Source organism: Euphorbia lathyris, chromosome 7 (genome assembly GCF_963576675.1).
Source record: "Euphorbia lathyris chromosome 7, ddEupLath1.1, whole genome shotgun sequence".
NCBI lineage: Eukaryota > Viridiplantae > Streptophyta > Magnoliopsida > Malpighiales > Euphorbiaceae > Euphorbia > Euphorbia lathyris.
In genome coordinates, this window is record NC_088916.1 from 56828469 (window position 1) to 56972647 (window position 144179).

The 144179-nt window shown below is 36.7% G+C and overlaps 7 protein-coding genes and 1 long non-coding RNA gene across 13 annotated transcripts; 4 read left to right on the forward strand and 4 right to left on the reverse strand.

Moving 5' to 3' along the window:
- The first annotated feature begins 8077 nt into the window (after positions 1-8077).
- LOC136235758 (bifunctional nuclease 1) lies at positions 8078-12206 on the forward strand. 2 transcript variants are annotated; one of them, XM_066025752.1, is made up of 11 exons: positions 8078-8362; positions 8733-9046; positions 9142-9312; positions 9502-9551; positions 9698-9754; positions 10162-10227; positions 10339-10413; positions 11298-11413; positions 11540-11631; positions 11806-11906; positions 11978-12206. In XM_066025752.1, the coding sequence occupies exons 2-10, from the start codon at positions 8743-8745 to the stop codon at positions 11865-11867; spliced, it is 993 nt and encodes a 330-aa protein (XP_065881824.1). In that variant the 5' UTR covers positions 8078-8362; positions 8733-8742; the 3' UTR covers positions 11868-11906; positions 11978-12206. The 2 variants fall into 2 exon arrangements, with proteins under 2 accessions (XP_065881824.1, XP_065881823.1); XM_066025751.1 differs by having other exon boundaries at positions 11806-11867.
- A 4638-nt stretch (positions 12207-16844) lies between these two features.
- LOC136235757 (phosphatidylinositol/phosphatidylcholine transfer protein SFH8-like) lies at positions 16845-22739 on the forward strand. The gene is made up of 14 exons (XM_066025750.1): positions 16845-17167; positions 17661-17952; positions 18887-18986; positions 19120-19386; positions 19494-19571; positions 19700-19801; positions 19899-19948; positions 20053-20152; positions 20256-20354; positions 20456-20569; positions 21039-21171; positions 21703-22091; positions 22175-22249; positions 22352-22739. Exons 1-14 carry the CDS (start codon positions 17134-17136, stop codon positions 22370-22372), a joined length of 1854 nt encoding a protein of 617 aa, XP_065881822.1. The 5' UTR covers positions 16845-17133; the 3' UTR covers positions 22373-22739.
- A 14445-nt stretch (positions 22740-37184) lies between these two features.
- Positions 37185-39307, forward strand: LOC136200413 (phosphatidylinositol/phosphatidylcholine transfer protein SFH8-like). Its single transcript, XM_065990796.1, has 7 exons — positions 37185-37312; positions 37577-37676; positions 37797-38063; positions 38175-38256; positions 38350-38654; positions 38738-38812; positions 38914-39307. The coding sequence occupies exons 1-7, from the start codon at positions 37302-37304 to the stop codon at positions 38968-38970; spliced, it is 897 nt and encodes a 298-aa protein (XP_065846868.1). The 5' UTR covers positions 37185-37301; the 3' UTR covers positions 38971-39307.
- Positions 39308-39677: 370 nt separating this feature from the next.
- LOC136201108 (AAA-ATPase At3g50940-like) lies at positions 39678-42853 on the reverse strand. The gene is made up of 3 exons (XM_065991687.1): positions 42367-42853; positions 41354-41857; positions 39678-41135 (listed from the first exon to the last, which is right to left on the reverse strand). Exons 1-3 carry the CDS (start codon positions 42811-42813, stop codon positions 40779-40781), a joined length of 1308 nt encoding a protein of 435 aa, XP_065847759.1. The 5' UTR covers positions 42814-42853; the 3' UTR covers positions 39678-40778.
- A 1786-nt stretch (positions 42854-44639) lies between these two features.
- On the reverse strand, positions 44640-45355 carry LOC136235876 (uncharacterized). Its single transcript, XR_010691970.1, has 2 exons — positions 45173-45355; positions 44640-45081 (listed from the first exon to the last, which is right to left on the reverse strand). It is a non-coding gene; the product is annotated as an uncharacterized lncRNA (long non-coding RNA).
- Positions 45356-49881: 4526 nt separating this feature from the next.
- LOC136235875 (inositol-pentakisphosphate 2-kinase-like) lies at positions 49882-53808 on the reverse strand. Of its 2 annotated transcripts, none has more exons than XM_066025950.1 (8): positions 53518-53808; positions 53307-53425; positions 53003-53209; positions 52667-52811; positions 52263-52303; positions 51712-51822; positions 50949-51545; positions 49882-50056 (listed from the first exon to the last, which is right to left on the reverse strand). In XM_066025950.1, exons 2-8 carry the CDS (start codon positions 53406-53408, stop codon positions 49925-49927), a joined length of 1335 nt encoding a protein of 444 aa, XP_065882022.1. In that variant the 5' UTR covers positions 53409-53425; positions 53518-53808; the 3' UTR covers positions 49882-49924. The 2 variants fall into 2 exon arrangements, with proteins under 2 accessions (XP_065882022.1, XP_065882023.1); XM_066025951.1 differs by having other exon boundaries at positions 53307-53437.
- Positions 53809-57913: 4105 nt separating this feature from the next.
- On the reverse strand, positions 57914-68054 carry LOC136201317 (inositol-pentakisphosphate 2-kinase-like). 4 transcript variants are annotated; one of them, XR_010673784.1, is made up of 6 exons: positions 67850-68054; positions 67686-67757; positions 67347-67531; positions 67052-67196; positions 63298-63950; positions 57914-58467 (listed from the first exon to the last, which is right to left on the reverse strand). XR_010673784.1 is itself a non-coding variant. In XM_065991963.1 (5 exons), exons 3-5 carry the CDS (start codon positions 67449-67451, stop codon positions 63889-63891), a joined length of 312 nt encoding a protein of 103 aa, XP_065848035.1. In that variant the 5' UTR covers positions 67452-67531; positions 67686-67757; positions 67850-68054; the 3' UTR covers positions 62818-63888. The 4 variants fall into 4 exon arrangements, 3 of the variants coding, with proteins under 3 accessions (XP_065848035.1, XP_065848037.1, XP_065848036.1); XM_065991963.1 differs by lacking the exon at positions 57914-58467 and having other exon boundaries at positions 62818-63950; XM_065991965.1 differs by lacking the exons at positions 57914-58467; positions 67850-68054 and having other exon boundaries at positions 62818-63950; positions 67639-67759.
- Positions 68055-140553: 72499 nt separating this feature from the next.
- On the forward strand, positions 140554-142923 carry LOC136200781 (probable jasmonic acid carboxyl methyltransferase 2). The gene is made up of 3 exons (XM_065991222.1): positions 140554-140663; positions 140743-141405; positions 142539-142923. The coding sequence occupies exons 1-3, from the start codon at positions 140604-140606 to the stop codon at positions 142890-142892; spliced, it is 1077 nt and encodes a 358-aa protein (XP_065847294.1). The 5' UTR covers positions 140554-140603; the 3' UTR covers positions 142893-142923.
- The last annotated feature ends 1256 nt before the right edge of the window (positions 142924-144179 follow it).

A 144179-nucleotide genomic window follows, 5' to 3' on the forward strand; every position in this document is an offset into this window, starting at 1 on the left:
TACGAAAAATGTATGGATGAAAGAATAATAGGTAACATATACAATTCAGATGGAAAAAAATCTGATAAAATATATGAAACCGATTAAAAAGAAAACCACATAAAATCTAATCCGGTGGGAGGAAGAAGAAATAAAAAAAAAAACCTTTTTTCTCACCCAAAGTAGATTGTCAAAGAAATTTTTGAAGTTTGATAAATTATGAAATTTGATACTCCATCACTTTTATTTCTGATGTTTCTTTCAGATTTTAATCATTCATGCCTAATTTGCATCAATTATTGAAGGAGACGAAGTTTATATGAAGCTTTGATTTCATCTGCAAAATTAATTATACTAGTTTTATCCTCTAACTCATTTACTTTCCGGTTATTAAATTCAAATTTTTAAATTTTCCCTAAATTCAATATTTTCTATTACACAATTTTTTTTTACCGGTTAAAAATCTTAAACATAATGTAGTTTAATTTTGAAAAGTCTTATATTGGTATTTAAAAATTAGTTCTATATGTGAAATTTTTTTTTTGCACAAAATCGATTTAGTAAAAGTTACACACATATGTAAAATTGCCCCTCAATATGAATAAATAATAATTAAATAAAGTTTGGTAAATAATTATTCACCTAAAAATGGAAGGAAAAAATAGGTGGCATTGTTTGTGGATTGGGTTTTGTTGGCCCACTTATCCATAACAGTGTTTCAGTATTTTTTGCACGTCCTTATACAAAAGATGCGACTATTACTAGTATATTTTTTGTATCTATTTTGGAATTTTGGATATTTTAAGGGAAACCCTTAAACTTTAAAATAAATAAAATAAAATAAAAGGAAGCTCTTATCTTATTACATTTAGTACCACGTGCCGCTCATCTGCCATCTTCATCGATCGATTTTTCTAGTTTCGATGATGCTGTATTTTTCATTTTATCCTTTCGTTAAATCTCATTTATACCCTCATGTTATTCACTAAATTACCATGGAAACCTTTTTTTGTGTTTTTAGGCAATTACCATGTCAGCTTGTTTGCTTATTATCCAGATTTTTGTTTCATTATAGTTTTGTTGTTATCATAGAATTTATATCCTTTGAAATTGGATTTTAACTATTATCTATATGATCATTAGATCCCAACTTAACCATTTTATTAATATAAATTTGTAATATATAGCAGTCATTTTAAATAAAGTTAATTCCTACTAGTCTAAAACTACTTCCGAATTAATGGGCCAAGTATTGGACCCAAGGCCAGTTTCTGACTGGCTGAAAAAAATAAGGATCAAATACATGAATATCATAATTAAGTATAAAATTATAACTAACTCATATCACCAAATTTATATTAATATATTATTATTCTCTATATATTATGATTTTATACCATAATTTAAAAATTCTAGACTTCAATTTATAAATCATAAACCTTAAAAAATATATTCTAGACTTCTAGTTTATAAATTATAATCCTTAAAAATATATTAAAAGTACTGATTTTACTAGTTTGACATAATCCAAAATTATGACTTGATATAGTTGTAAATTGTTTTTAAAAGATGAATTTCTATGTAATTTTTCCAAAAAATAATCTCTATATGCTTGCTATGATTATGAAAAAGAGGATTGGCTGTTAAATAAATAGCCCTGAGATTGTCACATATAATACAATAGGTTGTGTTTTCAGCAGAAAAATATTTTCATTCATCAACATTTAGATCCAACCAATGTCTAAAGTTGCAAATGGAATAGAATAGTGTTCCGCTTCAGTGGAGACCGTGATACTGTTTGTTGTTTGAGTCAAATGCATGTTTTATCTTTGTTTATGCTCTGTGTTAATTTTCTAGCTTTTTAGGTGTAATTTTAGTTAATTTCAATCGATTTCATGTAGTTTCATTTTTATTTATTGTATTTAGTATTTTCGATTTTCATGTCTTAGTATTTATTTTCCATCTTAATTTATATCTTAAAGTTTTAAGTGTTAAATAAATAGTTTAGTTTATTTTAATTTCAGATTTTTTAATTAAATAAAATGGTTAGATTTATCTTCTATGGTTACTTTGTTTTTAATAAAGTAAACCTTACTTTGTTTTTTCACCATTGGATGATGGATTGTAAAATTCATCCAATGGTGAAAACACACAAAGTAAGGCTTATTTTGTTAAAAATAAAGTAAGCATAACCAAACCCTTAGAATTATATTTGGTTTATGGTTGAAGATTATGAAACAAACCTTTATTGCTAGTTCAAAATGGGAGGGATTTGAGTTAGGTTTTTATAGATTTAAACTACCTATGCCTCCTCCTAGTATTTACAGAATCAATATTTAATAAAATGGATAGATGATCTGAATATGGCGAAACCTTAGTATAAAAGTTTGCATTCAAAAACATGTCTAACCACAAAGGAGGAGCATGCGCCCTATCTAGACGCTCTTGAACCTATAAATTAGTACCCTACCACGTCCCCATGTGAACTCCTCACATTTTAACCGTAGACTAGTTAACCCATGCTTATCAATCACCTCCTTAAAACTCTAATTAGATAGTTTGGGAACATAGAACCACCCTTCCTTTCACTCTGATGTAAAATGCAATTAAAATCTCCAATTATTAGAAGAGGTAGAATAGAAGAGCAATCTAAAGAAGATAAGCGTTTCCAAGATCATTATGTTTCCCCTATCAACAAAACCATAAAATCCACCACACGCCATTCTCATACCTTCACATCACAAACTTTGACCTCAATATGATGATCAGAGTATAAAGACACATAGACATCACAACTCTCCTTCCAAAGGACAGACAAACCCCCACTCCTACCATTATAACTCATAGAAAAATTCCATGTAAAATAAAATTTCTTCTATAACCATTCAATTTTACTCCTGCCAACCAAAGTTTCAATAAAAAAACAAACTTGGGTTTATGAGACTCTATTAAATCTCCAAAAACATGAACTGTCCGAGGGTTACCCAAACCCCGATCCAACTAAGGCAAATCATTGGTCTTGGCAGGCCTGCTTAACAGACCTCACTATTACATACTCAAAAGATGAGACTGAATCAAAACCTATAGAAACAGAAACATCAGAAATTTGATGATAAACATTAATTAGTAGTTAAAGAATCTATTAAATTCTTTGTAATTCCTCCCTTAACTCCATGCCTATGTTTCCGATCCTCATCAAAGTCCATACATGCTGAGGATCTATTTTATTTTGAATATGTTGTCTGTCATCTTCCTCCTCCTCCTTTGGCTTTTGCCTTTCTCCCAACCCCTCTCAAACTGGGCGGCTCCTTTGAGGCTCATCCTCCCCTAACGTCTCTTTCTCTAGAACGATGTCCAAGCTCCTTCCTTCACCATCTCTTTGGCTCTTCTTCACCTAGGAATATCTGGCGTAAAATTCACCTTGTCTGATGGGACATTGTGTGTAGGCCAAGATGTTGGGGTGGCCTAGGAATTCGCCCCACACGGGAGTTTAATTTGGCTATGGTGGCGAAGCTTGGTTGGAGGTTAATCACTGAAGATTCGACCCTTTGGGTTCAAGTTTTGAGGAACAGGTATATGAGAGGTACGTCTGATCTTAATGAGATTCGTGCTAAGAAAAATTCTAGTCATGTTTGGAAGAGCATTGTGCAAGGTTCAGTTTTATTGAATCATGGGCTTGAGAGGCTCGTCGGGAATGGTGCTTCAACGAAATTCTGGACTGATAGATGGGTGGGGGATATCACTCTTAAAGAAAATTGTATTTCAATGATTCCTGAGACTGTTAGAGGTAGATCTATAGCTTCCTATTGGAGGAGGGAAGGGGGCTGGGATTGGGAGATGCTTCATAGTTTGATTCCGAGCTCTACTTTGCTTCATCTGGCATCAATGGTCGTTTTTCCTGGCGACAAGCAGCAAGATTCCTAGAGGTGGCGGCTCACTAGTTCAGGTATGTTTAGCGTCAAATCTGCGTTTAGTTTAACCCAAGTCTAGAGGAGGGATTTGATGCATACTAAGAATTGGAAGATGATTTGGAATTTGCAAATCCCGAAGAGATTGAAATACTTTATTTGGTTACTAATGTATGAAGCTATTTTGGTTAATGCGGTTCGGATAGTGAGACATTTGAGTGAGTCTGATGTGTGCTTAGCGTGCGGTTTGTCGGAGTCATTATTGCACGTTTTGAGGGACTGCAGTGAGGCTGTGGGGCTTTGGCGGATCCTGATACCTGCTGCGGATTGGATTGAGTTTTTTCGCGCTGATCTTAATTCTTGGTTGTTAGCTGGTCTCAGTAAACAGGGGAATTGGCGTGGTATAGGCTGGAGTACCGTGTTTGTCTACACCATCTGGTGGCTGTGGCGGTGGAGATGCTCGATGGTGTTCGATCCGGATACTGCTGTTTGTGGAAATAAGCTGGAATTTGTATATGGTAAAGCTGGGGAATGTCAGAAAGCCTTTTTAGATGAGCAGCGCATGGGAAATAGAAGTAGAAGGAATGTCATGGTTAGTTGGAAGCCCCCGTCGAATGGCTGGATCAAGGTGAATAGTGATGGCATTTGTAAGGGAGCCCCGGGTCCGACGGCTGCAGGGGGCGTTGCTCGGAATGACAATGGAGTGTAAAATTCATCCAATGGTGAAAACACACAAAGTAAGGCTTACTTTGTTAAAAATAAAGTAAGTATAACCAAACCCTTCGAATTATATTTGGTTTATGGTTGAAGATTCTGAAACAAACCATTATTGCTAGTTCAAAATGGAAGGGATTTGAGTTAGGTTTTTGTAGATTTAAACTATCTATGCCTCCTCCTAGCATTTACAGAATCAATATTTAATAAAATGGGTAGATGATCTGGATATGGCGAAACCTCAGTATAAAAGTTTGCATTCAAAAACATGTCTAACCACAAAGGAGGATCATGCGCCCTATTTAGACGCTCTTGAACCCAGAAATTAGTACCCTACCACGTCCCCATGTGAACTCCTCACATTTTAACCGTAGACTAGTTAACCCATACTTATCAATCACCTCTTAAAAACTCTAATTAGATAGTTTGGGAACATAGGACCACCCTTCTTTTCACTCTGATGTAAAATGCAATTAAAATCTCCAATTATTAGAAGAGGTAGAATAGAAGAGCAATCTAAAGAAGATAAGTGTTTCCAAGATCATTATATTTCCCCTATCAACAAAACCATAAAAACCCACCACACGCCATTCTCACACCTTCACATCACAAACTTTGACCTCAATATGATGATCAGAGTATAAAGACACATAGACATCACAACCCTCCTTCCAAAGGACAGACAAACCCCCACTCCTATTATAACTCATAGAAAAATTCCATGTAAAATAAAATTTCTTATATAACCATTCAATTTTACTCCTGCCAACCAAAGTTTCAATAAAAAAAAAACAAACTTGGGTTTATGAGACTCTATTAAATCTCCAAAAACATGAACTGTCCGAGGGTTACCCAAAACCCCGATCCAACTAAGGCAAATCATTGGTCTTGGCAGACCTGCTTAACAGACCTCGATATTACATACTCAAAAGATGAGACTGAATCAAAACCTATAGAAACATAAACATCAAAAATTTGATGATAAACATTGGTAGTTAAAGAATCTATTAAATTCTTTGCAATTCCTCCCTTAACTCCATGCCTATGTTTTCGATCCTCAGCAAAGTCCATACATGCATCTTCACTACCCATCTCTATAGCATTCGCTTCATTGTTGTTAGAATTAGAAATAGAAGGTCTCCCCATAAAAAATACATGTATTCAGATTTACTGTGGTGAAAGATGGATTACCAGTGGTTGTTAAAACTGATGTAGCTGTAGTGTCTCCACTGATGTTGGGTTGGGCTAAACCCTCTTATAACTGCTCCTCAATTTGCAGAAATTTTAAAAATAGATTCCCAAAAAAATAATATTGCAATCATTCTTCACAAGGAAAAGGTGAGAATTCTCACACGATTTATTAAGTATTGAAATAATTTACTGAAATATTGATGTCGATGAAATTCCTCTAGGTAGAACCGCACCAGTTGTTTGACCAACAACCCGTTGTTGCCGTTCGCCATCATTTGTTCTCATTTACACTGTTGGATCTCTTCAATTTTATGTGGCAAAGGTTGAGGAGGAAACACAAGGTATGCTTGGTCTTGTCTACCCAATATTTAAATATTGCTTCATTTCCTGCCTCCTTTTGTCTCTGACTTTTGCCTCGACTTTTTGCATTTTTTTTACTTCCCCTTCCCCCCTCAAAGTGAGTTTGAAGTTGAAATTGAAACCCAAATGTCTCAAGCCTAGGTCTGAGCCAGGATAAAACCCCATGCGACTCTAAGACTTTCCTCAAGTCTCGGCCAGCCAGCTCCTACCGAAGGGATCTATCCCCTTTCAAGCATCCCGTTAATGCATCTATCGGTATTCCATCCCGGAGGGTCTCCTTATATTCAAACATATAGTGTCCATAGATTTTCCCTCTATGGAGACTTCCACCTCTCTTCATGAAGGACGTATATCCGACTCTCATGTCCCTAGTGGACTAGGATGGATCGATTAAGCTAGTACTGACAACTGACCCATCATGGGTGGAAGAGATCCAACACCAAGTATAGCCCCTGTCCTCTATAGTGTTTCTTATACCAACTCGACCTCCACTATCTGTATGGACCCTGTTATGGTATATTATGGTAGATATAATGAATAGTAAGATAGATTATGATAGGTTATAAAAGAAGAATGAGATGAAAGACATGGATTATAGAAGAAGACTAAGATGGAAGCCCCTGAATAGAGAAAGAAGACTCAAATGAAGATATTTTATAATAGAAAAAGAATTTTTCAAAATTTCAAAAACTTTAGAAAAGTACTTTTGCTATTGTTGAGAAATAGATTTACAATTGTAGTTGGTCGAAGACGTTCAAGTTGTAGATTATAAAAAAGACGGAATAATGGTTGAAGTTGAAGCCATTTCTAGAGACAAACGTACAACTTGAAACTCAGAGTTTTCAAGTGTGAGCGGAGATTAATTTGGGAAACAATATTGCAGACAACTTGGTGGAACCTCGGTAAAGTTTGAGTAGAAAGGAAATCTCTCTCATAGAGAAGGGGAGTCTGATCAAATAGGGACGTTGATCCTCTAATTAGAGGGGACGTTGATCCGCTAAGTTGGGGAGAGTGTAGGGGGGAGTTTGGCTATGGGCTAACTCAACCCCAAACATTAACAATGCTACAAGAAGACTTCGACATGGACTGGAGAATGGGACATATCGACGTATGTTGATGGTGAAGGTCGAATTGATATAGGAAATACTATAGAAAACATGAACTACATCTAACGTTGGATCTCCACCACCCTGGATCAATTGATGTTTTAAATTATCAAACACGTGTTAAGCTATAATAAGTCACAAGCTTACATTTCTTCGCTTCAAAATAGATGACATTTTAATAAAAGAATAAGGTACCAAAATAGGTCTATGATTTTTGGAAAAGTATCAATCTAGACTCCACGTACAAAATAACACTAATATAAACTTACCGTTTAAAAATGGTACCAATTTAGGTCTCGATAACGGAACGAGACACATTACTGATATTACTCCATTAAGTTCTATCAATTGTACATGGAGGAAGAAATCAGAACTTAACGGAGTAATAGAAATGACGTGTCCAGTCCGTTACCGATGTCTAAATTAATACTCTTTTTTAAATCTTAAATCTATATTGATGCTATTTTGTACGTGTAATCTATATAAAAAAAAAAAACCATATATACCTTATCCTTTCAAAGACACAATAGTTAAGGAAATGTAATTAATGAACATAAATATATAAAGTAAAAAATTAAAAACTTGATAAAGCACAAGTAAGTACTACTACTAATAACTACGGATAAGGTATAAATGTCTAATTATAATGCCTTTTATTTAGGTACTGTCTTTTTTAGTATATTATCTTATTATTGGAAAGTAAATGTTGTTTTCGGTGAAGAATTACCGCGAATGCCATTACGCGCTACAACAGGGATACACCTGTCATTTGATCCAAACATCGATATGAAATTAAATTACTTGTCTTCTTCTACACACTTCACTGAAACTACATTCCTCTACTTCTCTCTCTTATCTTCTCACCCATCATTCCTTCCCCTTTTCCGATTTTTCCTTCACTCCTTTCTCATCTCAATTCCTTACATTCCAATCTCTCTCCACAATTCTTCATCTATTCCTCCCCTCATTTTTGTTGATTGATGCGTTTCGAATTCGCTTAGATTATTGATTCTCGATCAAATTGCCCTATTGGGCTTTTACTGCCTCGTAATATTCTCAATCGGTTGTCGCTTCTGAAGCTTTGATACTTGATCTCTGCATCAGGTTGGTGGATAGAGTTTTTTTTCTTCTTTTTCTGGTATGGTACATATGTTGAATTTTGTTCCTCTATTTTGTATCTCTTGATTTCTTAGATGCTCTACACCAACACTAAATAGAGAGTGTTGTAATTCCTATTTGTTTATCACCGAGAAACATGATACGGTTTCTTTAATTCCTGTGAAATCCTCGAAATTTTTGTTTTTATAAGAAAAAACATAAAATCTTCTATATATATCACAAATTCTATGTAATTCTATGTGTCTTTCGATGGTATGCTCTGTTTTAGATCAATCTGTTCCTTTTTTTTCTTAGTTTTAATTTGTATGGTCAATCTGTTCCGTTTTTTTCTTAGTTTTAATTTGTATGCTTTTAGGAAGGGCGAGATGGCGTCTGTGCAAGGACCTGTAATTTGTCCTGCTGTTCGTGCAGCGAAACGAACTGGGGTTTGTGCTCTGCCTGTAAATGATCCCTTGATGAAGATCAGGCTTGTTAGAAGTGGGCTATGGAGATACAAGGGTATTGGTGGTTTTAAAACTCAAGGAGGTGTGTTTTCTCCACTTTTAAGCGCACGAGGGCGAAATATAGTGCGGTGTTGTTTGAGTTCATCCTCGAATGGTAATGGGAGTACAGCCGAAAACTTCAATGTGAATGATGAAGATTATGTTAACTCTAGCGTGGTTGAAGCTGGTAAGAAATTGACGACCAACGGGGAATCTGCTCTTTAATTTTTGGTGTATTGTAATCTAATAGCTACTCGTTCACCTTCTTTTGGATGATTGCAGTTGAGGTGAAGAGTGGAGCAGATGGTTTTGTGATCAAAATGAGGGATGGGAGGCACTTACGATGTGTCCATAACAATCCTCATGGTGGACATCTGCCAGACTACGCACCACATCCTGCAATTGTGTTGAAGATGGAAGATGGGACTGGTCTTCTTCTCCCAATAATAGTCTGTGCGTGCCTTTTGCATTCTGTAGTTAATAGTTACAAGTCGGAATTCTTTTGTGAAATATTACATTACTTATCTTTTCATTCTTCAGTTATTGTTTTAAGTCAATGTTTTTTTTTTTTATGTGAAGTAACGCATTACATGACATCTCTTCGTTCTTCTTTTTGATGTTGTGATCTGTCTTTGCTTGCAGTGGAGATGCCGAGTGTGTTACTCATGGCAGCTGTGCGCAATATTCAAATTGTATGTTCAGTGTATAGGCCTTCTTTAGTGTGTTAGGGTGTTTAGATCTCTAGCCTGATTTAGCTGTTGTATTTGGGTGTTGGTAACTGTCTGGATTTGTTTCAGTATACCTACTGACAGATATTATTTGACCACTGTTTTTGCAGGCTAGACCCACTCTATATCAGGTGGTGCAGGAAATGATTGAGAAAATGGGCTACGAAGTGAGTTTTTGTTCCCCATTTTTTTTTCTTTCTTCTGATGAAAAGTTTCTGAGATGGAAAAAAGTGTGAAGGCTGAAGTAGAGTGTTTGAAGTTTAATAAAGAAGCTGGAGGGTGACATTTCTTATTTCCCTTGTTTGATAGTAAGAATTTAATGTACTAGATATTGTCTAATAGCAAAGGTTATGTTGCAAAATAATTATGAAAATATATAAGTAATGGTAGTAGATATCCATTTTTTAAACCTAAAAATTGATTGAAACAACATTGAAACAAATGTAATAGCTTTCTATTCTGATTAATGTAGCCTGAAGTTAGGGTTTCTCATAGGAGAAATGAAGAGTTACTTTGATCGTATCTTAACTATGACCAAAATCTTCATTCTGATCCTTGTATTCCTTGTTTACAGGTTAAACTTGTTAGAGTGACAAAAAGGGTGCACGAGGCGTATTTTGCTCAGTTGTACCTCACGAAGGTACTTACGCTATCCATTTTATTCTTTTGTTCTGTTCTTGAATAACTTTTAATTACAAGCTACAGAATTTTGGAACACAAACGTTTACTAGTAATCTTGGATGTTCCACAGGTGGGTAATGAGACAGAATGTGTTAGCTTTGATCTTCGTCCTTCAGATGCCATAAATATTGCAGTGAGATGCAAGGTACTTGGTGCATTTTGTTTCTGGTTGATGTTGTCTCCACTTAGCTTTTAATCATGGAACTTGTACTATGAATTTATACTTGTTGCAGAAAAAAATTCTGTTAAACATTAATCTTAAAATGTTGAAAGGTGGTCAATGGAGGAAATAGCCTGTCGGCTGTTTTTTTCTGACATTTGGAAATTGGACAATTTATGTCAGACAACATAATAACCTTGCTAATTTATATTTGCAATGTTGCTTTGAGATAAGTTTGTTTATGATCATTCATTAGGAGCAGCAGTGGCTCAAAGTGCAAGCCTTAAGCATTTTTTGGATGGCCTAGAATTTGCTAGATTCATGCAAAATATGGTTATATTTAAATATTGGAATTGGGTTGAGGCTGAAGCAATTATTTAGAAATTGGAAGTGGTATGGTTGAATGCCTGTTCCATATGCCATAATGTATTGTAAATGATAACCGGAGGAATTAGATGTTTAGTGAAACTAAAATTTTAAGGAAGTCTCAAGTCTGCCTGAATCACCCCGCCCTATATTATAATTTTGGTTCAACAGATCTTCAGTTGTGGGTTTCTGTGTCTAAGACGTGGTCATTGTGATTTATTATGTCAATTTGGTGACTTATAGCTGTCTAATGCTCACACATCATGATAAATGTTGGTCGACTGATATGATCATGGGTTGAGGTTTCATCAATATACTACTTGACTTTTATCCCACCCATGAAATATATGAGAGTATTTTTATACTCTTCAGAGGGTTACTGCTGAATTGTGTTTCTTTGAGTTCGCTTTTATTCATAAGTATTTTTACGAGTTGAAATTTCAGTGCTTTACATTCCTTGGTTTCTGATCTTTAAATATGGATCCATTTCGTGCTCTATGCAGGTACCAATTCAAGTCAACAAGTACCTGGCATACAGCGATGGGATGAGAGTCATTGAGTCTGGAAAGCTAACACATGCTCCTGCTTCAGATGGTTTATTATTCACTGAACTAGATCGGTTAGTCTTGAAATCGTGTTAATAGTCTTAGAATGTGGATTATAAATTATAATATATATCTGCACAGTATCTCTGTTTGGAATAGAGGAGGGTTAGATAGATTATAAGTGCTGTGCATGGTTGCAGGCCTACTGGTCAGCCTTGTCTTGATACCAAGGAGTTTGATCTTGTGAGCAACATGATGGCAGCAGTCATTGAGGAACGTTACCAAGATGCTGGTATGGTTCTTTATAATTGCCTCTACGTCGCCTCTACTTTTCTGAGATCTCGATGTTCTAAAATTGTTTGTCGACATTATGGTCACATGTGTGCTTGAAACACCCTTATGCATTGAGTAGTTTTATGTTTCTCACCAATTTAGCATGATCTTCATATTCTATTTGCATTTGCAGCTGAATGGCGGGACAAACTGGGCCAATTCCGGGCTAAAAGGAACTTGAAGAAATATACATAGGTTGGAATTGAAACTTCATCAAGGGTCCTTATCTTTAATGTAAATTTCTTTTCACATGATTCAATTCATTTAACAGAATTCATACTAACGATTTCTTGTTCTTGTTTCAGTTGCTTCACAAGAATTTGTATATAAAATCGGTTGTTGGAAGCGAATAAGCTCATCCAAATACAGGGACATCCATCAGTACCCCTTTCCCTTTCAATTTCCATGAATGTGTATGTAACAAGTTTGTGAATATATGTATATATTATATATAGAAAAAACTTTGTTTATGAAACATTGGAGGAATTAACACTTGCTGATATCTGATGCCTGCATAAAATTGTTGCTCTTTCATTATGTGGCTTTATAATTGATATATCTGTCAAAGTTGAATCTCAGTTGCAAGCAGGAATAAGAATGTTGATAATATGGTTTTAGAACTAATTTAAGTCATTTCAATACTAGTATTCAAGTCTCATTTGATGGCTTTGAAAAGTATGAGGCTTATAATTTCTCCCTTATCTTGAAAATAATTCATTCTTGGTAGGCCAGATGTGTGATTTTAATGATTTCCTAATATGTCAAATGGCATAATGTTTTAATTATATCATAATAAATGAAACCAATTAAAAATAAATTTGTAATAAATCATATCCACTTTTTAAATAGTTAAGTGATTTGTATGAAATTTTATATATATAAACATTTCTTAATATGATTATTTATTTTAGATCCTTACGGTAGATTTAAAAAATTAATCCTAAACTCTAAAAGATGAATTGTAGACCGTAATTAATGAACACTAGAATTTAAAATATAGGCCATAGTTTGACCGGCCGAATTTCTTTTAGGGTAAAGTTTAAATAAAATCTATGTGGTTTTACTAATTTTCAGATAAAGGACTGTGGTTTACTTTTTGTCAAAATAAGGATTGAAGTTTCAAATTTGGATTAATGCTATTAAAACCATTTTTAACGACATAAAAATGAAAATTTTCAAGAATTAAAGTTGTTCAATGTCATATTTTCTATGGAACTACATTTTCGATTTTCGAAAATCATATTTTTTGGAACTCTCTCTCTAAACATTAACTTTCTCTCTTTACCAAACATCATCTAAACAATCTCAAAATAAAAAAAGTTAGAAGAATTAAAATTGCTTAGAATATTAGTAGTTCTTAAAATATGTCATTTTTGAAGTCGTCAAAGGTGGTTTTAAATAGTATCAATCGAAAAAGTCCTTATTTTGTTAAAGTTAAAAACCCCAATCCTCGTTTTGACAAAAAGTAAACCATAATCTTTTATCTGAAAATTAGTGAAACCATAGGGTTTTATTTGAACTTTACCCTTTCTTTTATTATTGGGGTTCTCGTGAATGAATTTTAAATTATCGATTTTGGGTGATCACATGCTTAATTTCTTAATTTCATTTTCAAACTTTGTGGAACTATAAACACAAAAGCAATGGGAATTTGGATAATAAGGACAAATCGATAAAATTGTAATTATTAAATAATTATTAAACTTTCAGGATAAATCGTACAAATCTAAAACGACTTTCAAACAACTCTTTTAAAATTCATTTTTAGAGTATACAATTGTTTACTTAATTAGAAACTTTGAAAGTCGGAATTAATATAGTTCATGATTTATACCTAAATATTTTAAGCGTTTTGCCATTTTCATAAAAAAAAAAATTCAAAAATGAACCTTTTATTTCTGAAAGAATCGGCTAAATTTTGGCTAGTGCAAAATCATAAAATTATTAGTGACGAAAAATATTAAAATCATTTAATTTTTTGTGACGAAAAATGCAAAATCGTCATAAAAAAATATGCATTATTTCCATGAGTTCTTTGATAAAAAAAATATAAATTTTAATGTTTCCGACTCGTAATCATCCATTTCTGGGGTTCGGGTTGTCACACATCAATTATTTTCATAATTTCAATTATTGTTGTTCGGGTTTATGATTTTGGAGAGAGAATTTTTAGTTTTTGATCAAAATTAGGAGAATAGCAAAAAAGTCCAAATAGGGGTGGTAACTAGTAAAAAGGGAGCTGTGTTAAATGCCCTTATGGTTGCAGTCTATTGATTACTCACAAGTAATTTTAGAATCTGATGCCAAAATTGTAATTGATCCTATCCAATCCTCCAGATTTGATGTGAATGAGTTCGGGGATCTTGTTCATCAATGTCCGTCCATTTTACTTTCAAATGACTCCTTCAAAGAGTCTTTCGTTAAAAGGCAAGCTAACGAGATCGTTCATGTACAGACTTGGGATTCTCGTTCATACGCTTGTTCTCATGTTATTTCCTCATTATCTTGTTCATTGATTGATGTACTTAATTTTTTTTGCCTTTTTGTGACTCATTAATCCTGATTTCTTAAAAAAAAAGACTTTCCAAGTTTTTTTTATGAAATAAATAAATAGAATAGAAATATTTGAAATGAAAATCTGATGTCCCCATTTCGGTGTCCCTTTCCATGTTCATCTCACAAAAAATGGACCTTTTTAATTAAAATAATATATTTTATAAGAAGGGAGACATGCATGATTAAAAGGATCCACTTTTTGTGAGAGAGACATAGAAGGGGACACCGAAATTGGAACATCAGATTTTCTCCCCAATAACTATTCCTAGAGAATCTCTATTCCATCATTTGGTTCATTATTTTTCCATGGAATAGATATTCCAGAATTTGTTTTCTACAATTGGTGGAATAAGGATTTCTGAATTAAATCTAGAAATAACTATTCAATTACTCATATTTTCTTTGATTTCAAAACTAACCCTCTCATATTTATTGATAATTTATTTCACATTTTACGCAAGAAGGGATAAAAATACGAAAAATGGAAAAACTTGAAAACTAGTAAAAATGAGAAAATGTGAAAAATTATAAAATGTGAAAAACGCAAAAAAAAAAAAAAAAAAAGTGAACGGTTAAAACGTGAAAACAATCAAAATGTGAAAAACTTAAGAAAGGGAAACGTGAATAGATATGGTAAATAATTATATTAACTATTGTTTTTCGTTTTTCACATTATAACTGCTTTTTGTATTTTTCGCATTTTTTAATTTTATTGGTTTTCAAGTTTTTCCTTAAATAATATATATGAAATATTTGAATAATTTATGATAATAACTAAGATTTGAAAATAAATAAAAAATTACACTTGAGTGGTAAAAAGTTGTCTTTTGAACAACATTAGGTATTCCATATAATTTCATTCCATTAACCGAACATATAATTAATTATTTTTAAAGAATACATATTCTATTTCTTGGTAATACCTTTTTTATTCCATTTCTTGAACCAAACGACACCCACACCCTAGTACAGTTAAACCTCGATAAATGAATATTCGATAAAGTAATAACCTCGATTATATAATAAATTCTTCCGGTCCCGACTTGGGCCAATGGACTAAAGTAATAACCTCGCTAAATGCATTAAGTAATAAAAAATATTTAAATCCTTAAGGGCCCAATGAAAATATAAAGTAATAATTATTAAATTACATACAATATTATATATATACATGTACCAAAACCTTTTAATCAATCAATTAGAAGTCATTTTTTCTGAAAAAATGCATTTATAGTTGATAGTTTTTTCTTTCTACCTAAACCAAAATGAACACCATTCTTAACTTTTTGTAGTGCAAACACAAGTTCTGGTATATTTTGCTCATATTGTAACAAGTAGTTGTTTAAGGTGACCATTGCTTGAAAGACCTCTTTTGACGATACATTTGCGACAACACAACTATCACTCTGGCTCTGGATTATTTCCATCATCATTGTTCATTATTGACTGGATAATTTGTTCGTCTGTAAGCGATTCCATAACTGCATCATTCTCGTTAGGATAGTTCAAAAGGTGTTCGACATCCATCACATTTCTATAGCACAAATTAGAAATGACATCACTTAATCCTTGGATATCTTCATCTAATTGACCAACTTCTGGTTTAGGAACATTAGCATCTTCTGAACGAATCTTGCAATTATTTGATTGATTTGTAATTATGCTAATATGATAATTACAAATCAATCAAATAATATATTTCCTAAACAAGATAATTACATATCTAATGAATATTTATAGATAAATGAATAATTTATTAATTTATCGATAAATGAATAATTTATTCATTTATCGATAAATAAATAATTTCGCTTAATGAATATTTTTTCCGGTCCCAAGGATATGCATTTATAGAGGTTTTACTGTATATTAGGTAAAAGGGCATAGACCTTATAATTATAATTATATTTTTGTACAAATATAAATAAATAATAATTACTTTATAGGTTAGGCTATGCTTACTTTGTTTTTGATACCATTGAATGTTGATGAACTTTGACAAAGTAAGCTCATCCAATAGTAGAAAAAACAAAATAAAGCTTACTTTGTCAAAAACAAAGTAAGTATAGAAGACACTATTACTTATATTCCTCTTTAAAAAAAAATTATGTTATATTAATGATATTTTGCATGTATAATAAATTTTTATATTAAATTATCAATAAGTCATTTGCTAAAGAAATAAAAGTTTTTTTTTAGCTAAAGAAATAAAAGTTAATTGATTATGTTATAGTTGTATTTTTTTTATATAAATTGTATCAATATGTTAAATATTAAATAAATTAAAAAAAAAAAAATCGACCATTTCTGATGAATGAAATGTCAAAATTTCGTATGACCAGAGTCCAGAGTGGCGCTAACTTTTATACTAGAAAATAAAAAGGAAGAATGAAAGAAAAAGAGCGTAAATCCAAAAACAACAGCCGTAAAATGGCCAAGATTCCCGCCAAAGCAAAGTCGAAAACGTGGCAACTATTTAATTGCCACGTAATCATAAGACCCACTTAATGGAGAATTAATAAATATCCTCGTGTCACCAAAGAAAAAGAAAATAGATATTCTTGCTCTTATTCGCACCGTTTCGGCTTCTTGAAATCCCTTGGCTCTCGATCGATACGCGAAAAAATCAAATTGCTTCTCCCACAATCCCTTCATCCTTTTCCTTTTTATTTTTTATTTTTATTTTTCCTAATAATATTATTATCAAAGCCACGCAATATCAGATATCTCGCCTTCTTTCTGCTACAGCTCTCTCCTCCTCCACCAGCTGGAGCGGTAGCTGACGAAATAAAGATCACACGCTATTTTGATGTTTCGCTAGTTTAAGTTTATCTTTTTCGTTCTATTTTGGGACGATTTCTTTCTATACTGTCAAACAATTTGATCTTCATACTTTGAAGTCAACATGTCTGGAACATTGGATCGATTCGCCATACCTTGTAAGCGCCCATTCTTTTTATTTCAAAGCTTAATTCGTCGAATTTAGCTTTTTGCGTTTCTTTGTTGTCTGTCTTACTGGATTCTTGGGGTTATTAAATTGTCGGTTACTTGTGACTTCAATGATTCCTACTGTTTCAGGTTACCTGATAAAATTGGGATGATATTGTTATAGATATTGTATTCTTGTTAAACTTCCTTGTTTAATGTTAGTAAATTATGCGCCAAAACGATCTTGATTAATCTGGCTTTTCTTTTGCCGTTTTTGGCAATCCTAGATTTTAAATAGTACAGTATTTATGCTAATATTAGATTCTAAATTCAATATTCCGCCTCGAATTCAACATGGAAAAAATGATTTGGAATGATTCTGACGGCGTAATTGGTAATTGGTTTGCTACCATATTGTGCTCTCATTACATTGAATTCCTTACTCGCTTTTCTTACTACATTTTATTCTAGGGTCCGTTTTAAGTGTTTCTTTTTATTATGTAGGCTTTGAAGGTTATGCCCATGAAGAACGAAGGGAAAGGAAATCAGATTTTGATATCTCAGAGGAAGACAGGAAGACTAAGATTGGGAATTTAAAGAAAAAAGCCATGAAGGCATCGAAGAGAATTAGGCGTTCTCTACACAAGAGAAAAAGTAAAAGCAGCAGAATGGGAATCTCTGCAATCGAAGATGTTCGGGATGTGGAGGAGCTTCAAGTAGTGGATGCCTTTAGGCAGGCGCTCATTGGGGAAGACTTGCTTCCTTCCAAACACGATGATTATCACATGTTGCTGAGGTGCTCCATTTTTTTCCCTCTCAGCTTGCATATATGAATCCTTTTTGTCTCTTCATCTTTAGCATTTTTTAAGTTTTTTCTTACATCCATTTCATGCTTGTTTTTTTTTTTTTTTTTTTGAGAAGTATTTCATGCTTGCTTAAATCATTAGAAAGGCAATTATCTAGTCTGATTCGTACCTAATTGGACCCATCAAAGTTGCTTATTGCAACTCCTAAATGTAAAAATACATGCTCTTTCCATGTTCTATAGTCCCTTGGCATGTCTTTCATATGTTGGTTTCCTTGTTAAAGATTCTTGAGTCCTCAACTGGGCCTTTTTCCTTGTGTACTTTTATATAGGCAGTGCAAACACTCAACGGCTTATGTTAGCTTTATGCATAGTGGTTATGTCAGAACTAGGGTTCTGATGAGAATTTTCAAGAGTTAGAATTTAGAACAGAAAAGAGAAGAAGAGAGAGCCGAGAGAATAAAGTGAGAATAAGAATTAATTTGATATTTCTTCATTGATAGCTTGCCATACACAATGGCATGACCTTATATCTGCAAGGACAGCTGAGGTACAAAACAGCTGTAGAATGACAGCTGGCCTAACAAACTTAGCTACAGTCCAAAAGACAATGATAACAAAGGAAATAACCATAAGGAATTACATAAAGGAATGACAGTAAAAGTAAAATAGAAAAGTGAAATAGAATAACTGCAATAGCTATTAATAGAATAAGAACTGGTAATTATCATTTCTGGTCCCTCTTCTTTCTTGTGTATGTGACAGGTTATTATTATTATTATCATAGATGTGATATTACAAGGCAAAATTAGTTTTTTTGATGGTGTTCGCATAGGAGTTACTGCTTTATTTATTTATACATATTGCTATAGTCGAGTGTGCTTATGTCCAGCTTCAGCTTTACACTCAAGGACCCCTTTTTCAGGTTCTTAAAAGCAAGAAAATTTGACATTGAGAAAGCAAAGCAAATGTGGGCCAATATGATTCAGTGGAGGAAAGACTTTGGTGCTGACACAATTATGGAGGTAATGTAATCTATTTGCTTGAATCTAATGAATCTCTGTCCCCATCTCTGCATGTTGCCCGTTTGTCTTATCCTGGCTATGCCTAATTTTAGCAACTAGAATTATAGAATTTTACTTCAATTGCTTTTTCCAGGATTTTGAGTTCAGCGAGTTAAATGAAGTCAGAAAGTACTATCCCCAAGGTTACCATGGTGTGGATAAAGAGGGAAGGCCCATCTACATTGAAAGACTCGGGAAAGTGGAACCTGTTAAACTCATGCAGGTCACCACTATGGAAAGATATTTGAAATATCACATACAGGAATTTGAAAAGATTTTTGCAATTAAGTTCCCATCTTGCTCTATTGCTGCAAAAAGACACATAGATTCAAGTACAACTATTTTGGATGTGCAAGGCGTGGTATGTCCTTTTTTTATTTAATATATTGTTACTGCACTGTTTCCAATTTTGTTTGTGTGCATGTACTTAGATCCTCATCTCTTAATCAAAATGATTTTTATAATTAGGGTTTGAAAAACTTTACCAAGTCTGCACGAGAACTCATCATGCAGCTGCAAAAGATAGATGGTGACAACTACCCTGAGGTTGGTATTTGTGCTTCTAGATTCTCATGAGCTTTCTGAGAATTGTCCTCTTTTTTGGTTTCTTCTATTGGATACATAATCAAATTGTAGTGTTCTCATTACAACATCTGTAATGTCGAATGTTGCAGACTCTCTGCCGAATGTTTATAATAAATGCTGGTCCTGGTTTTAAGCTGCTCTGGAACTCTGTCAAATCTTTTCTGGATTCTCAAACAGTTAGCAAGATTCATGTCAGTAATGTTTTCTAATTTCCATCAAGTTGTCTACTATTTTCAGCTAATGAAAGAGAAAATTGTAGGATTTACTAATGTTACAATTGAATCTCAGGTTCTTGGCAACAAGTACCAGAACAAGTTGCTTGAAATAATAGATAGAAGGTATTAAAATATGACTTTGAGTTTTCTGTTTTTTCTTTTCCTTTTTTCCCCTTTGCAATTACTTCAACTGTCTAAACTTTTGAAATATCTCTGAACTTGTCTAGTGAGTTGCCTGAATTTCTGGGCGGTTCCTGTACTTGTGCTGATGAAGGTGGTTGTATGAGATCTGATAAGGGGCCATGGAAAGATGCAAACATTTTAAAGGTCGGTGATCTGAAATTATTTTTTCTTCTGTTTGTAGCTTTTCGACCATCTCGATTTCTTCTTCTATAGTGTTCTGCCTACATGACTGCCTGCCTTGATGCAGATGGTTCTCAATGGTGAAGCTCTATATTCCACACAAATATTAACAATTTCAGACACTGAAGGCAGGGTGAATGTTTCTGATAAACCATGTTATTCAGTGGTATTGTTCATCAGACTCTTGCACCACAATGATCAAGTCTTTAACAACATGAATTTTCACTCATTTTTTTTTTAACATGAGACTTCTTTCTTGCATGTCAGATAAAAACTAGTGATACATCTGCTGCAGAGTCGGGATCTGAAGTGGAAGATGTGGTGTCTCCTAAACCAACTAGGAGTTATTCGCTTCCGAGTTTGGCTCCTGTCTCTGAAGAAGTAAGTGTCCTTTTACTGGAAATCATGTAGATAGATGCTATAGGCAGCTTGCGGTTACTTTTGAAGGGCTCTCTATTATTTGTGATTTTGTAGAGCTAAGTTTCTCTTGCCAGATTGTGCTGCAGCTTTATTTTCTTCTACTTTGTGTATTATCATTTGAATAATGAATACTCATAACCTATTTTGTTATTTTGTTACTACATAAAAATGGGTAAATATGCTTATGGAAAAAAAATCTCAATATGACATGACACTGATATTCTTGTTTGTTTGTATTCTATGGATGAGTTTGTATGAAGAGTAAGTAGATATTTGCGAAATTGAGAAGACTGGAACTTGTTAGGTCAATAAAATATATACCAGCAATGAAGATTAAATATAAGTGGCACTGGCAATATACTGCTGAAGTGTTGATCTTATGTCTCTCTGAAATCAAACTCATTGGCAATATGATCGGATGTTCATGCAGGCTAGGGCGTTTGGTAGGGCAAGTGCTGCTGGATGCTTCTCAGAATATGATGAATATGTTCCCATGATTGACAAGACTGTGGATGGTGGATGTAACATACAAGCGTCTGTTCAAGATCAACATACTTCAAGAGGTTAAAAAGTCTTTTTTGTACTGCTGAAATTACACTTTGCATATACTGGTAGTAATTTACTGTCAGCTTTATTCTGTAGAGAAAATCTGCTTTCTGTTCAATCACAGAATTTTGATAGAAAATGTTTCATACTTTTCAACAAGGTGTGAATATCGTGAGCTTTGACTTAGTGGTAGTGGTTTTTTTAAGTTGTGGTGTTGTGAAAGCCAATTGGGGCTCTAATAAGTAAAGGAAAGAGTTACTAGCCTTAAGGTACAATGAAGCTAGGATGCTAGTGCTCTGTTCATTTTCGATTTCCTTGTGCACGATAAACTTTCATCATTATGTAGGGTGGATGTTATGGTATTAAAATTTGCTCTAACTTTGCTCTTCAAAGAGACCTCTAACTAGGTGGAGAATAATAATTAAAATTGTTAGTCTCTTGGCATTGCACTTTCTTGTGGGTTTCAATATTATCAGCTGTTATTACTATATGTTAATTCACTACAAGTCTACAATCGTATTGAGTTGTTTTGATGAAATTAACTGCAGGTACACCTCTGCCATTTGTGGAAAAGCCTCTTCAAGGAATCTTTGCTCGTGTTTGGGCGCTGTTTAGCGCATTACTTGTAGCATTCTTTGCTTTCATCCGTTCTTCAATTTGGTTGAGTAATGAAAACCCTGCCTCCAATTCTTCTCGTGACGCTTCTGATCCAACTTTTGTACCAATACTCAAGGAGTTCCATCCCCCTTGTCCTTCCCCAGAACTTACACAGGCAGACATTGCCTCATCTGTGTTGAAAAGGCTAGGTGATCTTGAACAGAAGGTTGAGATGCTGCATATGAAGCCTCTTCAGATGCCTTGTGAGAAAGAGGAGTTGCTAAATGCTGCTGTTTGTCGAGTTGATGCATTAGAAGCAGAGTTGATTACTACAAAAAAGGTGATTACTTCTCTATTTCATACCCTTCATTCATGCCTTCAATATGTGGTCTGAGATCACTGCTTATGCTTCTTCTCTTGCAGGCTTTGCATGAAGCTTTAATAAGACAAGAAGAGCTTCTTGCATATATGGATAGACAAAAGGAAGCCAGATATCAGGTGACTTAAAATCTTTTTTTTTTCCCCTCAATTCTGGGACAGATCACTGTTGAAAAGTTTGTCCTTATTAATCAATTCAAATTGTGTTTATGTCCATTGTAGGAAAAGAGATTTTGCTGGTGAAGAAGAGCTTTCTGTACAGGAGGAAACAGTACATAGACATTGAATCGGTGTCGGTATCTCAATAAAATGAATGATAATTCATGGCTCTCAAGATGTATATAAGTTTGAGAAGCTGATTTTTATGCTGAAACTCCCAACACGAGAACACCAGGAAAACTGCAATTACTGAACACAGGCAGAAACTACCACGAATTGCAGAGATATATTCTCTATCTCTGCTTTTTGTACAAGCACAATCAACTACAAAGAGTTGTTAATATGAAAAAGTTGAATGTTTGGGGTATATTTTTGTTGAAAACCATAGTACAATTTATAAATACATTCTGTATTTATGATCTTATATATGACATCATCAAATTATATTCAATAGCAGAAAAATGTTTTGTTTTGAGGAAACAAATATTTTGGTGCAGAAAGAGAAATGATTTTCCCAGTTAACTGTGAAAATGAATTGTACTTCATGTGGGGTTTTTTAACAACCGAATAAACAAGCAAAATCTAATCATTTTTCTAGTAAGATTCCGTTTAATCTAAATAGAATTCTAAACATGCCTTTACAATTATAGAGGGCGAGATCTAATCAAGCAAAATCTAAGCATTTTTTAACGGTAAACGTTGTTGTCGTGTGACCAAGAGGTCACGGGTTCGAGTCTTAGGAGTGGTCTCTTGCCAAAGAAATTGGTAGGGGAAGACTTGCTCCCAGTACACTCTTGTGGTGGGACCCCTCCTCGGACCCTCGCTCAGCGAGGACGTGTAGTGCACCGGGCTGCCCTTTTATGGTAGAAATCAGTTTGTATAATTTGGGGTGTACATTTGTCTCTTAAAGATAGTGAATTTTTACTTGCTTTGAAGGAACTTGATGAGGCCTTGAAGTGCAATTTGTGCATCTTTATAAATAGGCTATGCTCCTGAATCTTTAAATAGTTAGACTCAGGAGTAACCTGAACTTAAATAAGTTCGCCTGCAATTTCAGGAGAGTAACAGGGTTTAAAATTTATCTCAATAAAATGACAAGGTACTAGAACATCCTTAAACTTCATAGGCAGCGATGCTGCTGGACACAGCATCTGAGCGAGCTACGACAAAACGAAGGATTAGGATATTTTGGTAGGAAATTAAAATATTAATATGGATTAAATTGTATTTAATTCTATATTTATTATTTTAATTAATTAGGAAAATGATAGGATTTTTTATTAATCTTTTTTCAAAAAACAATTGATTCATAATTTTTTCTCTAAGAGAAAACCCTAACAACCCCCTTACATAGTGGAGCAAGGTGGCCGAATTCCTTAGAGGGATTTCAAGGTGCTATCATACAACTCATTCACCAGTGGATCTTTCGGGCAAGTGTGATAGTACTGAGTGTTCGCATTTCAACACTTCTATCTTAAATTAAAGATTCAATTGATCAAATTCAAGCCATTAAGAATTGTATGTTTTAAACTTGCTTTAATTACATGTTAGATCCTGAAGTTTTCTATGTTGAAATGCTTTCTGCATGTTTTAATCAGATATAGATTTCTCAACAGCCGTATTACAGACGACATATGTTGTTGTACAGAAGTCCCTGAGTAGATGCATGTAGGGTACGAACAACCCTAACTTAAGGAGCATACAAATTTTTTAAAGAACATTTCCATGCATGAAATTAGACCTGTTCATGAACCCGTTGGCCCGCCCAAGCCCGTCTTTTATGGGTTGGACTTGGACATGCATATTTAGCATTTAGCCCAGCCCGGCCCGGCCCGAGCCCGCAAAAGCCCGAACTTAAAATGGATTGGGCTTGGGATTTATTTCAAAACCCAAGTCTAGCCCGGCCCGTCCCGAGACATAAAATAATTCGATATAATTTAATTACATTTAGTATTTTATTTATATTTATAATTTTAGTTTTAATTATTCAATTTTCATGCCCTCACTCTATGAAATTACACATTCTTATCTACTAGTTTTAAAAATACAGTAGCTTTGTTTTCTTTGTACAGTAAGTAGATTGATGTTTTGTAAAACAAAATTACATGCCTGCAAACTCTTAGTTATAAATTATAGTTTATAAATATATGTTTGTTACATTTTATTTATTTATAATAATACTTTAATATGTGAATTTTATTATTTATAATAACAATTTAATTTTAAGTTATATTAAAAAACTTTTAATATAAATATATTAAGTGGATGGGTCGGGCCAGGCCGGGCTTGGAAATTAGTTTTTTTAGTCTAGCCCAGCCCGGCTCGAGCCCGATGTAAATATAGTGCGGGTTGGGCTGGGCTTGGACACAGTAATTATACATAAAACCCAATTAGGCTCGGCCCGAACCCGACCCGGCCCAGCCCATGAACAAGTCTACATGAAATATGTAGAACGTAAACAACGGGGTACAACTCTCGCACACATGACTCATATGCGGACGGCCTAACAATGTATGAAAATAGAGCTAAGGGAAATGTATGGAATATGTATACATCTCACATATGAGACTTAGATGTGAACGAATGATGTATGAAAATAGATCTAAAGAAATGTACGGAATGCATACAACTATCACATATAGGACTTATATGTCAACAACCTAATGACACATCAAAATAAACCAAGCAAAATAAACAGAATATGTACGAATCTTACATATGGGAATTATATATGAGCAGACTAACAACATATGAAAATACACCAAGGGGAATGTAAGGAATACATGCAACTCTCGAAGATGGGACTTATATGCAAACGGCCTAATCGGGTAAGATTCGTACATCAAGGGGACAAAATGTGTATGACTATGGAATATGGGAATTATGTATGAAAATAAAGGGAAATGTACGAAATATGCACAACTCCAGCATATGGGACTTATATACGGATGGCTTAAAAACGTATGGTAAAACACCGAGGGAAATGTACGAATTGTGTACGACCCTAAATATGAAAATGTTTGTATATGTGATACATGAGTGTTAGCACGCAGCATGCACACCATTCCAACCTTATATCTCCATTGATTGGTCAAAATACATCAACACTTTCCTAGGTAGGGATTTATTTATCATCAACATGGGCTGATAAACACGTCTCTCATGCAATAATGCAATACGTTTTGCGGACATAGGAGAAATAACTATGGATGGCTCATGAGTTTTCATACTAACCTGACTTGAGTTAACATCAAGGCTCCCATAGAAAAATATGAATCTCTCTTCCCACTCAAAGATCAAGCAACATGTAAACAGTACAAGGCTATGAGTGTTGTACACATATATACCCCAAACGACACAGAGGGAAAATACTTGAGTGCACATCGGGATTGATTGGGGTAAGTGAAATGTGTGAGTGTTATGCTGTGCAATAAAAGAAACCAAATAATGACATTAAGTATTCAAAATTAGATATTTTTGACGTGGTCCAATCATTTAAACATTAGTATATACCATTGTTCGCGAAGAGATGTATATACCATTGGGTTTCTAGACACAAAAATCTCAATTATTAACACAAAACTAAGACCTGTAAGCTAGCAACAAATGCACAGTTGTAGACAAAATTCCAGCTTAGGACAAAATTCCAGTTTTGTGAGTGAGAACAATCGAATGACGACACATGTTTCACAATTGATAGCTAGAAAACCAGTTTTGGAAGAAAAATGCTATTTTCGTGAAAGAGGTAGAAGATTTGAAGTAAAATGCGTCTATCATTGGAAATTTTACAAATATTCAGTCAAAGTTTTATGACCTTTTTTTTTGTAATTTTTTTTGTCCATATTCCTCTTTAATTTTGTTTGCATCCTCTACTAGCAGCATGCATTTTATGGCTTTAAAATCTTCATTTCTTGTTTTTGGTGATTACAATGCAATGCAATGCATCTTGTATTTTAATTATCATATCCTTTGTTGTTGGTATATGACAATTAAGTCTTTTAATGGTAGTAATTTGCTTTATTATTTTATTTGTCTATTCATATATGTAAATTAAATCTAATGTATCTTTCAGCATATTCTTATACGGTTAATAACATGTCTGATACGCACCTATACATTAATCCGCTTATAATAAATGTCTAACTAGTTTTGTAAATGTTAATTTAAAATTATAAGGAAATTGGTTTACAATCTACTAGTTTTGCAAATTTTAATTTTATTTTAAAAAAATTACATGTTACCAAAGTTATATTCAAATTTTTGACAGGTTACCAAAATTATATATGCGACCGATATAAATTGAATATGGTTTTCATCAAGCCACTGTTATTGAAGTTGTAAAAATCAAAATATTAGGACATGTAAACAATATTGACATTCATACGGATTATTAGATATATTGATATTCATGGATATAAGGTTTGTAATATAATTTTATTGAATTTATTACTTTGCTTTTTCAATCTCTCTATATTATTAAAAATATTGATAAAATGTGGTATATTGCATGTCCTAAAATTAAAATTTACTAAAATCAGGATAATATATGATATAAGAAATGCATTTTTTTATAGGATATAAGAAATGCAGTTACTCTTTTTAAAAAAAGTGCAGTTACTTTGATTACGTTTTTCTCAAGTAAAAATATTGTATTTATAATAAACTTAGTTTTTTTATAAAAAAAATAAAAAATTGATCTTTATAAATTATTAAGTACAAAATAAAGTTATAGTCGATGATGATCCAACTAATTAGCTCTATTTTTTTGGGTAGGAAAATGAAAGTAAAAACAAACAAACAAAAAATTAACCCGGGATCAGCCTTGGGAAGCTAACCCCCACCACATCCTCCAAAAGGATCGAGGAAAGAAAAGCCGGAGGAGAAGAGTAAGTAGTGACTCCCCAACTTCCTTCATGACCAGCAGCCGCCAGACGATCCGCCACCCTGTTTTGCTCCCTAAAGATATGGCAGAAAGAGATAGAAACAAAGGAATGACAGAGCCTCATGATACCTTTAATCAGATTCTTACTATTCAAACCAATAGCTTTATTATTGGAGATTAACCTGATAGCTTCCTGATTGTCAGATTCAACAATCAGATTATCTACCCCCAAACTCTTGGCCAGGGTGAGGCTAGAATAAATACCCCACAACTCAGCCAAAAAGGAAGAACCTATGCCAAGATTATGCGAGAACCCAGAAATCCAAGCACCCCCCATCATCTCTCAAGACTCCACCTGCAGCAATATTACCATTGGCTAAACAAGAGCCATCAGTATTAAGCTTCATCATACCTTCACTAGGTCTTCTCCAGCAAAGAAGGTGAATAGCCTTTCTTTGAATATAATTATCAAGGGAGTCTTCCTTGAAACTATTAATAATATGATAAATCTTTTTAGCAAAAAAATCAACCAAGTTAGGGATATTAATAGTATCAGCCCCAAAAATCTCCTTATTCCTCCAATCCCAGATTTGGTGACAGACAACAGAAAAGAAGATTTCACCATGCTCCAGATTAGTTAGCAACTTCCCACTCACCCCATCATCAAACCACTCAAGATTGGAATGAGAAAAGAACATATCAATCATATGACTAGGGAGAATTTTCCTCCAAATAGCTTTACTTCTATCACAATCCCTAAGAGCATGACAAATGGTTTCTTCATGCCCTCTACATCTGCTACAATCTCCAAACTCCACCAGATGGCGCATTTTTCTATCTGAATTAGTAAGCAGTCTGTTTTTAACCCCAAGCCACAAGAAACTTCTAATTCTATAGGGCACTTTCATAGACCATAACAACTTCCAAATATCTGAATGAGGCTCTTCATCACTGTTGCTAAAAGTCTCAAAGGCAGACTTACAAGTATAAGCACCATTATTGGTAGAAGCCCAACAATAATTATCCCTATCCTCTTCCATGCTACTAATATTCACTCCTCTAATTCTAAGGAGAGTATCCAAGCTAAAGAAAGCCTCAAATTTTGACCAAATCCAATCACCTTCAGAATCCACAACATCAGCAATCTTCCAGCTGCGAAAATTAACAGGGGGAAGGGAGCTACAAACCTCTAACAGAGACTTGTCACCAATCCACTTGTCATATCAGAAACTGATAGTCTGACCATTACCCACATCCCAACCAATCCCAGAATAAAATTCTGAAAAAATAGAACTAAGGCATTTCCAGAGAAAGGAACAATTAACAACTCTTTCTTTAGGTCCTCCAAAAATCTTATCTTTTCTATACTTACCACAAAGTAAGCGAACCCAAAGCGCTGAAGGATTCTGCCACATTCTCCAAAGAAGCTTCATCAATAAAACTTTGTTATTATCTTTAGCTTGTCTAATCCCCAGACCCCCTCTATCTCTAGGCTTACAAACCTCCTTCCAAGGAACAAGATGGATCTTCTTACTATCTCCTGAATTCCCCCAAAGAAAACGGCGATTAATTTTATCCAGATCATTGAGGACCGGCTCCGGTAATCTACAAGCTTGCATAATATGGTTAGGAACCGCACAATTGACTGACTGAATAAGAGTAAGACGCCCCGCAAGAGACAAAGTTTTAGCTTTCCAATTAGCACATTTGCTAGAAGTTTTATCCAGAATCTCTTTAAAAGAAGCTTTAGAGACTCTATCACTATGGAGGGGAACCCCAATATAATTACCAAAAGAGTTGGTTAAAGGAATACCCGAAATATCACTCAACTTCTTGCACATTCTTATACTCATATTCTTAGAACAAAGCATTCTGGACTTCTGAATATTAAGTTTTTGACCAGAAGCCTCACAAAAACAATTAATGATTTTCATAATCTCCCCCATTTGATCCTCATTCCCTTCTACAAAGATCACAACATCATCAGCAAAGAATAAGTGAGTAATAGCAGGACAAAATCTATTAATAGACACTGGATGAAAAGTCCCATTATCAATTGCCTCCTGGATAAGGTAGCTCTATTAATTATATTTAGTCTTGCTGGTAATTATCTTAGTGGAACACTAGACAACAGTTTAGTTTCTAAATTACTAGGTTGCAATGAAAGAAAAATCAAATTTAGGTTAACGAATACATTGATAATCAATCAAATATATATCTTTTAGACTCCTATAAAGTTTTTAATACGTTTTTTCAACTTGCAAAAAAAAAAAAAAAAAACTTAGATGTCCTACTAACTTTATTATCTTCATGAACACTAAATGTGCAAAAAACACTAGAATTCAAATGATAGTTTTACAACCTCAAACTCAACTAAAAAGACAAAGCCTATCAACAATAAATAAATAAATCTACTATGCTAGCACAATTTTTTTTATATAGAAGAAGAGAGAGAGTCAATTTTTTTTTCCAAAAATACCCCCTACGACGTCACTCTTTCAATAGTGTTAAATCATTTGCCTTGATTCTGCTAACGGCGCGAACCACGTGGATTGTTTTGGAAAAAACAACAAAGGTACCGATATGCGAAAAACTTGAAACCACAAGTTTTTATTTTTTTTTAAATTATCCTTTTTTATTTCTTAATCCCGCTTTTCTCACTTTTATTTCTTCCAAAGTTTAAGGTAAAATATCCCGCTTTTCTCACTTTGATCGTCATAAAATTCAAGCTGGTGCATTCTATAAGAAGATATTATTTTAATTCTTTATGTTTTTCTTTTAAAAAAATGATGTTCTTTAATTTGTTATATTTCCTTGAATGAATAAAGTTTCATGTTATTACGTTATTAGTCATTAGTTTATTTATAATATTATTTTAAAGTTACAATTTTCATAATTTAAATATCTTGATTTATTTTTATTTTTTCTCGAAGCTAAGCAGAGGTATTTCCTAGAATAGAATTTAAGTTGAAAGCCAAAATTAGCAGTATTTCTGATTGCAATTGAAAATATTGAATTACCAATTGTGTCCTCATGTCTCAAAATAATCACTTTCTAACCTATCCTGCAAACTACGTTATTTTACAAAAAGAAAAAAAAAAGTAGCCAAAATCATCACTTCTGAGTTAGTAAATAAAGAAAGTATCTTAAAACATTTTATTTTAAGATTAAACTCTCATTTGATCCATGTGGTATCCAAAATTTTATCATTTACCCCATTTGGTATTAATTGATAACATTTGTCCATTAGAGTATTCTCATATGTGACATTTAACCTATTTTGGATCGAAAGCTGACCGATTTGTTAATTTCTTTGCCACGTGATATAATTTTTGACATTTGACATGTAAATATCATAATTTTTTATTTTTTTTATATAAACTTAATTGTGGATAAATAAAATAACTTATTTATCTACATATTAAATCTATATGGTAAAAAAATTAAATTAATTGGCACATGTATATGTCACGTGTCAAAAATTATATATGTGACAAGAGATTTAACAAATCCGTTAGTTTTTTTTATCCAAAAAGTGTTGAATGTCATCTATGAGAATAGACCGAGGGACAAATGAAACTATACTATAGGAGACAAATGACCAAATTTTGGATAACATGACAGTAAAATATGAGTTTAATCATTTTCTTTACTCTTTTGTAACTTTCCTGCTCTCTAGCCATTCTTCGTTACAAAAAGTATTAAGTGCTTTTACAATTTCTTTTTGTCAAATCTTTTACCAAATCTACTAATATTACTTACTTATCATTATAAAGAATTAAAAATAGGATAAATATTTTATGTATTGAAAATATCAATGTAACTCAATTTTTAATTGAATCAAGGGTTAAAATGCTTTGAACAGAGAAAGAGCCATTAGGAGACCAAGCCTAACAAATGTTGTCGTGATTGTCGATGTTATCATCAATAAAAATGCTGCTGAGTTTTGTTGGTGATATCCTCCACGAAATAGCCTTCTAATAAATCACATCCCCAACTGTTCGGACTCTAGTAGAAGGTGACCAAATTGAATTTCTCCACCAAAGGGAAGACAAAATTGATAACATAGAAGATAGGTTGGTCGAGTAGCCAATGATCTGTCCAGAATAAAATATCTTGGTCGTTACCAATTTTATATCCCATATCAGCAACCATTACTAACTTTGGTTTAATAATTCCTCTCCATATGTTTGAAGTTGAATGTTTTTTCTCGATAGAGTTAATGGAAGATGTAGTACGAAAATACTTTACACGGAGAATTCTACTCCATAATTGATCGATTTCTTTGAAACATCTCCAATCCAATTTGGCCAAAAACACTACATTTATCTTTCTGAGGTTAAGTGCCCCATAAACCGCCTTGATATTTAGGCTTAATCACTGTTTTCCAATCAAGGAGGCTTTTCTTAGGAGAATTCCCATTACTCTTCCACAAAAATCTATTAGATATTTTTTCAATCTCAATGATAGTACCTGCTGGCAAGGGCAAGGTTTGCATGGAGTGAAAAAGGATACTTTTAAGGACAAATTTCACCAAAGTGGAACGTCGAGCAAAGTTTAGGGTTTTAGCTTTCCACCCAGACAAACGCACATTCAACCTATCTAAGATATGTTGGAAGGAATCTTTAGTCATCCATCCATGAATAGCGAACATGTCAACATACATCCCTTGATCGAGTGTAATAGGAATGTTAATGAGAAGACTAATGTCTTTAGCTTGGAAGATTTACCAAAATTTACTCTTTGACCCGTGTTCCAGCAAAAAACATCAAGGTGATCCTTAATAACTAACATCATCTCTGGAGATGCCTCTGCAAGTAAAACCAAGTCATCAACAAAGAAAAGATGTGAGAGGGCATGCCTCTTTGAGAGATCTGGATCATTTTCCATCTTCCTTTCTTAACTGCAAGATTGATAAGATTAGATAATCTTTCAATACAAAGCATAAAAATGTAAGGCGACAAAGAATCAACCTGACGGATACTACGTGAAGGACAAAATTGATTCAGTTTCTTCCCATTCCAAAGAACCGAAAGATTGGGAGTTTTGACATATTCCATATTTCTCACCCAAACCAAGGTGAAACCTGCAACTACCAGAGTATACTCAATAAAATCCCAATTGAGTCTGTCATAGGCTTTTTCAAGATCAGTTTTGATTACCATCTGACCCTTGCCATAATGCGTTCTATTCATAGAATGAATCACTTCTTGAAAAATGACAATGCTATCTGAAATTTAGCAATCGGGGATGACATTACTCTGCGTAACGGAAATAATATAAGCCAAAATAAGTTTCACCCTATTAGCAAGAGTTTTTCTTATGATTTTGTAAGCAACATTACAAAGACCAATGAGTCTAAGATGTTTCATATTTTTAGGATCTTAAACTTTGGGAATGAGGCAAATGAGAGTGTCATTAAGCTTGTGTGGAAGCTTTCCACAATTCCAAAAATTAATGAACTTATTGTATGTGGAAATACTAATAATAGACCATTAACTTTGGTAGAAACCAACATTAAAACCATGAGGACCAACATCGTTTGAGGGGCACATGTTGAAGAGAGACATTCGAATGTCATCCATCAAAAAATCTGAACGTAGCAGCTTGGTATTTCCTTTCACCAGAATAAGAAAATTATGAAAATGAGAAGGGACAACAATGTCATCATCATAGTATATTTTACTGAAATCTTTTTTAGCCATACATGCAAGTTTATTCTCATCTTTAGTCCATGTGACCTCCTCATCGTAAAGACCTCTAATACGATTCATGTTCCATCTAATCATAGTTGAGAGATGATTTTTTTTTTGTATTACAATCCCCTAATGGGATCCATTCTTTTGTGGATTTTTTATGCCAATGAATCTCTTCTTGGTGGAGAACTAAATCTAATTTTTCCTTAAGTTCCTTTTCCAACTTCAAAGGCTAGAATTGAATCTATTAGCAAGATTGGTTTGAGCCAAAAGTCTACACTTTCTTCTAAAAATGTTCCCGAAAACTTTTGAATTGAACTATGATAAAGAGTTAGTGATTTTGCATGAATTCTCCCAAAAAGATAGGTTATTATCCCAATTTCACTGTATGATATTCGTAAAATTTGGATGGGATACCCAAGAGAGTTTAGATTGAGAGGATTTAGAGGTACTTACATTAATATCGGCCTTTAAATTAACCATTATGGGACAATGATCCGAATTATGTCTGAGGAGATGAGTGATAAAGGCTCTATAAAAAATAGGCCTCCATTCGACATTCTATAGTCCTCGATCTAATCTGGCCGATGTATACAAGTTTTCAGTATTGCCTCTAGACCAAGTATAACAAGCACAACTAAAACCAAAATCAAGAAGACCTTCCTTAGAAACCCATTCTGCAAACAAGCCGCTTCACTGGATAGTAAAGTGGGCCTTATTGCTGACCTTTGATGCATTTAGAACTGCATTGAAGTCACCAGCTATTAGCCAAGGAGCGGTCAGATCAAACCTCTCACTTGAAAGTGAATTCCAATGGGTTTTTCGAAGGCTGGAAGTATCCATCTAATTGATGTACCCTTTTTGCATCCAAAGGTCAACCGCTTCTGGTAACATAATCTCACCATCTTCATTAGAAATTGCTCCACATTAGAATGTTTTCCATCCAATCGAGAAGAGGGATGAAAGATATTGGAAACCTGGGATTCGAACGATACATTATTTGGGGACAAATTGGAAATGATGCGTGAAATTTCGACTACATCCTTGCTTCCCATGTCCATTGTATGTTTTGTTGCCGCCGCTGCTTGGTTTAGGCCAAAAATTCTAATCGAGGAAGAAGGATTTGTAGGAGGATTAGAAGTCCTAATTTTGTTTAAAACGGTCCCACTTGTTTCCTTAGTTAAACAAACGTGTTTCTTTTGGATATATGGTCTCTGAGTTTGGACATTGGACATTTTACCTTTAGTAAGAGTAGGGCCTTCTCCACTTATAGCTCTTATACCTTCGCTATGGGCCCTGGTTACATGACCAAAATCCACACTTTTACTCTTAAATATCATATCACTGAATCATCTTTAATTGACTCTAAATTTAAGCCATTAAATGTTGACCCATTCTCTTTGAAATTTAAATCCTCCTTTTGTTGACCGTCATTACTAGACATGTCCATGGACCGGGTTAGGCTAGGCTCGAGCTGGGCTTATCGGGTTTTTAGGTAAAAATGCTCAGTCCAAGCCCAGCCCAGCCCACTATTAATTTAGACGGGTTCGGGCTCGGGCTTCAAAATCAAATACCAAGTCCAACTCATATAAACTCATCTAAATATATATATAAAATTGTTAATTATAAAAAATAAATATTATACTTAAAAATAAATTTCCAATATATAAATATATACATTTATTAATTAATATTAATAGGCAGGCTGGGCTGGGTCGGTCCGTGTTATTTTTATTAATCCCAAACCCACCCAAAAAATAGGCGGGCTTTAGCAGGCCTGAGCCGGGCTAGGCCTATGAAATTTTTTTATCGTCTAAGCCTGATCCAAGGGACACGGGCCTGGTCGGGTACCCAAGCTCGTGACAGTTCTAGTTATTACTCCTTGAATTGCTCCTTGAATTATGCTCGTTTCCAAACCTTTACTCTTAAATATCACTGAATCACCTCCAATTGACTCCAAATGCAAGGCATTAAATCTTGACTCACTGTCTTTGAAATTTAAATCCTCATTCTATTGACTGTTATTACTCCTTGAATTATGCTTGTTTCTAAAATTATTCCCGCTTCGACTACGAGGAATCCTTTTATTTTTGGTAACCAACATCCAAGGCTCAAATTTAGTATAATTTAACTTTTATCTTATTGTTAATACAATTTTTTAATAAATAATTGATATAATATATGTAGTCCATTGCACGAAGTTTTATACTAATATAAATATAAATGAGATCAAAACAATTATTGGAGTACAAAAAGAAAAAAGAAAAAAAGGAAAGGGCGCATGACAACTTATGACCCATTTAACTATTATTTCATATTTTAGATGATTATTATTTTTCAAATAATTTAATTAATTATTTCCTTAATTATGAAGCATAATTTCCTCAAATTGACATTAACATTCAACATTCCAGTGTTAATTAATACAAAGCATAATTTTCTCAAATTAAAATTATTATCTTTCCAATTCCACGACTTACCTTTTCCATCTTTTGTATTATAAGTAAGAGATTAGATTTCTCTTACATTGTTACTGTCATTGTCATTGTCATTGTCACTGTCATTCTCATCTCTCTGTTTAATCTTCTTTTGTTTTCTAATTGAAAAGCAAAATGAGTTTCTTCGGCGCGATATTGAAACTGATTTGCTTCAGTTTCAATACCATTTTTGTTGGATTGAGATTTCTAGTTAAGGGTAAGTTCACATGTTTCTTTCATTTTGAATCTTTTAGTGTTTTTTCAAATTTTGAAATTCTTATTGAAGATTTTTGGTTGTTAGTTTTGGCTTGTATTCAAACTGATGATTTTTCTTAATACAATTGGTTTGTTTATTAAAAAATGCTTTTAGTTATAGTATTAATATGTCTTCGATAAACAATTATGAAATCTATGTGTTTTTTTCGTAAAAAAACTAGTTTTTCCTGTGTTTTTTAAAATAATTATATAGTTTTTATTATTTAACTAGTTTTTCTATGTGTTTTTTAAAATAATTATATAGTTTTTATTATTCCTTATCCACTTAAATGGTCAAAAATTGTTAAATAAATTTATTAAAAAAAACTCGATCAGATGGACGCCCAACAGCAGATGACTCATTTAAATATTATTTCGTATTTTAGATGATTATTATTTTTCAAATAATTTAATTAATTGTTTCCTTAATTACAAAGCATTATTTCCTCAAATTAACAATAAAATTCAACATTCCATTGTTAATTAATAGAAAGCATAATTTTCTCAAATTAAATTTATTATCTTTCCAAATTCACGACTTACCTTTTTCATCTTTTATATTATAAATAAGAGATTAGATTTCTCTTACATTGTTACTGTTATTGTCATTCTCATCTTTATGTTGAATTTTCTTTTATTTTCTAATTGAAAAGCTAAATGAATTTCTTCGGTGCGATATTGAAACTGATTTGCTTCAGTTTCAATACTATTTTTTGTTGGATTTAAATTTTTAGTTAATGGTAGGTTGACATGTTTCTTTTCCTTTTGAATCTTTTAATGTTTTTTTCAAAGTTTGGAATTCTTGTTGAAGATTTTTCGTTATTTGTCTTGGTTTGTATTCAAACTCATTCTCATTCCCATTTTTCTTAATGCAATTGGTTTGTTTATTAAAAAAAAGTTTTTAGTTATACTATTAATATTTCTTTAATAAACAATTATGATATCTGTGTTTTTCGGTGTGTTTTGTAAAATATAGTTTTTATTATTTTTTATACCCTTAAATGGTAAAAAATTGTAAAAGAAACTCTGACCATTGCTGATGAATGAAATGTCAAAATTTGGGATGTGAGTGAAAAATAAAAGGAAGAGAGAGTGTAAATCCAAAAACAGCAAGATTCCCGCCAAAGGAAATTTTTGGATTTACACGCTCAGCTCAACATGTAGTCGCTAACTAATTTTTGGACTCAACATGTCCGGAACATTTGATCGATTGGCCATTCTTTTGATTTGAAAGCTTCATTGGTGGTATTTGGTTTTTTTTTTTTTTTTTTTGCGTTAATTTGTTGTCTGTATTTCTGGATTCTTAGGGTTATTCAACTGTTGGTTTTAGATTCTAAATTCAATGTTCCACCTCGAGGAAAAACTGGTTTCGAGTGATTCTGACGGCGTAATTGGTAATTGGTTTGCTACTATTTTGTGTAGGCTTTGCAGGTTCTGCCAATGAAGAACCAAGGGAACAGAAATCAGATTTTGACATCTCAGAGGAAGATAGGAAGACTGAGATTGGGAATTTAAAGAATGAAGCCGTGAAGGCATCAAAGAAAATTAGACGTTCTCTCCCCAAGAGAGAGACTAAAAGCTGCAGATTGGGAATTTCTGCAATCGAAGATGATCGGGATGTTGAGGAGCTCCAATTAGTGGATGCATTTCGACAGGCCCTCACTGGGGAACATTTGCTTGCTGCTAGACACAATGATTATCACATGTTCTTGAGGTGCTTTTCTTCCCTCAGAGCTTGCGGATATCTTCAACTTTAGCGTTTTTAATTTTTTTCTTACATCTATTTCATGCTTGCTTAAATCATTAGAAAGCCAATTATCTAGTCTGATTCGTACCTAATTGGACCCATAAAAGTTGCTTATTGCAACTCTTTCCATGTTCAATACTCCTTGGCATGTCTTTCATATGTTGATTTCCTTGTTAAAGTAGAGTATGCTTATGTCCAGCTTCAGCTTTACATTTAAGGACCCCTTTTCAGGTTCTTAAAAGCAAGAAAATTTGATATTGAGAAAGCAAAGCAAATGTGGGCCAATATGATTCAGTGGAGGAAAGACTTTGGTGCTAACACAATTATGGAGGTAATGTAATCTATTTGCTTGAATCTAATGAATCTTTGCATGTTGCCCGTTTATCTTATCCTGGCTCTGCCTAATTTAGCAATTAGAATTATAGAATTTCCTTTCAATTTCTTTGTCCAGGATTTTGATTTCAGCGAGTTAAATGAAGTCAGAAAGTACTACCCCCAAGGTTACCATGGTGTGGATAAAGAGGGAAGGCCCATCTACATTGAAAGACTCGGGAAAGTGGAACCTGTTAAACTCTTGCAGGTCACCACTATGGAAAGATATTTGAAATATCATGTGCAAGAATTTGAAAAGGTTTCTGCAATTAAGTTCCCATCTTGCTCTATGGCTGCAAAAAGACACATAGATTCAATTACAACTATTTTGGATGTGCAAGGCGTGGTATGTCCTTTTTTTTTATTTAATATATTGTTACTGAACTGTTTCCAATATTGTTTGTGTGTGCTTGTACTTAGATCCTCATCTCTTAATCAAATTTATTTTTATAATTAGGGTTTGAAAAACTTTACCAAGTCTGCACGAGAACTCATCACGCTGCTGCAAAGGATAGTTGGTGACAACTACCCTCAGGTTGGTCTCTTGGCATTGCACTTTCTTGTGTGTTTTCAATATTATCAACTGTTAAGTCTACAATCTTATTGAGTTGTTTTGATGAATATAACTGCAGGTCCAGCTCTGCCATTTGTGGAAAAGCATCTTCAAGGAATCTTTGCTCGTATTTGTGCGCTGCTGTTCAGCGCATTACTTGGTTTCATCCGTTGTTTAATTTGGTTGAATAATGAAAACCCTACCTCCGATTCTTCTGGTGACGCTTCTGATCCAACTGTCGTACCAATACTCAAGGAGTTCCGCCCCCCACAGGCAGACATTGTCTCATCTGTGTTGAAAAGGCTAGGTGAGAAAGAGGAGTTGCTAAATGCTGCTGTTTGTCGAGTTGATGCATTAGAAGCAGAGTTGATTACTACAAAAAAGGTGATTACTTACTTGTCTATTTCATACCCTTCATTCAATATGTGGTGTGAGATCACTCACTGTTTATGCTTCTTCTCTTGCAGGCTTTGCATGAAGCTTTAATAAGACAGGAAGAGCTTCTTGCATATATGGATGGACAAAAGGAAGCCAGAAAGCAGGTGACTTGAAATCTTCTTTTTTCCCTCAATTTCTGGAACAGATCAGATCAGTGTTGGATGGATTAATCAATTTAAATTGTCTTCATGTCTGTCCATTGTAGAAAAAAAGATTTAGCTGGCGAAGAAGAGCTTTCTGTGCAGGAGGAAACAGTACATAAACATTGAATCGGTGTTGGTATCTCAATAAAATGAATGAAAATTCATGGCTCTCAAGATGTATATAAGTTTGAGAAGATGATTTTTATGCTGAAACACCCAAGCACAAGAGAACATTAGCAAAGCTGCAATTACTGAAGAGGACCATTTGGTTAAGAGGCTTTGATTTCAATGTCATTGAGCATTTGAACTAAAAGCTCAAGCTTATAATTAAAGGCTAGTAATTGTAGATCTTGTAATATTTACAAAAGTTGATTGTTTTGTGCAAGCTCAATGAGTACTAAGAAAGTTATAAATATTAAAACGTTGATTGTTTTGGGTATATTTTTGTTGAAAATCATAGTACAATTTATGCGACTGTATTTATGATCTTATATATGACATAATCACATTATATTTAATAGCAGGAAAATGTTCTGTTTTGAACAAAATATTATTTTCTCAGTTGACCTGTGAAAATGAACTGTACTTCATGTGGTTTTTTAACAACCAAATAAACAAGTAAAATATAATCATTTTTCTAGTAAGATTCTCTACAACCTAAATAGAATTCTAAACATACCTTAATAAATTTTGATCTGGTTTGAATCAGTTTGCACAATTGGGGATTCTAAACATACCTTAATAACTTTTGATCTGGTTTAAATCAGTTTGCACAATTGAAGTGTACATTTTTCTCTTAAGAAATTGAATTTTTATTTTACAAAACACTTCGTTGAATTGATCTAACATGAATGAAAATTCATGGCTCTCAAAGATGTATACAAGTTTGAGAAGATAATTTTTATGGTGAAACTCCCAGCACAAGTTTCTACCCCGAATTACAGAGATATAGTTCCAACAGATGGTATCGTCGTCCAATCCCTGCTTCGTTCCGGCATGTCAACATTGCCTCATGTCAACATTGCCTCAAGCGAGACTGCTAATGCTCTGGAAAGGCATCATCAGTATACCGGGCGAGGCCCCAAAGCCTAGATGTATGTCGTCCAACCCAACCTCTGACTCGTTCTTCCCAACCTATTTGACTCCTTTACTATTAGGCCTATGTCTGGAGAAGTTAGAACGCCTGGGTGACTAAACACTTCTCGTGGCTTAAAAATCCACCATAAGGAAAATTCTAAAGAAAATTGTAAATATTAAAAAGTTGAATATTTAGGGTATATTTTTGTTGAAAACCATAGTACAATTTAGAATAAAGTTCAAATAAAACCCATATGGTTTTATTAATTTTCAAATAAAGGACAATGGTTTACTTTTTGTCTAAACAAGGATTGGGATTTCAAACTTGGATTAATGCTATTAAAACCATCTTTAACGACCTGAAAATGAAAATTTTCAAGAATTAAAGTTGTTCAATGTGATATTTTCTATGGAACTGCATTTTCGATTTTCGAAAATCATCTTTTTTGGAACTTTCTCTCTCTAAACATTAACTTTCTCTCTTTACCAAACATCATCTAAACAATCTCAAAATAAAAAAAGTTGAAGAATTAAAGTTGCTTAAAATATTAGCAGTTCTTAAAATATGTCATTTTTGAAGTCGTCAAAGATGATTTTAATAATATCAATCGAAAAAGTCCTTATTTTGTTAAAGTTAAAAACCTCAATCCTCGTTTTGACAAAAAGTAAACCACAGTCCTTTATCTGAAAAATTAGTGAAACCACAATGGTTTTATTTAAACTTTACCCTACAATTTATGTGACTGTATTTATGATCTTATATATTACATAATCAAATTATATTCAATAGCAGGAAAATGTTCTGTATTTAGGAAAGTGAATGTTTTTTTTTACTAGGATGATGATGCTTCTATCCTAATTCTAACTTGCTTTGAAGGAACTTGATGAGGCCTTCAAGTGCAATTTGTGCATCTTTATTTTTCATAAGTTCGCCTGCAATTTCAGCAGGAGTAACCTGAACCTTCTCCAGAAGCTGCTCGATTTCTGGAAATAGGCGATGCTCCTGAATCTTTAAATAGTTAGATGCAAGTGTCTTGAACCCAATGAAAGTGCAATAAGACATATGCAGATGTATATCCATTCGGCCAGGTCTCAGCAATGCTGGGTCAAGCTGCTCTTTGTGATTAGTTGTGAACACTATGATCCGTTCATCTCCACAGCTCGACCACAACCCATCAATGAAATTCAGAAGACCAGAGAGAGTAACCTGCACCAAAAACATCAGTTCATCATAGCTCAAAATTTGTCTCAATAAAAACAACAAGGTACTAAGCCGAGCGCCTTAGAACCCCCAAAGGCGTACACGCTCTTTTGTGCTACAACATTTTAGTTAACACCCTAGCATTGAAGTTGTGTATTTAACCATTTTAGTACATATCTAATTTTAATCATAAATGCCAAAAAGAAACAGAGTATGGAACTTACTTTATTATCTTCTGTAGACTCAAAGGAACGATCAATGTCTTCTACAACCAAAATTGACCTGTTGCCTGTTCCAATTAGCAATCTTCTCAAATCCGAATTGCATTGAAGCTCTTTCAAATCCAAATCATAAACATCAAACTTAAGATAATTAGCCATAGCAGCTACCAAGCTTGATTTTCCCGTTCCAGGAGGTCCATACAACAAATAACCACGTTTCCAAGCCTTTCCTACTTCCCTATAAAACTCCTTCCTTTCTATGAATAAATCAAGATCTTCAATCAACTCCTTTTTCATCTCTGAATCCATGGCTACCGTGTCGAAATTTGCAGGATGATCAAAGTTAACCGACCCCCAATAATCAGTTCCATTATAGTCAATTGTGTGAAGCTTCAATGTCTTTTTCTCCTCTCTTATAGTTTTAGCTTTGCAAAGGATGTAAGGTAAGTAAGAACACAACACCATCTCTCTATGCTTCTCATGGAAACTTAGTTCAAAGTATCTTACCTGTTAGGAATTGGATAAGTTATTGATTATAATCAACTTGACACGCATAATAGGAAATTATACATGCAATCGGAAAGTTAGTACAACAATGAGAAAAACACATCCTTTACCCTAAATCTGATCCTTTATCCAAGTTACTAACTCCCAAATCTCATAAAACCCTATTAAATCTAAAAGCTAAAAGCTCACAAGTATGCATATCTCACAAGCACAACTTCCAAAACATACATGGGCAAGAAGGAACACATAATTCATTAGTAATCTACAAGTTTGTGCAACAATCTCATCATTTATCGAAGTTCCTAACACTTAAATCTCATGAGATCCGCTTACATCCAAACATTCACATACGCATATCATAAAAAACACAAGCTTGAGACAAATAAATACACAAAATATAGACCTAAAAGTATAATCATTTTCCTAATAGGATTCACAGAAATTTTTCTGGTTGCTATTATAATTAGAAAACAAAAATAATTAGAATTCTAGACATACCTTAACATTACCTCTGATCGCAAAAATGCACCATGGTTGTGTTTCTTGTCGAGAGTAACCAGATTTTCGGTGTTATGTGACACTAAAACCCAATTAAATTTCACCCCTTCAAACACTTCAACCAGTTGTTGATCCCTATCAATAGTAACTTGTAGTTCCTTCTCCTTCTCTGGCTTATTAACTTTGATTCGTCTGGTTGAACGTGATAAGTTGGAACCTAAGTACAAATTAGCAGCCTGAAACATTTGATTTGCGGTAAGGCCATCGAATTCTTCGATGATGATTGTGATCTGAGATGAAAAACGGATTAGGAATTTTTGGAATATTGAGTGGAGATTTTGTTGGAGTGTATTAGGGATGAGTTCTTTAGCTATGGATCGAAAGACAATTGCAGATGCAGCTAGAGAGGTTGCAGCTGTTAGAACGGTTTGAAGCTTGGGAAGATTTGGTGTGTTCATCGTTTTTCTTCAATTGTGAATATGCTGGGTTTTGCAAGGGTTTATGGTTTCATTTCCACACTGAAAAGAGAAATTTATAGAATTCTCTCATTTGTTCTACTGTATTCCAATGGGCCTTTTTCCAAACCTCAGTAAATTGGGCTTTTAAGGTTCAGAATCTTCATTTCAATAAGTTGTAGTTGTTTTGTTTTGTATGTATTTTATTGTATCATTTGCACGAAAATAAAAGTTAGGGTTAAAAACCAAATTTAACCCTAACAGTCGTTTAGGATTGACATATAAAATTGTGCAAGCTTAACTCTAATGTGAGCTAAATCAATTTTAACATATATTTTTTAAAATTAGAAAAAACTGATTTTAATGGTATTTAACTATCATTTCAGATCTTTCAAATATCAATTATGTCTAAAATATTTAATATATTACTAATAAAATTACAAAAATTCTACCTGCTATATATATATATATATATAAATTAATCACAATTTATACTACTATATGAGTCAAAATTGAAATCATTCTCACTACATAATTTTGTGTCTGAAGTTACCTTGAATAATTGCTTAATCTGATAACAATAGAAGAAATGAATAAGATCGGATAATAAAACGTTTGAGATCCTTTACGGCTTGAATCCGTATGGTGAATACTAAAAAAAATAAGTTTATGAATTTTGTCAATCTCATAAAAATAATTAATACATGTGTTGAATAAATTAGTTTCTTAGTCACATAATCACAATCTGTACTGAGAAATTTGGATTTAATTTCACTCTATTCTACAAGGTATCTTGAAAATTATGAATGCTTCGTATAAATATAAATCACCATATGTTTTAACACTTGAGTATTTGAAAATAGGCTTGATACCTCAAGACTTAACCCTCTCTACTCCATAGCCAACTTTTCAACCCCTAGACTCAAACAATTATAAACTTTTTTTTTTCTATCAGTGACACATACAACATGTATTATATCACCCTTATATAGGCAAAAGAATGTTAAATGTGTTATAATTGTTAAATTTTACAGCTGAAAGGATGACTAAGAATAAAAAATTTATCGTGACAAAAAGAAACAAGTTCAGAGGATTAGGGAGATATTAAACCTTGAAATATTAGATTAGTCATCTCTAAAAACATCTAAATCTTTTTAGGTTTAACTCCATCCTATAAGGGAACAATGATGACAAAAAACATAATTAAATCCCTGGACTTTATCTGTTTTAAGTATCAAAACTCTGATCAATTATTTTTGCACAATGAATTCTTGATCATTGATTCTGTTATAGATTCGACCTTTATTGAATTGTTTTCTCGAGTTTGGGAGGAATGCATTGTTAGAATGATTCGGCCTATTGACGTGGACAAATAAAAATAAGAGTTTATTAACTAAGATAGATAGAGAATAAAAAGCAAAAAGAAATTACAGAAATCAATTTCCAGTCAGTTCGGAAGTCGCGTCGTGAGTTAAGTCATAAAGAAGCGAATCAATATTGGTAGGTGATTAATTTCTTCCAAGTGCGATATTCTCTTCTCCCGTTTCGCGATTTTCAGCATTAGAATCGTCAAATCAACCTTCTCCTTTCTCAAACTCGATGGAAAAGTTAAATAAGTACCGGATCCATAACAAAATCAATAATTAATGACTCAATGTGGAAAATAATTGATCAGCAACTTGATCCTTAAAACAATAGACAGATAGAGGGCTTAATTTTTTTTTTTGCCAACAATGATCTCATACCTATTAATAATCATGCACCTCTATGATTATTATTCAATATCTGCAATACTTAACATCATATATCAAAACATTTAGAAGAAGAAGAAAAGAATAACATTATTATTAACTTAAAAAGTATTGTTTTTTTTTACATTACCAAGCAATAATAGAACCATAAAAATGGAAAGAGAGGGATTAATAATTACATGATAGAACAATAAGAATAAACATCATCATTAACAACATACCAAACATCGCATCTTTGACACATCTTAGGAGTATAAGGCACAACTACACCACCACCTTCTTTCTTTATATCTTCCTTCTTATTCTCTTCCTTTTGAGGTCCAATACTCACTATACTCGCAGACTTTCGAAATTTTCTAACTTTACGAATTATCTTCACTGGATCAGCTTCCCCAATTACAGTCACTGTGTTCTTAGCTGGGTCCTGAACTATTGAAGTTATCCCTTCAATTGTTGCAATTAATTTCATCACTTTCTGCCTGCATTTTGAACACAGAAGCTCCACTTGCACTATAGTTTTCTGCACCAGAAAATTAAGTACTACTGCAGAGTGTCAGTCAAATAGGAATGTTTGGTTGCAGTAATAATTAAAAAAGACAGTTTTTTATTACCTTGGACATGTTTTATGCCTCTGCTCTGACAAGAATGAAGCAAAAGAGAAACTGTATTCAGATAGACTAAAATAAGCTTATAATACTGTTGTAAGGCATGGGAGGAGTCACAATTCAATTGCTATTTATCAAGCATTCAATGGGAAGGAGGTCTCACATTTCATCCAACAATAAAAGTTTGGATTTTTCCTCAAAATGGTAAAACCCGGTTAAAAAAATTAACAGCGGTGTTTAAAATACTAGTTTCTAATTCGGTGATAGAGTGTAAATATCAAACGTTTGATACCGATGGTGTCATATGTCAAATCTAACATCTTACATACTATATCTGATGAATGTATCACCGGATTCTTTACAATTGAAATACAGTTAAAAACATCATGTCGAACAAGTTTTAACCAGGCATAAATAAGCATAATTGAGAGGAAAAATAATAATTTAAATAAATAAAAAAAAACTTGATGTTACTATGAACATTATTTGATATGATATGAAAAAAGTTAGGCAAAAAGGAGTAAATGTAAGTAGGTGATAAGATGTAAATGCATGTGTCAGAAGGTTCTTGATTGGATCAACTGTTACCCCAACAGGCATTAAATGCACAATTTACTCTTATGTTCATATCAATTTAGAGCCATCATATATGATCATTTCAGACAATCAAACTTTTTCAGATTTCAGAACCAATATACCAATTCCTTCTCATATGAACAACTACGGACTACATTCAGATCAGGGATAAAAAAGCATCCTGCTAACTATATCGCTATTAACATCATAGCTCATAAATTTCATTTCATGATATAAAATACTTTTAACATTATACTACTATTAAAGTTCAAATCAAAAGAAAATCTGTCAAAAATTAACAAAATGATGATATGAAAACAGTTGTTTTATGGGCCTTAAATATTATTCGGTTCCTCAACTATTTGTTTGCCTTTACCCCTGCTCTATTATTTTATGACACTGATCACTAACATATAACTTTAGGTTCCTTGCATATAAGGATCAATAACATACGGTCCAATTTAGATAGAAATTAACGTATATGTAAAGAGACTCATTAAATCAAACGTGGGATAATTGCTAATCATGTAAGATGATTCCCAAGTTTGTAGAAACAGAGAAACAATTGATTTTCGAATGTGAAATATTGTATAAAAATTGAGGCAACTAAACATATTTTTACCGAAATATTATAATAATTGTGTTGCTATTAGCAATCATCAAACACAAACATCTAATGAATCTTCTAATATATGTGCTAATTTCCGTCTACATAAAATAAAATATAATTGATTGATGGGAAAATTACAAAACTAGGTCAAATGGGAGGGCCATTTACATATTTAACCCATTTACTCAACCTATTACATATCTAGACTCATTTTGTGTGACTTTCCAAAAATACCCCCAATATTTACGCGCGGCTCGCCCCATCCCGTCTGACTTCGCATATTCCATACTATGCGAAGTCTGCGAAGTAAATGTTTGGGTTTGCTTGATGAATTTAGTTCGCATATGCGAAGCCTGGATGTGTTTTGAAGCTAATTCGCGAAGTAGTATATAACAAAAAAGGGCAAACAACAACGGATTCTAACATTCAAATCATAACATTATCAAAATTTACAAAAAGATTGCCACAATAACAACATTCAAATCATAACATTATCAAAATTTACAACAAGATTGCCACAATAACTAATCCGGTACCAATTTTGAAACGAAAATTACTCATCCGCTTTAAAATTGGCACCGGATTAAGTTAGGTCCACTTTGAAGATTGGCACCATAGGATGGACGTGTCCCATGGTGCACCCCGAGATTGACACAATCTCTCCTAACGAATCATTTCAGGAGTGAATGTGTCAATCTTGGGGAAGTTCATCCCTATACAGGAAGGAAAATCATCTTCCCTGCAGCCGAGTACGCCGCCTTCCAGAAAGGGATGTTACGTATTCAACCATCTACAGAAAAAATTAACCGTGTTAGTTATGAAAAAGGACGATTTTGGATTCGCGAAATGAAAATTAGCGAAGCATGCGAATGTAAATGTGCATGGGAAGAGGTGATTTTACTTCGCATAACGATTCTTTCGCGAAGTCTGCGAGGTCTGAAATGTGATTATCTACGTCGCATATCGATGCTTTCGCGAAGTCTGCGAGGTCTGAAACGTAAGGATCTATTCGCAGACTTCGCGAACTAATAGATTCGCGAGGTAGATCCATACGTTTCAGACTCTTTCTCTTCGCAGAACGTCGCGAATTCATCGATTCGCGAAGTAGATCATCAAGTTTCAGGCTCGTTCTCTTCGCAGATCTCCGCGAATTCATCGACTACGCGAAGTGAATTCATGGAAAACGCAGGAAAAACAGCAGATACTTACATTTTTCGCTCCTAACAGTATGATAAACTGGGAAGAACGACGGAAATAACGTAGAATAACCATTTCTGGAATGGTAACAAGAAGAAAGAAACCAATTAACGAACAGGAAGATGAAGAACCATGGCTTCGTTTTCTAGGGTGAGGAAGTTGCAGAATCAAGAGATGAAAAGAGAACTTCATTGTGATTTGGAAACATGGTGCAGATTTCATGCAATTTAAAGGCAAATAGGAAGATCAAAAGTCTTCAAATCATTAATGGAGGAGCCAAACCGTTTTCGCGCACCAAGGAGAACAGGGGAGAGAAACCGATAGAGTGAGGGGAAGTGGGAAGGGTAGGGGTATTACGGGAAAGTCACACAAAATGAGTCTAGATATGTAATAGGTTGAGTAAATGGGTTAAATATGTAAATGGACCTCCCATTTGACCTAGTTTTGTAATTTTCCCTTGATTGATATACATCTCGTTATCAATGGCCAATGTCATAAAATAACAGAGGCAAATGCAAACATTACTAATAGATCAAAGACTAAATGGTGCTTTAACCCTAATTTATGATGATATGAATAATAATAATAATAATAAAAAGCCTACATATAACAAAACTTATACAAATCATCATTTTATTTTTAAACAGAGAATTGAATTTGAATTTAGAGATCATAACATTATAGTCTCGTAATGCCTTCTTCTTTCTTCTCATCGGAGTTATTTCATTCTTCAGTTCAACAATGACTATTATTATTAGCCATCTTATGTTGAGGGTCAGTGGTAAGCTAAAGAATTAATTTGTACATAACTAGCAAATGGGTAATTTGTATTATAATTTCGGATCAGAAATTTCCATTAACAGGTCCATAGTAAGTACACCTCATATTACATAATGTGGCCAAGAAGGCACATGTACCTAATCAATTTAGGGCATTGGGTTGGGGTCAGCTGAATGGGCACGACTTAACCCCATCTCTCCCACTTTTTACACTTTTTTTTAATTTTAGTATAATATATTGTTGTACATACTTCCATACAAGTTTCCTGAAACATCTCCTACTAATACATGATATACCTTCATCAACTGAATACCAGAGAATTAACAACATGTTGCAGCTGAGCTTGCTGATCTTCAATATTGTTTTTCTGCAACAAAAATGAAATTCACTTAAACACCATAAGTTTCGAGATTGGAATAATCTTAAGCATGGATATAGGTAATTTCACAAGGTTAAAAAAGAAAGAATAATAACAAAACTATAATAATTGATCAAAAGGTATTCACAAGACAGACTTTTCATTTGGTCATTAAGTCATGGCACCCAAAAGTAGTTATAATATCATATTCACACTAGACCTCAACACTATGTTTTGTCACTTTCTACCCTTCTACCTCATTTAATTCCCCTCAGAAAACTGAATAAATCACCATAAGAAATATAGACGAACAAGTGGACTAGCTACTAGGTAAATCATTGCACTCACATCTAAACTTTTCTAATAGCAAAATTAGCATCGCTTGGATATCAGAATGTGATGCTTGGCACAAAAGATCAGCAAACAGTTACAGGGGAAGTTAAGGCAAAGTTGAGTGAAACATGAGGAATGGAAAAAGCCAAAATTAAGCCCTTGTGCTTACCACAATTTTCCACATTGGCCCTTGTATTTCAAGTTTGGTACATTTGGCTCGTGTGTTATTTTTGTAAAATTAAGGTATTGACAGAATATTTAGCTGTTGATAGACAGACGAAAGCTACATTTCCAAGGTATTAGATGCGCTGTAACACAATTGGAGAAAGTTGTTTGACTATGTGTTGGCACATGTAATACACTACTAACAGTATCATTTGTCGAGAGCCAAACTTTCCATCAAGGATCAGATTTTACACAAAAATATTAAACTACAGGACGCCAAACGTGTCAAAATCAAAGTAAAAGGCCAAAGTGATAAATTGTGCGAAAAATAGATCAGCTGTGAAGTAATTCAAATTTCTAGCACCCAAAAGCCTATGATGCATACAACAGAATTAATTTCTAGCACCCAAAAGCTTATGATGCATACAACAGAATTAATTTCACATCCGGTTCTCAAGAGGCAAACCCTCTCACATGTTGCATAAAAGGATTAGAGAAAATATAAAAAAGAACTTAACAACTTTTAGGAACATACATTATCAGTATTATTAACACACACAAGAAGATAAAAAAATTCTCAGAATGGAAGAAAAAGGTACCAATTGCAAGTCAAAAGCCCAAAAGGTCTCATCTTAATTTTTTCAGCATAATGATAATTAAGGGAAAAAATAGTCATAACATATAACTCACACTCACCAATTGAACTTCCACTCAACTTCTTGAAGTTCACTTTGGAGATTCATAAACGTTTGTCTTCCATATGATTCTGATTCTCCTCCATCTGAACATACATGTCAACTATCTTCTTGTCCTTCTCATAATATTCTTCCATCTTTTTCAACGGTTTCAAATCCAAGTCAAGGAAATTCACCTAATCCAGTTGCAATACAAATGAGATAACAAAGTTTCAGGGAAGATATATAACTAAAAGGATGATATTAACTGAAAAATCTAAACCAACTTGTCAAAAGGCTGGTAGTGTGTTTAATGCAAGCTAGTTTGTATTGGAAAGATGAAACTATTTAGTTACTGTATCAGTTAACAAGCCACTGATATTTTAAAGTTAAAAACATCATTTGTTTCAAGTACAGATTAGAGATACTACATTGCACTTCACCCAACAGAAAATGAGTATTAATGGAATGGGGAACAGCACAAGGTTTTAAACTTTCAAAATTACAATTTACAACTCAAAAATCCATTTAAAATGAGTATAAGTTGTAAACAGAGGAAACACCTATACAATTTCATAATTTAATCAAACTTGTTTAATATATATATATATATATATATATATCCAAGATCATGACTTGGAACAGCATAAATCATCAAATTTGATTGCAAATTCCAACTTTCTTGGACTAGTAATAATGCATAAGAAGAAAAGTTAGATCTTTTACAACATATGAAGAAAATCCATTAAAAAATAGGTGAAGAAGAATCGACTGAGTTCTTTTTTCTTTTTTAGAAGATAGAATTACATAGCTCGGGCCTAATCCATCTTGAACCACCCATAGAGAACGAACAAGACAAAACCCTCTTGTTGTTGTTGAAGAAACAATCAGTATAAATCCATTTAAAATGAGTATAAATCCTCCCTCTTTGAGCCCGAGAGGCATAAGGAAGATCATTGGTGGTGGTTTTTGCAAGAAACAGCACTAGCAATATCATATAGTTTTCACTAAAATTGATTCTCCATGTCTCCTAGCTATAGCATAAGACATAGTGAATTAAGATATAAACAAATCATGTTAAATGTCTACCTTGTAATCAAAATTTTGGTTGGTCGGTTGCAGGTATATACTTCCGTATGGAGACCCCAAATCCCCACCTTCTTTTGGTCTAAAACTGATCATCATGCTACAGTCTTTTGCAGTAGCAGATATCAAATAATCCCTAACAATCTTCAAACTCTCATCCATTGGAATAGAATGCAATGAGGTATATGTATTTGGCACTCCTTCATCCAATTCTCTACACACCATACAAGGTTGAGAAATCATGTCATAGTAAGCATGAATTGCTCCTTCAATATCATAATTATCCAGCTTCTGAGCTTCAACAAGTCGATCTAGCACTTTAGAACCGTATAATGTCTCAGCAACAAGCTCTAAGAAACTTGTAGTACGCAAACCATCGTCTGCCTCAATCACTCCTTTCAATGCATCTTCAAAAGCTTCTTCCACCAGTTTACTAGTTTTGTTTGTGCTGCCACCCAAGCCTCCCAATATAAGTGACCCATTCAAGAATATACGGAAATTGTTTTGAGGGGTGATGAAGAGATCATTGACTGCTTTATATATCTTTTCCTTGGAATTAGAGAAAATATCCAAAGGATCATACTGGCTCAACTCCGATACCTGAAAGTTTGACATGCTTGAGCCGAAATGGAAATTCAGAGGTGTACAAGCTTCTTAAAGCCAGTATATTTACAATTACAACGAGTTTTTCCAGAACAAAGTCATGTAATCAATCCATGGACAAGTTGAAATAACTTGGACACCGCTGTAGATAGAAGAAAATTACCTCCTGCTGCTGCAACTTCAAGACTTGATGGATTCTAAAACGTGTTATTTTCTTTTTAATGGCATTCCTTTCAGCAATGAATCTTGAATCCGGGATAAATCCACATTTGGGCTACTTGATGAAAACAAATAGGAAGTTACAAACCCTAGGAGGAAAAGGTATCATCATAACGATAAAAAGCAAAAAGATAAATTAATTATTAAAAAAATAAAGGCTTAATACATCAGGACTCCCTGAACTTGGCCCAAAAAACTGATTGGCACCTGAATTTGTTGAAAGTAACCTATTGACCCACGTACTTGCTTACAGTGATCTATTGACCACTAATCTTGTTTAAAGTGAAAGTGATATGTATTGCAATTTATTCAAATCATCTCTTGCTTGACATGTGGACTTAGTGAGTTAGGCTCATGTCAATTTAATCAAATTCAAGAAATTAACCATTTACTTTGTAAATTCAGGGGTCAATTGGTTTTTAAACCAAGTTCAAGCGGCTCTAAACCCAAAATAAAAAAACAACTTACAATACTATGCGTGTATATATATATTACCTTTATCTCAACAGATATGCAGGATCCAACCTTATCCATTCCTGATACGAAAAACAAGAATGAAATATGCTAAAATAATAAACTAATCCATTACTACCTTACGGATATCTAATCCTTGTTTCACAAATAAAATTAAAATAATGTAATTCTTGTTATATAACATATAAGACTATCGTAATGTTTCCATTGTCATTCTACGTTCATATACTCCAGTGAGGTACATTGTATTCTGTGGCCTAATATTGCCTAAAAGAATAAAACACAACAAAATAAAATAATATTTCCTTTTCTAGTGATAGATAAACCAAAATTAAAATAGGAAGAACAACAGAAATCGAATTCAACTTATCAGTCTATCTTCGAAAATCAAATAAGCAACATGTCAGAGATGTTATTCTCATTACCTTGAAACAGAGAATGATCAGACATGAGAAGCACATAATCTTGTTGTGTATCAATCTTGGCTGCATCAACTCGCCAAGCAGGACGCTGTGATATTACTTTCTTCTCGATAGATTGGAGAAATTCCCTGGAAACTGGAACATGTAGCTGCCTCAAGTTCCAATTAACTCAAATCAGAATCCCGAGCTAAACCAGTATATTTCCTCAAATTTGAAAAACAGTATACAAGAGAAAATTCTAAGAAATATTTGCAGAGACAAGACCGAGATTATCTACAGATGTAACTCATTACATAATTGAAAAAATAAAAAAGGTAAAGATGAAGAAGAAGGGCATACACCGGGATCAACGTGTTCAGGACCCAACAAAGGGCTGATAATACGCTGCACATAAATCAATTGCGCCTGTTCCTTCGTAGGAGCTGATACTAGCTCTTTGCAGACCTTCCATAGCAACCGTTCTTCCTCTGTTAATACTTGTTCGTTCCCTAGACAACCTGAATCTCCGTTCTTCGCTACTTTCAGTATTCTCATTACCTTCCCAATCTTCGACCCACCATAGCAGAAGTAATAGAAAAACAATCAGATTAAGTAACTACACTAGTATAAAATAAAATCAGAAAAAGGAAAATGAAATTCGTACAAAAACGGGAGAAGATCCTGAGTAAGCAAGAACTAGATTAACAGCACCTTCGCCCCTGTAGACCCAATCAGACGCATCCTTTTGCTCCAATTTGACCTCCATTAGTGATTTTGTAAGCTCTGTGTAGTTCACTTAAATCATTTAAAATGACAACTCCTAAGCAACGCAAAAAGCACAAAATTAAAAAAGAAAAGATGAAGAAAATTGCTACCTTATAAGACTGATCCAGGATTCCAAATGAATGGAAGTGTGGAAATTGAAAGCAAATTAAAGGGCAAGATGCTTGTTATACCAAAAAAAATAGCTGAGCAAGATGTTGCTATGAGAAAGCTGAATTTGAGTAAAGAGTAAAGCAGTAAAAGCATGGGAAGAAGATGACAGAAGAATCAGAATCCAATGCCGCTTTCTTTGTTAGGTTAGGAAAAGGGGGAGACTATTCTTGAAATTGATTTCTTGCCGTACAAAATTAGGGGGAAGAAAGGTACAAGTGGCACTACTAAACCCATTTTTCCCTAAGCCAAGCCCAAACCCATAGTATGTAGGTTCTTGATTCAGGTCATCAGAAGACTAATCGAAAAGTGTTATTCACAATTAGACATATCACTTGGCATAAAGTTCAATTTGCACCTTATTCTATATACTAAAAGTCAATTAGGTCCGCATTCTCTTTAAATCAACAATTTACTCCTTATCCTATGCTAAATTCATCAATTGACATCCATTCTAACATACTTGTTTTAATAAAAGGTATCAGAAAGATTAGAGCATGAATTTTCAACAGGTATGAAACATGATTAGTTGGAAGAAGAATACTATATAAATAGTTTAAAGACAAAAAAAGAAAAATGTCAAGTTACATTTTCTATCTTCCCCACCTATCACATGAGAAAAATGAATTTGTAAAGGTGAAATCCTTCATTAAGGTGTTGTTTGATAAAACTGAAAATTAAGTGCTAAATATTGTAAAAGCCGAAAGTATTAAACTATAAAACTATTTAGTTTATATTAAAAATTAAGTGCTGAATATAATTAATATGTTTGATAACTACGATACGAGAAAATATAAAACAATAAATTGGACAATTTTATCCTTTTATATTTTTTTCTAATAATTTTTTGCCCTTTTATATTAAGTAAACTTAAAATTGTAAAAAAGTCATTCATTAAACAATTGATTAGCAATTTAATCTCGCAAGCCGCTCATAATTTGACAGTCTTGATCACATGCACCTTAATGAACATGTAGAATTTGCTCATTCACCGTTAGATCTAGGCTTATTAGAATCCTAAGATGAATATTCAAAGCATCCCGAGGCTTAGATTTAATAAGCCTATATCTAACGGTGAATGAGCAAATTCACTTGCTCATTAAGGTGTATGTGAAAATTCCTGAACATTTGATATGTTTGTTCATGTACTGCTCTTTCAAAAATCAACTATTCTCCATATGGCGCCAACACATGCAATTACAATATTCCTCTACACGGGATATGAATATGGCGCCATTCTCTTTAAAATACGAAATCTTGTTTTTAAAACACCAAATGCACATTCAACCACATTCCTTAACCTTGCATGTGCATGATTAAACATTTCTTCTTTTGTTCTAGGATGCCGACCATTTCGAAAATCTGATAGCTAGTATCGAGTATTACGATAAGGAGCTATAAATCCTTTAGTACTTGCATATGCAACATCACATAAATAAAATTTGTTTGCAACAAATAAGAAATTAATAATACATGAGAATATATTATCTGAATTGTTCAACTTTTTATCTGTTTAATATAAAGCAACTATATTTAAATTGATAAATTGCCAGGTGGAGGAAACGAAAAATTATTTGATAGATCGCGCATGTTTCACTTAATACTCTTGAGTCGTGTGCTACTCCTTCCCATCTAGGCCAAACAAATGAAATGCATGTCATAATCACTTATAGCATATTTTGATAACATTCTCCTCTTCCTGTTTCTCGATACGATCTTTGTTGTTTCGGGTGGTATAACGACATTAATAAGAGTCTCATTAAGAGCACCAACCGCACCCTATTATAATTATAAGATAACAAATGATTTTATATTAAAAAAATATTGGATACCTGAAATTTTTATTGAAGTCGCCAATAATGCTGCACTTTATCTAAATCAGGGTTAAAAGTAGTAAGCACAACAATTTCCTTAGTAAAATATAGGATTGTCTTTAGAACTTCATGAAAATAAGAATGTATAGTTTGAGTTGAATGGTTGAATCTTCATTTCACAACACAAGTACTAAAATTTTGGCTTAGCATCATAAAAAACATTGCTATCTTTTCCTCAACCTTGACATAACAACTATCTTTTAATCGTCCTTTAATTTTGAAATGAAAAAGCACAAGGATAAAAAAAAAAAAGCTTTTTTTTTCATTCTCAGCATTTATTGACGATGTGCTTCTTTTCCATTTCCCATTGAGTATTTTTTTTGACATACTCATTCCATTTGAGAGATGAATTGATGTATGACCTTCTCCCAATGCACCTTCTATTCAATTTCTTCTTAATCAAAAAAAGTATTATAATTACTTTCAAACTTTTTTTTTTGCTTTTTGGTCACTATATTGTTATAAATTTTAAATGAGATAATATTAATACATAAAAAAGTATATATAATAAAAACACACTAATTAATATTAAATCATAGGGTAAATTACATACATGGTGTACAACCTTTACCTGTTATCACACTTTGGTGTACAACCTTCAATTTTGCACACTAAAGTGTACAAACTTCAGGTGACCTCCCACTAAAGTGTATAGCCGATTTTTATGACCGGTCAACACAGGTCAACGCTGCCACATCAGTAATTTGACTATTCTAAAAGTCAAAAATTGACACCCTATTATGAAATTACTAAAATAGCCTTATCACCTTCCTTTGCAACTCCTCTCTCAGTCTTTTCTTTTCTTTCTCTAGATCCTCTCTCCTTAACTCATCTCTCTCTCATATTTATCTATCTAAGAACTCTCTCTAAGTTTCTCTCTCTCAAATCCTTACTGACTATGGAAACATTGGTTGCTTCCCCAAATACGGAACCCGATTTGGCGCGATTTTCTTCTCAATGGTGCGTTTGATCAGCAACATGAAAAAAAAGCAGGGACCTCAAGATGCTTTTTAAAATTAAAAACCCTCTCTTTCAATTTACGAACCCTCAGCAATCACCACTTCTTCCACTTCCCTTCCTTGTTGCCAATTTCCCACCTGGCAAATCGACGCGAATAATCTTCAGTTATCACCGGCTTTCCTAACCTCCGCTGGTCCTTCCCTGAGCTCCTTCAGTATATCAGTTCCTTACCTTCGCTCTTTTCTTCGTTGATTCTTCCTATTATTGCTGGTACTAGCGCTGCTGTTGCTTTAAATTTGAATAGTGCAATTGGTGATCTAGTTCATACTGATGTGGCAAATGCTGATGGTGATGGCACTGAAACTGCTCTGAACTTCCGTATGGAAAACTTGGAGGAGGTTGATGATGTATAAATGTTGCTGCAGAACTGGAAGATGAAGGTGCTGTTGGCGAACAAGCAACAGGAGCAGCTGCAGCAAGCATAGATGAGAGGCGATCAGAATCAGCTGATGAAAGGAATTGCGCTACAGAGATGACCAGTGCGGAAATACGCAGAACAGTTGTACCTGGTGTGACCGACGATGAACTTGGTGATCTTCGCGGCGCTGCTGCTGCTGATACGCATGATGTTACGCTGCCGAGGATCGATTTTGCAACTTCGACGCCAAGACACTGGGGGACTTATGTTTATGTTGGTGAATGTAGCAGACCTGTACCAGAAGTGGAAGAGTTTAGGAAATTCCCCAGCATATTGCGTTGTGTTAGGGTGTTTTGGATCAAAATTGGTGTTAGGGTTTTTTTGGGATCAAAATTAGGAAATTCCCCAACATATTGTGTTAGGGCCTTTCTTCCATCACTAATCCATGATTTAGGATTTGAAGATTTATCTGTTGTCTGCTTTCGGATTTATTCAAGGGGTTTATTCTTAAGCTTGACAGCCTTTACTCTTTTAGTGAGTTAAGAAACCATATTTAAGAGAGAGAGAGAGTTGAAGAAACCCAGATTTTAGAGAGAGAAAGAGAGAGAGAAATTGCAGAAAAATGAAAAAATGGCGAAGAGAGAGAGAGAGAGAGGAGATAGGTTTTATAGAGATAATGTTGGGCAAAATAAATTTTAGGAGAGAGAAATGAAAAAATCTTTTTATTAAGGACATAAAAGTAACTTAATAATATGTGGGGACCATTTTTAATTTTTAAGGAGTGAAAATTGATGAGGTGTCATGTTGACCAAGTGGTTAACAGGGTTGACTGGTCACAAAAACCGGTTGTACACTTTAGTGGGAGGTCACCTAAAGTTTGTACATTTTAGTGTGCAAAATTGAAGGTTGTACACCAAAGTGTGATAATAGGTAAAAGTTGTACACCACGTATGTAATTTACCCTTAAATCATATAATATTATGATATGCACAATATGATTTAATAAAATATTATTAAACTAAAATATATTTATAACAATAATTTATTAATAAACTTTTCTAATTCAAAACTGACAAATAAGCTAGATTGGAATTAAAAAAAATTAAAAATAAAACAAAAATGTCAAATATTTTAAAGTAATTCTAATATTTTAGCATTCATTTTGATCCAACTTATTCTAACTTCTTCGGGCTTTTAAGCAAACATCATCCATTGCTCTCGATATGTCTTGTTTTCATAAAAAAAAAAAATACTACATGCAGCAATATATAAAGGATCACCAATGGGCAAGTTAATAATCTCATCCAATACTTGATTGCATTGTTCTATACTAGATCCACTATCTGTCTGCCCTAGTGTTTGAAGAATTGTCATCAATTATGTCATCTTTTGTTTTTTTCTGGTGTTTTGGACGTTTCTTCAAATTATTATCATTAACTACATATGCATTGGAATCATTCACATCAAGACCAATAAGTGAATCTAGATCTTCGAAAATTGATGGATTGGTGAATGAAGAAGATCATGATCCATCTGCAAATGTAGATTCTCCAAACTTGTCAAATGACATAGTATCTTTAGAAGGACTCATCCTTCCTTTCCAGTTGCACTTATACCATCAGACAATGATTTCATCTCATCTGCATATTATAATCCAATATAACGAAATTGTTTTGCTTCTAAAACTCTTTGTAACAAGATGAAATATTTGTTAATTATTTAATTAACAAATCAAAACATCAATACTAAAATTACTTTAGGTATTCATTCCATTCTTCAGCGTTCCAAGTAACAATATTTCTTATAAGATCATATCCATGTCCACTTTTTCTTAATAAATTTGACCATGCAATATACTTTTGCTTCAAATAATTCCACACATTCTTCAGTTGTTTCTGATTTAGTTTCATGTTCTTCTTTTCATCAAATGCTCTAATTATTTTATTCTAAGATTCTTTCTTCAAGCTACTACCTTGCTTCTCAACTTGATTCACTTGTTCAATGTATAAATCAATAAAAAATTTAACTAGTTTGGGATCTTTCCAATTAGCTTTGGTATTATCATTAGATGGCATATCTATATTCAAGAATCTTACTCAATTCTTAAGGCAAATATATATTATAGATATACTATCTAATAATTCTATCTAAATAACTTATGTAAATGATTATTCAAATACACTGATTCATTATTAAATTCGAGTAAAGTTTATAGACCTTCTAAAGATGGAACTTATTGACATTGTTCTTCATAAATCTTAGTAGTCCATTCAAATATAAGTTATACTAGCTATAAGAACGCATGCGACCCTTTGGTGACAATGTATATGATCCTTGCTTTTGGCTTTAATTACAACTATAAGAAGGTTCTCTAACAAGTTGTACATGTATTATAGATGATAAAATTGTGATTTTGTCCATTTTAGAGGTACCATTGAATTTTATTATAGGGTGAATTATTAACTCATATGTATTATTTACTAAAATTATCATTAAGGGTGAGAATTGCCTGAAACCCACGGAGATCCAAACTGAAGGGATGGGGAACCCACAAAATAGTTAGAGTTAGAGATAAAGATGAGTTATATTTTGTCTTTAAAGTAAAAAATTGAATGGGTGAAGAATATTATCTCCATCCCGTGTCCTAATAAATCCCCGAGAATATATATATATATATATATATATATATATATATATATATATAAAGTTGCATGTATTTAATTAATCAATGAGTGTTATATTTAATGTAAGGTGCTACTTATATATTTCTAGACTTTTAGTAATTGTAAATAGGTAAAGTCCAGAAAAAAAAACATGCGCTTTCACGAAATATCAAAATGGTACCTGAAAAAACTTAACACTATAACAATGATTGTTAACGACTTCAAAATTCAAAATTTCAAGAATTAAAGTTGTTTAGTATCACATTACTATGAAACAAAAATTTTATTTTTAAAAAATCATCAATGAAAAATTGATGACCTCAAAATTGAAAAATTCAAAGACCTGATGATTTCGTAAAATAAAAAATTGACTTCCATAGCAAATGTGGTACTAAACAACTTTAATTCTTAGAATTTTTTATTTTAAAGTCGTTAACAATCATTTTTATAGTGTCAAACTTTTTCAGGTATCAATTTGATATTTTGTGAAAGCACAAGGATTTTTTTGGACTTTACTCTTGTAAATATTTCACTGACCAATCTAGAACATTATCCTATCAACTAAATAAGAAACTACAGCAGAAAGTGGGTACTTAGATTGTTGAGAATGATTACATATTATATTTTGAACTTGACATGTACCTCCCTCAGTAGATAAACTGTTATAGTTAAAATCCTGTAAATAAATTGATTGTTTCTTAGACCTAAATGACTTTCTAGTCTCAGCTGGTGGCTCAAGAATTATTGTGACCATTTCAACATGTAAAGAATTAGTATATGTACTATCTCGTTGTATAGATGAAGAAATTTCCCTTACAGGCTTGTTTCTTTCTGCAGGAATATGAGAAAAACAACTATCCTCCATAACAAGAGTTTTCGAAAAAACAACGCATGAAAAAGTCAAATTGCAATTTTCACCATAGTTCTGTTTAATAGCAAAAGGAAAAGTAAATTCATGAAACACTACATCCCTACTCAGAATAAATTTTCTAGAATGTAAATTATAAAGTCTATACCCTTTAGTGTGTAAAGGATAACCTAAGATAATACACAAATCTGTCTTAGAATCGAACTTTGTCTGTCCTAGTCCCAAATGTTTAGCAAAAGCTAAACAACCAAACACTCTTAGGTGGTCATACACATGTTTCTTATGAAACAATATTTCATGAGGTGTCTTGTGATCCAATAAAGGTGTGGGATGTATATTAATCAAATATACAACATGCATAATACATTCATTCAATAAACTTAGTGGAAACTAAGCTTGTTACCTCAAAGCTCTAGTAACATTTAAAATGTGTTGGTTTGATGTATGACACCTTTGGTCTGATAAAAATCTTGCATATTAAACTCAGGGGCATTGTTTGTGAGATTAATCTTTATAGACATGTTAAACTATACAAACACAAAACTATAAAACTGTTCAAGCATAACAGTAACTGTGATTTAAATTCTAACATGTAAATCCAAGTATACATCATCAGCTCCTTGAACTTGTCCATAAAAGTAGATTGACTCCTTAAACTTTGTTAGTATCTCACAACTCCCTAAACTTGCTTATTTTGTATCACCAACTTCCTAAACTTGTCCATAAAAATATATTAGCTCCCTGAACTTTGCAACTGTCTCATCAGCTTTCTAAATTTGCTTATTCCGTAACAACTAAATACAAAACTTATTGAACCTGAATTCTAAAAATACATATTCATCTATTCGATAGGTAATTTTTTTCTCTTCTCCTACCTTTCAACCTATTATAAGAGTTAGTGTTTCAGGTTTGAGAGATCAAATGATGAGGATCGAGAGTTAGTATTATGATTTTTGTATTTAATTGTTACAGAATAAGGAAATTTAGTGAGCTGATGAGTTACTTGCAAAGTTCGAGGAGCTAATCTACTTTTATGGACAAGTTTAGGAAACTGGTGATACGAAATAAGCAAATTCAGGGAGTTCGTGAAACACTAACAAAGTTCAGAGAGCCAATCTACTTTTATAGACAAGTTCAGGGAGTTGGTGATGTATTAAGCCATAATTAATTGGGCTAAGGTGCAAAAATACCCCTGACGTATTGAGTCAGGAACAAAAATATTTATGTTTTATAATAGTGTCTGAAATTGACTCAAATTATCAGCGTTAAGGGTAAAATTGCTCGTGACCCAAAACATTAGGGGTATTTTTGCACATGAACCCTAATTAATTTATCTTTTTTATGAGTGATACCTTTTCCTCCTACGGTATATAATATCCCTATTTTTCTCATCAAGTAGCTCAAATGTGGATTTATCTCGGAATCAAGATTCATTGCTAAAAGGAATGACATTAAAAAAAGAATCACACATTTTAAAATCCATCAAGTTGCAGCAGCATCAGGTAATTTTCTCTACCATGGTGACCAGATTATTTCAACTTGGCCATGGATTGATTGACTATATAAGCAATATTACATGCATTTGTTCTGGATTAACTTGTAAATACGGGCTTTAAGAAGCTTGTACACCTTATGCATAAGGTCTTCACTTTTGTTTTCTCAATTTCCATTTCGGCTCAAGCATGTTAAATTTTCAGGTATCTGAGTTAAAGTGAGTATGGTCCTTCAAATATTTTCTCTAATTCCATGGAAGATATACGTAAACAAGTCAATGATTTCTTTATCATCCCTCAAAACAATTTCCGGATATTCTTAAATGGGTCACTCATATTGGAGACAACACAAACAAAACTTGTAATATAGTAAAAGAAACTTTTGAAGATGCATTGAAAGGAGTGATTGAGGCGGATGATGGTTTGCGTACTACACGTTTCTTAGAACTTGTTGCCGAGACATAATACAGTTCTAGAGTGCTAGGTCGGCTTGTTGAAGCTCAGAACCTGGATTATTATGACATTGACGGAGCAATTCATGCTTACTATGACATGATTTCTCAACCTTGTATGGTGTATAGAAATGGAAGAAGCAAGAATGCCAAATAAATGTACCTCATTGCATTCTATTCCAATGGATGGGAGTTTGAAGATTATTAGGGATTGTTTGATATCTGATATTGCAATGACTGTAGTGTGATGATCAGTTTTAGACCAAAAGAAAATTTGTGATGATCATTTTTAGATCAAATAATCCCTAACATTCTTGCTTCTTCCAATTTTCTACGCATCATACAAGGTTGAAAAATCATATCACAGTAAAAATGAATTGCTCCATCAATGTCATAATTATTTAGGTTCTGAGCTTCAACAAACCGACCTAGCACTTTAAAACTGTATAATGTCTCGACAACAAGCTCTAAGAAATGTATAGTGCGCAAACCATCACATGCCTCAATCATCCCTTTCAATGCATCTTAAAGCTTCTTCCACCAGATTACTAGTGTTGCTTGTGCTGCCACCCCTTTTAATATAAGTTACTCATTCAAGAATATATGAAAATTGTTCCGAGGCATGATGAAGTGATCATTGACTTCTTTATGTATCTTTTCCATGGAATTAGAGAAAATACCTAAAGGAGTATATTATTTTGAGGCATGGTGAAGTGATCATTGACTTCTTTATGTGTCTTTTCCATGGAATTGGAGAAAATATCTAAAGGAACGTACTGTTTAACTTCGATACCTGAAAATTTAACATGCTTGCCGAAATGGAAATTCAGAAAACAAAAGACAAGACCTTGTTCATGAGGTGTACAAGCTTCTTAAAGCCACTATTTACAATTACAACAATGAGTTTTTCCAGCATGTAAGACAACTGATACAGTGAATCAATCCATGAACAAATTGAAATAACTTGGTCACCATGTAGATAGAAGAAAATTACCTCATGTTGCTGACTTGATGGATTCTAAAACGTGTCATTCTCTTTTTAATGGCATTCCTTTCAGCAATGAATCTTGATTCCTAAATCCACATTTGGGACACTTGATGAAAACAAATAGGAAAGTTACATACCCTAGGAGGGAATGGTATGACTCATCAACGAATAAAAGCTATATACAAAAGCAAAAAGATAAATTAATTATTAAAAAAATAAAGGCTTAATGCATTGGGACTCTCTGAACTTGATCTAAAAAACTGATTGGCATTTGAACTTATAGAGTGTCTCGTTAACTTCCTAAACTTGTTTAAAGTAACTTATTGGCCACCTAAATTTGTTTAAAGTTACTTATTAACCCTTAAACTTGCTTACACTCATCTATAAATCACTTAACTTGCTTAAAGTGATATATATTGCAATTTGTTCAAATCATATCTTGGTTGACACCTAAACTTAGGGAATTAGAGAGTTAATCATGTCAATTTAATCAAATTCAGGAAGTTAACGAGATACTTTACAAGTTTAAAGGTCAATTGGCTTTTAAGCCAAGTTCAAGGGGGCGCCAAGCCAAAACTAAAGAAACAACTTACAATACTATATATATATATATATTACATTTATCTCAACAGGTATGAATGATCCAACCTTATCCATTCCTGATACGAAAAACAAGAATGTAATATGTTAAAATAATAAACTAATCCATTACTCAGGGTTGATCGTGGGCTATGAAATGAGGTGCGTCTGCCCAGATCCGTAATTATAAAGGGCCTAAAAAAATATTAGTATAGTGTATTTATAAAATATTTTTATAGTGTATATATAAATATAGATATGAACATGTAACATTAAAATTAATTGGTTCAGTTGATAGGAGGAGTTATCTAGTGATTTCATTTTAACTTTGAGGTTGAGGGTTCGAATCTCCATCTTTCCATTGAATCTAAATTATCAATTTATATATTGAATAAAAAAAATAACTATTTATTTTTTCCTCATCATTATTATTATCAATTTCAATTTTTTTCTTAAATTTAAATGTCAATTCATTTTAAAAAAAAAAAAAAGAAAAAGAAAATGTCAATATATATATATATTCAATATGAAAAATAATATACTTATTTACTTCTTGCAATTTTACATGAAACATATACTTGTTATTTTAAAACACAAATAATTCTAGTTAGTATACGCGTTACTACTGCACTACTAATTTAGCTTCCATATAGAAAATATTGCAATCTTAAACATAATGTTTAACAGTTAGTATTTTAATAAGAGAGAGAAATAGTAGTTTATCGAAAAATGAAAAAGAGAGAAAAGAAGAGTAGGAGAGAGAATTGGTCATTTTGAATTATGATTTAGCTGTCTTGCAGCATTATTTCTTTCACTTCATACATCTCTAAACCAGCCTTTCTTTCTTTCTCTCTCCTTTAGCTTCCATTTTTTGTTTTTTTGCAGATGAAAAAATCACAAGCAGCAGATCTCTATTTCTTCATTTTCTTGCAGATCTCTTTTGGCCGATCATCATCTATGTCATGTGGAATTCCACCCCACAATTTCTTTGTGTCTTTCGGTTTCTGTCTACCCGATCTCTATTTTTTACTATTTTTTTTATTTAAATTTTTTTCAATAAATCTTATAAAAACCGGGTTGCATCGGTTTCCGGTCCGATCTCCGGTTTCCGGTTCAACTCCGGACATGTCCGGTTTGTTGAAGATTCAACAAATCGGACTAATCCAGACCAGACTCCTGGTTGGTTTTCAGTTCGATCGGTCCGACCAGCCGGTCTGGTTTTTATAATAGTGGAAATTACACATAAAATATCTCATTTTCATCAATTAAGAAAGTTAGGCTAAAAACTGCATTATTTTGTTTATCGATGCTAATTGCCCTCTCCTAATAACCATATGACTAAATTAAAAGATTATTCTATGTAATAAAAAAATCATTCAGCCTCCAATGTAAAAATGTATATATGGAGGGGCCCAATTTATCATCTCGCCCTAGACCTCTAAAAGGTCAGGAACGGTCCTGCCATTACTACGTTATGGATATTTAATCCTTGTTTCACAAATCAAAGTACACATAATGTGATCCCTGACAAAGACTGTTGTAAAGTTTCTATTGTCATTCTATGATCATATATTCCGGGTAAATTACATACATGGTGTATAATTTTTACATATTTTCACATTTTGATGTACAACAAAAAAATTTTCACGCTAAAGTGTACAACCTTCTGGTGACCTCCCACTAAAGTGTATATCTGGTAAAAATGACCGGTCAACCCAGTCAACATGCTAAATTATCAATTTTTAACCCATATTTTAATAAAAATGAGACTCACTCATCATCTTCAACCTTATATCTTTATCTTTATTTTCTCTCTACTCCATTTTTATCCTATATCATTTTTCTCTCTAACTCTCATCTCTCATTTTTACTTTCTCCCTCTAGCTCTCCTTTCTCTCTCTAATTCTCCATTTTTCTCTCTTTTACCGTCAAAATTAACCAATTATGACTACCAAAATTAAGAAAAAAAGAACAATTTAAATCTAATTGGGAAAATAATTAGAAAAATTAATAAAAGTTTAGAGTAACAAAAAAGGTAAAGATGTAGGCATCAAAAAGTGAGGTGAAGGGTATAAATTTAAGAAAAAGAATTGGCAACTCTAGAATGATAGAAGAAAATGAATATTAAGTATATGAAATATAATAAATGGATTTCAAGAACACCTTGATTCCATTTTTCTGACTAGGCACGTGGCAAAAATCTGATATTGAGGAAATGTCATCCTTATGTACATAAAAAAAACTCTTTTTCTCACCTAAAGATTCTAAAATAGAATTTGAAATCATTAGAATGATCAGATCCTTAGTGGGCTTCATAGAATATCAACCATAAAAAAATTTGCTGCGTTTTCAAGTATGAATAATCTGCCAAATTCGTTCAGCCCTCGGTTAAAATCTGTAACCTGAAGATCTAGATTGTGGAGGGATAGGTGGTAACCGAACAAGTGTATGACAGCCATTTGAGTTAGAACGAGAGTTTATGTCACCATTTTATTCAGAATCATTCGATCACCGACTGTGACCATTTGATTTAGGTCTCCAATGAGACTACAACTTTTTATTGCAGAATTGAATGGAGAGTTAGAGGGAGAAAGTAAAAATGAGAGAGAAATGAGAGATAGAGGGAGAGAGAAAGAATTAGAGAGAGAAAGTAAAAATGAGAGAGACGAGAGTTAGAAAGAGAAATGATATTTGATAAAAAAAATAGAGAAGAGAGAAAATAAAGATAAAGATATAAATTGATGATTGGTCTCGTTTTCATTAAAATAATGATGAGTGGTCTCGTTTTCATTAAAATAAAGATAAAGATATAAAATAATGATGAGTGGTCTCGTTTTCATTAAAATATGGTTTAAAAATTGATGATTTGACATGTTGACTAGGTTGACCGGTTATTTTTATTTGGTGTACTTTAGTGGGAGGTTACTAAAAGGTTGTACACTTTAGTATGAATTTTTTTTTGATTGTACACCAAAATGATTCGGGGTCTGCTAACATGAACCATTATACAAAACTGAGTGCATAATATTGCCTAAAACAGAAAATTAAAATAATATTTCCTTTTCTAGTGATAGATATATCAAAATTAAAAACAGGAAGAACAATAGAAATGGAATTCAAGTTATCAGTCTGTCTTTGAAAACTAAATCAGCCAACATGTCAAAGATGTTATTATCATTACCTTGAAACAGAGAATTATCAGACATGAGAAGCACGTAATCTTGCTGTTTATCAATCTTGGCTGCATCAACTGGCCAAGCAAGACGCTGTGATATTACTTTCTTCTCAATAGCTTCGAGAAATTCCCTGGAAACTGGAACATGTATCTGCCTCAAGTTCCAATTAACTCAAATCAGAATCCCTCAAATTTTAATAAAAGAAATATTTGCAGAGACAAGACCGAGATTATCTACAGATGTAACTAAATACAAAATTGAAAAAATCAGAAAGGTAAAGATGAAGAAGAAAGGTCATACACCGGGATCAACGTGTTCAGTCAGGGGCTGATAATACACTGCACATAAATCAACTGCGCTTGTTCCTTCGTAGGAGCTGATACTAACTCTTTGTAGACCTTCCATAGCAACTGTTAACACTTGTTCGTTCCCCCACACAACCTGAATTTCCGTTCTTCGCTACTTTTAGTATTCTCATTACCTTCCTGATCTTCGAACCACCATAGCAGCAGTAAAAGAAAAACAATCAGATTAAGTAACTACACTAGTATAAAATAAAATCAGATAAGGAAAATGAAAATGAAATTCGTACAAAAACGGGAGAAGATCCTGAGTAAGCAAGAACTAGATTAACAGCACCTTCGCCCCTGTAGACCCAATCAGACGCATTCTTTTGCTCCAATTTAACCTCCATTAGTGAATTTGTAAGCTCTGCGTAGTTCACTTAAATCATTTAAAATGACAACTCCTAAGCAACGCAAAAAGCACCAAATTAAAAAAGAAAAGATAAAGAAAATTGTTACCTTACGAGACTGATCCAGGATTCCAAATGAATGGAAGTGTGGAAATTGAAAGCAAATTAAAAGGCAAGATGTTTGTTATACCAAAAAAATAGCTGAGGAAGAATTTGTTGCTATGAGAAAGCTGAATTTGAGTGAAGAGTAAAGCAGTAAAAGCATGGGAAGAAGATGACAGAAGAATCAGAATCCAATGCCGCTTTACTTGTTAGGAAATTAGAAATAAAATGTAAAACTGGCAATACCAAATGAGCATGTATGCATAAGCAAGCCCACTACTTTGGTAGTAGGTAGGCTCTAGACTTTCATGGGCTTGGCCCATATCTATCAAGCCTAGTTCAAATAGATTTATTTGACTTGAGTAGCCCAAATTAAAGCTAAATTTTACATACACATTCACTTTTTAAAAAATTATCTAGTTTTTGACCCGCGATATACAAATTCATCTTGATATACAGTAAAACCTCTATAAATTAATAATGTTGGGACCATGGAATTTTATTAATTTAAAAAGTTATTAATTAATCGATAAATTAATAATTATTAATTTATAGAGTGATTTTAAATTTTTTTAAAATAAAATTTAAATTACTAATTTAAATAAAGTTTTTATCTAAAATCAATAAACAAATAAGATTAAATGTGCATTATATAAGTTAATTGAACTTGGAAGTTCATTGTATCTATGTTAAAAATATTCAATGTATCATAGTTAATGAATTACTATATAAATTTATATAGAATGTTGTTTCAAATCATACCAAAAATAGACTTCTTATGAATCTGCCACAACGAATTTAGAGGAAGCAACCACTAAAAATATTCATAAACTTGAGGGGATGATTGGCCAGCTTGGTTACCGCAATCCAATGGATGTCAATCGGATTATCCAGGTGAAAACAATGAATGCTCAAGTTTAGAAGAAATTGTATCGAGCGTTAAGCAAAATTCAATTGAGGATGAAGCTGGAGATGATTCGGTACCTTTGAAACCAGTCACAAGAAAGGAAGCAATTATATCATCATCAACTCTTTACAATTTTTTTTGTTACAATTTGACAAGGATATGCCGGCACTTTTGAATGCACTGAGAATAGTTGGAGATGAAATTCAACTAGATTTAAATTTCAAGAAAAAACAAAATACTATAGATTCATATTTTTACTAAATTATCCTAAGTATGTATATCTATATATATTTCGCATATATATTTGAGAAATTATTAATTTATAGAGGTAATAATACAATGTATTTATAATGGGGTGGTTAAGTTGAACACGGATGGCTCCTGTCTCAACAATGGAAAGATCGCGGCTGGAGGCGTGCTCAGGGACGCGGGAGGTGCCTGGTTGTCTGGATTCACCCATAACCTGGGTTTGGGCTCATCCTTTGCAGCGGAACTTTGGGGTATTCTTTCTGGAGTCAAGCTTGCCAGAAATCTGGGTATTAAAAGGCTTGATGTGGAGTCTGATAATATGGAGGCTATTAGTATGATCTCTAATAATCATGCTTTTTGTCTTAGTAGCCAGAACCTTATCAAAGCAATAAGAAGTCTTGGCTCCTCCTTTGAGTCCTTAGAGTTCAGCCACATCTACAGAGAACAAAATCGAATTGCGGATCGCTTGGCGGCAGCTGGGCACGAGGGGATGTTAGGTGTTTCCACCCTTTCTGATCCTCCTATCTATCTTTCTTCTCTCCTTTTAGAGGACAGAGTTGGGGTTAGTGTTAGACGAGGTGCCGCGGCCTAATCTCCCGGGCGGACCGAGGGGTGGACAACCTCATGGCGACATAAGCGGTGATTGGCGCCGAAAGCAACCAATCGCGGAATCAAGCTGCTCGGCAGGACCGGAGCTCGGAGATATGGAAGAGTCGCCACCCACGAATGAGAAAATGAACACCGATCCCTTGCGGGAGACCGGTGTGGGTTCGGGAAACTTAGGTACGAGCCGAGAAGGCTAGCTCCTTTCCGGAGAAAGGCTACTAGGCACCCCGACATCGCCCGGTTATGAACCACCGGCCTCCTACTCAGCATGTTAGGCGATAACGGACTAATCGTATACTTCTTTAAGTTTAAAATTCATTTGAAACCCTTTTCTTTCTCTTTTTGGAAACCATTTTGAGCATATGATATTGAAAAGCCACATCAGTAAAGAATCACCCATTTATGTTTATACATACACAGAGAGGGGGAAGAAAGAAGTGATTTATTTACAACCGTATTTAAATGTTATGTTGTGTGTCTATTCTACATTAACTTATTTCCCCAAAACGATGTTTATTACATGGTTCGCACCTTAATCGCCGTTGGAATGATTTAGGTACGTTTTAAAACCCCGTTTGATGAAGCTTACCCGAGTCGCCGTTGGAACGACTCGAGTAATTGAAAACGTTAAAGTAAAAGCCTTTTAATAAGAAAACGTGGTTAAACATACAAGTCAATTTTATTTTGTACAAATTCATTAAGAAAGCGATTCAACATCTCCATTATTAACAAAGAAAACGATTTTGATTACAATGTTCGCTTAATCCGTCGTTGGAACGGACTAAGGTTTTAAAACGTGGTGTTTAGAAAACGATTTGAAATATCAACCAAAATGACTCTATTTATCTACATTAGAGATTTAAGAAAGCTCATTAGCTTAAATAATTTAATTGAAAACTCTCTTTTTGTGACTTATTTTCCCCACTTATTTAATGGACTCTCTAACTATTATAATTACATCAATAAACTCATTTAGGCCCAAAATTTAATTTTTCCAAGTGAAGCCCATTTGAAACATGGACTTATAAATGACCAAGAGAAATAAAGAAAATAATATAGATATATATTTACACATTTTAGCCCAAAAGACATAAAATAAGAGTAAAAGAAAATATATTATCTAATACATATATAAGAAAGAATAATGAAAATAATATATTTATACTTTAAACATAAGAAAATAGTGAATGAAATTCATAAATAGGAAAATAGCCTTTATCACTCAAAATAATTTTATTTAACAATAATTAAGATAACCCAAATATACCCCAAAACTATATATATACACATAACTAATATAATCCTAATGTCAAAAAGACTATATGTTCATCCCCCAATATCTACTAATTATCTCCCAAAATGCCCAAGTAAATAACATTTAAAATAGAATTTAATGTAATTTAAATGAATAATAATAAAAAAGAAAGTAATATGTGCATATACAAAAAATTAGAATAAAAAATGGAATACCAATCTCCTAAAATAATTATATATGTTGAAGTTTTAAAACAATTTGAAAAGAATATATTACATTATTATATATTTATATACTAAGGATTAAAAGTCTAAAAGTTAAGAAAAAGGGACCGAAATGGCATTTTTTACATTTTGGCAGATTTACCAACGGAAAATCCGTCGGTAAACAGCATTTAGTGACAGAATTGGCAAATTACAGCAGCACTCCAATATTTTCCAGATTTATTCAAAAGCTTTAAATTAAATCTAATTCAATCGTTTTGGACTTCCGAACTACCAAAGATGGATCATAGTCGAAAACGGAAGTTCCTAAAACGATGTTTTTATTTTAAAACGTTATTTGAAAACCTCTTTTAAATTAAAAACTTATAATTACAATATTTTCGATACCCGAACTACCTTTTTATCGGATTATCGGATCACGGTTCGTATTGGGATATCCAAAACGAGGTTTTTATTTTAAAACAAAACCCGAGTTTTATTTAACACGAAACGAAAATTAAATAAATGCGTTAATTAAATAAAACGTGACAAAATAAATAAATAACTAAAGGGATAAAAACTATAGCATAAAAAAATAAATAGAAGGAGAGAATAAATTAAATAAAATAAAGAGTCTAGTCCTCGGATAATACCTTTGATTCGGTATCTGACAGTCGAAGCCGATTGATTCCACGAACCGCGAGCTCCCGATATTAATAAAAATTTAGTAAAAATTGAACTTAGGAAATTTGGAATTTTTGAGAAAAAAAATATTTTTCTCAAAAAAAATCATCTCTCTCTAAAAATGTTTAGAGTGAGAAAGTTTTCCCCCCAAAAAAAGCCTCCTCTTGACCTTGGGATCCGTGCCCTTATATAGGGAAACGGATCCCGGAACAATGGGCGACGCCCAAAAAAAATTGGGCGCCGCCCATTGTGGTTGGGCGGCCGCCCAACGGCGTTGGACGAGCGCCCAACGCGAGGTTGGGCGCCCGCGCCCAACCCTCGTCGGGCGTCCGCCCGACACGTTGGGCGTTCGCCCGACGTGGTTGGGTGCCCGCCCGGCGACCCCCGGGGCGTGCCCCGCGCCGTCGGACGCGTGCACTCCGTGACCGCCGAGCGCGTGTTCCGCGCAGCTAGACGCTCGCGCGTCGCGACCGCCGAACACGCGCCTCGCGCCGCCAGGCACGTGTGCTCAACGGCCCACGAGGGCGGACACCGCCAGCGGTCCCAGGCATTGTCCCGGGCGTCGAGAGCGTGCCACTCGCGGTGCGTCCGACGGACGCCGCTCGCACGTCTCGAGCCGTCAAGCGGGCGTTCGACCATCGTCGTCCGCGTGCGGGATGCCGTTGCGTGCCCGTGCCGTGCCGTTAATTTTCCTCAGCTTATTATTCTTTATATATTTTTCAAAACTTCCGGGATCAATCGCTTCGACCGTCTTGTTTCAGGTTTTCGTCACATGTCCTCCGACTCGGTGTCTACAGTTGCCCCTACTTTTCTATTTTGACAGTGATGTGTGTGGTTCGAAAACGTTTTTGCTAACGTAACACATGCAATGTAAACATATAAAAGTAAAAGTCACGTAACGAGTAGGAGGAAACATACCTGACCTTTGCGCTACACGCTCTGGCGTTGCTCTCTGACTGCATCAGACTCTGCTTCGGGCTGCACCCTAGTTCACGATCGCGGGGATAATGGCTAAATAGCTACCCTAGTTTATGACCGTGGGGATAATGGCTAGACGGCTACCCTATTGCAAGATTACGGGGATAATGGCTAAACAGCTACCCTGATTTACGACTGTGGGGATAATGGCTAAACCGCTACCCTATTTCAAGATCGCGGGGATAATGGCTAAACAGCTACCCTATTTCAAGATCACGGGGATAATGGCTAAAAAGCTACCCTATTTCAAGATTACGGGGATAATGGCTAAACTGCTACCCTATTTCAAGATTACGGGGATAATGGCTAAACAGCTACCCTGATTTACGACTGTGGGGATAATGGCTAAACCGCTACCCTAGTCTACGATCTTAGGTAAATATGGCTCAAAAGCAACTCCGGTCTGCGACCATGAGTCAGATGGCTCAAAAGCAACTCCGATCTACGACCGTGAGTCAGATGGCTCAAAAGCAACTCCGGTCTGCGACCGTGAGTCAGATGGCTCAAAAGCAACTCCGGTCTGCGACCGAGAGTCAAATGGCTCAAAAGCAACTCCGGTCTGCGACCGAGAGTCAAATGGCTCAAAAGCAACTTCGGTTTGCGACCGTGAGTCAAATGACAAAAAAGCGGGTTCTGTTTCTGGATTTTCTTACCACACGGTTGTCTGTACTTTCTCACTAGAGCTATCATCTCGACGATTCGATGGGCACACGTCTGAGTCCGAAATGAAATAGACTACTGATTGTTTTTCTGTTGACTGTCGTCTGTATTTCGACTGGTGTCACTGTTCTGTAAAAATTAGCTGTTGTCTGGAATTGATGTTTTGACAATGTTAGTCACTGTCTGGGAGAAATGCAGGCTGAAACGGACTGCAAATCGGAGGTCTGTGCACCTGGTAATTAATTATTTACTTTTTACCTTTATGTCAAATCGTACTTTTTTCACTATTTACGGGAATGCCATTCCCTTTTCCTATATAAGGTGGTGGGGTTTCATTTCAACCCCACACCTTCTCTCTCCTCTTTCTCTCACTAGACTTCAATTTGGATTATTCTCGGGATGGATTTAGACGAATGGGATGGCACCAGAGGCATGGACGAGGTTTACGTAAACCTGGATAGAGTGGATACCTTCCACGACCCTACAACACACTTGAGCAGGACACGCTGCAACAGGTAAGTGGTTTCTCACTTTTATTTGATTTGAACTCTAGGCTTTAGCATTCCTATACGAACATGATTTGCATGCCAACTCTTAGACTGCCTTAGAGGACTTTAGCTAGAAAACGTGAATTCCTTTATTTACACGTAATACCTGTTTGTTTTTGTAAGAATGCGCGCTATATGCATGTGAATAGTACACTACGAATTTATGCATGTTAACAGTAAAAACGATGCGAATAGTAAAAACGTGAATAATGCACGTGAATAGTACACGTGAATAGTAAAAACTTAGCTAACGCACGTGAATAGTAGAACGTGAATAGTAAAAACTTAGCTAACGCGCGTGAATAGTGCACGTGAATAGTGACAACGTGAATAGTAAAAACTTAGCTAATGCACGTGAATAGTAAAAACTTAGCTAATGCACGTGAATAGTAAAACTTAGCTAACGCACGTGAATAGTGCACGTGAATAGTGACAACGTGAATAGTAAAAACTTAGCTAATGCACGTGAATAGTGCACGTGAATAGTGACAACGTGAATAGTGCACGTGAATAGTAAAAACTTAGCTAATGCACGTGAATAGTAGAACCTAATCTATGCTCCTCGTCGCCGCAGACGATAGTGGATCAAAGAATTGACTCAACCTTACGTGAAGGACCCTACATGAGAGATTTTTGCAGAAAATTGGTCCTAACTGACCGGATGTCTCTAGGTTAGAAAATGGAAGAATACCTAGTCTTAACGCGTTCTTTTCAATTGCCTGCTTTAGGAGCTGTATTTAAATTTTCTTATCTTGTTGTTTTTTAGTTCATTGAGATTTCGGGGACCACCGCCGAGGTTCTCTCATGGTATGATAGGCTAGGTGCCGCGGCGAGAGCCCGTGTGCAGGAGTTGGGCTTCGAGCCCTTTATTGCAGCGCTGCCCCGCACCAACGGGGTATGCGATCCTTTTGGCCTACGGGCCTTATGCGAGCGGTGGATTGACTCGACCCACACCTTCCACCTTTCCTTTGGGGAGATGACCATCTCGCCTCGAGATTTTTCGCTGTTGACAGGATTGCGAGGGAGCAACACTCCTGTCCCCTTCCACTTTGGTATGATGCGACCACGGGTCGACCCCGCTAGGCTTGCTACCTTGATTGGACCGGGAGTTCGCCTATGCGCCAAGTCTACTCCGGCGAAGTTTGTCTCTACCGCGAGCCTCCTGAGTAGACGTGATTTCTGCGAGACTGACGCTACCGACCTGGCGGTTCGTAGTTTCTTAGTATATGCTCTGAGTGAGACGATTTTCCGCACGAAGGGCGGGAAGGTACACGCAGGTCTTATTCAGGCACTTAGCGATCTGGATGCAGCGGCTTCTTATGATTGGGCAGGGGCAGGCTTAGCCTTTCTTTACAAGTTCTTGGATCTGACTTGCCAGAAGCGCAAGGACTTCGGCGGTTATACCTTTGCCCTGTTGGTACGTGACGCCTTCTTGACTTATCCGTCTTATCTTTTTCGCATTTTTCACACTCATAGTCCTTGTTTTTACCGCAGGTGTGGGCATACGAGAGACACATCCTTCCTAGCCGGTCTCGACCTCGACCGAGAGTGCCGAGGCCGCCATTTATGACTCGATGGAGGGACTTCGACTTGAGCGCTGAGAGGAGTCGGACCGTGTCGCGGCTTCTGGATCGGATCGACTCGCTGACCCTGAGTCAGGTAGATTTTGCCCCATCGTGCCAGATTTTGGTTTGAGCCTTTCTGACTTTCTCTTTGTGTATTTTGCTTTAGATTCAATTCAGGTGGGATGACCTCGACTTCGGCCCTGAGTATGCATACGTGTCGATGATCCAGGAGCAGCAGTGTGTGCTCACCGGCCCCTGCGTGCGGGCGTGGTATCTAGGGGATCGAGGCATTACCGGGGTTAGAGACGCTCATTGGACGCCGGGTGAGATCCCCATCTCTATGTTCGCGGTACGGACTCTGCCCTTATCGACCATTCGTCGAGATCTGACCCGCCGTTTTGTCGGTAGAGTGGTCTGGATTCATGCCGGGGGCCGCGAGCCTTATTTGTCTACTTTACTGAGCGTGAGGGATGCCCCGGCGGCAGCGATGGAGGTAGATCCAGTGGCAGACGTGTTTTTGAGAGAGGCGGTCGAGGCCGTCTTTGGTCAGGCGGAGGTTCCGGTAAGTGATTCCGCCCTCTTTTCATTTTATTCATGATATGCTCGGAGGTTTTATTGTGTTTTTTTTTTTTTTTTTTTTTGCAGGAGGGATCTTGGAGGAGTGCCCACTTATCTGATTTTTTTGATGGCACTCAGACTCAGACACCAGCGCGTGAGCAACCCTACTTCGTCGGTGAGTCCTCCAGCGCAGCCCGACCGGAGAGATCGTCCATAGGCGTGCCTATACCAGGCTACGGGAGGGATTATGCTACGATCCGCTATGACAAGTCTGGGACACCTTATGCGGGATTTGAGGCGGCCCCTCCTATCTTCTCCTCGAGGGTCCCGTTTGATCCCTCGGACGCTTCACTGACCACTAGGGAGACCTGTACAGACTACGTGGATCTATCCGGCTTCCTACGAGATTGCCTCAGCTTGCGCTGCACCGACCACCTGGTATGTATCATTATTGTACTTTAGTGTAGTGAAATGTATGCATGTATGTATGATTTATGTTTTTGCCTATGCTGCCTCTTATCTGTTTTTTGTTTGTTTTTTTTTTTGTAGAGTGATCTTCATGCCCATGAGCGGAGACAGAGTGAGCTAGTGCGGGAAGCTGATGCCCGAGTTGGTCGTGTGTATCAAGAGAGGAACGACCACTGGTCGGGAGTAATACGACGGGAGACTAAGGGTCGCCTTGCCGTCGAGGAGAGGGCGCGTGATGAGTCGATCAGACGCCTTGCTGCAGAGGAGAGAGCACGAGCTGCTGATGAGAGAGCACGGGTTTCTGATGAGAGAGCGCGAGCTTCTGATGAGAGAGCGCGTGCTGCCGAGGAGACACTATCTGCGGAGCGGGCATCTCACTTGAGAGATTTTGAGAACTATTGGGACTTCCCTCCGTATTAGGCTCGTAGCTTTCATTGTTGCTTTGTAGCTTTTATTAGGGTTTCTCCGATGTATAGCTGATGTATAGGGAGTGGGGTGGATAGTAGGTAGGCTTTTTGTGAAAAGTAGGATAGGAAATGTATAACTCGTGATTCATATTATCATGCATTCAGTAGATTATGATGATTCCAATCATTCTCGTCAAATATATTCATGCCTTTATTTATTTACAAACAACAGAAATACTTAGTCTCTTATACATTGTTTTTGTAATTGCTCAAGTTATAATTATTGTTACCAGGACCCGCCTTTCGGTTTTCGGATCCCGACGATTTTCCTCCTCTCCTTTTACTATCCCGAAATTTTTAAATGAGCGCCCTTTCGGGTTTTCACCCATTGGGATTTCCCTTATTGTTGCATAGGTCGCCCTTTGCGGGTTTTCGACCTATCGGGAATTTTTCTTTATTTTTTATTTTTATTTTTTTTTTACGAAAAGTATTTCTTAAGCCTATCCAGATTGGTAGGTTTGGAGAATTCCATGCCGTCCATTGTGGTTAACTTCACCGCTCCTTTGCTTAGTATCTTCTTCACGACGAATGGTCCTTCCCAGTTAGGCCTGAACTTCCCCCTCGGGTCAGTGTGCGTCACACGGATCTGTTTCAGCACCAGATCTCCTTCTTTGATAGGGCTGGTCTTGACTTTTTTATTGAAAGCCCGAGCCATCCTTCTTTGATACAACTGTACATGGTAAAGGGCTTCCATCCTTTTCTCATCAACTAAAGCCAACTGCTCGCATCGCCTCTTTACCCATTCCGCCTCGGGAATTTCTGTTTCCACTGCGATTCTCAACGATCGCTTTTCGATCTCAATCGGCAGGACTGCTTCTGTTCCGTATACCAAGGAGAATGGTGTTTCCCCAGTCGAGGTTCTGACTATCGTGCGATAAGCCCACAACGCGAGTGGGAGGTGCTCATGCCAATTCCGATGTGATTCCACTGTCTTTACGAGGATCCTTTTAAGGTTCTTATTAGCTGCTTCTACTGCCCCATTAGCCTGTGGACGGTACGGAGAAGACCTGTGATGTTCAATGCCATATTCTCGGAAAAGATTCCTTACTTCCCTCTGAAACTGGACTCCGTTATCCGTGATCATGTGATGAGGCACTCCGAACCTGGTGATCAAGTGTTTTTCAATGAACTTTCTCATCTGCTTGGATCCCAGTTTGCTAAACGACTCTGCTTCTACCCACTTGGTGAAATAATCGATGGCGACTGCAATAAACTTATGTCCATTTGAAGCATTAGGCCTTACTTCGCCAATGATGTCAATGCCCCAAGCAGCGAATGGCCAAATAGGTGCTAGTACGTGTAATTCCATGGCCGGAAGATGACTGCAATCGCCGTGGATTTGACAATCGTGACATTTCTTCGCATACTCGTTACAATCTCTTTCCATGGTGAGCCAATAAAAGCCTTGCCTAATAATTTTCTTAGCTAGTACTGCTCCTCCCATATGGGCTCCACAAATTCCCGAATGTACTGATTCCATCGCCTCGCGGGCTTCCCCCGCATCCAAGCATCTTAGTTGTAATCCATCAACGTGCCTTTTGTAAAGCAAGTCGTTGTGGATGACGAACTGACGGGCTAGCCTTCTAATCACAGCTTGATCCCTAGGTTCCGACTCTGCCGGATATGTTCCATCTTTCATGAAGTTCACGATATCGAAATACCACGGTTTTTCATCTGCCCCTAACAGCATTACGTCTTCGTAGCACGGTTTGTGAGATCTTCTCAATACCAATGGTTTCGAAGCAAGGTTCCGGGGGTTGTCCCAAACTGACACCAAAGTAGCCAAAGCATCCGCCGCCTGGTTCTGTGCTCGAGGAATATGATAGAAACGACATTCCTTGAATCTTCGTGCCAACCCTCCTAGCTGATCTAGATACGGACGTAGCCTTTCTTCTCTCACTTCCCAGTTCCCTTGTGCCTGTTCGATGATCAACTTGGAGTCACCCCAAATTTCGACATATGATGCTCCCAGTGCTGCTAATGACTCCAAACCATAAATGCACGCTTCATATTCGGCCATATTATTAGTAAGAGGGAAGGATAACTTCTTCGCCATCAGGATTCTTTCTCCTTCCGGTGAGATAAGTAGTACTCCTACTCCGGCTCCACTCGAATTAACTGCTCCGTCGAAGAACATTTTCCATGGTATGACTTCGATTGCGTTCAAATGTTCATCGGGGAAATCATAGCTTACTTCTTCCTCTTCTGCATTCAGGGGTTGGTTAGCCAGAAACTCTGCCACGGCCCTTCCTTTGATAACCTTCTTCGTCACATATTCAATGTCAAACTCGGACAAAAGCAACAACCATCTGGCTAACTTCCCCGTCAAGGATGGAGTTCGGTATAGATACTTCACGGGGTCCATCCGAGAAATAATGATCACTTTATACGATTGGAAATAGTGCCGCAGTTTCTTCATCAACCACACCACTGCCACACATGTCTTTTCGATCATGTTGTATTTGAGCTCATACTCTAGGAACTTCTTACTCAAATAATACACCGCGTGTTCCACACCGGTGTCTCCCTCTTGAGCTAACATTGCTCCGATAGATCGCTCCTCAATTGCTACATAGAGGAGAAATGGCTTTCCCAGTTTAGGCGGTCTCAACACTGGCGGATTAGACAAGTAACTTCGGACACTCTCCAACGCCTGTTGACACTTATCATTCCAAATGACGGGTTGGTCTTTCCTTAACAACTTAAAGATTGGCTCGCAGATTGCGGTGAGTCTTGCTATGAACCGGCTGATATACTGAACCTGCCCCAGAAACCCTCTCACTTCCTTCTCATTTCTCGGCGCCGGCATCTCTTGTATAGCCTTTACTTTATCAGGATCTACCTCGATTCCCTTATTTTCGATTACATAGCCTAAGATTTTCCCCGACGAAACGCCGAAAAAGCACTTCTTCGGGTTTAACCTTAGCTTGAATTCTGCAATTCGGGCCAAAAACTTCTCGAGTGCGGAAAAATGCCCTTCTCTTGTCTCTGATTTGACCATCATGTCATCCACGTAGACTTCTACCTCCTTGTGTATCATATCATGGAACAGGGCTGTGGCCATTCGCTGGTAGGTTGCCCCGGCATTTTTCAAACCAAATGGCATCACTCTGTAACAGTATGTTCCCCACTCAGTTGTGAACGAGGTTTTCGCTTTGTGCTTTTCGGCCATCTGAACTTGCATGTAGCCCATGAAACCATCCACATTTGTGTGTAAGACGCTTGATGCTGCACTGTCGATCAATACATCGATATGAGGCAAGGCGAACTCATCCTTGGGGCATGCCTTGTTAAGATCTCTGTAATCCACGCACATCCTCACTTTGCCATCCTTTTTCGCAATGGGCACTACATTTGCGACCCAAGGGGGGTAGTCGATCACTTCGATGAATCCTGCTTCTAACTGCTTTTTCACTTCCTCTCTGATCTTATCTGCCCATTCGGGTCTCATACGTCGGAGCTTCTGCTTTACGGGCCTCGCCTCGGGATATGTTGGAATACGGTGAGTTACGATTGATTGATCGATTCCAGGCATGTCTTCGTATGTCCATGCGAATACAATTTCGTATTTTTTAATTATTCTCTCAAATTCTTTTCTCTCTTCAATAGTTAATTCTTGAGCAATTTGTATAAGTTTAGGATTTTCATCCGTACCAAGATTGAAAGTTGACATTTCTATTGTATTGATTTCAAATGTAGGCATGTTATATGAATGAGAATGCATGGAATGATCATGATCAACATCAAGCAAGTAAGCAAAATCAGAATTCATTTCATTGATAGCGTGGGTGATTACATCATCGGACTCAAACAAAGCAGTAATACAATTTTCATCCTCAATATCTTCGGACTTCTCATAAACTTTGGAGGTACTAGGCTCATCTCTCACTCCTGCAGTTGCTTCAATGGTAATGACCTGCTCCTCGGTATTTGAATCCCGCATCATGATCTCCTCGACAAAGCAGCTTGCCTTTCCTTTGCCCCAGTCGGCGACATCATTGAAGATTTCAAACCCTGGCAGAATCTTTCCTTCCGTGCTAGTCCACGACCTGATCTCGTCATTACCGCAATTTCCGACTCATCATCCGACTCGTCCCAAATGTTGATAGGGATCTTCCGATTGGCATCCTCCTCGTCCGAGGAACTCGCCCAAATGTCTACGACCATCAAATCCATGACGTGAGGAACACTCGGATTCAGGAAAAAGGGATCCGCTGATCCATACAAGGCCCAACCTATCAACTCATCATAGTCACGGAGGGACACCCGGCTCATCCTCCTTGCGGCCAACGGAATAGCGCCTCGTTGTATGCACATAAGCTGCACCTTATCGCTCATTGTCTCATTACACTGCTCATAACGGTGCCTCCACCTCCTAGCATAATCCACAAAATGTTCCTCGGGGAATTGCCTAATCCTGTCCAAATCATCCAGGGATCCCGTCCACGGAATGTACATTTCGTATCTCGCCACAAAGGCATTTCTGAGTGGTACCCAATGACACATCTCTTCCTCCGACAGACCCTGATGCCACAATAAGGCTTCTCCCATCAAAGTTTCCGGAAAATGTTCATGCAACTCACACTGTGGGAATCCAGCGTTATACATATGATCGCGGAATATCCTCGCATGCTCTACAGGATCCCGGTATCCACCATACCTAGGCATTGCTAACACCGCATCAGGTGTTTGGTAAGACGGGGAATCAGGAGTTTGCTCTGCTAGCATCCATACCGTATGTTCCTTGATAAATCTCTTCGTCATAGCTGCCCAATCGGTCTTAACATACATCGGTAGCGACATGTACCACATCAGCGGTTCACCCATCAATGAATTACAAAACAAGCTAGTGATCTCTTCCTCTTTGAAACCCAAGGCTGTCATAGCCGACAAATAGAAGTGAAGGTGCTCCATAGGGTCCTTATTGTCGTTATACTTGCTCACCCTTGGCAATGGACGCTTGATGGGTCCAATCTGCATTGCAAAGTGCTCCGCGGTTCTATCCTCAGCTCTCTGATACTTTTCAAGAAACAAATCCGACAACCGATCCCAATCGTGCTTGCAAGAGTCGGGCAATGAATGGAACCATTGCAAAGGCTCACCTACCAGCGAATGGTGGAACCACTGAGCAATTTCATCTACCCCGAAGGATTCAATAAACATGTCATGCATATACTCACGCAAGTGCACTTCGGGATCCCTTCCTCCACTGAACAAACCCAAATTTCGCACGATAGTCCGAGACGCCCCTTCACCGGTCTCTTCGGCACTATCCTCGTCATATGGTGCTCCACCATCTGATCCCTCCTCCATTGGTTCTTCCTCTTGTTCCTCACCCAAGAAGGACACATACAAACCATTTCCCACATTGCTTCTTTCGACGGAGTCCAACAACTCCTCTACATCTTCCTCAAAAGATTCCATCACTACAGTTTCTGTCAAACCAACTTCGATCACGCTCACCCTATGATTAGGCAATGGATTGCGCCTAACGGAAGGGTTTGCTGATGAAGGATCAGCTATCTTCTTCTCCTCAATCAAATCTTGGATTTCGTGTTTCAGCCTCTCGCAATTCTCAATCGTATGTCCATAACTGCTGTGGAATTCACAATACCCTCTAGCCTGAATCTGTGGAGTAGGTTGAGCTTTGTTATACGGGGTAAGGGCTTTCAACAACCCCTTCTTCTGCAGACGTTCAAAAACTTTCGCATAGGTCTGATCGAACTTGGCGAACCGCCTCTTTTCGATAGCATTAAGATCAACCACTTTCACTGTCGCAGATTCCGTACTCGCGCTAGGCCCTCCGGCACTATATCCAAACTTCGTCCACTTGGTATAAGCTTTCTTCGGCTCCCCATCGCCTTCGACAGTCAAGGCACAACTATACATCTGATTGAAATCTGTGAACGGCATATATCTCAACTCATTCTTAATATACGGCAACGTATTGCCAATCACCATTCGGATCTGATCTTGCTCAAGGGGCTTCTGTTTCATGACCGCGGCCTTAGCCCTCCATCTCTTCACGAAGTCTGAAAGGGATTCCCCAGTCTGCTGCTTAGTGCTCTCTAACTCTTTCAAAGTGACTTCCAACATGGTGTTAAAACTATACTGAGCGATGAATGACTTCGCTAACTCCTTCCAATCCTTCTTTGTCACCATTGGCAGCGCATGGAACCATGTGAGGGCAGCCCCCTCCAGGTAAGTGTTAAACAGCCCCAAGACTTGATCCTCGGTCAGGATCGTGTGCTTCATTACCGCAATGTACTGATTCATGTGAGCGGTGGGATCTCCAGTTCCATCGAACTTTTTCATGTCAGGGAGCCGGAATTTCAGAGGCAAATCTGTTGCTGTCAAGCAATTCTTCAAGTTATAGAAATCCTGACTTCCGGAGCTTCCTCCGCGCAAGTCCTGCACTTCCTGTGTGATGTGTTGCCTCCACTCCTCTTCCTTAGCTTTCTCCTTCTCTAACTGTTTTCGGACATAATCCTAATAATCCTCCTCATTCCCAAAGCGAGGGCCATCGTTCACCTCATTCTCCGCACGCTTACTACCACTCTTGTTGTCCTTCAGTGCTAACTCAGCTAGCTGGGCCAAGATTGCGGCCAACTGGTCGTTGATATTGTTCACAGAATTCTCCAATTCAGCCACCTTCTCGTCGGTTGCAGACATACTGACGGAAGGCTGAGTATACTCGGATGAAGATGATTCAGGAGCCACAACTACTGATTCGGAACTGTCTACTCGCAACTGATCAAACTGTCTGACAAGCCGATTACTCTCGCGAAACCACAACCGCTTAATGATGACGTCTGCGCGAACGGTATCCATTAGTATGTATGCATGATTTCATATGCATGATTCGTGGTGTGTGCGTTTATTTATTTACGATTATAAGATAAGAAGAACAAACGTTAGTTCTATTTACATGTATCACGACATCTCTCTTCCACCCTTATTCCTCCAGACACTCGTTGGTCCAGGTCTCTTTCCTAGAATTTTGGTTTTTTTGGCTCACATTGCGGTCCAGGGGACGCGTGATGCCGTCGATTATTGCGGGAAAGTAAATCAACCATCAGACAATACAGTTCGTTTTGACGTATCAACGTTCAGTGACTAAGAAATCGACCAAGTTGGATTGTTCTTTCAGAATAACTCGTCTATCGTCCTTTCGTGAGACGCATTAATTCGGGTTTTGACTCCCTTTGAGCGCATCTCAGTTTTTAGACGTGGTTCGAGTTATTCTTCTAGTCCAATCGTTCGTTATTGTCAATGACTCGTTCCCTTTTGTTTGCGTGGGTTCGTGTCTCGATTTTTGGATTACAACGGGACCTTTTGGATCTATCGAGAGACGTAACCACGCGTTTATTTAGTGATGGAATCACTTTTGGATTTTATTTTAGGGAACAGACTCATCGCGTAACGCGTTTGTTCTTAGCGTCGAGGATCCGTTTGCTCATTTTGCTACGTGAAAAGACGGCGAGTCTTATTTTGAGCGTACGATAATCTTTCGGCTAATTACAACTCTTTGTTCCTCCCACTCCACGGGATATATCATCTCAGTGTGGTTATAGAAAATAAACGTTTCGTTGAATCGCGTGTTTATTCGAAGCGAGGATATCACCGTTTTCCTTCCTTTAGGCACGATTTAAGCAAACACGTACATCGGGCCATATTTCTTGCAGTTTTGGTAACGGTCGAAATGATCGAGTCGTTAGTCAAAACCCGCAGTCTCGTCCATATGGCGCAATTATATGGTTTGGCTTGATTCGGCTTCGAGATTTTAAACGGGGTATACACTCGTTCGAGGCACGTATTCAACGGTATTGGTTTATTTTCTTTAACTACTCTCGGGATTGACATATATCGCAGATTCGGAATGATTTTGGTCTTTTAGTTCATTTTTCTTTTCTTAGTCACCTTTTGCAGACACGTCCATTTCTCTTAAGAATGACGCAAGGCATAACGTAAAATCTCGTCTTTTATTCGGAAGGGACGGGCTACTTGTGCGAAACTTTTCACGTTACAACAAGGTCGTTCGAAACAGAAATGTTCTTCGTTTTCGTTTCGTCGTGATCTCGTTTTATCCCAATTTATTTAAAGAATGTGAATAACGGCTACCGTTAATATAGTCTCTTGTATCGAAATGTAACTATCCTTAACACCGAACCGATTCATACTAATACGTGCTTACGTCATAACGTATTTCCTGAACACGTGCCTTCGTCGGGACACCGAAAGGGACAAGGCGGGTCGCACATGTTCATTCATATGAGATGACTAAGTCGTCTTTAGTTCAAATCGTTTCGATGTTTTAGGGTAACTAGTATGTCGATTCATGAGTATATATTAACGCATCGTCTCATTTTCTTTACATAGTTTAGGATTAGACACGTATCATGGCGGTTTGAAAACACGAACTGATTCATTTATCACATCAAAAATAGTAACGGGTAATCCTATGGAAACTTCTAAGGCTACTATATGCTGACACGGCTGACCGCGGGACCTCACAGGACCGCACAGATTCGCCCCTAAAGAATGGATGGGGACCCTCTGGCGCCTTACTGTAAGGGGGAACTTATGCTATCCTCTTTCGAGCGACGAATGGACTCTCGCTAGAGGTTTCGCGGAAATTACCCAAAGGGTTTGCAATAATGCTCGTGAATGCATACGAAAAGAAGTAAAATGATCCGTCCCCGTTAAGGGCTTAATGCATGCCTTTCGGAATCAAATTTCTCGCTTCCCCAGCAGAGTCGCCACTTGTTAGACGAGGTGCCGCGACCTAATCTCCCGGGCGGACCGGGGGGTGGACAACCTCATGGCGACATAAGCGGTGATTGGCGCCGAAAGCAACCAATCGCGGAATCAAGCTGCTCGGCAGGACCGGAGCTCGGAGATATAGAAGAGTCGCCACCCACGAATGGGAAAATGAACACCGATCCCTTGCGGGAGACCGGTGTGGGTTCGGGAAACTTAGGTACGAGCCGAGAAGGCTAGCTCCTTTCCGGAGAAAGGCTACTAGGCACCCCGACATCGCCCGGTTATGAACCACCGGCCTCCTACTCAGCATGTTAGGCGATAACGGACTAATCGTATACTTCTTTAAGTTTAAAATTCATTTGAAACCCTTTTCTTTCTCTTTTTGGAAACCATTTTGAGCATATGATATTGAAAAGCCACATCAGTAAAGAATCACCCATTTATGTTTATACATACACAGAGAGGGGGAAGAAAGAAGTGATTTATTTACAACCGTATTTAAATGTTATATTGTGTGTCTATTCTACATTAACTTATTTCCCCAAAACGATGTTTATTACATGGTTCGCACCTTAATTGCCGTTGGAACGATTTAGGTACGTTTTAAAACCCCGTTTGATGAAGCTTACCCGAGTCGCCGTTGGAACGACTCGAGTAATTGAAAACGTTAAAGTAAAAGCCTTTTAATAAGAAAACGTGGTTAAACATACAAGTCAATTTTATTTTGTACAAATTCATTAAGAAAGCGATTCAACATCTCCATTATTAACAAAGAAAACGATTTTGATAACAATGTTCGCTTAATCCGTCGTTGGAACGGACTAAGGTTTTAAAACGTGGTGTTTAGAAAACGATTTGAAATATCAACCAAAATGACTCTATTTATCTACATTAGAGATTTAAGAAAGCTCATTAGCTTAAATAATTTAATTGAAAACTCTCTTTTTGTGACTTATTTTCCCCACTTATTTAATGGACTCTCTAACTATTATAATTACATCAATAAACTCATTTAGGCCCAAAATTTAATTTTTCCAAGTGAAGCCCATTTGAAACATGGACTTATAAATGACCAAGAGAAATAAAGAAAATAATATAGATATATATTTACACATTTTAGCCCAAAAGACATAAAATAAGAGTAAAAGAAAATATATTATCTAATACATATATAAGAAAGAATAATGAAAATAATATATTTATACTTTAAACATAAGAAAATAGTGAATGAAATTCATAAATAGGAAAATAGCCTTTATCACTCAAAATAATTTTATTTAACAATAATTAAGATAACCCAAATATACCCCAAAACTATATATATATACATAACTAATATAATCCTAATGTCAAAAAGACTATATGTTCATCCCCCAATATCTACTAATTATCTCCCAAAATGCCCAAGTAAATAACATTTAAAATAGAATTTAATGTAATTTAAATGAATAATAATAAAAAAGAAAGTAATATGTGCATATACAAAAAATTAGAATAAAAAATGGAATACCAATCTCCTAAAATAATTATATATGTTGAAGTTTTAAAACAATTTGAAAAGAATATATTACATTATTATATATTTATATACTAAGGATTAAAAGTCTAAAAGTTAAGAAAAAGGGACCGAAATGGCATTTTTTACATTTTGGCAGATTTACCGACGGAAAATCCGTCGGTAAACAGCATTTAGTGACAGAATTGGCAAATTACAGCAGCACTCCAATATTTTCCAGATTTATTCAAAAGCTTTAAATTAAATCTAATTCAATCGTTTTGGACTTCCGAACTACCAAAGATGGATCATAGTCGAAAACGGAAGTTCCTAAAACGATGTTTTTATTTTAAAACGTTATTTGAAAACCTCTTTTAAATTAAAAACTTATAATTACAACATTTTCGATACCCGAACTACCTTTTTATCGGATCACGGTTCGTATTGGGATATCCAAAACGAGGTTTTTATTTTAAAACAAAACCCGAGTTTTATTTAACACGAAACGAAAATTAAATAAATGCGTTAATTAAATAAAACGTGACAAAATAAATAAATAACTAAAGGGATAAAAACTATAGCATAAAAAAAATAAATAGAAGGAGAGAATAAATTAAATAAAATAAAGAGTCTAGTCCTCGGATAATACCTTTGATTCGGTATCTGACAGTCGAAGCCGATTGATTCCACGAACCGCGAGCTCCCGATATTAATAAAAATTTAGTAAAAATTGAACTTAGGAAATTTGGAATTTTTGAGAAAAAAAATATTTTTCTCAAAAAAAATCCACTCTCTCTCTCTCTAAAAATGTTTAGAGTGAGAAAGTTTTCCCCAAAAAAAAAGCCTCCTCTTCACCTTGGGATCCGTGCCCTTATATAGGGAAACGGATCCCGGAACAATGGGCGACGCCCAAAAAAAATTGGGCGTCGCCCATTGTGGTTGGGTGGCCGCCCAACAATGTTGGGCGAGCGCCCAACGCGAGGTTGGGCGCCCGCGCCCAACCCTCGTCGGGCGTCCGCCCGACGTGTTGGGCGTTCGCCCGACGTGGTTGGGTGCCCGCCCGGCGACCCCCGGGGCGTGCCCCGCGCCGTCGGACGCGTGCACTTCGTGACCGCCGAGCGCGCGTTCCGCGCAGCTAGACGCTCGCGCGTCGCGGCCGTCGAACGCGCGCCTCGCGCCGCCAGGCACGTGTGCTCAACGGCCCACGAGGGCGGGCACCGCCAGCGGTCCCAGGCATTGCCCCGGGCATCGAGAGCGTGCCACTCGCGGTGCGTCCGACGGACGCCGCGCGCACGTCTCGAGCCGTCAAGCGGGCGTTCGACCATCGTCGTCCGCGTGCGGGATGCCGTTGCGTGCCCGCGCCGTGCCGTTAATTTTCCTCAGCTTATTATTCTTTATATATTTTTCAAAACTTCCGGGATCAATCGATTCGACCGTCTTGTTTCAAGTTTTTGTCACAGGTCCTCCGACTCGGTGTCTACAGTTAGCTTTCCTATGCTGATCCCAGGTTAGCTTTTGTCTCGGTGTTGGTTTGTTTTCTTTCCTGTTTCTACCAAAAAAAAAAATAAAGGGTTGTTCCAGAAAATTATTATCTTATTAATTTATTAAAATTGATTATTTTTTGAACTGGCCCAAGTTGGGACCAGAAGAAATTATTATTTTAAAGAGTTTATTAATTTATCGAGTATTAATTTATAGAGGTTTTACTGTATAAATATTTAAAAAATTTATAATTTAATAATTAAGATTAATGACATAAATATGTTATGTAAATTAAATTTTATTATTTTATTTTTATATTTACATAAATATAATAATATAATTAAAATTAATATATTATATTATATTTTTATCAGTAAAAAATAAGGAAGTGGCACATCAGTTCAATATGCAGAGAATTAGAGAGATTTTAGTAGAGAATTTAGGGATTAATCTAAATTCGGTAGAAAATTTAGATATAATACGAATAAAATAATTTTTTTAGATAAATATAATATTATATTTAAAATTAATTAATTATATTTTATATTATATTTTCTTGATGCATCGTTATCTGATGGGCCTAGCTTTATCTGGCGTAGTATTATGGGTGCTCAAGAGTTGATAAAGTCAGGTATTCGCAGGTTTGTAGGGGCGGGTGGTGAGGTCCGGATTTGGGATGACCCGTGGCTCCCTGACGATCATTTCCCATATATTGAAAGTGAAAAATTGGATGGTTTAGGGGTGGAAGTGGCGGCTGATCTTATGGAGGAGGGTCGGCGGTCATGGGATGTTGGGTTAGTTTCGGGCATTTTTGTCCCTCGGGATGCAGAACTTATTCTCCGTATCCCTTTATCTAATCGGATTGATCATGATGGGTGGTACTGGAAGGACGACCGACGGGGCAACTATACAGTTAAAAGTGGGTACCGAAAACTTATGGCTGGATTTGGAACAAATTGGTTCAGTAATTCTCCAGTTTGGAATAAAGTTTGGAATCTTAAAGTGCCCCCTAAAGTTAAGAACCTTCTTTGGCGGGTTCTTGCTAGCTGTTTCCCTTCTAAAGTCGCGCTGAAAGCCCGGAGGGTTCCTATCTCATATTTATGTGAGCTTTGTCATGGGGCGGTGGAAGATTCTTATCATATTTTTCTCAAATGTACTATGGCTCGAGCTATTTGGACTCTCTCGCCTATTGGGGATGTGGGAACCCAATTTCATAACATTTTTTATTATTGGGGCTGGATCTTTTCTAAACTAGTGGAGCTTGTTGAGTTTGTAGCGGTTTTATGGTGGATTAGAAACGACATTGTGTGGAATCGGAAGGATTCACATGCCTCGGTCCTGTACCTTTCGGCCGGTTCCTTTTTACAGACATGGAAGAAAGCGCAGGCATTGGTTTCTCCTTCAGGCTGTCCGGCTGTGCCAAGTCCGACGGTGTGGCAGCGTCCTCCAACAGGCTTTCTAAAACTAAATGTGGACGGTGCGTCATTTGCAAACGAGAATGTGGCTGGGTTTGGGTGTATCGTTCGGGATGAGTTGGGCCGATTTGTTGCGGCTAAAAATGGTATCTTGCAGAATTACCATGATGGAAGGATGTAATCATTGAATCAGATTCTTTGATCGTGGTACAGTCTATGGCCCGCCCGTTAGAGGTTTCATCTCCTTTTAACGTCTTAGCCAATGATTGTCATTTTTCATTGAACGAGCTTTTTAATTGCTCTATTCGATTTGTCTGTCGTTCTACAAACTCTGTTGCTCATTTGTTAGCTAGAAGTAGTATTTTACCTTTACATCGGGGTGAGTGGTTTTCTGTACCCCCTGATTTTATTTGTAATATGCTTCTTCTTGATTCTTAATATATGCTTCTTTGGTTGTAAAAAAAAAGGAGAAAGTGACACATCAGTTCCATTGTTTTTGTTTTATATTATATATAGATATAGATATCCAGAGAGAATTATAGAGAATTTAGGAGAGAATTTAGGAATTATTCTGTAGAATTTTTAGATATATAATACGAATAAAATAATTTTTTAGATAAATATAATAATATATTTAAAATTAATTAATTATATTTTATATTATATTTTTTTATGAGTAAATAAAGAGAAAGTGACACATCAGTTCCATCGTTTTTGTTTTATATTATATATAGATATAGATATGCTGAGAGAATTATAGAGAATTTAGGAATTAATCTAAATTCTATAGAACTCTTAGATATAATACGAATAAAATAATTTTTTTATAGATAAATATAATAATATAATTAAATTAATATATTATATTATATTATATTTTTCATCTTCATCGTTACTGTTTAATATTATAGATAGATTATCAAGTCATAATTTTGAATTTTTATTAAACTAATAAAATTATTATTTTTAATCTTTTAAGAATTAGAGTTTGTAAATTAGGAACTTCTAATATATTTTTTAAGATTTAGAATTTATGAATTGGAGTTTAAATTTTTTAAATTATGATGTAAAAACATACTTTATAAATAATAAATGCAAAATAAATAATAACAGTCAAAATATATTATAATAAATGTATACCTGCTCGTAGTTAACAATGACTCAATTTCCTTGTGAACCTTCATCCAAACTGTATCGAGGGTTCCGATAAAGGAATTAAGTCATTGCTTTCATTAAGCGTGTGATCTCTCCACTCTACAGATAGTTCTGTTACCAAAGTGGATGACATTCTTCGTCCATGCAACAACGAACTTCTCCTTGTGAACTAACCATGTCCCCTCAACATAAGAGACAGCCTGGGGATACTATCTCATTGTATCCCTCATCTGCATCACATTTTCTCATTTTACTCTACTGTTGGGGTTTCTATAATCTTTTTCCACTTTCCGTTCTTGAATAATTGGACATAATCCTTATCTTTTCCCATTATTCTATACACCTTATCTTCTACATCCTTATTGATATGTCAAGTACATAGCAAGTGAGGTGTTTCTAGAAAAATATCTATAATCGGCCTCATCAAACCCAACTTCTGATCAGTGACAATAGTCATCAGGTTCACATCAAACCCAATCAAATTTATCAGCCTCTCCATCACCCAACGATAGCTCAACTTAGTTTCATTTTTCATAATTGCATAAGTTATGTTGTTACATGGAGTCATCCCAATAATTTAAAAAAATGGCATCTTGTACTTATTCGTTTTGTATCTTGAATCCATGTCAATGTACTAGTGGTAGGTTCAGAGTAAATTTCACTGACTCTAGATGTGCCATAAACATATGCGTCAATACACCGGTATCCGACTCGGTAATCATCCAATGTGCATATTTGTTCTCGATAGCTAAATGGAAAAATTGACTCACCACGTCTTTACCCTCAAAACCAATCTTCCTCGACTGATCTATTATACATATGTTTTTTAGTTGGGTTGTCTGTTGGATACTTTTCCTGAAGTGTCGCCAAAATAACATATGACTTCGCTTGAGCCGAACTCATGTCACGCATAATTTTTTTGGACGTGGGACTAAGTCCGCTCATCTGTCGATATCCCTTTGAAATAAACAACCAATGAATGGTTGTGCATACCCTTAATCCATTCCAAAACCATGATCCCCATACCGGTATAGTCTTGCAATTGTACAACTTTTTGATGGAATTTACACTTACATGCGTTTGTCTTAGTTTTCCTTCGTAAAGACCCATCCAAACTATTCAAAACTCCTCTGTACCGTTCACCACGAGAACATCTCAAGAGCTTATGCTTTCCCCCGTGTTTATGCGAAAAAATAATCAGCTCGAAACCTTGTTGAATTGCAACTTTTTTTGCTCACACAATCGTTTCTCAACTTGTTTGAAAATTCATGTTAGTAATGAAACGACTATTGTAATCGATCTCGTCACCATCAAAATATTCTAATGACAGCTGAACAAAATGAAAATCATAATAATTGTTAAAAATTCACTTAAAACGAGCTTTATAGTCAAATAATCGAATTTTTTTGCAAATCGGCCTATCCATATACTCAGGTGGTAAGAAATAACGCCTGGCCATTGGCCAAGCGTTATTTCTAACCGCCTGGCCATTGGATAGGAGGTCAACAATGACCAGACGGTTTTCCCAAACACCAAGTGGAAAAACGATTTTTTTTAAAAAAAAAATTACCTCGTTCTCGAAATTGTCTATTTCCGTTATCGGGTTCAAACTCATCTATTATTTATAAAATTTCTGTTTTGCTCTAGAAGAGAAACAATTAACATTTTTTTTTGAAGAAAATATATGAGAATGAAAAAATTGTTAAAATGAAGGCGGTAACAAGTAAATTGTAGAAATAATGTATCGCGTACAAATAATTAAAAAAAGAAGTAAAGATTTAAAATTGATGTTTATCCAGATAAGTTTTACGCGTTCTCATTACTATTCCAAATGTATTAAGCTCTTATTATTTTTAGGGTGATGTTATACCCAGTCTCAAATTCCCACCCCTAGCCCTGTGAAACGACGAAAATGACCTTTAAAGGGTTATGGGTGTTAAAAGGGTTTTTTTTACATTCCCAATATGCGGGCGTATGGCTATCATGCCCCACCTTGCGGTAGGGCGTGATAGCCACACGCCCCATCGTGAGGTCGGGCGTGATCCTCACGATGGGGCGTGTGGCTATCACGCCCTACCGCAAGGTGGGGCATGATAGCCATACGTCCATGTGTCGGGAGGGCAAAAAAATTAGCTCGTGATCCGATTAAATTCGTAAATACCTGTTATCTGTTCAAACTACATAATTTTACTTAAAACCTATAAATATCATACAATTTTATTTAAAACCTGTAACAATAATATAAGTTCATGAATAAATATTATTAATTAAAACACATAAACTAACATCAATCAATGTAATCTATTCCAAGCCGCTCTCCTATCAGCATATATATTGTCCAAGTAACGGACACTCGGATCACGAAATGTATGCCATTGGGTGGCAATGGGAGGCACTGGAAATCCAGGTCTTAAATAAAGACGTTTGTAGTATTCAAAACCCCCCAAATGACAAATGACAATCTCTCGCTCCGATGGTCTTCCATCGTCCGAACGCATCGGCAGTATGGTACAACATCCTAACTGTGGCATAGTAAAAAGGAATATCGCTGCATTCAACACAAATGCAGCAGCATATAAGTCATCCGGACTCACCATCTAGTAAGATTGACCACACCCTACTCCTGTCCATCTAATACGCGTGAGGGCACCATCTAGTCCATTCCAGAACACTGGCGCATACAGATCACGGTGGGCCCGCACCTCATTTTCTATAAGCACTCTCATCAGCTTCCACTCCTCCTGATTATTTATGACGGCGTCGGCTAAAACACGAAATCCACAGTTACCATCTGATACAACATCTAGGTATCCAGTAATATATGGTACGATCAATCCCTAAACCCTATGTAAATGTTGATATCCGCTGATATTCGCATCAAATCCGGCTGCAAATATGCACATATGAAGTTCGTCGGTGATCATATATTTACTTTAACATGAACTTATATATTACGAAAATAAAATATACTCGACATCTCGTTGTTATGTACAAAGTATGTTGGGATTTAGTGTCCTATAGACAATTGTTCCAGGATATAAACTGTCACGTCCGTATCTAAAAATTTATTTATATACTATAATATTATATTATTACAATATTACAAATATAGCCAAATCATTATTATTAATTATTAAATTTTTGTTATCTTTCAACTACATTAGATATGTTAACTTCTCAACAGCACAATTATTACCTACTCTTTTTTTTTTATCATTAAAATATGAATTTTTGTGTGTGAATTTTTAATCATACACTATATTTTCTTTAAATAATTAACAAAAATAGTAGTAACCACAAATAATGAGTATGAAATATATATATATATGTGTTAAATATATATTTCATTTTCTATTCTTTACTTGTTAATATTTTTTAAACTATCAATATACATTTATTATTTTTAATAATTTTGATTTGAAATCAAAATACAAATTTTTAAGTTTAAAGGCCATTTTTGTGAAATTCTTAATAAAATAATAATAATATGGAACTTTTCTAAGTGTCATTTTGCATGTTGTTTTATTGACACATGGATGTTAAGTGTTATTTTGCATGTTACTACTTTATGCATGTTGGACATGTGTCATGGTTTATGGGTTTTCAAAATAATAATAATAATAATGATTATTATAAAAGTTACAAAAGAAATATATATATATATATATATATATATATATATATATATAAAATTTAGGTGAAGGTCAAAAATTGATAATTATCTTACATATAAGACTTGTGTATATACATGTATCTTAATTTCTTATATTAATGATCCAATTATCAAATTATAATTAAATTTATATATATATATATATATATATATATATATATATATATATAAAAGAAAATGAAGTGAAAGAAAAGGATATGCCATAATTATAAATTAAAAGTAATAAGAATATATAGTAAGGACAAGTGTCCTATTACATATCTTCATTTTAATAAACCAAAGTACACATGTCTATACTCAAAATTATATAATCTCCACATCAAGTCTCTTTTATTTTATTAAAAAAAAAAATAGATATTAACCATGTGCATCAATATATATATAGTTATAGATAGAAGAACTAAGGAGGGGGGGGGGGGGGGGGGAGGGGGTTGAATTTCTATAAAACAACAATGTTTTCAATTTGAAAAAAAATGGGAAGAGATGAATTTTGAAATTAAATTTTAACACTTATTATTATTTTTAATAGGTTTTGACTACTTATTATTTTTCATGGATTTTGAATTCAATCCCTTATTCAAGAACACTTATTATCTCTTTTTCATGGAATGTGAAATTATGCTTTTTATGGAAATATATTATTTAAAATATTTACTTTTGATTTTGATTGTAAAATGATGAATTTGAAGTACAATTTCATAGTTGTGGTATTAACTTTAAAAATTGGATTTAAGAAAATGAATTCAATGTGAATGCTTTTTGGATTGAGAAAGTTCAATTGAGAATATTATGATAATGATTTTTTTTATATATATCCATCTAGAGTAATCCGGATCGGTGGTTTTATATTTGAAGTCCATGTTCAGTGAGGGACATGGCCTGTGTACACAGTTGAAAGACCTATCGGGTATGGCAAAGAAGTGTTGAGTAAGACCATGCGGGATAGGTAAAATTATGAGATATCTCGGTTTTATTGTGGGGATTGATACGTAAGGGGAGAAACTCTAGGATGGATATAATGTTAAGTTTGTTGATTACAAATTTAGTTTGCTAAACCGTTTGTTTGATTATGAATTTGGTTTGGTAAAACATTTATTTGGTTACAAATTGGTTTGATAACCCGTTTATTTGGTTACGAACTCTTTAAATAAAGAGTTTATTTGATTATGAGCTATATTTGATAAACAATTTATTTGATTACGGTTTATTTTGTTAATTCGAAAATATCGATATTTATTTGTGAATTGATTTCATTTATGATACGAGTTGATTTGATAAAGTGATTTGGGAACTTAAAAGTTTATCGGTTTTGATCAAATATTTATATATATCTTTTATAAAATATATTTACATTTTAAGAGGATTATATTATATGAATTATCATAAATTCGAGATACTAAATATTAATTTATGCTCAATAATTTTATTGTGAACAAGAATAAAATTATATAGTAATAAAGTGAAATATATAATTAAATGATTAATGAGTCAAACAAATGTGAATAATTAAAGAGAACTACCTAATTTAAGAGAACTACCTAAAATAGGTAGAACTACGTGGCTTTGATTCCCGATTTAAAGATTTAAAATGTTCGGGATAAGTAGGAAGCTTGATAGAATTATCGAGTTCAAGCCAAATAATTAAATAAAATTTAAATAGTCCAAATAAACTTTATCTATTAAAAAAAATATGTTTGGGTTTTAGACTGTTAGAAGTTCGTTATCCTATTTTTCTTTCATACCCGATGCCGTTTTGGATCTGGTGTGACATAAACCTACTGTAAATGAATTGTTCTTTATGTCATTTGTTTTAATAAGATATGGTTTCATAACTGTATACAGGCAACCATTTTTAAAGAACTAAATAAGTCTAAATAAAAGGAAATCCCTAAGTTTATTTAAAGTGATTATAAAGTGTTCATATAAGTATGAAGTGAGACAAAACATTATAATAAACTAATAAACTTAAAACCACCCCAAGTCAAGTGATATGTTTTGAATAGGGATTGACATAACACTGTTAAGACTTGTATGTAACAATGTTTTCTGTCGAGACAGAGAGCTGATCTCACAAGCTTCAGATATGCAGATATCTGGATAGTTACATGGATCCAATGAAAGGGTTCATTAGGATTGGGGGCCCGACTTGAGATAACAGGATGGGGAGATTTATCCTTGTCACCTATTCATCTTATTGGTATTAATAAGTGTAAGTAATCCTAAGACTCAAAGGAATGTTAATTAGTGATTCTGGATTATGGAATGTGATGCTTTGATCCTGTTATAACACGATCCATAATAGGGATGACTTTGGGGTGTGTACGGCAGACGTTGGGTGTCACAGGAAGTAATTGCAGGATAGTTAACATTGGATTGAGCATTTGTCACTCCTGATAAATGGGAGATACGTCTAAGGATCGTTTGTGGAAGACTTGACTCTAAATCCTTGCAAGGTGATAGCTTAAGACTTGAAATGTAGATTTCACTTAACCTATCTAATTAAAGTTAACTCAGTCTGTACAAGTAAAACGAACGTCTCGCTATATGTGACTTGACATTATCCATAGTCATAAGATTCTGTTCAAGGATGTAGTTGATAAAGGATTGAATTATACTGTAACTAATACTGAAAGGTCAACGACGGAATCTGTTGAACACCTTTCCACATGATTTTGATTTGACAAAATTATTTAAGTAAAATTAAATATATTCTAAACACACTAAGTTTAAATGCTTTGATTTATTACACTAATGTGTTTGTTCATTCAATGTTGAGTTAAATTCTTTATAAGACATAAAGACTAAATGGCTTAAAGCCCAATATGGAAGTCAAAGCCCAAGTCAAACAGATCAAGACCACTCGGCCCGCGTGTGCAAAACGCTGTCGTTATGAACAAAACACAGCTCAGCGAGAGAAGGATCTAGAAGACCTTCGTTGAACAACTTCGGAATGAAGCTGCTGAGTTGAATCGACAAAGATTACAAGACAGCAGCTGAGCAAGAACAACTTCCAGATAAAGTGTTTCCACTTTGGGTAAAGTTCAGAAGACACAAGACGCTGTCTAGTTGACCTTACCATAAATGGAGAGACATTCTACCGAACTGACTAAAAGCTGACCGAGGACAGAAGATACTCAAATCTGATTGGCCGAGAGCTCTGAGCAAGACCGAGTGACAACGACAGGAAGCCTTTTCCCTCCAACGGTTATTTCGAAATTCGAAATGACTGATGCCTCAGACATCTCTATAAATAGAGCCCTTCAGTTGCTTCATAAATAACACAGAACTTGATCAAGCCATTACGTTGACCAAAATTCTACTCAAAGTTCTGTGAGAAAAAGCAAAGCAAATTCTTACACCAAATTATATATCTTTCGTGTAAAAGTCTAGAGTGATTATTCAATCATCTAAGGTGTCTTAGCAATTGTTGTTTAGGACAAATCTTTATCATTTCTAGAGATTAGAAAGGAGAGGCTGAGTACTCGGTTATAGTACTCATCGAGAGATTAGGAGTGAGTAGAGGTATAGAGGAAGGTACTCTTGTTATACTCAGCTTCTAAGTTGTAAAAGGTTTGATGCTCTACCGTTAAAGAGCTCAGTAGAGAATTCGAAAGCTCAGAACGTGTTCCGGGGACAGGACGTAGGCTTAGAGGCCGAACCTGGATAAATCTGCTGAGTAACATCTTTCTAACCTTAAACTCCTTAATATATATTGCTTGCTTAAACAAAACTGACCAAGTAAAGAGGTCACGCTGAGTTGTGTTGTATTGAGTATCTGAGTTCAGGAATAGACTCAAGTGCTATCTCCTGACTCAAAGAAAGAAGCTGACTTAGTCACCAGTTGACTAAGCTAGTGTCTTAATTTACTCAGCGCGCTGTGTAATCCTTTTTCAAAGAAAAAGAAGTCAGCCTTAACGTATTAAAATTTAAAATAGTTCCTATCCCCCCCTTTGGAACTAACTTGATACGTTATAAGGGACCAACAAGTGGTATCAGAGCTTAAAAGCTCACTGAGAAAGGTTGAACTACCTTGAGCTGATCCCCACTATGGCTGAAAACAGCACTCGGTTTCTCCCAGGAAACCAGATAACTCAGATCTTACCTGAGGGGCTGTCCATTACTCGGCCTCCCCTATTCTTCGGGTCTAACTACACCTTCTGGAAGAATAGGATGAAAAACTTTATTCAGGCAACAAATATGAGTGCATGGCTTTCAATAGTCCAAGGCCCATTTGTTCCTGTTGAGGTTGTGGCTGGCCAAACAGTTATCAAAGCTGAGGCCAAATGGACAGAGGATGATCTCAAGAAGCTACAAAATCACGCTTCGGCTATAAACATGCTTCACTGTGCGCTTGAGGCTGCAGAATATAATAAGATATCAGGTTGTGAGTCAGCGCAAGAGATCTGGAAGAAGCTGGAGGTCACCTACGAAGGAACCAACAAAGTAAAGGAGTCCAAGGTGAACCAGCAGATGAGACTATACGAGCTGTTCGAGATGAACGATGATGAGGGAATCTCTGACATGAATGCAAGGTTTACAAACATCATCAACGAGCTCAAGAGACTTGGGAAGATCTTCACTGAGGAAGAACAAGTCAAGAAGATTCTTAGGAGTCTCCCTAAAAACTGGCAAGCAAAGAAGACTGCTGTTGAGGAAGCTCAAGACTTAACCACCTACAAATATGATGAACTCATCGGCTCACTGCTGACCCATGAGATCTCAATGAAGAACTTCAAGGTGAAGGAAAAGTCTGAAGACAAGAAGCAAAAATCTCTTGTCATGAAAGCTGACTCCACTGATGGGAGCTCAACAGATGATGAGGAGATGGCTATGTTCACCAGGAAGATGAAAAGGCTGTTCAGAAATAATGACAAATATTCTAAGAAGCCTTACAGAAAGTTTGATAAGTATAAAGCTGAGTCCAGCGACAGCAAATACAAGAAGGACAACTCAAAGCCCATTACATGCTTTGAATGTCATCAAACTGGCCATATCAAGTCAAGCTGCCCCACGCTGAGGAAAGAAAGGAAGAATGGCAAAAAGGCAATGGTGGCAACGTGGAGCGACAGTGATGAGTCTTCATCCTCAGAAGCTGATGCCACTGAGTCAGCAAAGATCTGTTTTATGGCTGACGAACTTGCTGAGCCGTGCATCTCTGAGCATGTTGACCTCTCCATTGCATCTGATGACGAGGAGCAATCAAATGATGTAATATCACTACCCCAGCTTAGAAATGAAATGGTTAATGCCCTGAGTGATCTCTACACACTTGTCAAAAAGTGTAATAAGAAAGTTAGAGCACTCAGCAGGCGCTGTGACGAGGTTGAAGAGGTCAAGCTGAGTGACCTCAGATTCCTTCTTCAGGACAACTCAACTTTGCATGATAACATGGAGATCATACATAAGTCTGTCTCTGAAGTCCAATCAGTTTCTAAGAAACTGAGAAATGAAGTCACAACTATCCAGAACCAACTAAAGGTTCCAAACAAAAGAAATATTCCTCTGAACACTCAGTATCGAGGTACTGGTCAGCAGAGATGGAATCCTCAGTGGAAAGTCCAATGTGACTTCTGTGGGAAGAAAGGACACACCACAAAGGTGTGCTGGCACGCTCAGCACTGGGGTGCTGACCAGTCAGTGAGAAATCCTAAACGGAAGGTCAGATGTGACTTCTGTGGAAAGAATGGCCATACTGTTCAAGTATGTCGCCATAAAATAAAATATGATGCTTTACCTGTTGAACCTAACAAGCAAGGACCCAAAAAGAATTGGGTACCTAAGAGTAACTAGTTACATTGCAGGTAAGCCTGAGATGTGCTGAGAAGTCAAAGATGTGGTATATTGACAGCGCATGCTCGAGGCATATGACGGGTGATGAAACTCAGTTCATCACATTTGAGTGTAAACGAGGAGGAAGCGTAAGTTTTGGAGACAACAAAAAGGGTAAGATAGTAGGGTCAGGAACCGTTGGAGGTAATCCTACTATTGAGTCAGTCTCCCTAGTCAGCGGACTCAAATATAACTTACTCAGCGTAGCTCAGCTATGTGACAATGGGAGAAAAGTTATATTTGATGACACTGGATGTAAAATATACGAGGGTAAAACTAATGAGTTAATTTTAACTGCCCCTCGCATTGATAATGTCTTCATGCTGAACTTGGAGAAAAAGTTTTCAAAAACTGTATGCTTAGTTTCAAAGGAAGCAAATTCCTGGCTATGGCACAGGAGACTTGGTCATGTAAGCATGGACCTCCTGGCCAAATTAGCAAGAAAGCAATTGGTTGAGGGATTGCCAGAACTTAAATTTGAAAAAGATCAACTATGCCACGCTTGCCAAGCGGGAAAACAAACCAAACAATCTTTTCATAGTAAAAATATTGTCTCAACTAAGCGTCCGTTAGAGTTACTACACTTGGATCTCTTCGGTCCAGTCCAGCCGCTGAGTCTGGGTGGAAGAAGATTTTCCTTGGTCATTGTAGATGACTTCTCTCGGTACACGTGGATCATCTTGCTGAGTAGCAAGGATGAGACCTTTGAGACATTTTCAAATTTGGTTAGAAAACTTGAAAATGATAAAGACCTAAAACTGGCTCACATCCGAAGTGATAATGGTGGAGAATTCAAAAACCAACAGTTTGTTGAATTCTGTGAAGCCAGCGGTATTGACCATAATTTTTCTGCTCCTAGGATGCCTCAACAAAATGGGGTTGTAGAAAGGAAGAACAGAACCTTGGTTGAAATAGCCAGGACAATGCTGAGTGAGCATAGGCTTCCAAAGTATTTTTGGGGAGAAGCTGTTAACACAGCGTGCTATATTCTTAATAGGGCTCTTGTTAGACCTATAATAAAGAAAACCCCCTACGAACTTTGGAAAGGACGAAAGCCCAACATTGGATACTTTCGTGCCTTTGGCTGTAGATGTTTTATTTTAAACACCAAAGATAGCCTAGCTAAGTTTGACTCAAAAGCTGATGAAGCTATCTTTTTAGGCTACTCAACAAATAGCAAAGCATACAGAGTTTTCAATAAACGAACTCAAGTTTTAGAAGAGTCAGTACATGTTGAGTTCGACGAAACTAACCCTGCAGGAAGATATCGGCCGCTGACCGAGGATGATCCACACTCAGTATCCGCTGATCAAGATACAGCCGCTGAGTCATTCCCTCAAGGGCTGACCCAAGGTAAAAGTCAACCTCAAATTGTTTTCACTGACCAGTCTACACCTGTAGAGATTGTTGAAACACAAACAGCACAAGACATCAATCTACCAAAGGAGATAAGGATACCAAGAGGACACTCAGAGAGTGCTATTTTTGATGCAGCTGAGAATACCCTGATGACAAGAAACCAACTCAGGAGATACCTCAGCAACGTAGCCTTCGTCTCAGTTCAGGAACCAAAGAACTTCGCTGATGATGAGGAAGATGAATTCTGGATGAGCGCAATGCAAGAGGAACTTGATCAATTCAGAAGAAACGATGTATGGGAGTTAGTGCCACATCCAAGGAGTCAGAAGACCATTGGAATAAGATGGGTCTTCCGCAACAAGCTGGATGAACAAAGAAATGTAGTCAGGAACAAAGCAAGACTTGTAGCTCAGGGCTACAGTCAGCAAGAAGGTATTGACTACGGTGAGACCTTTGCCCCAGTGGCAAGGCTAGAGGCTATTAGAATTTTATGCGCTTATGCAAGTTATATGAACTTTAAACTATTTCAAATGGATGTCAAGAGTGCATTCCTTAATGGAGTTATAAACGAAGAAGTGTATGTTAATCAACCTTCAGGGTTTGAGGATCCTAAGTTCCCAAACCACGTTTATAAACTCAAAAAGGCTCTGTACGGCCTCAAGCAAGCACCACGTGCTTGGTATGAGAGGCTGACCAGTTTCCTGCTGACTAGAAATTATGTCAGAGGCAAAGCTGATACAACCTTATTCATTAAGAGAAAGGGTAAAGACACCCTGCTGGCTCAAATATATGTTGATGATATTATATTCGGTGCTACTAATGAGTCAATGTGCAAGGAATTTAGCAAACAAATGCAGACTGAGTTTGAAATGTCAATGATGGGAGAACTCAACTTCTTCCTTGGACTTCAAATCAAACAAGGGAAAAATGGAATCTTCATCAATCAAGCTAAATATGCCAAGGAGATATTGAAGAAATATGATCTTGAAAATTGCAAGCCAATATCTACTCCTATGGGCACTGACACTGTCCTTTGTGCTGACGAGAATGGTAAGTCAGTAGACAACAAATTGTATCGAGGTATGATATGCTCTCTACTTTACTTAACAGCAAGTAGACCGGACATTCAGTTCTCAGTATGCTACTGTCATAGATATCAATCTAACCCTAAGGAATCTCATTCATAGCTGTAAAAAGAATCCTTAGATATTTGCAAAGCTCAGTGAACGCAGGTTTATGGTATCCCAACACTCATGGTTTTACACTCGTTGGATACACTGACGCTGACTATGGACGAGACAAGCTTGAACGAAAAAGCACCTCTGGAGGATGTCACTTATTAGGAAGCTGTCTTGTATCCTGGTTCAGCAAGAAGCAGGCGTCAGTAGCCTTGTCTATCACTGAAGCTGAGTACATTGCTGCTGGACACTGTGTTGCTCAAGTCTTATGGATTAAGCAACAGCTTGAAGACTATGGTGTTCAAACAAAGACAATTGAGGTCAAATGTGACAACAAAAGTGCAATTGATCTATCAAAGAACCCAATCCAGCACAGCAGAATGAAGCATGTCAGCATCAGACATCACTTCATTAGAGACCATGTACTCAAGGGTGAGATAAAGCTGACCTATGTCCCAACGGATGAGCAGCTTGCGGATATCTTCACAAAGCCACTGGCTCGTGAGCAGTTCAGCATACTGAGAGAAGCCATTGGTATGTTTAATCCTCTTCAGTAAATTCCAGCACTTAATATATATTCATGCTGAGTGAATTACCATGCTGAATGACTTATGATATTATTTGCTGAGTGAATAGATGTATGCTGAGTGTTTAATGCTGAATGAATAAATATCACATACTGAGCAAATATTGGCACCGAGTAGTTATCTCAAACTGAGAAATCATCCGTCTGTGCAAAACTGACCACTCAGAATATAAAACGCTTAGTATTCTAAATGCTGAGTATAAGATCCGTTGCATTTAATGCTAAAGCACGCGAATAGCCACCTAGGATGACATATGCGCCGAATGTGTCATAAAAGCCAGGATCATTGTCGGTTGACAATCCCAAGGCAAAACTGACACATGGATTCGATAAGATCCGCTTTTCATCGCTATAAATAATGGGTAAATCCCCATTTTTATCTCTTTACACTTACCGAATTCTCTGGCATAAGCTCTCTCTCTCTAAAAACTCTCAAAACTTCCAAAACCCTCTCTGAAACTATGACTAAGATTTCAGTGAACATCTCTGGTGCCGGTCACCCTAAGACTAGTTCCGATGAACCTTCTAAGCATACTACTCTGCCTGAAACAAAAAAGGCCACTACACCGAGCAAAGGCAAAGCTGGCCAAGCTACCTCATCTAAAGGAAAGCCGACCAAAGTCAGAACCTACACTAAAGTCTTCGAAGACGTTAGAGAATGGAAGATAGACTTCTCAAGATGGTTCTCTGAGGCTTTCGTAGAAACCGAGCAACCATTCTGTGAATGGATATCGAAGAATGGATGGACGGAACTGTTCTCTATTAGAGATCCAACTTACCCTGACTTAGTGAGGTAATTCTACCATAATCTATGCGTTGCTGACGATAACCAGGACTATCTAGCAACAGTGGTAAAGGAGAAGACAATCTTTGTCAACCCTACCTACATTGCCAATTTGCTGAAATTGAAGAATAAGGGAACAAAGCTGAGGAGAACTGGTGATCATGAAGGAACTAGGTACGAAGCCACCTTCTGCAAACCCCCTGGCCATTCTGGAGAAATCTCAAGTTCATCAATGGGCCAGCATCAAAAGATGGCACACTACCTGCTGACCAATTACATCTACCCCAAGATTAATTGCACCAGCTCAGCGACAAATTTCGAGCAATGCTTCATATGGCATATGCTGACCTATAAGTCCATCAATATGCCAGTTTTCTTAATCGCTGGCTTCCAGAGGAGCACAGGTACTCTTAGGCTAGGCTCACTCATAACCAGAATCCTCAAAGACCATCAAATTGATCTATTCGAGGAAACTGAGGCCCAAGGCTCTGAGATAACAGCTGCTGCGCTGCGTGCCTTGAAGTATAACCAACCAATTAAGAAAGCCAAAAATGCTGATGAGGCTGCTGAGGAGACTGACCCAAAGAAGGGCAAAAGAACAAAGGCTCCAGTTGCCCGCAAAAGAAAAGCTGTTGGGACTCCTTCGAAAGATGCTGAGTCACCGGCAAAGAAGCAAAAGTCAGCTGCTCAAAAAGGTCAGGAGAGACCTAAGTCAGCTCAGAAAAGAAGCAGGCAAGATGAGCCTGATACAGAAGAAAGATTGGATGCTGCTGAGCAACCTCTGAAGAAAAAAAAGTCTTCAAAGCTGACCCCAATTGATGCTATTCCCACTGACATCATTGTTCCTGGAGATTCTCACTTCAGACAATGTCAAGGAACTGAAGCTGAGCATCAAGAAGATGATGTGGAACTGAATGATCACTTCATCACTCAGGTGGAAGAAGAATTAGATAACGAAGATCAGGATGATGAGGAAACAGAAGAAGAAGAAGAAAGCGATCAGGATGGCGCTGAGGAGACAGCGAGTGAAAAGGAAGCTGCTGACCCAATTAATACTGAGTTGGCTGCAGATGAAGTACAAGAACAAGCTAATCAGCCCAATGCTGATCAAGAAGAGAATTCTCCTTCTCACTCAGGAGAATCTATCCAAGCTGATCCTACTCCTCCTCGCAGAAGAAGAATAGTAAAGGCAAGTCAAACAACTGTCATTGACCTTCCTGTACAAAAGCCAACCAAAGATCCTTCTTCGCTTAAGTTAAAGTTTTTCAGTAAGCAAACCCCTTCTTCTCAACAAGCTTCTCTTGAAAAGCAAGCCTCTGTTTCTTCACAAAAGGAACAAGCCGACTTAAATGCTTTCGCCAACTCTACAAGCCAAAGCTAGCAAGTTCTCGTAAATACTTCTGCTCTTAGCACTGTGCTGACTCAGAACATTCTTGCCCCCGTCAGCACTGAATCTATTAGGGTTACTACTTCACCGACCATCACTACTGCCGATCAATCATCTTTTCCAGAAAACCAAGTGCAGATTGAAAACCCTCTTCCAGTCACTGACCATGTCATAACTCTGACTCCTCCACAAAACCGGTCATACTGAGGAAACTAGGCAACATGATGAAGGATCACTCAGCTATCTGCATGCCACCGAGTCTGGCAGACAACTAATCAACTCGGTGTAGTCATTGATCAAGGATCTTCATCAATATGCTGAACCTACTGCTGGGTCTACTACCACTACATCAGCTCAGCTATCCCAAGTCACTCTGCTTCTAAATGAAGTTAAGGGACTAAAGGATCTGCTAAGTGATATGATCACAATTCAATCATATCAGCCCAAGCAGCACTCACTGTCGAAGCTGGCTGAGCTCCAACTGACAACGGTTCAACATCTTAACACTCTTCAAGGCCAATTCCAGACCTTGTTAGCTGCGAACACTCAGTATGCAACTTCAGATGAAGTTAAGTTGCTCTTTGCCCAGCTTCACACTGAGCAAACCAAGACCAACCATCAGCTGGCGTCCTACTCTCAATGCTCAGTGGAGCAAATTAGCGAAGCAGTTCGTCTGCTGAACTTAAATAAACAAGAGATGGACACTGACCAGATGAAGCAAAATGAAATTATGGTCACTACCCAAAGGACCTTCACACATGTGAGTCATAACAATATCCAGCGCTAATACTATGACTCAGCCCTGCTGAAGACGTTTCATCAAGTGTTTGCTGCGCTGTCAGATACAATTACTTGGGTAGGTAAGTCTTAAGCCTACATCCTGAGCTTACTCAGCGCCGCTGAACTGGGTATACCTAAAGAGGTCTTGGATGAAGGCGTTATTGTTTTCGACGGCATCAATGAAAGTGCCGATAAACTTAAGGAGCTGTCCGGTGTACTGACCACCGCAGTCTTAACCGACTCCTTTAGAATTCCTCCTCCACCCGATGCTGACAAAACGGGGGAGAAAGAACAAGCTAGAACTCAGCAGGAGGCTCCTAGAAGTAGCCAGTCCAAGCAAAAGAAAAAGAAATAGAAATAGGCTAGCATAGTCTTATGTCTTATCTTTATGTCCATGTTTCTACGTTTCTTTGTTTGCTTGATGTATATGCTGACTACTTTAATTCAATTCAATACTTGCATCTCTTATTCAAACCTGAGTATTTTATATATGATGCTGAGTATTTAATTATTATGTATCTTCAATTACATCAACTGTGTTTACTGTCTATAATACTTGTTGATTGTATCTTATGCTGATTAAATGTTTGACATTGTCTTGTATGTTTATAAAACACTGTCTCATAAGACCCATTGAACAAAATAATTACTCAGTGATCTCTGAATGTTAAACCTTCCGCTTAATACTGAGTAAAATAGAATATGTTCCATGAGCTGACCTATATCTGAAAACTGACCTTAGACTTACTCAATTAAACCTTAAAATGTTTAGAGTAAAACTAAGTTAGTAGCTCAACCCTGACAGGGGAGTTTGCTAAGTAATAATAGGTCAACTATCATGGGGGAGCTTAACACTGAGTTCCTCGCTGAATAGTTTTGCCAACATCAAAATGGGGGAGTTTGTTGAAACACCTTTCCACATGATTTTGATTTGACAAAATTATTTAAGTAAAATTAAATATATTCTAAACACACTAAGTTTAAATGCTTTGATTTATTACACTAATGTGTTTGTTCAATGTTGAGTTAAATTGTTTATAAGACATAAAGACTAAATGGCTTAAAGCCCAATATGGAAGTCAAAGCCCAAGTCAAACAGATCAAGACCACTCGGCCCGCGTGTGCAAAACGTTGTCGTTATGAACAAAATGCAGCTCAGCGAGAGAAGGATCTAGAAGACTTTCGTTGAACAACTTCGGAATGAAGCTGCTGAGTTGAATCGACAAAGATTACAAGACAGCAGCTGAGCAAGAACAACTTCCAGACAAAGTGTTTCCACTTTGGGTAAAGTTCAGAAGACACAGGACGCTGTCTAGTTGACCTTACCATAAATGGAGAGACATTCTGCCGAACTGACTAAAAGCTGACCGAGGACAGAAGATACTCAAATCTGATTGGCCGAGAGCTCTGAGCAAGACTGAGTGACAACGACAGGAAGCCGTTTCCCTCCAACGGTTATTTCGAAATTCGAAATGACTGATGCCTCAGACATCTCTATAAATAGAGCCCTTTAGTTGCTTCATAAATAACACAGAACTTGATCAAGCCATTACACTGACCAAAATTCTACTCAAAGTTCTGTGAGAAAAAGCAAAGCAAATTCTTACACCAAATTATATATCTTTCGTGTAAAAGTCTAGAGTGATTATTCAATCATCTAAGGTGTCTTAGCAATTGTTGTTTAGGACAAATCTTTATCATTTCTAGAGACTAGAAAGGAGAGGCTGAGTACTCGGTTATAGTACTCATCGAGAGATTAGGAGTGAGTAGAGGTATAGAGGAAGGTACTCTTGTTATACTCAGCTCCTAAGTTGTAAAAGGTTTGATGCTCTACCATTAAAGAGCTCAGTAGAGAATTCGAAAGCTCGGAACGTGTTCCGGGGATAGGACGTAGGCTTAGATGCCGAACCTGGATAAATCTGCTGAGTAACATCTTTCTAACCTTAAACTCCTTAATATATATATTGCTTGCTTAAACAAAACTGACCAATTAAAGAGGTCACGCTGAGTTGTGTTGTATTGAGTATCTGAGTTCAGGAATAGACTCAAGTGTTATCTCCTGACTCAAAGAAAGAAGCTGACTTAGTCACCAGTTGACTAAGCTAGTGTCTTAATTTACTCAGCGCGCTGTGTAATCCTTTTTCAAAGAAAAAGAAGTCAGCCTTAACGTATTAAAATTTAAAATAGTTCCTATCCCCCCCTTGGAACTAACTTGATAGGTTATAAGGGACCAACAGAATCAACCTGTCTTATTATAGCTCTGGGGGAATGTTTCGGATCTGCCAATCACAGTTCGCGTACTTATTCCGTTATACAAAGATTGAATGTAATTTTGAGAAATTAATTTAATGGTTGTATACGGCTAGAAGCAATAAGAACCTAATGGGTCACACATAAGACTTGGAACCCAAAAGAGAAACAGATGTTAATTAATTGACGGAAGCCCAACTGAGTCCACTAAGGCCCAGTAATAGCGGGGGCGATTTTTATGTGTTGTGACACATAAGGAATTAATTTAATTTTAACAATTATAATTAGATTATGATTATGGATTAAATTAATTATAGGATAAATAAGTTAGGAGGTTTATTGAGATTAAATTGCTTCTAATTATTATCCTATTAATAAGTTATTATTATCTTTATATTTAGATATAATTATAGCTAATAATAATAAGAGTATTATTCCGAATACAACTCTTATTCAGTAACCTAATTCTATCTGACTAGGGTTTAAATAGAAGGGGCTATATTAACCCCCTCTTGTTGTAAATTTCGGCCAAGCCACACTATCCTGGAGAGAGAGAATTTCGACCCCCTACCGTAGTGGATCGTCTTTCACCGCTTGCTTCCGAATCAATTGATTTCATCTTTTTCTCTTTATTCCTTGATCTTGTGTTGATTAATTAGAGGCAATCTATCTTGATTGCTATTATTCGGTTGAGTTCTAATATCGTTTTGATTTGTGTTTTTGTTTTATGCTCGTGAACTCGGATTAAGAGTTGAGGGCACTTCGCTTGCAACGGTAGATAGTTCATCAAAAGGTATTTCCTTCTATCCCTCTTTATATGAAATAACGATTAACGGATCTTGGTTTAAAGGAAATATGTTAAAATTTTTATATTTCCGCTGCCAAACGTTTGCCTATTTTCCTTCAAGGACGATGAGCTTAGGTCTCGACTACGACTACTCCTCGAAGTAGAAGACCGAGCACGACCTCGTGGTCCCTGAATGTACTCCCATGCACTCAGATTCTGCTTCGTAGATGAATTCCCCTTTGGTCTACCCCTAACTGTGTCTTTGACCTCGGGTTCTTTGTAACTACTTTGATCCGGGTTAATTTGATCATGGATGTAGACAGATATGCTACGCACCATTGCATGATCTAATTTGTCAACCTTTTCCACAAGAGAGTGAAAAAATCGGTGATCCTTGGACCCGTCACCATATACGGGAGTAGTAACTAGTATGCCACTTAAACCATCAAACGCAAGAGATCTCCAAAAAGGATGGATGCGCTCCACACGAACTGATGTACCCAAATCAATATAGCGTTTAAGTTCACATGCACAAGGAATGCCATGAGTCATGGGCAAAACACATCTGCATTCACTTAACACATCCACCCTCAATCTGTGCATACACACTATCTCATCATTAAGTACACGCAAACAGTAATGTGAAACATATAAGTCGAGGTATGCGAAAGGAGCTACACAGTGAGACACCGCAGATCTTCTTCTCAAGTCCTCGAGTGAGTATCTGGTTATATATAGTAAAGAATTACAAAACTAATTTATTACAATTTTAAATTTTAAATTTAAGAATAGAAAAAATGTCTTACTTGATCGCATCGATCTGAGCCTCAATGTCCTTGTGCACCTTCGCCCACACTATATCGAGTGCACCAGTAGATGAATTCAACCATTGCTTCAACTGTGCATGTGAACTCTCCACTCGACAGGTTGTTGTGTTTCCTAAGTGCAACACTTTGTTCGTCCACGCTCGACAGAATTTCTCATTGGCAAAAGTATTCTTCATGCTTACCACTGCCTTCTGATATTCGGCTACTGTCGACGCTTCAATTATATTTTTCCATTTGGAATTTTTTAAAATTTCTCCAAAAACCTTCAACCCACACAACTTGCCTACTCCATCCTCCACATATTTATTAATATGCCATATACGCAACAAATGATGAGTTTCAGGAAATACCTCACGAACCGGTCTCATCAACCCTAACTCCTGGTCCATAGCAATGGCTGTCGGATGCAAATCAGCTCCAAGCAAAAGCCTCAATTTTTCTAGAACCCACATATAACTACCCTCAGTCTCATCCTTCATCATTACATAGGCAATCAAGAAGTTCTTGTTTGAAGGCATTATTCCAATGATCTCAAAAAATGGCATTTTATACTTGTTTGTTTTATATGTTGAATCCATACCAACAAACAAGTAATATGATCGGAACAGTGTGATCGAAGTAGGATGTGCCATAAAGAGGTGAGTCACAACATTGCTGTCCGGCTCCGCTTGCGTCCAATGTATGTAATCCTTATCTATAACAAGCCGATAAAACTGACTGATTACATCCCGACCCTCAAAGCTCTCAGTCCTTATTATTTCCCCTATAGTTATACACATGTCTTTGTGTCGGGCAATCCTCCGGGTGTTTTTCTTTAATTGCTGCAAAAATAGCACAAGGCTTTGCTTGAGCTGCACTCATTTGACGAACAATTTTTTTGGAACCGAGACTTAGTCCGCTCATCTGTCTATAGCCCTGACGATATACAACCAAGGGATGATTGTGCTGTCCTCTCTCTCCAGCAACCCCATTCACCACCCAACCCGCTAATTCAGCGATTTCTATAACCTTTATCTGGAATTTGCAACCACAGTATTTTATTTTCGTATTCCTCCGTACTACTTCCTCCATATCCATATCCTTTTTCCTTTGAGTATTCTTTATACCACGGGCACATTTAACCAATATCCATTTTAACTTAGCCCTTGTCTTGTGAGACGCTATAATTAACTCGAAGCCGAGTCCAATCACCGTCTGTTTTGCCCAGTTAACAGCTTCTTGGTATGTTTCAAACGTCTGTACAAGAAAAAATTCCACACTGTAATCAACACCGTTGTCGCCAAAATCTTCTAGCGGAACCTGCAAATGATAACTAACGAATATTAGATTCCATTACGGTCAATTTCATCAATTTTTCATTATCTAAACCCCTAAAATCCAAATTTCATGGTACTGGGCGTGTGAACATCACGCCCCACCACAAGGTGGGGCGTTTGAGCATCACGCCAGCTGTTAGACAAGGTGCTGATGGCCTCGCCCGGGCGGACCGGAGGGTGGACACCTCATGGCGACGTAAGCGGTGATTGGCGCCGAAAGCAACCAATCGTGGAATCAAGCTGCTCGGTAGGACCGGAGCCTGGAGTATGGAAGAGTCGCCACCCACGAATGGGAAAATGAACACCGATCCCTTGCGGGAGACCGGTGAGGGTTCGGGAAACTTAGGTACGAGCCGAGAAGACTAGCTCCTTTCCGGAGAAAGGCTACTAGGCACCCCGACATCGCCCGGTTATGAACCACCGGCCTCCTACTCAGCGTGTTAGGCGATAACGGACTAATCGCATATTTCTTTAAGTTTAAAATTCATTTGAAACCTTTTCTTTCTCGTTTTGAAAACCGTTTTGAGCATGTCATTAAAAGCCATTTTAGTAAAGAATCACCCATTTTGCATAAATTTAAAGTATATAGGAGAGAGAGGGGGAGAAGAAAGAATTGATTTATTCACAGTGTGATTTAGGCCTTATGTCGTATATTACATCTACGCTAATCTCACTCCCAAAAAATGAGTTTATTTACATGGTTCGTACCTTAATCGCCGTTGAAACGATTTAGGTACGTTTCAAAACCCCGTTAATGATGTTCCCTCGAATCGCCGTTGGAACGACTCGAGCGTTTGAAAACGTTGAGCAAACAGTTTTAATCTAAAAACGTGATTAAGCATACAAGTCAATTTATTTTGTACAAAACCATTTAATTAGGAAAACAATTCCAAAACTTCATTATTCACAAAAAAACAATTTTAATTACAATGTTCGCTTAATCCGTCGTTGGAACGAATTAAGGTTTTAAAACGTGATGTTTTAGGAAACGGTTTAAAGTAATAGGAAAACCTTTTATTTACATTAGGAACTTCTAGAAAACTTAAGTTTAAATAAGCAAATTAAAATCTCTTTTTGTGGTTTACTTTCCCCTTTTTCACTCAATTATCCTTCATTTGAATATAATGACAACAATTAGTAAATTAAATCCAAATTCACCCAATCAAAACATTTTCCAAATCATATATACATATAGGAAATTTAAAAAGGGAAGAAAGATGTACATATATATATATATATATTTTTTTTTCTTACCCAAAAAAAAGAAAAGGTAAATAATAAAGACTAGGATTAATAGATAAAAATGACACTAATATTCACAAATGATAAGAAATTAACTTTTAACCCCAAAACAACTCTTATGACAAGTATATATAGAAAATAACCCTTAATAATCCCAAAATGACAAATATGTATAGTTTAAATGAATTTAAAGGAAAATCTATATATATACTTATAATTTTATCAAATCAAATTAATGAAAAATAATATCTAAACATGTTGAATAAATATATATACAAAATAATTAAAAATAATTTGAATGCATATATTACATAATTATACATATATATATACAAAGGACCAAAAGTCTAAAAGTTGAGAAAGAAGGACCAAAATAGCATTTTTTACATTTCAGCAGCTTTACCGACGGAAATTCCGTGCAATCTGCCCTTTGTGACAGAAAATGGAAAATTACAGAAACAGTACCTAACATTCCAGATTTATTCAAACACTTTAAATTAGATCTATTCTATCGTTTTGGACCTCCGAACTACCCAAATAGGATCATAGTCTATAACGGAGACCCCTAAAACGATGTTTTATTTTTAAAACGTTAATTAGAAAGGCTTTTCTAAAATCTATACGTATACAACGTCGGAATTCCCGAACTACCCTCAAACGGGATCACGGTTCATATTGGGATGTTAAGACGATGTTTTTTATTTCAAAACCCAAACAAACGTTTATTTAATACGAGACGAGAATTAAATAAATACGGGAAAGTAAATAAACGTGATAAATAAATAAATAAAAACTAACAATAAAAATAAATGAACAAAATAAATAAAATAATTAAAATAAATGACACGAGTCTAGTCCTCGGATAATACCTCAAGATCGGTATTGACAGTTGAAGTCGGTTAATTCCACGACGTGATTTTCGGTGTTTTTTCGTGTTTTGGTAAAATATTTAACTTTTAGGAATTTCCAAATTTTTAGGAAAAAAATCACTTTCTCTCTCTAAAAAATGTTTTAGAGTGAGAAGCTCTCAAAATTCCCTTCTCCCTAAATGCATGGGGATCCGTGCCTTTTTATAGGCACGGATCCTAAAAAAAATTTGGGCGGACGCCCAAAATGGTTGGGCGAACGCCCAACCTCTGTTGGGCGCGCGCCCAATCAACGTTGGGCGTCCGCCCAACAGATGTTGGGCGTCCGCCCAACAGACGTTGGGCATTCGCCCAACGTTGTTGGGCGTCCGCCCAACGTCGTTGGGCGTCCGTCCGACGGATGTTGGGCGCGCGCGCCTCGCTGGACGTGCGCCCCGCGCTGCCGGACGCGCGTCCAACTGCCGTCGGGCGCCCGCCGGCTGCCGCTAGGCGCTCGCCCAACGCCGCTGAGCACCCGCGAGCCGTCCACTCGATGACCGCAACCCCTACAGATCCTCTCGTGACTTTTATTGTTATTTTTGCTTTAAATTATCGGAACCGACCGCTTCAACCGTCTTGTTATGGGTTTTCATCACAGGTCCTCCGACTCGGTGTCTACAGTTGCCCCTACTTTCCTATTTTGACAGTGATGTGTGTGTTTTGAAAACGTTTTTTGCTAACGCAACACATGCAATGTAAATATATTAAAGTAAAAGACACGTATAGAGTAGGAGGAAGAATACCTGATCTCTATGCCGCATGCTCCGACCTTGTCTTCGATCTTTGCCTTGTCTGTCCCGTCTTTGCCTTTAAATCGGCCGCGGGCGGATGCTCTTTCAGGGGAACCTAGTCTCTAAATCGACTGCTGGTAAAATGGCTCAATAGCAACCCTGGTCTCTAGATTGACCGTAGGTAAAATGGCTCAAAAGCAACCCTGGTCAACGACGGCGGGTAAAATGGCTCAAAAGCAACCCTGGTCCACGACCGCGGGTAAAATGGCTCAAAAGCGACCCTGGTCCACAACCGCGGGTAAAAATGGCTCAAAAGCAACCCTGGTCAACGACCGTGGGTAAAATGGCTCAAAAGCAACCCTGGTCTCTAAATCGACCGCAGGCAAAATGGCTCAAAAGCAACCCTAGTCCACGACCGCGGGTAAAATGGCTCAAAAGCAACCCTGGTCTCTAAATCGACCGCAGGCAAAATGGCTCAAAAGCAACCCTGGTCTCTAAATCGATCGCATGCCAAAATGGCTCAAAAGCAACCCTAGTCCACGACCGCGGGTAAAATGGCTCAAAAGCAACCCTGGTCTCTAAATCGACCGCAGGCAAAATGGCTCAAAAGCAACTCTGGTCCACGATCGCGGATAAAAATGGCTCAAAAGCAACCCTGGTCTCTAAATCGACCGCAGGCAAAATGTCTCAAAAGCAACCCTGGTCTCTAAATCGACCGAAGGAAAAATGGCTCAAAAGCAACCCTGGTCCACGACCGCGGGTAAAATGGCTCAAAAGCAACCCTGGTCTCTAAATCGACCGCAGGCAAAATGGCTCAAAAGCAACCCTAGTCCACGACCGCGGGTAAAATGGCTCAAAAGCGACCCTGGTCCACGACCGCAGGTGAAATGGCTCAAAAGCGACCCTGATCCACGACCGCGGGTAAAAACGACTCAAAAGCAACCCTGGTCCACGACCGCGGGTAAAATGGCTCAAAAGCAACCCTGGTCTCTAAATCGACCGCAGGCAAAATGGCTCAAAAGCAACCCTGGTCCACGACCGTAGGTAAAATGGCTCAAAAGCAACCCTGGTCTCTAAATCGACCTTAGGTAAAATGGCTCTCTTTAGCAACCCTGGTCTCTAAATCGACCGCAGGTAAAATGGCTCTTTCTAGCGACCCTAGTCTCTAAATCGACCGCAGGTGTGTAGTGATGCATATAGATGGGTGAATGTAGCCTAGTCTATGGATGTGTGTAACCACCTATGTGTGTGTGTGCAGGTGACTGTGCGTGTGTTTGAATGTGCATAAGTGTGGCCTATGCGTTTTGCTTTATGCGGATGTATGGACATGTGTGTATGCAAACTATGTATGTGTGGATGAGATGGTCGGATGGATTCCCTTTTCATAGGCTTGAGGATTTTGGTAGCTTTAGATCGAGAAATGATGTTTCAGGCCATCCCCAATGTGTGCAAGGATGAGGGTGAGGATAAGTTTGAAACCAAGGGTTGTAAGGATGGGGATTTGGTTTTGATGAACTTGTGTCAAGGGGAGGTATGTAGTGATGCATATAGATGGGTGGATGTAGCCTAATCTATGGATGCGTGTAAACACTTATGTGTGTGTATGCGGGTGACCGTGCGTGTGTTTGAATGTGCATACGTGTGGCCTATACGTTTTGCTTTATATGGATGTATGGACACGTGTGTATGCAAACTATGTATGTGTGGATGAGATGGTCGAATGGATTCCCTTTTTCATAGGCTAGAGGATTTCGGTAGCTCCAGATCGAGAAATGATGCTTCAGGCGATCCCCTAGGTGTGCAAGGATGAGGGCGAGGATAAGTTTGAAACCAAGGGTTGTAAGAATGGGGATTTGGTTTTGATGAGCTTGTGTCAAGGGGCTCTTGCCTTTAACCAGAGATCGACGCATTCATTTTTTCCCTAATTTTTGCCTGAGTCACCCTTTTCGGGTTTTCAACTCAACGGGATCTCTCCGATATTCTCTATCTCTCCTTTTGCATAAACTGCCCCTAGGGGTTTTCAATTCATCTTTTCTATATCTCACCGATTTTCTCTATCTCTCCTTTTGCTTGGATCGCCTCTTTTGAGGTTTTCAATCCAACCTTTTTGTTCAATTTTTTTTTCTCTTTTTTTTTCTTTCTTGGTTGTAAATGATACCGGATAGCACATGGGGTCCATATCCACGGGCCACTTCTATGCTGAGCATTTGACGATGAGTTCATGCCCGATGCCTTCGTTAATGGAGAAGCTTCCGGAGCGAGATGGACGGTGATCTGATTGCATGGTCGTGCCCCCGATTAAAGTTACCGTCTTGGTGTGGGTTAGAAGCTGATGCTAGCGCATGCCCCTGCCAACTTGAGGTGAGATTTCACGTGCGCTCAAACTAGGGATACTGCCGTTGGGAGTAGTTATGGAGGAGAGATGCTTCAGTCGAAGTTTGACTCTTGAGAGGACCACATAGGAGCGGAGGAACCAGACTTCATGGGGCATGAGAGAGAGGAATAGTCTCTTTTTTTTTAGTTTTTTTTTTGTTTAGATTTTGGATCGGTTTATGGGTGTGAATTTAGTTGAGACGGGGTGTCTATTGATGCGGGTGTTTTCATTGCAAATGCAACCGTCTAGCTTAAATAAAGCACTTGGCAAACATAAATTGAATTGTTTACTGCTCAGTTCATTAACCACTGTCACCAAAGTATCCCCTTTCGGGTTTTCACATTTCAGTTATTTTAACGCTCTCCTTTTACCCCCCGGAATTTTCAAATAAGCGCCCCATGAGGTTTTCACTTATTGGGGTGTCCCTTATTGTTGCATAGGCCGTCCTTTGCGGATTTTCAACCTATCGGGATTTTCTTTCTTTTTTTTTCATGAGAAAGATTCCTTGGGTTCCTTTAAGATTGACCGTAGTTCTAAACTTCGTCGCCGCCTTTGTCTTCATTCGACTATGCATTTGATCTTTCCTTGCTAAAGTGAGCTTTTCTCGTACATTTGATCACCCATTTACTGGGCAATGTCAACCGCTCTTGTCCCCTTGACGCCCCTCGGCTAGTTACGTCTGCTTAATAATTTTCTTTTACTTCTGATTGGCTTGACTTTGCCCCTGAGCCTTTTCAGCATTGCCCCTTTTTTTTTTTTTTACTTTGAGTCATCATAGATTTGAACCTTTTCATTGATCCTCGAACAGGGTCCTTTATCGTTGATAGGTTAGTTGCCCCCATCTTGTTCTGAATGGTGCACTCATGCCCTGGTGTCCCCTTTGGGGGGAGGAATTTTTGTCGATGCCTTAGTGCTAGCATGGTTCTGAGGGCTTGTTGCTTGCTCCTTCTTTTCTTTTATTTTTCTCTCTTTTGGACTTTGCTGATTGTCGCTCAGTCTTCTTTTTGGCAAAAGCCGGTGAGAACCCTTCGTTTGATGGGTCTACGCCCGACTTATTATCATAGAGCCAAGGAATCGCTTCTCATGATTTGTATTTTTTTTTACTCTCTTAGTTTTCTCTCTTCAGTGGTTAAGTACTAAGCAATAAGTATATTCTAGAGCTTATGTCCGCGCCATGATAGAAGCGGGAATATCTCAATTGAGTAAATATCAAATGTAAGTACGTATGTTTAGGATAAATTTGCGGAAACGAAAGTTCATTGAATTCAAAAGGAGGTTAACAACATCTTGTGGAATAGAAGATAAAATAAAAGACAAAGATAAAGACTACAAGTGCAATCCTCTCTCTCATGCTACTTCAGGAAGTTTCAGATTCTTCCACTTCATAAGTGTCCTCAAAATCTCGAGAACTTCTTCTTTAGCTTATCCTGATCCGTTGTAGACTTCACCGTTCAAGGAACCAGTCGAAGGCTTCATCTGCTGAGAAGGATCTGGATCATTTATCTTTCCAGCTTCGATGAGATCTTGGATTTCATGCTTCAACCTCATGCAAGTACTTATTTCGTGACCATATTTCTGGTGGAAGTGGCAGTAGCCCCTGCGTTTGGCTAACTCAGTGGTTTGACCTCCCGTGGTTGGTAGAGGATGAAGTATGTCATGCATTCGTAGACCCTCCAACACTTCAAATAAGGGTTGAGTGAAGGTGGAGAATTCCCTTCCCTCCCTTCTATACTGAGTGGGCGATGGAGGGCGAACAACCCTGGTAATCTCATGTCCCCGATGGTGTGGATCTTGTTGTGTTCGTGAAACATGGTGTGAGACTACCCTTGGTGGAGTGAGTGTTTGTGGATTAGCTTGTGACACGAGCTGGAACATAGGTTTCTCCACAGCAGCTTTCGGGATCTCCGCAACCAGTGACTCTCTCAGGACCTCCCTGACCAACCTTTTCAGCTCTATCTTGAATTCATCTGAAGTAAGGATATCGGGAAGAACTTTCTCGATTTCTTCTCTGAGATTGAAATCTCCTATCATCTCTTGGGAATTTTCAACCCCCTCATGCTTAGTAGCCTCCGGATCATTAAGAGCACGTTTGAACTCATCAGAAAAGATGTATTTAGCTAAAGCCCCTTGCACACGGCTCTCAAGATTGTGGTTTGAATTGCTGGACTGGGCCATGAGTTGGGTTTCTAATAAGGAAAGAGAAAGGATCGGTGAGTGGAGCATTTTAGGCATTATGAATTTTGATGATGCGGTGCACGTGTGATGCGAATGCCAGAGCTATCTACTTGTGCCTCCTATCAATGGATGTATGATTTATGCATGATTCGTGGTGTGTGCTTTATTTCTTACAACATAAACACGATTTGACTGGAGCTATACCCCTTTTTACCAGAGCTGTCGGCAGCGCTTCGATCGTCTGTGCTAACTTACCTGTTTGGAAGTGCGGATGCCTGAAACCATTTCAACTATTGTACACACATTAGTATGAACCCTACGAGTTTACTATGCAATGCTTTACAAGATGTACAATGTTGAATGATGCTCGACACGACTGACGCTTGTGAGATTGAGACGACCCTCATGATAAGTAAAATTCCCTAGGACGCTAGGTAGATGAGAGTGTACCCCGATGATATCCGTGACGTATAGATACATTGGAGGGGTAGCGACATGAGTGGGGGGAAATGACATACTGGGTACATCGACACGACTCACGATCCATAACCAACAACATAAGCGACTATGTGATAGGGGTCAAAACCCCCTATCTTTGGGTACGGTTTTAGGACGGGTTTTAGCGTTATTTTGTTAATAAGCGAGCAATTCTCGCATTTAAATGCTTTTGTGTGAGTTAGTTAGAAATTGGAAACGTTTTATTTACTTTTCGTTGTTTAGGCTCGTTTTATGATCAATTTAGGCAAATACGGCCAAAATGGCATGCATATTATAATTCTGTTATCTTTTGAAGCTAATTGATCCGTCAAAAGTCACACCAAACGAAGCGTTTGCTCAAATAAGCGATTGGCGGGTCAATTTAGCCCTTGGACTAATGTTGTTTGGAGTTTATGTGCGTGTGCAGGTTAAAACATGATCAATTTCAGGCAAAAATCGTGTCTCGGGGACCCCCGGCAGTCGCTCAGCGAATTGAGCATGGCGCGCAGCCCGGGCGCTGCTCGGCGAGCAGCCCAGGCACTGCCCAGGCACTGCCCAGGCACTGTGCCTGCTCGCCGAGCAGGCCACTAGAGGCCTGCTCGGCGAGCAGGCCGCCAGGCGCCTGCTCGGCGAGTAGGGGGCTGCTCGTCGCGAGTAGCCCTGCTCGCCGAGCAGCTCGCCCTGCTCGACGAGCAGACCTGCGGGAATTGGTCAAAAAGACCAATTTCGCCCCCACGATGCCACGATGGACCCCACGACTTCCTACATCAATAAGGACACGAATTAGGTCAAGAAAAGGGCCGAGCCGCGTCTATAAATAGAGTTTTTCCAATGTAAATTAGATATCTTTTTCCTTTATAATTTTCTTAGCTTTTCACCTTGAGAAATCCTCTCCACCTCCTCCATATCCTTCAAACCTCCATTGAAGACACCTCCGAAGCTCCATTCACCGAGAATTGCTCAAGCTTCATCCTTAAATCCTAGAAAGACGCCTGCATTGGTAGACAGGTTCCCTGAAAGGGATGTTTCTTCTTTTACATTCTGTCTAGCCTCTGATACATGCTATGAATTCTAGGTTTATTGTAACTTCGTGACAATGTTTCCATCTTTGATATATATTATAGTTCTTGTTTATTCAATTGTTTTGATGTTTTAATCTTTGTCTTACACTTTGTCTGATTGGTTTAACTCATTCGATAATCCCAAAATTAGGTTGGCACATATTGCGAGCTGAATCTGACCTAGTCAGTGCCTATAGGATTAACGACCCTATAGAAGATTAAGCCCAAATTACTGAGCCTTAGAGCTAGTTTCGGCCTTACAAGGGAATCACGAACTAGGGACTTTAGGAGGATAGGTCGGGTTAATCGCCTTGGACACAAGTGACTTTGGTTTCAATTCAATTGTTTAAACATTCTATTTTCATTATCATCGTATCCCTTCATGTTCCTTCGGTTAATTGCATTGGTAAAAGATCACTTAGGAGTAGTTTAACTTAATTAGGGGTAGAGTAGGCGTAGAATAACTTAGTTAGAATCGGATAACTTAGCTAGGAATAGTGTAATTCAACCTAGGAGTAGATTAATTTAAACAAACCAACTCAAAACCCCCTAAGTCTAGATAACATCCGAGATCGAGTAGCTCGGTACTTGCAGAAATAAATCCTGTGGACGATAACCTGGACTTAAACCAGAAATTTATTACTTGATAACGACGGGGTACACTTATCCCTTAGTGAGTTCCCATCTCTAACCTAGGTGGGGGCGCATCAAGTTTTTGGCGCCGTTGCCGGGGAAAGTAGATTAAATCTATAAATACCCGACAACTGCCAATAATCAAGTTTTTGGCGCCATTGCCGGGGATTTATTTCTTCTGTAGTATCGAACCAAAGGTTGATTTGTTAGTTTAGGCATTCATTGTGAATATCTTTGTTTATATCGTTTATACTTGTTGATATATGATTTCTTTATACTTTTCTATACTTGTTCATATCTGTATACTGTTACTTATCAACTTTTGTGCTAGAACTTCACTTTTTCTCAGCATTCTCTGATCAATGAATTGGCAAGAAAAAGTCGAGTGGCAAGCTCAAAAGTTTACTATCCCATCAAGACAATACATTCATACCCTGGAGAATGAGGCTCCCAATCCCTCCATGGTCGACTTAAATGAGAAAATGGATATCTTGATGGCAAATCTGAGCCTCAACACCAATGAAAGTGTAAGTTTTATGGGTAATCACCAAAGGTATAATTCTAACCCCAATTCTTACAGCTTTTATGGTAGTGATTGGAGGAGACCTCAACACTCAAATCTGTCCTACGGGAACCCTAACATGTTGAGGCCTCCAAATAGGTTTGTTAATGAGCACAGGGAAAACGAATTGGGAATGTTCCCTTACGAACAAGCAAGCCAAGTTCCTCCACAACCCTCTAGCTCACGAGATGAGGTGCTGTCCCTTTTGAAAGGAATATCAGCCCGACTTACAATCAACGAGGAGGTTTGCAAGGACTTGAGCAACCAACTGGCTCAAATAAACCAAGAGATGCAAAAGCAATCCCGAGATGCTTTCCCAAGCATAAAGGAAAACATAGAAATCCCACAAAGGGAATCAGCTCAAGCCATCTCTTTGAGGAATGACAAAAAGGTAGAACCAAGTCCACTATCACATACATCACTCGAGGTAAGTGAAGAACCGGAAGCGGTAAGCAACCCCGGTTCAAAATCTGAAATTCTAAATCATGTGATAGAAATAAACGATCAAATCGAAGCTTGTGTATATCAACTACCTTTTCCTCAAAAGTTCGAAAAGTTTGGATTTACTCCTTGTTCAGAAGTTTTCATTCTCTTCGACCTACCAAGAGAATCCAAAAGGGAGCAAACCAAACTTTTTCATAATATGTTTAAATTCGGCCTCCCACTTTCATTAAACTTATTTGAGGCTCTTAATCCGTTTTGTAGGTACGGGTTATTTGTTAAGGAGTTCGAGTTCCTAACGCGAGTAGAAGCATACACCTAGGCGAGAATTCTATGTCGAGCTCACCGACTATAACGTAGCGCTTCTTGGGAGGCAACCCAAGTTTTAATAAAACTTTTCAGGTTTGTTTTATTTAGATTATACATTGATCTTTTAGTTTAGTCTTTTTAGTTTTCTTTTACGTTTTTTTTAAAAGTGTTGTTTAAAAAAAAAAAAAAAATAAATAAATAAAAAAAATATTTTTTTTAGTTGTTTAGTTTTATTTTATTTTATTTTATTTTTATTTTTTATTTTAAAGTTTTCAGGTTTAAAATAAAATTTAAAAAAAAGAAAAAAAAATATTTTTTTTGGCCCCAGGAGGCCCAGCTCGGGCGAGCTGGGCACTACCGCCCAGCTCGGCGAGCAGGGCCCTGCTCGCCGCGAGCTGGGCGCTGGCGCCCAGCGTGCTGGGCACTACGCCCAGCCCGCCGCTGGGCGCTGGCGCCCAGCCTGCCGCTGGGCACTGCGCGCAGCCCGCCGCTGGGCGCTGGCGCGCAGCCCGCCGCTGGGCACTGCGCCCAGCCCGCTGCTCGGCCGAGATAAGCAGCGGTTCGGGATTTTTTCCCGAACGAAGCTAAAATAAATAAATAAATAATAATAATAATAATAATAATAAAAAAATTTGCCACCGCAAATCGTCAAGCTTTTGGCGATTGCGTTAAAATCAGTAATTTGTCTTCTCCACCCTAACTTTTTGCACTTGTACTCTATGGTTTGTGATGCAATGTTGGAACTTATTGCATATTTTTAGTGTGAGGAGGAGGGGTAGACAAACTTACAAAAATTGTATAATTTTTAAATTTTTGTTGCGTCGTGTCTAGTTTAGTTTTGCGTTTTCTGGGTTTTATTTAGGTTTTGCATGTTTAGGACCTAAAACCATGAACCTCCTTCGAATCTAAACTTCGTTATTTGTCTTTGAGGGCTGAGAACCGAATCTAAAATTGCATGACAACTAGTTTAGGTGTGGGACACAACTCTTGTATCTATAAAAGCATGAGCTAAGGTTTGCATTTAGACCCTACTTTTGAAGAAATGCTAAAATCATTACTTAGGTAGATAACTTAAGAATCGAAGGCATGTGACATTAAACTTGAGTTTGGGGAAAACTAGTAAACACAAAATTGAAACCCAAAGAATTGTGAGTTGAATTTGAGCCTAAGAGCGAACATCAAAAAGCTCTTTTTCTTGACATTTTTGTGTGAAAGCTTTGACTTGTGGAAGATTACAGATTTTGCACCTAATACTGTGTTGAACCTACATGCGATGGTTTGAGATGATAAACGATGAATCAGCCTCATTAGAATTAACCATTTTCTTTACCTTATTTTTTCTTTTTCATCCACTCTAGGAAGCCCCTTTGAGCCTATGTTTTTGTAGTTTATAGATTTTTCTTTCGTTCTAACCTGTTTTTGCAAACCACAACTTGGTTTGCTACTTAACCCAATTTCTTGTGCAAAGCTCAAATAGAGCCTTTGTTTTCTTCTAGCGCTTTATCTTTGTTTATGGCATTACAGTAGCAAGCCAAAAGGCTAAGAAGTGAATGAGCATCACTATCCCAAAAAGAAAAAAAAAGAGAAAAACAGAAAAAAAGAAAGAAAAAGAAAAGAAAAGAGACGAACAAAAGGGAAGAACTTCATTCCCCAGTTCTTAAAAAATAAAAAACGTCTCAAGAAAACATCCCAAAAAGAAAATAATAAGGGATGAATAAAAAGCTCAGTCACTTCATATTTGCTAAAGCCATTTAAACTTAGTTTTTGTAGCGCTAGAACTATTAACCATTGTTGTACCTTTAACCCTCTAACCACATTACAACCCCGATTAGAGGCTGTTTTTGATATCATCGGAATCATATAGCATAGTAGAGGAACGCGGATGAACGTGCAAAATCAACGTAATCCTAAGCAAGAACATAAGCCGAGAGTAAACACTTTAGCCACCAAAATTGTGTGAAATGAGTGAACTACCTATGGTGAGGTGTTTTACTTAGCGATCCCCTCAAGCTTGTTTAATTGAACATGTGTCCTTTTGCTTAAAACTATGACCTATGATAATTGAAATGCGGCTTTTTGATATCGTGTCTCTACTTTGTATTTCCGAATGCATGTAATTACAGATGCTCGAAATTGTGTCAAGCACCTAGTCAAACCGGGAGGTTTTCTAGCTTGCTTGTGATTGCGGGTTTAGTTTTTTTTAGTTTACTTGGGGACAAGTAAAGTTTTAAGTGCGAGGAGGTTTGATAGGGGTCAAAACCCCCTATCTTTGGGTACGGTTTTAGGACGGGTTTTAGCGTTATTTTGTTAATAAGCGAGCAATTCTCGCATTTAAATGCTTTTGTGTGAGTTAGTTAGAAATTGGAAACGTTTTATTTACTTTTCGTTGTTTAGGCTCGTTTTATGATCAATTTAGGCAAATACGGGCAAAATGGCATGCATCTTATAATTCTGTTATCTTTTGAAGCTAATTGATCCGTCAAAAGTCGCACCAAACGAAGCGTTTGCTCAAATAAGCGATTGGCGGGTCAATTTAGCCCTTGGACTAATGTTGTTTGGAGTTTATGTGCGTGTGCAGGTTAAAACATGATCAATTTCAGGCAAAAATCGTGTCTCGGGGACCCCCGGCAGTCGCTCGGTGAATTGAGCATCGGCGCGCAGCCCGGGCGCTGCTCGGCGAGCAGCCCAGGCACCGCCCAGGCACTGCCCAGGCACTGTGCCTGCTCGCCGAGCAGGCCGCCAGGCGCCTGCTCGGCGAGTAGGGGCCTGCTCGTCGCGAGTAGCCCTGCTCGCCGAGCAGCTCGCCCTGCTCGACGAGCAGACCTGCGGGAATTGGTCAAAAAGACCAATTTTGCCCCCACGATGCCACGATGGACCCCACGACTTCCTACATCAATAAGGACACGAATTAGGTCAAGAAAAGGGCCGAGCCGCGTCTATAAATAGAGTTTTTCCAATGTAAATTAGATATCTTTTTCCTTTGTAATTTTCTTAGCTTTTCACCTTGAGAAATCCTCTCCACCTCCTCCATATCCTTCAAACCTCCATTGAAGACACCTCCGAAGCTCCATTCACCGAGGATTGCTCAAGCTTCATCCTTAAATCCTAGAAAGACACCTGCATTGGTAGACAGGTTCCCTGAAAGGGATTTTTCTTCTTTTACATTCTGTCTAGCCTTTGATACATGCTATGAATTCTAGGTTTATTGTAACTTCGTGACAATGTTTCCATCTTTGATATATATTATAGTTCTTGTTTATTCAATTGTTTTGATGTTTTAATCTTTGTCTTACGCTTTGTCTGATTGGTTTAACTCATTCGATAATCCCAAAATTAGGTTGGAACATATTGCGAGCTGAATCTGACCTAGTCAGTGCCTATAGGATTGACGACCCTATAGAAGATTAAGCCCAAATTACTGAGCCTTAGAGCTAGTTTCGGCCTTACAAGGGAATCACGAACTAGGGACTTTAGGAGGATAGGTCGGGTTAATCGCCTTGGACACAAGTGACTTAGGTTTCAATTCAATTGTTTAAACATTCTATTTTCATTATCATCGTATCCCTTCATGTTCCTTCGGTTAATTGCATTGGTAAAAGATCACTTAGGAGTAGTTTAACTTAATTAGGGGTAAAGTAACTCAATTAGGCGTAGAATAACTTAGTTAGAATCAGATAACTTAGCTAGGAATAGTGTAATTCAACCTAGGAGTAGATTAATTTAAACAAACCAACTCAAAACCCCCTAAGTCTAGATAACATCCGAGATCGAGTAGCTCGGTACTTGCAGAAATAAATCCTGTGGACGATAACCTGGACTTAAACCAGAAATTTATTACTTGATAACGACGGGGTACACTTATCCCTTAGTGAGTTCCCATCTCTAACCTAGGTGGGGGCACATCACTATGCATGAGGTGTATGTGAGGGATTGTCATCCTCGGTAGCAATGACGTACTTCGAAGATACGCGGTGTTACATGGGCTGATGTGACGCTCATGGTATGTCTTTGATAACGTGAGACTCGAATAGACCATGATGAAGACATGCGAGGTACATGTCGAGGGTTTACTTGGTATCGACACTAATAGCAGGGAACCGCATTTTTAGGAAACACGAGCTTCCTGAAATAGGCCGACACGGAGGGTGCACCACATGCGGGGTGTGGGTCAATGGTCAGTTTAAATCCAAGATACAAATACGTAGACGTACCAACGGAACCTTGGCGTGCTATGCAGAAAGTGGTAACACACGGGGTGTGCCCCAAACAGGTTAAGGCATAAGGAAGACGCGAGTGACATACGTGATGTGCACCAATTGTCAGCTTCTCTCAGAAAGCAACTATTACAATGGTGGGTATTATTTAACGGGACAATGAACACGGAATACCCGATATTCGAGGTCGGAATAGGATGCATATGTCGACATACGAGGTATGTGCCAATTATTAACTCCTACTTGGCTCACTAGTATCATGACAGCGTGGTTTGAAACATGGTGCATTTAGGAAGTACGATGACGTACATGGTATGCCTTAGAGGTAGCCAAACAGCATGATGGGAGTCACACTTGATGTGCCCCCACGATTGACTTATACGCAACTCACGAACGATGTGATGGTTTGATTTTGGGATTTCGACCATCGCGGGGGAGATCCGACATATTAGGTACGAGACACGAATAAGATACACATACGACACGCGTATTATCTGACCAACTTTGGACATAGATGAAGCATAGGGATGACTCAAGAGGTACCTCCTAACAACATTAGAGGTGTCAGCTAGACACGACATTGACACGCAGGCTGCAGTTTAAGGATTAACTCAAGCTAGAGACACAAATACCTCGATGTATTCGCGGATATTGGTGCGTCTGGTAGAATGAGGGGTGTCCTAATCCGATCGAGGTACCAATGAGACAGAAACGACGACTTACCTGGTATGTGTCAAAGGTCAATTCATTTCATAGCGCAAATCCGACGATAATATGTTTTATGAGAACCCCTAAAGATCTTATGTGGATACCTATGACATACTTGGTCCATCACCGATATTTAAGATACCAGCAATGACACACAGGGTAGACATCGATAGTTCGACTGGAACCTATCACTATGAACAATTCGAGGAGCAACGAAGGCGTAAACCAAGATCTTCGAGGTAAGCACCAAATGTTGGACTTAGACGCGGTACGAACAACTCGATACTACTGATACGAATGAGACCCAAATAGCGACACATAGGGCATATGTCTCAGGCTCGTGAATAAGGCAATTCGGAGTTTGGGGGCGCATGGACAATGGTACCAATGATGTAGGGGGAGCGTGTCGAGGATTTGACAATATAAACCAACCGCTGTTTGAGGCGTACTCAAGACATGAGTGACGATTTACGGGGCGTACGTCAAGAGTTTGATAGGAGCCTCATGACATGAACGACTCAGTGTGTCAAGGTATGAGTGGGATGCTCGAGACGGCCCATAGGGTACGTGCCTACGGGTATGACTTGGACTCGACGACATGAACCACTCTATATGACAGGTATGCGCCAAAAGTTCAACTCGAACTTGACGATACAAATGACTCGACATTGGAGATGTAAGCGAGATGCACGTGATGACATATATGAACTTGCCCCAGATTCGACTTGAACTCAATGACATGAATGACTCGACATTTGACCTGCGAACAGGACGTACCAAACCGCGTATGGGGGTGTGTGCCACAAACTTAACCCTGACTGGATGGTATAAACGACTCAGTCTTTGATATGTGAGTAAGGTGCGAGGGATGACACACGGAACGTGCGTCAAAGGTCGGTCCAGAATTGGATAGCCTAATGACATATTCGTGGACTACAAATATTGCCGATGACAAGGCGACATGTGGGGCAAGCTTTGACAAGGCCCAACGTATGACTAAAGCGCAAGCGGTGACATACGGGATATGTACCGAAAGCTGATACGTGTTCGAAGCACTAGTGTCACATGTTTGGAATACTGACGTGTTACGATATACGGTGACACACATGGTACATCTCATATCGATTTGGCTGTTTTGAAGATGCGACGGGGTGTCTCAAGAAGACCAAGGATGCGCGGGTTACCCTAGTACAATGACATGTCGACATACAAGGTACGACCGAGGGTACCAATGGGGTATGACGATGACCTACTAGCCAAGAGGTTAGTACAATGACGCATAGATTCATTAGATGTGACGAGGCGACATATAAGGCGCCAGTTAAAGCGCGGACGTGACGCCATAACTTCGTGTGAAGCGTGCGTCAGAGGGTCAATGTGAACCTAGGGTCCAGACAGTGGGATGATGTAAATACGAGGGGGCACTATGACGACCCTCGTGGCGCACCTAAAGGTACAAATGGGAAGCGTGGATAACACACCAGTCAAGGGTTCGTTTCGAAGCTCAGGGTATTGCCCATAATTCTGAAATACGGAGGTGCTACATATGGACTACCTCCCCAGATGCGAATGACGACAGGTAAGCGAGATTCGTGGAAAACAGTTAACTTGGCCCTTAGGTACCGATCGTATAACAACGTAACTTTGGAGTATAGGTGTATGGTGCACCGACATGCGTGGCATGTCTTAGCGTACGAAGGTCATGACGACAACTTACGAGATGAGAGGTACGGATAATATAACGACGTAATTTGGAATCACATGGGCATGGCGACATATGTGGGTATGTTTTGAGATACAAAAGGGAGGTGACGACGACCCGGGAGATTATGGTTCCATTCGAGTCTAAGGTACCGGTCGTAATCTTGAGATATGTTGACTAAGGCGTAGCAACATACATGGTATGTCTTGAGGCATAAGTAGGACGTGTATGAGACATGTGACGAATGGTTAATTCGAATCTCGGGGGAACCGATGCCGTGACATTTTTTTTTTGAACTATCGATATGTTGTCAGTGACGTGGCTACACACATAGTGTGTCTCGAGTCGACCCTGCGGAAAGTGAACGGAAGCTGCCCCACGATGCGAATGTTATGACAAACAAGGTATGGCCACCAAGCAGTTTGGATCCTGCAAGGATGCATATCTAACGAACAATATTCCTAACCATGATAGAGGGAGGTGGAGTGCGTTGCGACACACGGGATATATCTCTGGATGACTTAAACATGGTGGTAAAGACACATGTGATATGTCACGATGCATGAGGTATACCCCTTAACGGTATGAATAGGACAACACAGGTATGTGCGGCGGAGATGTAGGGAATACCTCAGGGCCTAGAGGTACTCCTCCGGATTAACGTATGAGACACATCATAATACGTGGGGTAGACCTCTTGACGGGTATACGAGACATGGTAAAGACATACGAGATACATCGTGATACACGAGGTATGTCTTTCGTTAGGCACCTAGCAAGGCGAGAACTCAGGTCATACTATACGGGGTATGGCTCTAGACTAGCGTATCCGATATGGAAGACGCATATGCGACCTATCACGATGTACGACCTTAACAATACCTTGATGTGCACGATGCATGGCGGCGCATCGAGTACATGTCTTGACTAGTGTATAGCTGACGTGATGGAGACGCATGGGACATTTCATGACATGGAAGGTGGGACGAGGCAAGGACGTATGGGATACGTCACGGCCCAAATGGTATGCCTTTCGTCTAACATATATAACATGGTGAACAAGCACCTGATACGCCATGACATACGGGGCATGAAGCTCATGCCTCTTGCTTGGCACCAGGAATGAGGCGAAGATGTACAGGATGCGTTATGACACACATAGTACACCTTCTGACCGGTGTGTAACAACATGGTAACACAAGGAATGGGTCACAATATACGAGGCACAACAGGGAAAAGACATATGGGATTCGTCACGGCATAACCGGTACGCCTCTTGATCGGTGTCTGAATGATTAATGGAAGATGCATGGGGTGTGTTACTTCCTACGGGGTACGACAAAGTAAAGACACAAGGAATACGTCATCACATGACAGGTGGGACTCCTGACGGGTTGACGTGTGATGGCATGACGCAGTAAGGATATATGGGATACGTCACGAGAGAACAATACGCCTCTTGATAGGGTAAGGACATATTGGAGGTGCCGCGACATACATGGTTTGCCAAAACGAAGGCATAGGGGATATGCCACGACATAAAGGTTGTACCTTCTGACTAACGCCTAGGATACTAGAGAAATGTACGAGGTACGCTACCGTACGCAAAGCATGCTAAGGCGAAGACGCATAGGATGCATCATGACATTATGGACATGCCTCCTAGCTAGCATACAAACGACACAGTGAAGACGCACGAGATATGCCAAGGACGCATAGGATGCGTCCTAACATATAGGTATGACAAGGCAAAGACGTATGGGATACGTCACGACATAACTGGTATGCCTCCTGATAGACACGCGACGCTGGGGTCGACTCTTTCTCACATTCCTAATAAACACGTCCTAAGTCTATGAAACCTAGAATGGCTGCACGCAATCATGCAATGCTCTATATGGTATGACTGCCATGATTTGTTAAGCATAGAATGCATTATAACTTAAATCTGACTCGACTGATGTACAACAAGATATAAATCTATACAAACAAACTAGTTAGTGCAAATCGTACATAACGCATAATTAGATCGCAACAAGAGAAAGAAAATGTTAGATATCAATCACAATTATCACACCATCTCTCTTCCATCCTTATTCCTCCACACACTCGTTGGTCCAAGTCTCTTTCCTAGGATTTTGGTATGGGCTCACATTACGGTCCAGAGGACGCATGATGCCATCGATTACTGCGGAAAAATAAATCATTCATCAAACAATACAATCCGTTCTGACGTATCAACATTCCGTGACTAAGATATCGACCAAATTGGATTGTCCCTCTGAATAACTTGTCTTTTGTTATTTCGCGAGACGCATTAGTTCGGGTTTTGACTCCCTTTTGGCATGTCTCGGATTTAGACGTGGTACGAGTTATTCTTTTGGTTCAATCGTTCGTTATTGACAATGACTCGTTCCCCTTTATTCGCGTGGGTTCGTGTCTCGATTTTTGGATTACGACGGGATCTTTTGGATCTATCGAGAGACGCAACCACGTGTTTGTTTAGTGATGATATCACTTTATTTTAGGGAACGGACTCATCGCGTAACGTGTTTGTTTCTAGCGTCAAGAATCCGCTTGCTCGTTTTAGCTACGTGAAAAGACGGCGAGTCTTATTTGAGCGTGCGATAATCTTTCGGCTAATAACAACTCTTTATTTCTTCCAATTTACGGGATATATCATCCTAGCGTGGTTATAGAAAATCAACGTTTCGTTTAATCGCATGCTTATTCGAAGTAGGGATATTACCGTTCTTTTTCATTTAGACACGAGTCAAGCAAACACGCAGATCGGGCCATATTTCTTGTAGTTTTGGTAACGGTCGAAATGATCGAGCCATTAGTCAAACCCACAGTCTCGTCCATATGGTGCAATCATGCAGTTTCTTAGCTTGATTCGGCTTCGTGATTTTAAACGGCGTATATACCAGTTCGAGGCACGTATTTAACGATATTGGTTCATTTTCTTTAACTACTCTCGGGATGGACATATATCGTAGATACAGAATGATTTTGGTCATTTTTATTGATTTTTGCTTTTCTTTTATTTCCTTAGTCACTTTCGCGAATACGTCCATTTCTCTTAAGAACAACACAAGGCGTAACGTAAGAGTTCATTTTCCGTTTAGAAGGGTCGGGCCACGTTTATGAAACTCTTTATGTTACAACGGGGTCGCTCGAAACAGAAATGTTCTTTGTTTTCGTTTTGTCATAATCTCGTTTTATCCCAACCTATTTAAAGAATGTGAATAACGGTTACTGTTAATATAGTCTTTTGAATCGAGATATAACTATCCTTAATACCAAACTGATTCATACTAATATGTGCTTACGTCATAACGCATTTCCTGAACACGTGCCTTCTTCGGGACACGGAAAGGGACCAGGCGGGTCGCACAAGTTCATTCGTACAAGATGACTAAGTCGTCTTTAGTTCGAATCGTTTCGATGTTTTGGGGTAGTTTGTATATCGGTTTAAGAGTATATATTAACGTATCATTTCATTTTCTTTACATATTTTAGGATTAGACACGTATCATGGCAATTTGAAAACACGAACTGATTCATTTATCACATCAAAAATAGTAACGGGTAATCCTTATGGCAACTTCTAAGGCTACTATATGCTGACACGGCTGATCGCGGGACCTCACAGGACCGCACAAATTCGCCCCTAACGAATGGATGGGGACCCTTTGGCGCCTTACTGTAAGGGGGAACTTACACTAGCCTCTTTCGAGCGACGAATGGACTCTCGCTAGAGGTTTCGCGGAAATTACCCAAAAGGTTTGCAATAATGCTTATGAATGCATACGAAAAGAAATAATACGATCTGTCCCCGTTAAGGGCTTAATACACGCCTTCCGGAATCCAATTTCTCGCTTCCCCGGTAGAGTCGCCACTTGTTAGACAAGGTACCGACGGCCTCGCCCGGGCGGACCGGGGGGTGGACACCTCATGGCGACGTAAGCGGTGATTGGCGCCGAAATCAACCAATCGTGGAATCAAGTTGCTCGGCAGGACCGGAGCCTGGAGTATGGAAGAGTCGCCACCCACGAATGGGAAAATGAACACCGATTCCTTGCGGGAGACCGATGAGGGTTCGGAAAACTTAGGTATGAGCCGAGAAGGCTAGCTCCTTTCCGGAGAAAGGCTACTAGGCACCCCGACATCGCCCGGTTATGAACCACCGGCCTCCTACTCAGCGTGTTAGGCGATACCGGACTAATCGCATATTTCTTTAAGTTTAAAATTCATTTGAAACCTTTTCTTTCTCGTTTTGAAAACCGTTTTGAGCATGTCATTAAGCCATTTTAGTAAAGAATCACCCATTTTGCATAAATTTAAAGTATATAGGAGAGAGAGGGGGAGAAGAAAGAATTGATTTATTCACAGTGTGATTTAGGCCTTATGTCGTATATTACATTTACGCTAATCTCACTCCCAAAAAACGAGTTTATTTACATGGTTCGTACCTTAATCCCCTTTTTCACTCAATTATCCTTTATTTGAATATAATGACAACAATTAGTAAATTAAATCCAAATTCACCCAACCAAAACATTTTCCAAATCATATATACATATAGGAAATTTAAAAAGGGAAGAAAGATGTATATATATATATATTTTTAATAGAAATGATAATTATACATATACATTTAAAAGAAAAGGTAAATAATAAAGACTAGGATTAATAGATAAAAATGACACTAATATTCACAAATGATAAAAAATTAACTTTTAACCCCAAAACAACTCTTATGACAAGTATATATAGAAAATAACCCTTAATAATCCCAAAATGACAAATATGTATAGTTTAAATGAATTTAAAGGAAAATCTATATATATACTTATAATTTTATCAAATCAAATTAATGAAAAATAATATCTAAACATGTTGAATAAATATATATACAAAATAATTAAAAATAATTTGAATGCATATATTACATAATTATACATATATATATACAAAGGACCAAAAGTCTAAAAGTTGAGAAAGAAGGACCAAAATAGCATTTTTTACATTTCAGCAGCTTTACCGACGGAAATTCCGGCAATCTGCCCTTTGTGACAGAAAATGGAAAATTACAGAAACAGTACCTAACATTCCATATTTATTCAAACACTTTAAATTAGATCTATTCTATCGTTTTGGACCTCCGAACTACCCAAATAGGATCATAGTCTATAGCGGAGACCCCTAAAACGATGTTTTATTTTTAAAACGTTAATTAGAAAGGCTTTTCTAAAATCTATACGTATACAACGTCGGAATTCCCGAACTACCCTCAAACGGGATCACGGTTCATATTGGGATGTTAAGACGAGGTTTTTTATTTCAAAACCCAAACAAGCGTTTATTTAATACGAGACGAGAATTAAATAAATACGGGAAAGTAAATAAACGTGATAAATAAATAAATAAAAACTAACAATAAAAATAAATGAACAAAATAAATAAAATAATTAAAATAAATGACACGAGTCTAGTCCTCGGATAATATCTCAAGATCGGTATTGACAGTTGAAGTCGGTTGATTCCACGACGTGATTTTCGGTGTTTTGGTAAAATATTTAACTTTTAGGAATTTCCAAATTTTTAGGAAAAAAAATGTTTTTGCCCAAAAAAAATCACTTTCTCTCTCTAAAAAATGTTTTAGAGTGAGAAGCTCTCAAAATTCCCTTCTCCCTAAATGCATGGGGATCCGTGCCTTTTTTTATAGGCACGGATCCCAAAGAAATTTTGGGCCTACGCCCAAAATGGTTGGGCGGACGCCCAACATCAGTTGGGCGAACGCCCAACTTGGTTGGGCGAACGCCCAACTTGATTGGGCGAACGCCCAACTTCTGTTGGGCGCGCGCCCAATCAACGTTGGGCGTGCGCCCAACAGACGTTGGGCGTCCGCCCAACAGACGTTGGGCGCGCGCGCCCCGTTGCCGCTGGGCGTGCGTCCCGCGCTGCCGGACGCGCGTCCAACTGCCGTCAGGCGCGCGCCGGTTGCCGCTAGGCGCTCGCCCAACGCCGATGAGCACCCGTGAGCCGTCCACTCGATGACCGCAACCCCTACAGATCCTCTCGTGATTTTTATTGTTATTTTTGCTTTAAATTATCGGAACCGACCGCTTCAACCGTCTTGTTATGGGTTTTCGTCACAGGTCCTCCGACTCGGTGTCTACACCAGCCCCACCACATGGTGGGGCGTGATAGCCACACGCCCCACCTTGTGGTGGGGCGTGATGTTCATACGCCCCACCACAAGGTGGGGCGTAATGTTCACACGTCCGACAACAGCAATCCGAATTTTTTTCTAAAAATTTGACAGAAATCATTATATACTCAATCGGAAAATACCTCGACTTCAGCGGCTAGATCATTCTCGTCTCTTCCCGGTGATAACAGATTGCTCGCCATTGTACGTGTAATCTTTGATTTCGGAGAAAAATGAGTTTCGGAGAGTTTAGAAATTTTGAATTTTTGCTAAAGGGGCGGTTTCATCTTTTTACAGGGCTGAGAGTAGGAAATTGAGACTGGGTATAGTAATTCACTATTTTTACGAGGAAACATCCAAGCCAATGAATAGTTTAGAATAGTATGCTATGCAATAATTATTTTGAAGAAAAAATGTTTTGAGATTCACGACAATTATAAGAAATTCATGTATAAGAAAGGGAATTGCATCTTATTTGTTGAGTATAATTGACATTTTGGTTTCTTTGGAAAGCTGATTTTATCAAAGCGTGATTCACCCTTAGGAAACTTTTTGTTATTATGACTCAGGTCAATTCGACTTTATTAATAACTTGTACCAATTATACAATGTACCTACAAGAGACACATATAAAGAAACGCGTGAACTTTTATACATATATATAAATGGTTTATTCTATATTTAATATAGAAAAATAAATAATGTATTTTTTTTTTTTTGCTATATGAAGTCCAAGAAAAAGAAAAAGGAAAGAAAATAAGATCTCATATCAAATCAAAGAAACCAAACTAAAACGAAACAAACAGTAGTCCAACAGTTAACTCTCTGCAATATGGAGTGTCCAAAATGATCTGCATCAAGGATATTCTAGAAGCCTGCATTGCAAGACCAATTATACGAAATCACAGTTTGATTCATCTGCTGTAACATTTATTATAATAATTTGCGGTTCAAAAGGTAACATTTTATTTAGATGTACCATGAATTACTTGCGTATTCCAATTCTCTTAGGTATATATAAAACTAGGTATCCAGGTCAAACTTTCAAGTAAACAAAATGAAGAAGGTATTAAGGACATACGCAATAGGGACACTCCAACATAGGATGGCCATTACTATTAGTAGTATGAAATCATGAAAAATATGAAAGTGTTTGGAAAATAGCATATATAATTAAAACTTGAGGACAGTAATGATAATGAAGAAATTCTACACCACCAATTCAATACATTTGTTTGTTGTGGTCCTACGCCAATCACCACATCATTAAATCATTCTCATTTGTTTTACATAGTTAGATATTTTGTATGGATAACTATTTTTGACATGAATTTTCAGATGTACCTTAATGAGCAAGTGAATTTGCTCATTCACCGTTAGATATATGCTTATTAAATTTAAGCCTCAGGATGCTTTGAATCTCCACCTTAGGATTCTAATAAATCTAGTGAATTAACAAATTCTACATGCTCATTAAGGTGCATGTGATCAAGACTGAACTATTTGATATTAGACAACATGTTTTTGTCTAAAAATATTCAGTCCAAACACATTCTAGCCAGTTGTTAATTTAGGCGGATCCGGGCCACGCTGGGTTCGGATTCAAAAATCAAATTCCAAACTCAGTCCATTAAAGTCCATCTAAATATATAACTATAATTTTTAAAAATAAAAAATTAAATTTATACTTAAAAAATAAATATTAATATATAAATGTATTAATTAATATTAGTAGACAGACCGGACCGGACTGGACCAACCTGTGCTATTTTTATAAATCCCAAACCGGTCTAAAAAAGAGACGGGCTTTAGCGGGCCTAGACTTGGACCGGAATGGGTCTAAAGATAAATTTGTATGTCCAAGCCCGGTCCAGAGAACACGGGTCTGGACAGACTGGGTGGGTACTCAGACCCGTGAACAGGCCTATCCGATATTCTAACTCGACAATCCAAATTAATCTAAATTCGAACCAGATAAATCCTTTTTGAAGGTAAAACTCTTCCATGAAGTAATTTAATCACATTTACATTCATAGTTCCATGATTCTGGTTGGATGGTTAGGCTAGATGGATGGTTAGGCTGATTTAAGTATCTTAACAACTTTGGTTAAATGCTTGGTGGTGAATTTTTACTCAAATTATGAAGTTATAGGCTTCTATCTAGAAAGAGAGACTATATCCTATATTAATGAATAATTCATTTCTTAATGACAAACAAGCAATCTATGTATCCAATTTAGGATACAACTCTAATAAGGTATTATCCAATCTATGTATCCAATTTAGGATACAACTCTAATAAGGTATTATCTTAATCCAAAGGATTTTTTTAGTATTAGATAAATGAGGGCGAGTCTTGGCGTAACGGTAAACATTGTTGTCATGTGACTGAGAGGTCACGAGTTCGAATCTTAGGAGTGGCCTATTGCCAAAATATTGGCACTGAAAAGCTTGCCCCCCAGTACACCCTTGTGGTGGGACCCCTCCCCGGATCGAAATATTCTTTCCCTTTTGGAGGTCTCGACCACGAGTTGTCATCAAGATATTCGGCCTCCATCCAAAAAAAAAAAACTTAGACAATACGATTGTAAAATAAAAAATCTATGAGCTTTCGATTATTTTTTGTCTATATTTATAGACAATGAGGAGTACCTAATTCATTAGTAATAGAATACTTGGTACAACACTAAAGAACTCTCATTTTTCAAAAAAAAAAAAAAAAAAAAAACCTCTCATTCTTTAACTAAGTTTTTAACTCTCAAATCGTATGAGATCTGATTACATCGAACACTCGCATGCAACGCAAATAAACAAACAAACAACCCTTATTTATATATAAGGATAATACCAAACTGAATAAAACCAAAACAAAGTATGTTATATTTTTGGAATCGAACATAACTAATCCGGTTTGGTTTGATAAAGTCGAACATATTTTTTTTTAAATCTTAAAATTTTATAATTCAATATTAATAATAATATGTTAATAGAAAACTTTAATTGGGAGAGAATCGCCCGACGATCATTAAACCGAGAAATCGGATAAACTATTATAAAAAAGTGCTAATTTGTATAATTTTAAACCTATTCTCAACTGCAAATCAAAAAAATCAAATTAAATATGATTACAGAAGTACTCTTCTATCTATTCAAAATTTTATCATTTGGTCTCTAACGCATTATTTGATCACATTTGGCTTTTGCCCTATTTCAATTGGTGAAATTTCATCTGATTTAGATGAAGACTTAATATAACTGTTATACTAATACTTTGCCATCTGAACTTGAAACGTAGCATGTTTTTAAGTGTTTTTACCACATAATTTTTCTTAAGTGGATGTGGAAATGATTAATTAGATTAAAAAAAAATGAAAAATAAATTTCTAAATTAAAATCTATCATATCAAAATATCGTCACGTGTCAATGAGATACTAATTTTTATTAAGTTTTCATCTAAATAAATTTGTGTGAAATTCCAACAATTATAATAAGTAAGAGGCCAAATAATAGATCACATGTTAAAATGATAAAATCTTGAATAGTGATGTAAACCAAATACTTTAATTTAAACTATCATAATCAAAGCAATCAATCTTTCTGCTACACAAGCCTCCAAATATTAGGGGATATATATATTTATTTATATATAAAAGATAAACAAAAAAGACATAAATTAAACAAAGTAAACAAAAAGCATTAATCATATATAAAAAAAAGGATAAAAGTGAGAAAATACCGCTAATATTTACATCCAAAATCAATTTTACATTTAACGTGTAAAATGACGTAATTTTATCCCTAATGTTAGTATCTAAAAGCAATTTTATCTTTAATATTGACAAATTGAGTCAATTTAAAAAATAATTCATTAAATTGTCTTCTCTGAATTTTGTCATCTTTACTTCAATTCACATCTGCATCATTTTATCATTCATGAGTAATAGATCACAAATATATAATTATAAGTGAATTTCTTTAAAAAAAAAATTAAAAAATATACCATCTTTTATACAAGCTGGACAGAAAAATTCAAATATTTCACTGGATTTATAAATATTAATCTCCAATTCTATTATTAAATCATATAAAATATGAATTTTTTTTAAAACCAATTGATATACAATTAGTGCATAATAAGAAATAAAATCTCTGTGTTTTATAAAATATTATCTGAAATTGACCCAACTTGGTGCATAATAAGGAATAAAATCTCTGTGTTTTATATAATAATATCTGAAATTGACCCAATTTGGTGCATAATAAGAAATAAAATCTCTGTGTTTTATATAATAATATCTGAAATTGACCCAACTTGGTGCATAATAAGAATAAAATCTCTACGTTTTATAGAATAATATCTGAAATTGACCCAACTTGGTGCATAATAAGAAATAAAATCTATGTGTTTTATATAATGATATCTGAAATTAACCTAACTTGTTAACGTTATGGGTAAAATTGTACCATTTTAGACGTTAACAATAAAATTACTCATGGCTGTAAATGTTAGCGGTATTTTTACACCTTATGCCCGTAAAAAAAACATAAAGAGCACTAAAAAACAAAAAAATAAATAAAAGGTTTGAAATTCTTTAATAAGAACATAAACGGTTGAAAACATTAATTACAATTAAAAAAATTAAATTAGAATTTAAAACTCTTAAAACCTATTGTCAATATCGGTTTGGTCAATTAATTAGAACATGTCTTTATATATATATATATATAGATAGATAGATAGAGGATGTGAATCTTCCTATAACACAATTCGTAAACTAATAAGAGTTATAGAAAAATGCATCACATGAATAAAGGAGATGGAGAAACTAGCTATGCTAAAAACTCATCTCTTCAGGTTCTTAATTTCTTCTTTCACACAACTCAATTTCTCTCAATTTCAAGTTAATTAATTTGTGCTTAATTTTTTAATGCAGAACAAGATAATATCAGTATCAAAAGAGGTAACAGAAGAAGCTGTAATCAAAATGTTTGAAAACCATATAAAAACTCCAACTATAGGCATAGCAGATTTGGGTTGCTCTTCAGGACCCAATACATTAACTCTCATATCTGAAGTTCTTAATATCATCCACACAAAATGCCAACATTTTGGCAAAAATTCAACCCCAGTGTTTAATGTTTTCTTAAATGATCTTCCTAGCAATGATTTCAACACAGTTTTTAAATTATTACCTGACTTTTACACCAAATTGGAGGAAGAAAAGGGCAAGAATTTTGGGCCATGCTTCATAAATGCTACACCAGGTTCTTTTTATGGAAGATTGTTTGCTAAAAAGAGTATACATTGCCTGTGTTCTTCTTCTAGTCTTCACTGGATTTCAAAGGCTCCTCCTGGTTTAGATAATAAGGGGAAGATTTATATTTCAAAGAGCAGTCCGGCTAGCGTTTTGAAAGCTTACTCGGATCAATTTCAAAATGATTTCTCGGAGTTTCTGAGGCTGAGATCGGAGGAATTGGTTGGAGGTGGATGTATGGTGTTGTCATTTATAGGGAGGAGTTCTTTGGATCCTACAAGTGATCATAGTTGTTACCAGTGGGAGCTGTTAGCAAATGCACTTATGAGCATGGTTTCTGAGGTTCATTTCTTTCTTTTTCACTATGTTTCCATAATTTCTTCTTGGCTATGTTTGTTGATATGATATAAAAGCTTTTAAATCAATAGGTGAGGACCATTTATGATGGATCAAATGCAACTACAGCTATTCAATTCAACTTTGTCTGCTGTGTGTGTATATATGGTCCCTATATATATCCACTAAATCCCTTCCTAGTTTGATATTATTCTTGTGGTTCATACAATCATGTTTAATGATTTGTTTCCTAAGATCTTCATATTTACACGTATAAACACTGTCACATTCATAAGATGTCGGTGGCAGAGATGCGTATGTTGATGGATGACTAGCCATATAGGGTGAGGAATGAAATAATTAGGACGAAATTAGGGGTCACATTACATTTATTGAAAATAAAATGAGGGAAAATCGACTAAGATGGTTTGGCTACGTAAGACGAATAGCACTTGATATGATAGTTAGAAGGATTGAAGAGTGGCAAATAGATGCAACGGTGAGGGTAGAGGAAAGATGGTGATTGGGAGTGATATGAGTTTACTGGGATTGAGGAAAATATGACTGTGGATAGGATGGAGTGGAGGGAGAGAACGGTTTTGTACGATGGTTTATGTTAGCGACCCCGAATCATTTCGGACTAAAGCTTTTGTCGTTGTTGATATAAAAGCTTTCAATTAGAAGGTTAAGGTTCAAATTCTTAGAATACAATTTCTTTTGCATGAAATCATTCAATGTTGTTTATCAGGCTATTAAAGGATAACAAAATGTACAATATCAACAAGTACAGTGGTTTTCACTTAGTCAGTCACTATTAGATTTAGGAGGGGTAAATCTAAGTTTTAAGATTATTTTAATCTCCAACACAAGATTTTAATAAACTTAAATCTAAAGGTGATTGATCAAATTCAATTGTTCAGTCATTGATTGGTGAAAATTATTAACAACTTGTAATTGTTGTTAAAAGGACAATGATTCATGATTGCACATCTTAAACTATTAATGTAATTACATTTTTTAAATTCTCGTACATTATTCTAAAACGTTATCTGTTTTAAAACGGAAAGAGTAATATATTAAAAAGGTAATTAAGACCGAGTTGACTTTACCAAATAATTAAAGATTGTATATATATGCAGGGGCTGATAGAAGAAGAAAAGGTCGATAATTTTGACGCCCCATATTATGCACCATGCGTAGAAGAAATAAAGACGGAGGTAGAGAAAGAAGGCTCCTTCATGATTCATACTATCGAAGCTTTTGAAATCGATTGGGATGGAGATAAAGATAATAATACTAACAATTCTCCAGGGCAGAAGGTGGCAAAGACAATTAGAGCAGTGGTGGAGGGAATGCTTGAAGCTCACTTCGGCAGTGAAATCATGGATGACTTATTTCTGCGTTATTCGAAGCTGGTAGATCATTACTTGTCTAACAATAATACCAAGTACTTCAATTTTGTCATTTCCATGTTCAGAAACCCACAGACTTAGATAGTCTTCTTTACATGTACTATCCTACATATTCATAATAATAATAATAATAATAATAATAATAATATTGTTCTTTTTAAAGAATTGTGCATTACATATAAACACACTGCTTAAACGAGCCATCCTGTTTTGAATGAAATAATTAGAACGAAACTTGAGGTTACATGTGTTGAGAATAAAATAAGAGAAAATTGACTGAGATGGTTGGCCATGTAAGAGGAAGTGCCTTTGATACGCTAGTTAGAATGATTGAAAAGTGGTAAAGGGATGCAATTGTGAAGGGTAAGTGAATGCCTAAACAAACTTAGAACAGAGTTTTAAAAATAAAAACGGCATAACTTGAGTTTTAAAACTCCGTTTTTATCAAAATCAGTTTCTAAAAATCATAAATCTATATTTAACCCTGAAATATAATTTTTAACAATTAATTAATTTATCCCAATTAATCGAAAATAATTAAAATCCAATTTTAAAATTAATTTCCATGAACTTTAACAAGCATAAAATTCTAAAATCAATTTTAACCTAATAAAAAAAGCATATGATCCGCTTTGATACCATTGATGAAATTTTAATATGCTTTTAACGGTTTCAAAAACACATATTAGCAAATAAAATACCGATCCACAAGGATCTACCATATGCAATTAAAATTAAGGTTAAAAAATATACTTTTCACCTACGCTTGGAGCAGATTGTTTCTTTAAACGAGATTGAGGAGTTGAAAGACGAACTCCCTCCACTTCGTTACTTGCATAATAGGAACAATGAATTGCTAATTATAAAAATTAAATTCTCGTACCCAAATCAACCTTCTAGCTGAAATCTGCAAGTGCAGGAATTGATTTTACTTCTTAAATGAAGAAGATATGTTTTTTTTTTTGTTAGTTTTTCTTTTCTTCGGTAATGTCAAAAAGTAATTCAACAAGGGAGATGGAAGGCGGGGGATTAAAATCCGCTTTCCGAACTTTGCTGTCCCTCCCCCTGTGTCCCGTTTATTTGTTGACATATACCAATTTAATCCTAATCAGCTTTAACACCTAAACGTTGGTTAACGTTTAATTAACTCTAGTAATCCTAACTCAGATTAGCGTTTCTCTTCCAATTAGCATTTCTCTTGATCAAATTTTCTTCTTCCAATTATCATCATAAACCTTTTTCGATCATTGTCCTTCTTTTTCGACCATCAACCTCCAATCACAGTCTTTCTCTTTGGACACCAAATCTCGGAATCTTCTCCAATTATAATAAAACAATATCTCTTCCAATTTTTTTTCTGTCCATTTT

Coding starts and splice junctions, on each gene's coding strand:
- LOC136235757 (XM_066025750.1), top strand. CDS start 17,134: ATGTCTGGAACATTGGATCGATTCGCCATACCTT. Junction 19,572..19,699: donor ATGGTGACAACTACCCTGAG/GTTGGTATTTGT, acceptor CGAATGTTGCAG/ACTCTCTGCCGAATGTTTAT. Junction 21,172..21,702: donor AGATCAACATACTTCAAGAG/GTTAAAAAGTCT, acceptor AATTAACTGCAG/GTACACCTCTGCCATTTGTG.
- LOC136201108 (XM_065991687.1), bottom strand. CDS start 42,813: ATGAACACACCAAATCTTCCCAAGCTTCAAACCGTTCTAACAGCTGCA. Junction 41,858..42,366: donor GTGCATTTTTGCGATCAGAG/GTAATGTTAAGG, acceptor AATTCCTAACAG/GTAAGATACTTTGAACTAAG. Junction 41,136..41,353: donor AGTCTACAGAAGATAATAAA/GTAAGTTCCATA, acceptor TTTTTGGTGCAG/GTTACTCTCTCTGGTCTTCT.
- LOC136200413 (XM_065990796.1), top strand. Junction 37,677..37,796: donor GTGCTAACACAATTATGGAG/GTAATGTAATCT, acceptor TTCTTTGTCCAG/GATTTTGATTTCAGCGAGTT. Junction 38,655..38,737: donor AGTTGATTACTACAAAAAAG/GTGATTACTTAC, acceptor CTTCTCTTGCAG/GCTTTGCATGAAGCTTTAAT.
- LOC136200781 (XM_065991222.1), top strand. CDS start 140,604: ATGCATCACATGAATAAAGGAGATGGAGAAACTAGCTATGCTAAAAAC. Junction 140,664..140,742: donor CTAAAAACTCATCTCTTCAG/GTTCTTAATTTC, acceptor TTTTTAATGCAG/AACAAGATAATATCAGTATC. Junction 141,406..142,538: donor TTATGAGCATGGTTTCTGAG/GTTCATTTCTTT, acceptor ATATATATGCAG/GGGCTGATAGAAGAAGAAAA.
- LOC136235875 (XM_066025950.1), bottom strand. CDS start 53,408: ATGGAGGTCAAATTGGAGCAAAAGGATGCGTCTGATTGGGTCTACAGG. Junction 53,210..53,306: donor CAGGATCTTCTCCCGTTTTT/GTACGAATTTCA, acceptor GGTGGGTCGAAG/ATTGGGAAGGTAATGAGAAT. Junction 52,304..52,666: donor TGATCATTCTCTGTTTCAAG/GTAATGAGAATA, acceptor TTTTCGTATCAG/GAATGGATAAGGTTGGATCC.
- LOC136201317 (XM_065991963.1), bottom strand. CDS start 67,451: ATGGAAGGTCTACAAAGAGTTAGTATCAGCTCCTACGAAGGAACAAGC. Junction 67,197..67,346: donor CTGAACACGTTGATCCCGGT/GTATGACCTTTC, acceptor AACTTGAGGCAG/ATACATGTTCCAGTTTCCAG. Junction 63,951..67,051: donor TGATAATTCTCTGTTTCAAG/GTAATGATAATA, acceptor TTTTCGTATCAG/GAATGGATAAGGTTGGATCA.
- LOC136235758 (XM_066025752.1), top strand. CDS start 8,743: ATGGCGTCTGTGCAAGGACCTGTAATTTGTCCTGCTGTTCGTGCAGCG. Junction 9,552..9,697: donor CTGTGCGCAATATTCAAATT/GTATGTTCAGTG, acceptor CTGTTTTTGCAG/GCTAGACCCACTCTATATCA. Junction 10,228..10,338: donor CTCAGTTGTACCTCACGAAG/GTACTTACGCTA, acceptor GATGTTCCACAG/GTGGGTAATGAGACAGAATG.